The 102,619-nt window shown below is 45.0% G+C and overlaps 2 protein-coding genes across 5 annotated transcripts; one reads left to right on the plus strand and one right to left on the minus strand.

Annotated features, from left to right (window-relative positions):
* Nucleotides 1-28,188: 28,188 nt before the first annotated feature.
* Nucleotides 28,189-66,079, plus strand: VASH2 (vasohibin 2). Its single transcript, XM_079939688.1, has 8 exons — nucleotides 28,189-28,823; nucleotides 29,060-29,489; nucleotides 37,037-37,125; nucleotides 41,038-41,094; nucleotides 41,607-41,681; nucleotides 48,109-48,490; nucleotides 49,763-49,878; nucleotides 62,554-66,079. Exons 2-8 carry the CDS (start codon nucleotides 29,214-29,216, stop codon nucleotides 62,624-62,626), a joined length of 1,068 nt encoding a protein of 355 aa, XP_079795814.1. The 5' UTR covers nucleotides 28,189-28,823; nucleotides 29,060-29,213; the 3' UTR covers nucleotides 62,627-66,079.
* A 770-nt stretch (nucleotides 66,080-66,849) lies between these two features.
* ANGEL2 (angel homolog 2) lies at nucleotides 66,850-85,156 on the minus strand. Of its 4 annotated transcripts, none has more exons than XM_079939661.1 (9): nucleotides 84,215-84,272; nucleotides 81,894-82,219; nucleotides 77,112-77,368; nucleotides 75,815-75,884; nucleotides 74,190-74,611; nucleotides 73,180-73,306; nucleotides 72,706-72,763; nucleotides 70,467-70,630; nucleotides 66,850-68,849 (listed from the first exon to the last, which is right to left on the minus strand). In XM_079939661.1, exons 2-9 carry the CDS (start codon nucleotides 82,210-82,212, stop codon nucleotides 68,698-68,700), a joined length of 1,569 nt encoding a protein of 522 aa, XP_079795787.1. In that variant the 5' UTR covers nucleotides 82,213-82,219; nucleotides 84,215-84,272; the 3' UTR covers nucleotides 66,850-68,697. The 4 variants fall into 4 exon arrangements, with proteins under 4 accessions (XP_079795787.1, XP_079795785.1, XP_079795786.1 ...); XM_079939659.1 differs by lacking the exon at nucleotides 84,215-84,272 and adding an exon at nucleotides 84,381-85,155 and having other exon boundaries at nucleotides 66,852-68,849; XM_079939660.1 differs by having other exon boundaries at nucleotides 66,852-68,849; nucleotides 84,114-84,269.
* Nucleotides 85,157-102,619: the final 17,463 nt, after the last annotated feature.

Genomic DNA, 102,619 nt, shown 5'->3' on the forward strand with positions numbered 1-102,619 from the left:
GCCCAAGTCTAGGTAACCGTAATTTATGTCAATCGTTCTTTCAAGTGAAAATGATTTTCTGTGAAAATAAGGCTCTAGTTCAGCTTGCAACTCAAATAACTGTACAAGTGCTTTTCTGCGAAACAACCTTCATACTCTGGTGTGTGGCAGGGTGTGTTATGCATACTTTCCATGTCATCACAAAATATTAAAAAGTCATATACCCAAGGATCGGGATTCAATAGCTCTTACTCCTTCACTGAGGATATTCTTAGGCGAAACTGACTTTTTTTAAACTGCAGATGCGTGGTGGTGAAGGATCCAGTGGCCACCAGTAGTACAGTTTGGTGCCACAGCCCTATTCGGGCTAAGATGCCAGCAGTTTTACCAGTTACCGCTTTTTGCAAATGTCACCCAGTAAAAAATGCAAGTAACTTCTTTGTATTATTATTATTACAAGAATTTTGACATGGATTCCCTGTAAAGGGTCTTGGGGACTCCCAAGTTTCTGCCAACCGCACTTTGAGAACCACTGTTCTAGAAAAGAGATTGGCTTTCAATCAATGATTGACAGTGTGAGAAAAAAGGAAGAGTGGAGAGTAAGAGGGGGTCAAGGATCAAAGGTGTCTAATAAGGAGACAGAAGAAAGGAGAATCATTGGAGACAGAAGAGTCTGTGAGAAAGAAAGGCAGAACTGGGTAGTTTTATTAGTTACCCTATAATAAACAGAGACTTCAAAATCTAAGCCCTTTTTTAGATCCTATTGAAAAGCGCTAAAATTACATTTAGATTTTCAGTGGAAAAAAAGACTTCCTTTCAGAAAAAAAATACCATTCTCATTTTCCACAGCAGGCAAAGATATATAGGTAAATAGCACATTTCTTTTTTTTTCTTTTTTAACATATTTTTTTATTTTAACCATGTGCATTTTATTGCATGTATTTATACCTTATTAAAGCTTAAAAATATTATCCAAAATAAAAATCTGGATTTCTTACTGTTTTTGTAAAATCCCCTATATTGACATCACCACTTTGTGCCACACCCCCTGGGAGGGTTACCTTGCCTCAGTGGTCAAAAATATAAATAAGCAGGGCTTCCCATGTGGCGCAGTGGTTGAGAGTCCGCCTGCCGATGCAGGGGACACGGGTTCGTGCCCCTGTCCGGGAAGATCCCACGTGCCACGGAGCGGCTGGGCCCGTGAGCTATGGCCGCTGAGCCTGCATGTCCGGAGCCTGTGCTCCGCAGCGGGAGAGGCCACAACAGTGAGAGGACCGCGTACCGCAAAAACAAAACAAACAAACAAAAACATATATATATATATATATATATATATATATATATATATATATATATATATATATATAAGCAATGAAGACTGTTCTCACCTGATTCAACAAGAATATTGTCTGGGTCACAAAGTCCATTACTCGATGAAAAGATATCCCCTCTCTCTATTCTCATTTTTCTGTCTGCACAGAAATGGCCTTGAGGAGGATAGCCCACAGAGGCTACAGAAATCCACAAAACCTTCGGATTATTTTCTCTTGTAATGTCCTCTGCTATACAAGCTTCACAATTCAGGAGATCTGAGCATTTCTGTACATGCTCATCCTTCACAGCCACAATGACTGGAACATTGTCATTGTGGATGCCCCTTTAAATGAGGCACATTCCAGCCAGCTTGTAATAGTGTCCTCCTCCCACTATTAATCCAATGTTTTCTGTAACAATTATCATTCCCCCTATAATCTTACAACCAGTGGTGCTATGCTACAGAATTCTGCACATAAGGGCACATGGCTCTACTGAAGGACCTGGGAGAATATTTTCCTCACTAATGCTGAGCTCAAGGCAATATCCCCTGTGAACAAGACAATAATTTTATGTTACTCTCAGAAGCAACGAAGGTTGTCACAACAATTGCTCCTTCCCCAGGCTGACCTCTGAACCAAGAAAATATGGCACTCAGGCTTCCCTTGGAAGCCTTGGGCCATAATGCAAACAAGGCCAAAATGGAGAGAGGTATATCTGCTATCATACTGTGCCCTTGAGGCACACAAAGCATGGGATTCCCAACAAAAGCTGATCACTCCTTTACGTTAGCAGAACCCAACTGTTTTCAAATCATCCCATACAGTGAATGGAACCTCAAGATTTAATGTGGCTTAAACAGTGAGACCTTTATAATTGCACAAACCAGAGCAATGGGAGGGAAGCTACTCCTGGGTTGGTGACTTGATGGCTAGAAAATCCTATCATAGGAGTTAATGTGAGGCCAACAATATCCCTGAATAAGGTCGTCCATTTTTGCAAGTCACAAGCAGAGTCCTTTGGGCCAAAAATGGGTCAGGTCAGTGACTTAACTCATCAAAAACATGAGAAAGGAGTGAGTGCTCAGGATTCTCACAGTCCCTCCTGTGAATGGGAAAAACCAAGGTTTCTTTTCCTGAACACACTGTGGTGGGTCAATGCTGTGCACTGTGAGTACCTGCCAGGTGGGAGAGGTGAAATGGCTTGGCCACAGAAACTGGCAGTGACAGAAATCTGGCAAGGGGCCTGGGCAGGTTAAAAAGTACAGTGCAGCTCCCACATGCCTGGGATGTCTGCAGATGTTTGGATGTATGAGGTTCAATTCAGATGGTACCACAAGGAGGGATCTCAAGTGTGGATATACTGAAAAAGGAAATTGTACATCCCTGCACATGTAAGATGTTTTTTTCCTTCTGAAATCTGCGGTTCCAGAGTCAAAACCTTGGGCTAATGGCCTTATCATATTCATTGCATTAACAAGGCCTTGATCCAGTGTAAACAGTCTAGTGGTTGAAGAGACTGGAACTGTAGGTAAAGAATTCAGCATATTCCCCAAATTGTAAGGCCTTTTCTCAGTGTGAACTCTCCGATGTGTGATGAGGTTAGAGCTTTGGCTAAAGGATTTCCCACATTCACTGCACTCATAAGGCCTTTCTCCAGTGTGAACTCTCTCATGTCTAATGAGATGGGAGCTTTTGCTAAATGATTTCCCACATTCTCTGCACGTGTAACATCTTCCTCTAGTGAGGACTCTCTGGTGCTGAACAAGTGTGTTTGCCACTGAAAGTTTCTGGGCAGACTCCCCATTTATAATGATTTTTTTCCCCTTGGAAAGGGAGCCTCACGCTCAGTTCCACTATTTTTGTTTGTTTGTTTTTTTGCGGTACGCGGGCCTCTCCCTGTTGTGGCCTCTCCCACTGCGGAGCACAGGCTCCGGACGCGCAGGCTCAGCGGCCACGGCTCATGGGCCCAGCCGCTCCGCGGCACGTGGGATCTTCCCAGACCGGGGCACGAACCCGTGTTCCCTGCATCGGCAGGCGGACTCTCAACCACTGCGCCACCAGGGAAGCCCCAGTTCCACTATTCGACTTCTCTCCCAGGTGCATGTGGCCTGTTGGTGAAGAAATCCTGAGTTGCCCAGGAAGTCCTTCCTGACATCCCCAAAGGTAAAGGGCTTCCTTGATACATAGAATTTGCAGCTGTTCACAAACAATGCTCTCCTCACATCACTTCTCAATGGCTTGTCTACAGTGTGCTGCTTTTGGTGATGGAGGTTTGCTCTGAAATAGAATGGTTTCTCACAGGCCCCACGCGAGTAGTTTCTGCCCACAGCGTGCTGCCTGGTACTCAGCCAAGTGAAAAATGTTACTCAAGATCGGGCCACACATCTCATAGAGGTTGGCCTTCTGGGGAGACTGACCCGCCTTAACAATTCTGATCTGTGAGCTTCCTTGATCAGAGACACTCTGCTCAGATAGTGCCTCGCATCCTCTTCTGCACGCCAACAACCCAGGGGAGTTGTAAGTGCCAAGTCCTCCAGCATCACATCATGGTACCGGCATCTCTGAGCCTCGTCAAGGAGACCCCATTCCTCCAAGGAAAAGTTCACGGCCACATCTGCAAAAGTCACACTGCCCTCAGGCGGGTCCCTCAGCGCCGCCGCCGTCATCGGACTCTGTGGGCGGAGCGGGGCCGGTAGCGGCGGGAGAGGAGGCGGGACGCGGACACGGCGGTCCCTTTCCCGGGCCTGGCGCGGGGCACCCTGAGCGGCGTCGCCGAACCTCAGGCCCGCCTCGATGCCGCAGGGACAGCCCCTCCTCTCGCACCTCTTCGGGTCCCGTCACCTCCGTCCCTACCCAGCGTTGCGGAGCTGAAACAGGCCAAGGCCAATTAAAAACTAATATTTTAGAATTAAACATTTTTATTTATTTATTTACTTTGGGCTGTGGTGAGTCTTAGTTGCGGCATGCGGGATCTTTTGTTGCAGTGCACGGGCCTCTCTCTAGTTGTGGCTCAGTAGTTGCGGCATGCGGGCTTAATTGCCCTGTGGCATGTGGGATCTTAGTTCCCCGACCAGGGATCAAACCCGCATCCCCTGCATTGGAAGGCAGATTCTTAATATCTCACAGGAGATAAAATACCTTTGGGTTCCTAAAGAGAGATAAGGTGTCAAAGTGCACTGACCATCAAGGAAGAATACCTTATCTTAAATCTGTACTAAGATCTATAGATGTCCTGTGAGCAGGTTTGAATTGGAGGAAGGAGGACATGGGTCTGGAGGCCCTAGAGCCTTGAGAAAAGAGGAGAATGAAATTCAGGAGAGAGGAAAAAACGTATATGAGCTTCATTTCCTATTTAGACAAATGACAGATCAGGCTTCTGCCCAGTTCTGTTCCATGTATTCATTTGCACTTTTCCCTTCATTCCTATTATTTTAAGCCCATGGTGAAATGGTCACTCTAAAGAGAAATGTCAGAAACCAGTAGACCCTTGATTTCTGGTTGCAGCCTCCAGGTTTCGGTTGACACATGCTGCTTGAGTACACCTTTCTCAGGGAAACATCTGATTCCTCCAGGGATTGAAGTGACCCCTAACCCCCTGAGATGAATGGATAGAATAAATTTTCATAACGCTTCAGAATGCAAAGGAGTGAAGCTGAAATAAGAGTAACAGTGGGCACTTCCCTGGTGGCACAGTGGTTAAGAATCCCAGAATGCAAAAGAGTGAAACTGAAATAAGAGTAACAGTGGGCACTTCCCTGGTGGCGCAGTGGTTAAGAATCCCAGAATGCAAAAGAGTGAAACTGAAATAAGAGTAACAGTGGGCACTTCCCTGGTGGCGCAGTGGTTAAGAATCCGCCTGCCAATGCAGAGGACACGGGTTTGAGCCCTGGTCCAGGAAGATCCCACATGCCACAGAGCAACTAAGCCTGTCCACCACAACTACTTGTGCTCTAGAGCCCAAGAGCCACAACTACTGAGCCCGAGTGCCACAACTACTGAAGCCCGTGCGCCTAGAGCCTGTGCTCCGCAGCAAGAGAAGCCACCGCAATGAGAAGCTGTGCACCGCAATGAAGAGAGTAGCCCCTGCTCACCACAACTAGAGAAAGCCCGCAGAGAGCAGTGAAGACCCAACGCAGCCAAAAATAAATAAATAAAAAGAGTGACAGTGATTTCTTTTTCAGTGCAAAGCCTAATCCTTCAAAACATACTTTGACCGAAAACCAAGAGAGGTTAAGCTCCAGATCATCAGCTAGGGCGCGATTTATGGGTGGACAGAGCTTCCTGTTACACAATCAGCAGCTCAGTATTAGAGAAGGGGTCCCTGGAGACATTACCCATAGGCATAGACTCATTGCCTCCAAACCTATGCAGTGCTCGGTACTATTATTATTTTTTTTTCGGTACTATTATTCATGACAGTTTTCTTGTATAGTTAGGCTGTATTATTCATGTGTGTTATTTTATTGCCTCTGCTGCACTGTGAGCCCTTTGAAAGCATCCCTCATGGTATGGTGGGTAAAAACATGCACAGCCTTTGGGAGCCTAGTCTGAGGTATGAAACCCAACTGCCTATGGTCTTGGGGAAGTAATTGAAACCCTCTGAATTTCTGTTTCTTCCTTTATGAAATGGGATAATATTTCCTTGCTTGCAGGTTTGTGGTGAGGATTAAATTTATGTAGAAGCCACATGGTAGCTTCTGAAAAACTCAGATCCATTATTATTCTCATTGAGAAATGGGGCATATAGGGACTTGCTACAGATAACACTTGAGAAGCAGTTGACTGATTTGAGAGAACTTCAGTTTAAGTGTTTGAACTCAATGTTATTCACAGCAGCTGCCATAAAATCATTAACATCCAAAGGATTTAGTTACTTCTGTGTGCATGTGGGTGCAGCCCCGGGCATTGTGACCAGCACACGGAACAAATGAATTCTGAAGAGACAGAGATCTGAGCAAACAGGATGGGAGTCAAGGTACTTTGGCACCAAAGAACAAAACTGAGACGCTCTTGCGAGCAGGAAAAAAAGGTTTTTATGTTTATTGCACAACCTACAACAAAGGAGATTAAATCACAAGCTAGGAAGGAAGCTACCCACAAGTCCACTGCCCTGCCACAACTCTCCATTTCTCCTTGTTCTCTTTTTGTAATCTTCCGTAGATATAAAGCAATTTGTATACTCAACATAATATCATAAGCATTTCCCATGTTGCTACATGGCCTTTGTAACCAATATTTTATTTTATTTTTTTCCAGTTTTATTGAGATATAATTGACATATAACACTGTATTAGTTTAAGGTGTGCAACATAATGATTTGATTTATATATACAGTGAAATGATCACCACAGTAAGTTTAGTTAATATCCATCACCTCACATGGTTACAATCTTTTTTTCTTGTAAGAGCTACTCTTTTAGCAATTCTCAAATGACCATTATTTTATTTATTTATTTAAACATTTATTTATTTATTTGTCTGTGCCTGTCTTAGTTGCAGCATGCAGGATCTTTTAGTTGCGGCATGGGGGATCTAGGTCACTGACCAGGGATCAAACTCCGGCCCTCTGCATTGGGAGCGTGGAGTCTTAACCGCTGGACCACCAGGGAAGTCCCTGAAACAACCATTATTTTAAATCACTGAATAATATTCCAATAAGGCTGATACACCATAATTTACTTAACGGTTCCCTACTCGTAGCCATTCATTTGTTCATTTAGTCAACTTTTATTGAACATTTACAATTGTGTCAGGGTTTATGACAGGAGCTAGAAATACAAAGCAGTGTCCCGTTCTCATAATGCTCAAAGGCAGGACAATAAATCATCAGGATCCACAGCACTTGATCAGAGACTGTCCACGTGCAAATAATAATGGACCCGCAAGGAGGTGGCGTCCCTCCTGAGGGACGCAGACACTCAGGCAGACTCAGCTCTCACCCTGGGAACCACACAAGGCTTTTCTTTTCTCTGGAACAGAAGAGGATTGTGATGCTCGCGAGGTCCCAATCTCATTGTTTTATGCCCCGAACGCCTCTCTGCCCACCCCAGCACTCACTCACCCTCACTTTCTAGTTTGTCAAAACCCACTCAGCTCCCTCCATCTCAAGGAGACAGGAAGCCATGAAGTGTAATCCTGGGTTATATTTGCATTTTAAATGCATAAACCTCAGACAGTCTCAACTGTCTGGGAAGACAGACTATGCGAGCCTTTGTACCTCCCTGTGTCCCTGAAGTCACTCTGCGTTAGGCTGGTACCTCTTTGACCTCTGAGTCAATCTGGGTTTTCCTTAGCACTGAAAGCCTGCCTGCTAGACCCATAGCGGGCTCAGGGCCCGGAGAGCCGGTTCCGCCCCAAACTGGGGCGAGCACGCCCTCTACTGGGTGGTCTCACAAACCGTTTCAGGCAATGCAGAAATCTCGCTGTTTGGGGAGTGGGGGATAGGATGTGCGGGGTTCATTTCAACCATATCCAGGCCAGCAGGAGTCACTTAACCCAAACACACACACACACACACACACACACACACATCACATCACGGGGCAACAACAATCTCTCATACTTCTAGTGACGCTTCCAAGCCAAATAATGGGATGGTTGGTGAACGTGCTGACTTCTCTTAATTGTCCTGCACAATTTCTTTAAGATTGGGAAGACCACAGTGTTTTCTCACTGGAGGCTGCTCCAGTGGCCCTCGGGGTACCTCTGGCCACACTGCTCCAGACCCAGCCCGCTAGCCCAATGGTGGGCTTCCTTCCACTGACACCCCTCAGCTTGGCCGTGGGCTTTCTCCCTTCTCCACACCTGCTGACCAAATATCAAGAAGTAGCGGGCCTGTGCTGAATGAAAGACGACAGCTTTATGTTGGGCAAAAGGATCTGCACACACTGTTAGTCTCCAAGCCAGGTTACCAGGGAATCTGTGGAAACACATTCTCCAAGTTGGGATAAACGGTCATCTGTACCTGGAAGAGGGAAGGCATCCTTCAGTAGGTGGCTTTCCTCAGCGTTTCTCCCTGTCATGTGCTTCTCAGTGGGCTCTCAAACGCTTTTCACCTGCCAGCACACCTAGAAAAGGATACTCTTTGTACAACACACTGGGGCAGATGGTTGAGACTGCTCTGACTGGAGGCCCCTTGGGGGGACCCCTAGCCCCTGGCCCTGCCTCCCTCACCAGGGCTCAGGCTCCCTATCCTGGCAGACCTTACCCGGGGGCCCGGCAATCCGGGCCTGCCTCAGAATCCCCTGGAAGGCTTGTTAAATCACAGCGTGCTGTGCCCCACCGCAGAGGTTGTGATTCTGCCCGTCTGTGGTGGGGCCCAAGAATTGGTGTCCCTAACAAGTTCCAGGTTATGTAGATGCTGGTTCCAGTACTGGGGACCACTCTTTGAGAACTCCCACCCTACAGTAGCTGCCTCTGGCCTCGCGTCCCTGGGTGGGCTGAGCGCACATCACCTCTTCAGGGGGGCGTCCCCTGGCTCAACACTCCCTCCCCACGCATGCGTCCCCTGGCTGCCCCAGAAATGCTTCCTCCAGCCTTACTGGAAACAGGCCCCGACTGTTTCTTCCCTGATCCGGATGGGAGGCTTTTTTCTTTCCCCTGGTGAAGAGGAACAAGGTAGAGACTAGGTTTCTTAGCCACCTGGACAGTTCCAAGGCGGGCGGGTACATCTGTGGCTGCGGAGGGAAGGCACGCAGATGGCGCAGGGGGCCCATCTCCAGCCTGCCCGGGACACAAGCCACCACCAGGCACCTGCTTCTGTGCAGAAACAAGCCGAGCACCCACAGGAGACACGGGGAGGGCCAGGCTGGTCCCTGGAGAGTGTCGGCTGGCGCTCTTCCCAATCAGACGTTTATCTTCCTCCCCTCCCCTTGCTTTTGGACCAATTCAGAGAACAGGGTGGATTTGAGATGCGAGCGAAGGACTCTGCTTCAAGGAAAGGAGGGTTGGAAAAACCAGCTTCCAGGAAAGCTGCTTTCTCCCTGGTGAAGACAGCACTAACACACACCCTGTTCCCGCAGCCACTAAGGGAGGGAGGCACGAAACACCCTTACCGGGACTTCCCTGGTGGACAAGTGGGTAAGACTCCACGCTCCCAATGCGGGGGGCCCGGGTTTGATCCCTGGTCGGGGAACTAGATCCGCATGAATACCGCAACCAAGAAGTCTGCATGCCACAACTAAAGATCCCGAATGCCACAAGGAAGACCTGGTGCTGCCAAATATAAACAAATTTAAAAAAAGAAAAGAATCACCCTTACCTGGTTTGGAGAAAAGATAGCAAAGGAGAGAAGAGGCTCTGCCCCAGAAACTGCGTGCAAAACCCACCACTCGCAACAGGGCAACCTCCTAGGCTTGATGCTACAGCCTCTTTCCGAGAGACTAGAGGAGGGAAAGCGATGCTTGTGGCCTTGATTTTTAATGTCTAGGAGTCACATAGTGATCTGGGATGGCCATACTGGGTCAGACCCACACAAGACAACCACTTCCCTGAATTACATATTCACTTCTAGAACTCTCAAGTATAGGTTTGCCTAACCCTTCCTCTGCCTGTTTATGTTTTCCCTCTATTATTTATAAGGATAATGAATTGTATGATTAGACTTCCATTTTTTTCTTCTTCTTTAAATTCTCTCTTAAAATTCAAGATCTTCTCTGGGTTTCTGTCTCACAGGTTAATTATGGGATTTGTTTGTTTATTCGTTCAACAAACATTAAACAGTACGTTGGGCCAGTGGATGGGTTGCAGAGCCAAGCAAGACCTGATGCCAGTTTTCATAGTCTGGTATGGAGAATTTTAATGGTGAGAAAGTGCTAAGGAGGGGATCTGTGCCGCGCACTGAAGCACATTAGCCAGGATGAACTCTGTGGGCGGAGGTGCCGGTGCGGTGGGCAGGGAGTTGGGGAGGGAAGGCTTCGGGGTAGAGCTGCTGTTTGAGCTGAGTCTTCCGGGAGCATCCCCTAGTGCCCTGTGAGACCTCCCCTAGTTTTCTATCTTTTCCAGTCAGGAGCTTCTGCCCTAATGCATTTAAAACCCTATCTCCCTAGTTCTGTTTTTATTCTTGAGTTTCCTTCTACACTATTTCAACTGACTTTTCCAAAAGGAACACGTGGCTGGTATATGTAGTGTGTTCCTGTCACTTCATCACCTCCCAGGGACTAAGCGAGTACTTTAAAATTGGGAAAGATTCTCCTGAATTTGAACGGTTTGCAGGAACTCTGTCTGGGCAGGGCACCAGATCCCATGCAAAATCCTTTCCAAAACTCAAATTCAGTTTGTACAACAATAACCAGGGATGCTTGTGATGAAAAACCAAACCAAACCAAAAAAAAAAACCTTACAGATTGTTCCAGCCCACTCCCAGAAATTAATTCCTTACACCAAGGGTGCGGCTGTGGAATTTTTCACAAGCATAGCACTGGTTCCGGAAGCAATTGGCCACCTTTGCCTCTGAAGGTTCTTACCACCTATTTGGAGGACTACTTGGGCTGCTGATGAGTAGGGAGATTCCTCCAGAAAACAATGCTTTGTGGGGGTTGGGAGGATCCAACCAAGTCCCTGGCATAAGAAGGAGCCAGATAACCACTTGGGGCATCGTCCACAGCTGGGAAAAGTGCTTATTGGAGGCCTCGCTGCAGGAGGGTCCACAGCAACATCACTGATCCATTAGCAAGCAACGCTGATCAGGCTCCTGGTGAAGGGCTAAGGTCCTTCTTTAGGAGGAGGCAATAACATACTCCATCTGTTGAGAGCATTACAATTCCCAGAGGGCTTCCCTGCATGATCTCATGTGACCATTACAATCACCACGTGTGGGAGGCAGGTTTTGATTCCTATAACCATGGCAGCGCTAAAAGATGGCTGGAAGAGGCTTCAGCATGGCCCTGGCTCCCCGTTCCCCAACCCACCCCCAACAAGACTGTAAGCTAAGCAAAATGTACATGTGCTTGTCGACAATTTCCCACACCTCCTTCCTTAGGGCCCATAAGTGCCTCCTATAAAGAACTCTGGAGCCTCACTGATTACAACCATTTTGCAGAAGAGTAAACTCAGACTCAGCCTTGCGAAAAGTTGCAGGGCTAGAAAAGAATGGAGCTGGGACTAGGAAAGATTTGCAAGGCAGGCCTTTCCCTTGCTCCATGCTGCCTCCTTGGGCAAAGAAGGGTCAGAAAACCCAAGCTGGGAGATGCTGGCAGCTGCCCCCGCCTCAGGCGGGCACCAGCCCACCCCAGTGACCCAGAGGGACGCACGTCTCTAAGGAGAAGTCAGCGCTGATCGTCAGGCTTGGGGGGCATCAGGGGCTGGCTTTCTTAGCCCTGGAACGAATCTGCTGCTGGCACTCCTGCCTTCCAACACCCACGGGACAGCTGCCTGGATTGCTCCCCGGCATCGGTCCCGTGCAGACTCTCTAGGAAGGTCTCCCACACCCGACCTGTCTGGGGCAGCCACTGCTGGCATCCTCCAGGCAGTCCCCTTTCTATGCCCGCTCCATCCTCTGGGCCTCGAAGTCAGGCATATGGCGGTGGACACTCTGAGCTGCGAATTATATCAGTGATTGTAAGCCACGCTGGCGATTCCCTTGGGGATCCTGGGGGTCCAACAAGCCACACCCACCTGCTCCTGAGTCAGACACCCTGAGGGGGCAGGAGGTTCATATATGTTAAGCTCTTTGATGACATCCATATGTTGAATAAAGCTTAAAGTATAAATCCATTCATGCTTTTCCTGTGTTTTTTCATGTGTTTATTTTAGTGATGGTTATGTAGTTTGGAGTCTGCAGCAGAAAATGTATCTTAAAAAGCTACCTTGGTTTCAAGTGACCTGTAGTATGAGGTGGCTGTGGCCCACCTGATGGACCCAGGAGAACAGTGGGGCATCTGGGCATCACATCACCATCCCAGGCTCAGCTCGGCTGGGCTGGGCACCCGCACCTGGGGCTCATGGTGGCCAGGCTGCTCCGTGCTGCACCAGGGGCCTCATCTGTTCCTCCTCTGGAAGAGCTGAGCTATTGCTTTTCCTCATTCTCCACCCTCCCCACCTTGGGCTCTGCTCTGCAGCCCCCGCTGGGAGCCCTGAGGGTGGAGACGGGCACCCTCCGCATGTAGCTTTGCCCTGGTGAGAAGGTTTTCCCTCTGACCTGGGAACACAGGCCAGTGTTCCTGGTTCTGAGTTGGTTGGAGCATCTTCCCTTGTCAGAGCTGCTGTTGAGCCACCAAAGAGGGCCCTGGGAGCTGAGGGCAGGGCAGCTAAGCAAGGATGCTCTCTTGCTGTTGGATCCCACAGGTTTCTGGGTGTGAGAACTGCCTGGCATGATAGCCAGCCCAGAAGGGTTCTGCGGTGGGGAAGTGGGCAGCAGGGAGATGGACAGAGAATACAAAGGCTTTGGTGTTCGATCTTACTAGCTGGGGGCTTACTAGCTGTGTGACTTTGGGCAGGTTACTAACCTCTCTCAGCTGAGTCTTGATGGGAATTCGGTGTGAGTGGGTTAAATGAGACGGTGATCACGGGTTCCCCACACAGCACAGGATGCCCTACAGACACTGGTTCTCGTGCCCTTCCCCCTCCCTCAGAGTCTCCAGAGCACAGTCAGGACAAGCCAGATGTGTCAGGACCAAATGAACAGCCTACTCAGCAAGCTGGGCACCTCCCCCCAGAACACCACAGCTGCCAGCTCCTGCCATAAAAATGCAAAATCAGAGCCAGTCCCCCAAGCACTAAGCCTCCTGCCCTGCTGAGTCTGAGGTGGGTGGGTGGCGTCAAGGGAAACAGCGAGAGGCCTTTGTCTCTGGACATTTCCTCCTAGTTGAGCTCAGGTGGCAAACCCATCTCTGCAGTGCTGGTCACAGAGGCTGGAGAGGGCTGCGCCCTGAGGGATCATCTCTTGTTCTCTTCCCCCCAGGCTCCTGGCAGAGACCCAGGAAGGGCCAAACCAGGTGAGCCCTGGGACCTTGGGGGCCTAATTCACAGGATCCGCTGAAGTTGTGTGCTCTCCCAGGGAAGAAGGGGCTCTGCTTCTCCTGGCACCCCCTGAACTTGACAGCAACTTTTGGACCCTGACCCCTAATGGGGTCATCAGTCTGAACATAAAGACCTCTTCCAGCCAGCTGTGCCCACTCCCCATGAAAGCCCCAGGTGAGTTTGCCCTTCTAGAAACAGACTTTGGGTTTGTCTCTGGGCTGGACTCTCTAAGTCTTAAAAAGTGTCTGTGAGCAGCCTTGGGTGAATCCCCTGCGGAGCCTGTGGATTCCCCAGTGCTTTCCAGAACTTGCTTCCTAATCTGTGTATTAGCAGTGCTGCCTCCTCAACCCCAAGTTTGTCCTGCGCTGGAAGCTGGGTTGTTGTTCACGCCGCGGCCACTGGGTGGCAGAGTGAAGCACTGTCCTGTCGGCGCCCTCCACCTGGGGCTCCACCACTACAGCAGGGATTCTCAGACTTGTGTGCACCAGAATCACCCAAGGGCTTGTTCAATTGCTTTTGCCCTGCCTCTTACTAGCTGTGTGACTCTGGCAGGTTACTAATCTTTCTGAGCCGATTTTCTGATTCAGCAGGTCTGAGGTGGGGCTGAGAATTTGCATTTCTACCAAGTTCCCAGGTGATATGGCGGCTGCTGGTCAGGGGACAATGTCAGGGGCTAAGAACCCCTTCCAGGCCCCTGGGAGCCCAGCGCCTTTGATCCCCGTGGGATCAAACTCTCTGATTTCACAGGAGGTGGGTGGAGGTGGCCACGGCTGTCCTTCCTGTAAGGCTCCTGTGCCGGCATTTCTCGCCCTATCCCCCTCCCAACATCCTTTGTCATTGTCCCTAGAGCATGTCTCCACTGAAGCCCTCAGTGGGCAAACAATCAACCTTTCTGCAACCACAGAACCCCAACAGAGGGTAGGCGCCATTGGAGAGAGAACAGGAATTGGAGGAAAGTAACTGGAGAAGGTCAGAGAGAAAAGAGAGAGAAGACGAGCCCTGCACATGCGCAGTGGTCCCCGTGCTGCCCCAGACGGGATAACCACTACCTGTGCTAGGGCTTGAGATGGGAGGCAATCCTATTGGCTCCCTCCAGCCTTTCTTTCTTTTTTTTTTTTTTTTTTAAATTAATTAATTATTTTTGGCTGTGTTGGGTCTTTGTTGCTGCGCACATGCTTTCTCTAGTTGTTGAGAGCAGGGGCTACTTTTTGTTGCCGTGAGCGGGTTTCTCACTGACGTGGCTTCTCTTGTTGTGGAGCACGGGCTCTAGGAGCACTGGCTCAGTAGTTGTGTCTCACGGCCTCTAGAGCGCAGGCTCAGTAGTTGTGGCGCACGGGCTTATTTGCTCTGTGGCATGTGGGATCTTCCCGGACCAGGGCTCGAACCTGTGTCCCCTGCATTGGCAGGCGGATTCTTAACCACTGTGCAACCAGGGAAGCCCTCCAGCCCTTCTTCACAGCACCTTTCCCAGGCTCCCTGTGGCATGACTGGGTTCTGGCTAGTGGAATGCCCGTGGAAGTGACGCCATTCCCACATGATCCACAAAAGCTCCCAAGACAGTCTTTCTCTCTCTCTCTTAGCTTGTGTGCCATGTGGTTGTCAAAGCCCTGGGCTGCCTTGGGGGCCACACCTTGAAGAGGATGGAGCCTCTAACATCCTTAATGACTACATGGGGCAGAGCACCCCCTTCCCCACTACCATTAGACTTTATGAGAGAAGAATGAACTCCCACGGAATTAAGCTGCTGAGATCTCAGGCTCTACCTGCAACAGGATGTAGCATTCCCCAACCAATGTGTCAGACATGGGAAGGGAGAAAGACAGCAGATGCCACCACATACAACCTACAACCTTGCTGGTCGCTCCATCAGTCTGATCGGAACAAGCACATTTAACATCTCCTGCTCTAGGATAGCAACAGTCACCACCTAGTGAGTGTGCTCATGGGCCAGACACTGCTTTCCCTTCATGAATTCATTTGTTCCTTGTAACAATGCGAAAGGCAGTGCTATGATAACACCCATTCTGCAGATGCACATCTGAGGTGGGTGGTTGGGATGCTAAGTATGTGCCCAAGGTCATGTAGTGATAACCTCTGGTAGGAGGGCAGAGGCAAGATCTGAATCCAGACTGCCTGTCTGTAGCCCACACACTCCAAACTACACCAAGCCCGCCAAAGACTCAAGCCCCGGTCCTCGACTGTGAGGGGCTTAAGCTGAGTTGGGAAGACATGGTGTGTACTTGGGAGTATGGATTTGGGCTCATGCAAAAGAATTTTTCTGGCCCTAAGGTTGCTTGCTAACTGCAGATATGATGATCCCACAGTTGTAGGAGGAGGTAGGGAGTAAAGGAAGATGGGATTAATACAACAGGGACAGACCCCTGATAACCTTAGGAGTTTGATGAAATAATGTGTAAGTTTGGGAACTCTGTATGAATCAACACATTCCCAAAATTTCCTTCCCACTCTGTGCACCATCCTACACCCTCCATTTTAGCTTTGTGATTTCAGGTCTGTCCCAAGAGTTGAACACAGAAGAGGGTCTGTCTCATTCCAGCCCCTAGAATGGTGTTAGGCATACAGTAGGTGCTCAATAAGTATTTGTGGAATGAATTGATAAGGAGAAACAGCTGGCTGGAACTTGGCAGCAAGAGCCTGTCCACTTGGAGCTTCAAATTATTGAATGCTATGGGCAGTGGAACTCTCAAGGGGCCATCTGGTCCATGCCTTGCTTCCACTGAGGACTGCCTGCCAATCATCCCCTCTCTCCTTTCCTTAATGACGTAATATATGGCAGCAGGGCTGATTGAGACCTTGAGAGACCATGTAGCCCTGTGGATCTCAAACTTGGATCCATACAGGATTTTAGTTTATGGGATACTGATGCCTGGACCTGCTCTTGGAAAGATTCTGATTTAGTTGGTCTGGGCTGTCGCCAGGTATCAGAAGTTTTAGTAGCTCCCTGGGTACTTTTAATGTGCAGCTGAGGTTTAGAACTAGGGATCTAATACAATCCCTTCGTTTTATAGACCGAGCGTCAGAGAGGGGAAGGGGGGGTTGCCCAGGATTACTCAGCCAGTTCGTGGCAGGGATGAGCCCCAAATCCAGTGAGCTCTCTTCTCTGCTTCAAAGGCCTCCCCATCATCTCTTCTGAAAATGCATTTTTCGATCTCCCGGTTTTTGTGGCCGAAAGTTCTTCCCAAGGTGAGGAACTTTAAGCCTTTCCTTGATCTGCCCAGAGTGGATTTAGCTTTAGTACAGAGTTTCAGTGCAGCCCCCAACGCAGCTTCACCTAGGTCCTCCTTCCTGCTCGGTGAGGTCCTCCCTTTATGACCACTTGCAGGTTCTTCCGTTTCTGGGGGAGGTCTCCCTGTATGCCTCTCCGGGAGGGTCTGCTCCACTAGCCTCCGCTGCCCAGCTCCTTTCTGGCCTTCTTTCCTCCACCTCACCTGCCTTTAACCCACTCATTCTTCTCCAGGTCAAAGTCCTCGCCAGAGCGTTCCCCCCACCCCCAGTCCCAAGCTGTCACCAGCAAGACCTGGCAGAGGGTGAGTTTTGCCTCCTTCTTTTGCATTTCTCCTCCTTGGTGACTCCCCTCCAGCTCTGCAAAGGGAGAGCTGGCCCCAGAAAACCAACTCTGTCTCCCTCCCAACTGGCAAACAGCTAACTTGAGTCATGGCCCTGGAACACACATAATGGCTCTCATTTGTTAAAAAAACAAAACAAACAAACAAAAAACCCCCCACCAGCAGCCAAAAACACACACTGACAGAGGCTTTGCTGAAAGATGATACAAAGTAGATAAACTGTTCCTTAATCAGCAGCTCAGTAAATACTCCCTTCCTAGGGGAGCCTGTCTGAGACTATTTTGAGCAGCCTGGAGAGTTTTTAACCCTCATTAGCCCCAACTCAAAATGGACCCACTGGAATTTTTACAGGTAGCTATTAAGCACAAGTAGAACTTTCAGTGCATTATTGCAAACACTGTTACTAATTCTCCCAAGCCCTCCCGAGCAGAGGAGGGCTGTCTTCCGGGGGTGAAATCAGTGCTCTCTCATTCCTGACAATTTCTCCACCTCCCAGCCAGGCCCCTGGGCTCTCCAGGTCACCCTCTGCTGAGTTGTAGAACTTGGCGGATGGTTTCTCTTTCGAGCATGTTACAGCCAACAGTATCCTGTGGGTAAGGAGCTCACACACAACACTGAGACGCCTGATGATGTATGGGAAGGCTGAGCACAGTGCCTCTGAACTCAGCAGGGGCTCCCCACACAGCTAATTTATCATCTGCCAGTGGCTTCCTCCTGCAGCGTCTTATTTAATCCTACCACAACTCCTGCAAGGTGGGTATCATTGGACCAGTTTTCAGAAGAGGAAATGGGCTCAGGTTTCATGGCTCAGCCAAGTCTGCACATCGTTCTTTGCATGGACTGTGCTTGGAAACACTTCTGAATCGTGTTGGTGATTATTTTCCTGAAGACAAGGGATTTAGAGACACCACAGGAATATCTCCAAAGGCAGAGAATCATGGCCAATAATGGAGAGGAAGGAAGAGAAGGCAGGGTAAAAAAAATCACCTAGTCCAGAGGGGACATTGTACACCAGACATGGCCTGTAGACATGTTTTAATTGGCCTGCACACTCTTTTATGATGTAATTTGTTGCCAGTATTTGAAAAACCAGAACATTTCCCCAAAAGATCCAGACTTCTGAGTTTGTCTTGAAAAACTGTAACCACTTGGCCAACAATTGGTGGAAGCAGACTAGGGCCTCCCTCTTCTTTAGAGAGGGCAGTGGTCTCCAGTGTGCCAGGGTCCCCACTCTGCCAGCTTCACCTGTTTCTGTTACCTGCATGACCTCTGTTGACAACTGAGTTTATGGCTCCTGACTTATTTCCTCCTACCCCCTTCCTATAAGAAAAGCAGGACCCTGCGAGGTGACAAGATCAAAGTCAAAGGCAAACGGGGTGACCTAAGAAAACCACTCCCCTTCCCTATGCTGCAGTTTCCTCATCTATAAGATGGAAATATTGATAACGCTTGTCTTGACTCGGGCTGATGTAACAAAATACCACAGATTGGGTAGCTTAAACAACAGACATTTATTTGTTTACAGATGTGGAGGCTGGAAAGTCCATGATCAAGGTGCTGGTAAATTTGGTTTCTGGTGAGAGCTCTCTTCCTGGCTTGTAGACGGCCACCTTCTTGCTATGTCCTCATGTGGCCTTTCCTCACTGCATGTGCTCGGGGAAAGGGCAAGCTATCTGGTGTCTCTTCTTATAAGGACACTAACCCTATTGGGTCAGGGCCCTACCCTATGACCTCATTTAACCTGAATTCTTTCCTTAGGGTCCCCATCTCCAAATATAGCCACACTGTGGGGTTAGGGCTTCAACATACAAATCGGAACAGGGGGACACAATTCAGTCCACAATGGCGCCCATTTCCTAGGGTTGCTGTGTGAGGCTGGACTGAGTCCATGCAGGAAGAGCACTCAGTGTCTGGCACGTCATATGTTCTCAGTAAATGTTAGCAGTAACGTGTGATGATAACATTCAGAGTGTGGACTTCCTCTTTAGCTTTTCGTAGCGCTTCCTCTACCAAAAGAGATGTTTGTCATGGGTACCCGCCTGCTCCCCAAACAGCTGTTGTTTTTGATAAGGTCGAGGAAAATGTTAAAATTAAAAAAGGAACACATGTTGGCACATTTCTAATGCTGACTCTTTCCTCAAATTGGACATTCAGGGAGCATCCAGGGAGACTGTCAACAAGAGGCCCCTTGGTCCTCTCCTCAGGGAAGGTTGAACACCTCCCTACGTAACTTGGGCTCACATTCCCTATTCAGTATCCCCCGGAAGACAGTCAGCCTCTGAATGTTCTTAGCTCGTGGTCTGGATACACGAATGCCTTGTTTTCCCTCCTGTGTTAAGTCCTCGTTCCATCTTATCTGTCTTTCCCTTTCATCTCCAGGTATGTAAGAGTCCCTGGAAGGCACTGGGCCTGCGCCCATGCCCTGAAGATCAAGGTGTACTAGTCATCTTTGTTTGCCCCCCAGCCCACTTTCTGCTCTGCTCTCTGTGCAGGAGGCCACCCTCGGTGGACTGGGCTCCTGTCTCCTGCCCTCACCTGCTCAGGCCTCAGGCAGGTAACAGCTTCTGGGTTCCGCACCATCCCTGGTGGTCCCCTTCATCCCACCTATGCCTCTGTCAACAAGGCCTTCAAAAAATATCTTTCACTTAAACCTTTTTTGAGAGTCCCACCTGTTTTGCGCTTGACTCCTGACTCATATAGGAGGAAACTGATCTGTACATAGATTTTTTTTTTTATTTTTTTGCGGTACGCGGGCCTCTCACTGTTGCGGCCTCTCCCGTTGTGGAGCACAGGCTCCGGACGTGCAGGCTCAGCGGCCATGGCTCATGGGCCCAGCCGCTCCGCGGCACGTGGGATCTTCCCAGACCGGGGCACGAACCTTTGTCCCCTGCATCGGCAGGCGGACCCCCAACCACTGCACCACCAGGGAAGCCCTGTACATAGATTTTAACGGGACAGGAGAGAGATCTGAACCCAGAAAAACTGCTCAGTGGCTGGGGTGATGGGTCACGCACTCATCCTGCTCAGGGATGACTGTCCTACTCCAATTTCCATGAATATTCCAAATACACATTCTGTTGCAGTCACCAAATACCTAGAGATGGCTACCTGCCTCAGCCGGGATGTTGCAGGCAGAGCTAAGCTTGGTAGATGGCGTGCCCTTCATATCACATGGGTTCCTGGACCTTCAGAAACTCTCAACTGTAGTTCCTGTATGGACCCCAATCACGTGTCTCCATAGCAACTGCCTTAGGTCTGATTCATCAGACGGGGCAGGCCTGGGTCACTGTGTTCCCATTTTCCTTTGGGAAACAGATGCTATCTTGTTAACTTGCTTCATTTTAGTCTTCCTAAAGTGCCAGAGAGCCAAAAGGGGAGCTTCCTCACGTAACCCCAGCTGTCCCAAGGCATCTGAGCAACGGCTCCTCTCTGCGTGAGTCTACGGAAGCCCACAAAGGCCAAATACAAGTTTTTGCGAGATGGTTGCTATTAGAGACTGAATTTTTGTGTCCCTCCAAAATTCATATGTTAAATCCTAATCCCCAATGCAGTGGTATTAGGAGATGGGACCTCTGGGCATTGAGGATGGAGTCTTCATGAATGGGATTAGTGTCCTTGTAAAAGAGGCCCTGGAGAGCTCCCTTGTCCCTTCCACCAAGTGAGGACACAGTGAGAAGCCGGCTGTGTATGAACCAGGAAGTGGGTCCTCACCAGAGCCTTGAATCTGCCAGCACCTTGATCTTGGACTTCCCAGCCTCTGGAACTGTGAGAAATTAATGTTCGCTGTTTATGTCCTGCAGTCTATGGTCTTTTTGTGAAGGGGCGAGCACAGAGCCTCTGACTGCAGTGTCCGGAAGAGACACCAGGTTTCTCCTCTGACGGCTGCCACTGTAAATTTACAGCAGATGATCCTCTTCCTCTCTGGGCAAAAAGTAGCTGTAATCCAAGAAAGTCTTAAATTTCTGCTCCCTCTAGCCAAATGTCCTCAAAGCACCTTAGCACTCTAAACCTGGCAGGGAGGACCATTGTCCAGGGCCCGTTGCTGCCAGTGGGTCATTCCAGTGTGGTTCTTTCCCTGGCGGCTCCCCTGGTCTTAGTAATTTTGTTTCTAATTCTCCTCTGTGCTCCCCCTTCTCTGGCCTCCCCTCTCCAGGGGATAGGTTAGAAAAATTAATGAACCTGAAATTCAAGGGACTTCCCTAGGAGGCAAAAGTTTGAAGCATCAGGACAGTAAAACTTTTTGATCATAAAGACGCCTGGGACTTATCTGTGATGAGCATTTACATCCATGCTCTTCTTACTATTAAAAAAAAAAAGAGTTGGATTAAGAGAATCTAGTTCTTTTATTTATTTATTTATTTATTTATTTTGGCTGCATCGGGTCTTAGTTGTGCATGCGGGACCTTTTGTCGTGGCATGTGGGCTTCTCTCTAGTTGTGGCGTGCGGGTTTTCTCTCTAGTTGTGGCACGTGGGCTCCAGGGCGCGGGCTCCAGAGCATGTGGGCTCTGTAGTTTGCGGCACTCAGGCTCTCTAGTTGTGGTGCGTGGGGACTCAGTTGCCCAGCAGCATGTGGGATCTTCGTTCCCCGACCAGGGATTGAACCTGCGTTCCCTGCATTGGAAGTCGGATTCTTTACCACTGGACCACCAGGGAAGTCCTTAATTTCTAGTTCTGACACTCACTAATTGTATCACCTAATGCAAGTTACCTAACCTATTAAACCTCAGTTACTTCCTTTGTAAAATGAAAATAATAATACCTGCCTCACAGGGCTAGTAAAATAGACAGTTATTATGTTTTCAGGGATTATTCAGTCTGCCCCCCTGTTTTAACCTTTTACTTTGAAATAATTTCAAAGTCACAGAACAGTGGTAAGAATAAAAATAGTGCAAAAAATATCCACATACTCTTTACCCAGATTTATCAACCGTTAACATTTTACCTTATTTCTTTTATCATTTTCTCTTCTCTGTACACACACACACACACACACACACAGTGGGGTGTTTTTCTGAACAACTTGAGAGTAAATTACACATATAATGGCCCTTTGCCCTGTATACCTCAATGTATATTTTCTAAGAAAAGGAATCAGGATATTCTCTCACATCACAGTAGTACAGTTATTAACTTCTGTAAAGTTAACATAGACACAATACTTTTACCTAATTGAACACCTAGATTCCAATTTTGTCAATTGACCCAATAATATCACTTACACCATTTTTTCCCCTATAGGTCAAGATCTAGTTTATAATCAGATATCACATTTAGTCATCATTCTTTTTTCTTTTTTTTGGCCGTGCAGCATGTGGGATGTTAATTCCCCAACCAGGGATCGAACCCGTGCCCCTTGCAGTGGAAGCATGGAGACTTAACCACTGGACCACCAGGGAAGTCCCAATCATCATGGTTTTTTAGTCTTCCTTAATCTGGAACATTTCCACAGATTTTCTTTGTCTTTTATTACACTGACAGTTTTAAACATAATTTTTTTTTTTTTTTTTGCAATACGCGGGCCTCTCACTGTTGTGGCCTCTCCCGTTGTGGAGCACAGGCTCCAGATGCGCAGGCTCAGCGGCCGTGGCTCACGGGCCCAGCCGCTCCGCGGCATGTGGGATCCTCCCGGACCGGGGCACGAACCCGTGTCCCCTGCATCGGCAGGCGGACTCTCAACCACTGCGCCACCAGGGAAGCCCCAGAATGATGATTTTCTAACTGTAGTACTCCTTATATTTATATTCTTCTCTAAGCAAGTCTTCCCTTCTCCCCCACTTACTTATCTATTTATAATCAATATAGACTCATGGATTCCTATTTTTCCAGTGCTTTGTATTTCATTATTGTAGTTAATTATTTTGTGCTCAGATTGTCCCAGATTTGACTAATGGGAGCCCCTTCAAGCCAGCTTCCAAGGTGTAAGGTCCAATGTAAATTTACCTGCCACCAGGTGGCTATATGGCTTCGTTGAGGAATGCTGCTATATTGAGGGCTCAGCAACAGTCTTTTCTGTTGGCCAGTTGGGCTCCTCAGCAACAGCAGTCGCTTTGGGCCAGATCTCGTTTAGGTTTGGAAAGGAGGAAGGGTGTGTGATTTTTCACTATGGTGCCTAAAGTTGGCCTTCTGCTCACAGCTCTCTGTTCTGTCTGATGATACAAATCATGCAACACTCGAATTGGCTGCTCATCTATCTCACCTCTGGCAGGGTGACCATGGGTATCAGTCTGACTGGGATGGTTCTGGTGTATACCTATGCTCCCCATGTAATTATTACTAGGACCCTTTTAACTCTTAAAAGTGGCTCAATTTAGACAACAAATTCTATGGATACCCTCCCCCTAGGAACACCATGACTTATTATCCAAACACCAGGAGTCCCTGCAGATATAGTCACCCTGATCTTCCCTCCTCCTTGCTGTCCATTGTGGTAAGTATTCCACCTTGTCCTTTATGATTAAGTGCTTTGCAATTCTGTGATCTTCCCTCCTCCTTGCTGTCCATTGTGGTAAGTATTCCACCTTGTCCTTTATGATTAAGTGCTTTGCAATTCTGTGATTTTTATCATCTCCATGGAAAGTATGGAGCTCAGTTCCAGCTTTCTCCCTCCCATCGACCCTGGACTACAAGGATAGCCACTACCAGGTGCTCAAAAAACCTCGTTGCTAGTACGCTCTTTATTGCTTTAGCGAAGGGAGCGTCCTCTGGGCTGGCCCAGGGAACTAGTCAGGTGGTGGGTTCTTGAGCCACGTATAATAAATGCTTCTAATATTCCTTCCTTCCTGAGTCTTCTGACCCGTTCCTCGACACTACACAAGGAAGTCTGGCTCTCCACTTTGCTTACTATAGGCCATCGATGAGACCAGGCTCCAAAGAGCCATCCCAGCAAACTATCGGGACAAACTCCGAGCATCCTTGCGGAAACATTAAATCTCGAGCTCTGTGTGAGTATCCCCAAGTCAGTGGATCCTCCCAATTGAGCTTCCTGTTGAACCCCCAAATATAACATCTTCCAGATCCACTCCCACACATATTTCTACAGTTCCTGCCAGTACATGTTAGCCAAGTCCCGCAAGATCTTTGGCAGGTATGCTTTTTCTCCCTGGAAGAGGACTTTTTCCTGCCAGTGTGGGCTGTGCTGCAACTTGACTCTGGGTTTTGGCAGAGGCAGTAGTGGTGGGGCTGGGTCTCGAGAAGCAGCAGCAGCCATGGAGAAGGGGACCTGGTTTGGGCAGGAACATTCAGGGGATCTGAAGGGTCAAGGTGCTCATCCACCGAGATAGGCCCATCCCAGGTCTCAGGGTTCCAGTCTTTCCCTATCAGGGCTCTGCTTTGACATGGTTGCCTATCAAGGCCATGCGTTTAGTCCTTTTTTTTTTTGCAGTTCTGCTACCCTGTGATCAGATCTTGGGCTTGATTTTATAAGTCTCCCCCACAGTTTCAGGAAATAAGACTTTCCCTTAAAGCCATAGCGGCTCTCTGGTTTTCAGAGCATTCCATGAGTTGCTAGTTAACTGCTCTGAGCCTGTCTTTTTCTGTTTCCAAGGTCTCTGGTACCTGTCATTAGCACTGTTTCCAAACTGACTACCACAGCCACTTGCTCTCCCAATGTCTCGCTCTCCACCCAGTTCACCCCAATTAACCAAGTGAAAGCTTGGGTGCGATCGCATATCAAAGCTATTGCCATCTCTCTTATCACCAGCAAAGGACTCTATTGATTTCAGACACCTAGGAGATACAACCCCAAAATCCATCCTGGGGACTTGCTTTTTGAACCTCTTGTGGAACCAACTGTCTTAGCTCTGTTTCTCTACAAAACGTATCTGAAGCAAAGACTAAATCTGACAGAGAAGGCAGTAAGAGTGAGCGAAAAGGGGAATGAGGTGGGCTAGGATGAGAAGACGGTGTGTTATCACGCAGGTAACTGCTTCACCACCCACCGCAAAGAGCCCTGGCAGGTTACTCAGGAGGTATGTCTGCTCAGCCATGCAGGACATCTCCAGACAGGCTGTGTTAGAAAATCATGACTCGGAACAGTCCACAGGGGGCAGGAAGGAAAGAGAGTTTATTTGCCCAGCTCCCTCTCATCTCTTGTTTCTCACTGGTCAGAATGTTCCCCAGAGGGAATTAATTCCCTCCGATTCCCCTTTGATGGCTGCTTGGAAGCCACACCCTGCAGTGCGGCATTTCTTCCGATCCAGAAGTGGTGGAAGAGCCACAGGCTCCGGACATGTGGTCAGCCAGCCTGGCTGTGCAGCAGCCGCCTAGAGGGACCTGACTGGGCCAGTGACTGTCAGTCCTAGGTGGCTGAACTACACAGATTTGGTCGGCTGTGCAGGGAGCTGCGGAGGCAGGAGGAAGGCAAGGTCTAGCCGGTGCGATTAGGCTCATAAGGTGCGTCTGATACATCCATCAATAGGCTATTAACATCAACAGGTGGTAGAGCTAGAAATAGGATCATCGGGTTAGGATTTTGTGTTATTTATCTTTGAGACCCCAGCGACTGGCACTTGAATCATAAGATACCATCTGAACCCACTTTTTCTTGTTCCAAACCTTCCCACTACATGTCTCTGGTATACCAGTTGTTATGCCAGTGAATGGACATGACCATGCTCTCAGAGGTTGGGCAGTTAGTCATCAGGTGTCCCTGTTCAAGTTGCAAGTAGGCCCTGCCCCACTGTGTGCTATGTCATTCTCACGAACCATCTGAGCTATGGTTGCCAAAGGGAAAGGATGGGGGGATAAATTAGGAGTTTGGGATTAGCATATACACACCACTATATATAAAATAGGTAGCCAACAAGGACCTAGACTCAATATTTTGTAACGATCTATAAGGGAAAAGAATCTGAAAAAGAACATATATATACTTGTATATATAAATAATGTATATGTATATATATATATATAACTGAATCACTTTGCTGTACACCTGAAACTAATACAACATTGTAAATCAACTATAGTTCAATTAAAAAAATTAAAAACAAGCAGAAAACAACAACCAAACCCCAAAACCCATAATCTGTCTGGCCTGTGTTCACTTGAGTGTCATGTAACACAAAATACACAAAGAAATGAAGAACAGAGTTGGCTGGTCCACACAATTAGCACAATTCTCAAATGCAAAAGAATTCTGAACAAAAGGGCCCTTCTCCTTTCCAGTCCTTTCAATGGGACACTGCAGCTCACTTCACAAGGCTTCTTACCACCTCTTTGGAAAATTAGCCAAATCTCACAACTCTCTTCATAGACCATTTCACTTGCCTCCCCACTGCACCCCATCTCCTAGGGAAAAGAGAACAGATAGTTGGAATACTGGAGATGAAAAACAAAAGCGTTTCCCTCAACTGTCAAGGAGTCCTGAGGTGCCTGGGGTGGGAAGATGAACCGATAATCCTCTCTGGTCCCTAGGATTTTGATTCAGGTAAAGCAGGAACCAGGCCCTGGTTTGACAGGGACATTGTAGTTGTTTGGATTTGGCCTGAGTCGCGACACTGGGAATCGATGCCAAGGACAGTGAAACATGCCAGACATTCTTCGATGTTCACCAACTGGTCTGATCACTTGAGCTTTGAGAACTCAGTTTTCTCCTGAGGGGTGGTTAAGCCATATACTCACCCTCTGTGTAGAGATCTGCATCCTGAAATCCTAGTCACCTGGGACTTGAAACCCCTGGGGAAGCAAGGAGAAGGGGACAGATTTGAGAGATGAGTGAAAAAAGAAGGGAGGAAGAATGTTCGAGATGAGAAAACAGCTCACCCTCTGAGGCATGTTTTCTCCTAATCAGGAAATGAAAACTGAGTCAATTATATATTGAGAGGATAATTCTCTTTTAATTCCCTAATGTTTTCTTCAAGTGTGCTTGTTCCACTTGAATTATTCAGACAATTTCCTGAATATTATTCTTAGGTCCATTTCCTCTGTCTATCCAGACCTAAGTTAGTCTCCTTATGGAATCTATAAAGTCCTGGGCTCTGTCTGTAGCTGTGCAGGACTGGTCCAGAATCCAGGTCTCCTCACCCAACACCTGGCTCTCAGCTACCCTCCAGCACTCGCCTCTCACCACACCCTCCTCTGAAAGAGAAGTTCCAGGGTTAAGCATCCAGATAGAGATCTGTCATCAGTGGTCTTTGATGACCGCATTCTTTTTTTTATTTTGCGGTCCGCGGGCCTCTCACTGTTGCGGCCTCTCCCGTTGCGGAGCACAGGCTCCGGACGCGCAGGCTCCGGACGCGCAGGCTCAGCGGCCATGCCTCCCGGGCCCAGACGCTCCGCGGCATGTGGGATCTTCCCGGACCGTGGCACGAACCCGTGTCCCCTGCCATCGGCAGGCGGACTCTCAACCACTGCGCCACCAGGGAAGCCCTGATGACTGTATTCTTAATTCGAGGTTAACTTAGCATTGCTGTCACAGCTGCTTCACTCCCCTCAAAGCTGGCAGGCTGGCCTGGAGTTTAAAGAGAAAGCATATTATGGTCAGGTTCCCAAGTGTCCATAAAAGAGGAAGTCAGAAGATCACAGAATCTTAGAGCCAGAACAGGCCTTGGAGAGTGAAGGGTCTGCTCTCCTCTTTTCATAAAGCGGCTACGGCCCAGAACAGGCAAATGGCTTGTCCTGGATCACACAGCTTTGCCAAGTGATAAACCTGGACTTAGGGCCAGACCTCGGGTCAGTAGTCTGGTGCTCCTCCTCATCTTGCTCTTCTTTTAAGAAAAAAAAAAAAAAAAAAAAAGAAGATGCCTTTAAGGAAAAGGTGTTTCCCTGGAGAGTGTGGGAGGGTCTCCACTTCACAGTGGCTCTGAAGCATCTCTCCACCCTCTCATAACTCAGTAGCTGTGACAGAACAGTGGGGACCTGGCTGACCTCCCCGGCTTTAGTGTCGCATATCAGCTTGGTTTAAAGGGACTTTATTAATCATGACTAATGTCAGAGGGTATATGGCTGTGTCTCCTTCTTAGTTTTGGGGAATTTGTAATGTAGGATTAAAAAAAAAAGATTTAATATTGTGCCGTCACGTTTACATGCCTGCCTGAACCATCCATCACTGGCTGGTAGCAGCAGGTGACTGTGTGCCCAGCCTTCTTCAGGGAATGCTGTCCTATGACAAGCCCTCCTCTACCTCAGGGTCACTTCTTGGGTGGCTTTAATTCTCCTCTGCTTCCCATAGTTGCTTCCCCCGCAGTGCCGCGACCCCTGGGGAAACTCTGTCTTAAGTCCCAGGGACAAACGCTCCAGCCCCGCGGGGCTCGCAGGACAAGACAGCGATCGGATTTCGCGCTGCGGCCCAGCTCCCCCTACTCTTCACCCCTCCCGCCCGGGAACCCCGGGAGCCAATCAGAGCGTCGCGGAGCTCCGGGTTGTAGAGTCCCGCGCCCGGGACCCGCCCCTCTTTGTTGCGGTGGCCAATGGACGCAGTCGGAACATCGGCGGCTGCCCGGGTGACTCGCTTATATGTCACAGAATAACATTAGAGGATGGGACATGGAATGAGGCGACGGCCGCAGCGGCCCCAGCAGCTCCCGCCACCCCCGCCGCCCGGAGAAGCCGTGCAGCCATGAGGCCGACCGTCCAGAGGTAGGGTCCGGGAGCTGCGGTGCGCCCTTCCCGCGCCCCGCCTGCAGCCATTTCCCCGGGGTGCCTGGCGCTGGAACTCAGGGAAGGGGGCGGGTGGAGCCACTGCCACTGGAGCCTGGGGGCCGGGGCCGCCCCTCGTCCGCCCAGCTTCGGGAGGGCTTCTTGGAAGAAACGCGGCCGCTTTTGCAAGCCGAGGCTGTCGCTGGGCTCTCGCGGCAGCCCCGGGCGCTCACGTGCCGGCACGTTCTGGCTCGGCTCGGCGCTCGGCCACATCTGGCGACCAAGGGACGTGTGGAGCCTTGCGGGGACCTCCTGTTCCATCCCACTGCACGAGCTGTCTTTCTTCTCCCTACCCCGTCCACTCCGCAGCCTCCACGCTCCTTGTCTTTCCCTTCCACGGTTTAGGTAGGTGTGAAGATTTGTGGCAAAATTCAAGTCGCCTTTCTAGGTAATGGCAGGGCTGGAAGCTCGTGTGCAATTCCCTGGTGGGTGGGGGGGCGTCCTGTCCGCTCGCGGGGGGAGCGGACAGGGAAGTGGGGACACGTCGAAGCCCCCATACCCCCGTCTTGGCCACGTCCCCCTTCTTGGTTCCTCCGGGTGTCTACTTACCCGTGGTATGTGCTGGGTCTCACTGATTTCAGGCACGGCCCGTAAGCGGAGTTCCAGCCGCCGCTGCCCCTTCGCGCGTCCTGCGGCAGCCAGAAGCATGGAGAAGGCCGCCCCCGCGGGGCGCTGATCCCCGTGCCGCGCCCGCGCGCACACGCCCCTCGCCGCCCTCCCCGCCCCTGCCCCACCATGACCGGCTCGGCGGCCGACACTCACCGCTGCCCCCACCCCAAAGGCGCCAAAGGCACCCGGTCCCGGAGCAGCCACGCGCGGCCCGTGAGCCTCGCTACTAGCGGGGGCTCTGAGGAGGAGGACAAAGACGGCGGGGTGCTGTTTCACGTTAACAAGAGCGGCTTCCCCATCGACAGCCACACCTGGGAGCGCATGTGGATGCACGTGGCCAAAGTGCACCCCAAGGGGGGAGAAATGGTGGGCGCCATCAGGAACGCCACCTTCTTAGCAAAGGTTAGTGGCTCCGAAGGAAGGGGGTGGTGTGGGCAGTGATGGGACCATTTTGCCTGTACGTAGCAATTTCCATTTTCCTGGTCCTGCTGCAGACTCCCTTCCCCTCCTCATTTTTCGCAACAGCCTCCACCCGCTTTGCTTAATTGAGATGTTTGTCTTGGACGTCTTAGAAATGGGGGAGGGAGAGAAAGGGGGCTTGCTGTCCTGAGACTGTGTGGTCGGCTTGTGCCAAGGTTTCTTTGAATCTGGAGCCAAACTCTATCATTTACTTAGCTCCGTGTACATCCTGCTTCAACGAAGACTGTAGCCACCAAGTAGCACCAGTGATGCCAAGAGCGCATAGGCCCCCTAGGGATCCCACCCGCTTATCCTCTTTGGAGTCTCTTGGTCCTCCTCTGTCCCCCCTTCGCAAATGATTTATTAGGCTGTGAATGAATTTACAGTCAACCAGTCAGACTTCTCAGCGTGAATCATTCCTAGACTTTTTGCCAATTTTTTTTTTTTATGACAGTGACTTTCACCTCTGAAACTTGCAAAACAGTCAGCTCTCTCTTTTCCCAGCTTATCTGAGCTCTGACAAAAAAGAGTTTTAACTGTGGCTTAAAAGGGACTTTCCAGTACACATGATGAATGAATCTCACTGGATAGAGAAAGAGGCTCAGGAGTGAAACTCTTTCTACCTGGGAGAGAAGCCAGTGAGCCAGTTGGGTTTGGTGGCCAAAGATAATGTTAGTAAGATGGAGGAAGATGTGCAGCGGTCGCTGTACGAAGCACGAAAATGCAAATTGGAGGAGAAACGCCGCAGAGCCTGGGGGTTGTAGCATGGCGGATGGTTTCCCATCCATCCTGGGGACACTGGTATGGCCAAGAAGATTCCTGGACAGGTCTAGGAATGCCAGACCTGAGACCTGGAAGGCCATCTGGTCGAGCCCCCAACCTGGAGCATCTGGTGACCTGAGCATCGGAGCCTGCAGGCCAGAAAGCTGTGTGTGCCCTTGGGAAAAGTGACAGAGCCTGTAAGCTTCCTGCTGTAGTTGGTTACGGTGTTTGATTACCCTGCTGGTCAATGAGATCTTCGTTATGCCCAGCGAGAATCTTGCCTGCTTTTGTGTCAGCTATGATGACCCTTGCTGAGTCCTCCTTGAGGACTCAGAGCCTGAGAACAGCTCTGATACTGCAGTGCAGCTCTGACTTCAGAGTCTGTCCTCACTTAAGTGAGCCTTTCTCATTTAGCACCCTTAGCACCTGATTGTGACTTCTCATTGTGGCTTCATCTTTCTCCCAACATTGTGGGTGGGGACCCCCTCTCTGTGGGAATCAGACAATGTCAGGGTTGGTAGAGACCAGTCCTGTACCTCTCAGCAGAATCCCTTCCTCTTTCTGAAGGCCTCCTGGGAATGGGGGGCTTGTCGCCTCACAGGGCAGCTCCCAGGCCTGGCCAGATTGGGTCACTGGGAAACTCTTCTCTGAAACTGAACAGAGCTCCTCCTCGGTCACATGCCACCACTGATTCTTGTGCTCAAGAACCAAAGGGCGGCACACGTCGACTTCCTGTGCTACTCACAGCTCCCTCGAATGTTACGAGATGGTTCTCTTGGAGTCAGGAAAGGACCTGGAGTGCAAAAATCAAGGGACTGAATTCTGGTTGTGCTACCTCTAGCTTTGTGGCCTAGGTCACTCACTTAAAATCTCCGGCCTTAGTTTTCTGACCTATAAAATGTGAGTAGATCAGATTTCATGTGAAGTTCTTTCCAACTCTCAAATCCCGTGGTGTTGTGACCCATTAGTCTTCAGGTTCTAGTCATCTGTGTGACACGTGCACTGGATTATTCTGCATCTTCCTTTAATCGTCTTTGTCCACAGGTAGTTCCTTTCACCTTTACTTATGTGTCATAGTTCCCAGATCAGCTCACTTTCCTCCTCCTCTTTCTAGGACAGTTGCTAGTTTGTCATCAGTCAGTCCCCGAAAACATGAGCACAGTAAGAAGCACAATGTTCTAAATGTTGCCTGAGCAGCTTAGAACATAAATTACTGCTTCCTGAGACTCGTACTTGATACGTCCGTTATTGTGGCTGAATTCTGGGTTCTTAAAAAATGAGCTTTCTTTCTTGCTTTTTTTTTTTTTTTTAATATAGCGGCCATATCATATTGTACTTTCATAGTAACTGGAAGGTCACATGAAAACTGCCAAGCCAGGGCATCCCCGGGCTGAACATGGGCATTGGCTTTTTGCACCTAAATAAAGCGCTTCCCATTTCTCTCTTACACTGCATCATAATGCTTGGTTCTCCATCCTCAACGCCCATCACAGCATCCCCTTTCTCCCTGGTCCTGGCGTTCCCCAAACCATGACCCCTATGCAGGCCCTGGGATGGGGAGAGCTTTGGAAGTTCCTGTTTCCAGGAGCCACTCCTCTCTGATTTGAGGGCTATTCCTGCACTCAGCTCAGCAGACTTTTTCCTCTGGGGCCAAGTCCTTTTCTCCTTTAATCAGATCAGTGTCTTGCTGAGGAATTTGTACAGAAGGGGGGTTGGTGGAGTGGTGGTGGAAGGGTTGGAGTGTTTCAGGGAGGTGAACCTTTTTTGGCAATTGAATTGTGGACTGAGAAGCAAAAGACGTGGCCAGGGGAAGGTGTCAAAGGCCTAAGAGGAGGACTGAATGACACTTTCTTTGACCACAGGACATTTTGTTAGCAGCCGTGGTAATTTCTGCCCAAAGATCCAGGTGCCCCCGCTGGGGAAAGCGGGACAGGTGTCACCTGCTCTGCAATCCTAAATTTGTGACTGCAGCCTTCTCCCCTGGTGGTTACTGAGTCTGAAGTTAACAATTGACTAGGTGAAAGCCAGGGTTTTTCAGGGATAGTGCAAGAAAGCAGCACGGGTCAGTTGGAGGATAGTAGAGGTTGGGAAGGGAGGGGCAGAGAGGATGGCTGGCCCAGAAAAAACAGCTGGGCCGACTAGGAAACAGCACCTCCTGCTTCTCTACTGGCTGGAGCCCGACTCTCCTGGGGCAGACAGCCAGATGGATTGAGCAGGAAACACCAGGCCGTTTCTCGCAGACGCCACGTTTTTGTGGCTCATTCTCACGCTGATCCCAAATTGGGAAATAATTCACATTTAGAGGACTCAGCTTTGCGTGAGTGAAGAAGAGTGAGGGCTTTGGGGCCAGACTTTGCTGCGGTCAGGGCTCCACTCCTGCCCCCTGCTGGCTCACACAGGCAGTGCACTTTCTCTCCTGTCCTGCGTTCAAAACCATCCATATGTCCGACCTTCCTGCTCAGCCCAAGGTTGTGACCGCTGGACCAGGTCACCGTCAACAGATTCCTGGCTGCTCCCGATGCAGGGGCCTGGGGCCCATCCTTGGCCCAAGAGTGATGTTCCATGCTCGCCCCCCGCCCAAGGTTGCCAGAGAAAATTCTTCTGCCTGGCACCTGCACAGTGTATAAGGCTTCGCAAAAGGCTTCGCTTTCTCCTTGTACTTTCTTGTTAAAGACTCCTGGTGCCTGGGGCTCTCGATGCCTCTCTGGCTCCTTTCCTGGCTTCTCCCTTCTTTCCACATGGTGATGCATGGTGATGATACACACTCGTGTCCTTCCACATCCCTTCTTGCATTCTTCTGACAGGGCATTGCATTTGGCAAGAATGGAGTGAAAGAGAGCCTGTCCACAAAAGCTTGCCTTCATTTTTCTTCTTGAATAACCGTATTCCTGTCCACTCCCCTCCTTCCCCCGCTATTCCCTACCCTCAGGGACCCCACCCCCTAACTGTAGGCACAGTGCCTGTGTGGAGAGGGTGGTTTTGATGTGTGCCCCCTAGATTCTGCCATCATCAGCTGGGCTGTGGTTTGAGATGGCTGGATGCAGGTGGCAGGAGGGAAGCTAGAGGGCCAGGGCCAGGGGAATTCTAGGTTGGAGTCTCGGCTGAAACGGGGCAGGAAAATAACAGGAGAGACTCTCAGGACCCCAGTCAGGGAGGAGGAGAAAAAAAAGGAGTGTGCCCTGGTCTTTTCATAAAAGGTTGTACCAATTAATTTTCCCATCATGCCGTATGAGAGCATCTTCACCAGCACTGAGTATCCACATTTCAGAATATCTCTGCTAATTGGAGAGGACAAAAATGACATTTTGCAGTGGCTTTAATTTGCAGTTCTTAAATTGTTAGTGTGCTGGAACATTTAAAAAAATATTTATTCCCTATTTGCATTTCTTCTTTTGTGAATTGTCTTTTCACGGCCATTTAAAAAATTGTGGTAACGTATAATTTACCATTTTAACCATTTGAAGTGTACAGTTCTGTGAATTAAATATATTCACATTGTTGTGCAACCATCACCACCTTCCATCTCCAGAAATTTTTCTTCTTCCCTAAAACTTTGTACCCATTAAACACTGAGTTCCCATTTCTCCCTCCTCTCATCCCCTGGCAACCACCCTTCTACTTTCTGTCTCTATGAACTTGACTACTACAGGAATCTCACATAAGAGAAATCATTCAATATTTGTCCTTTTGTGACTGGATTATTTCACTTAGCATAAGGTCTTCAAAGTTCTGGCACGTATAGCATGTGTCAGAATGTCCCTCTTTTTTAAGGCTGAATAATATCCCATTGCATATATGCTACATTTTGTTTATCCATTTATATGTTGATGGACACTTGGGTGCTTCCACTTTCTGGGGCCATTTTCTTTTCATTGAGGCCTAGAGAGCTTTCTTATCACTTTGTATGAACTCTTCATGAATTAAGGATATTAACTCATGGTCACCACGTATCCACAGGGGAAGTGGATGTTTTCATCCTCTTCCATCAGGCTGAGAAGGCATCTTGGTGATGCTCCTAAGTTGAGTGTCTGGGGGCTCAGGCCCCACTGATTCTGTTTTCCAGTTACTGAAAAGTGGAGGCCATTCAGGCTCCCCCATCTAGACCTCTGAAAACACACTGTTGATGAATAATGATAACACAGCTAACACTTAAAAAACACCGAGTGCCAAGCCCCAAGTTGTCCGCTTTATACATTAGGTCATAGAATCCTCACAACCAGCTCAGAAGGTTTGAAGTAGGTGATCTCCTCTCCTATTTTATCAGGAAGGAACTGGAGGCTTAGAGAGGCCATGCAGCTTGCCCAGGGTCCACAGCAGTAGGTGACAAAGCAAGGACTCATAATTATACCCCAAGGAGCCTGCCTGGTTTATAGTCCATCATCCTGTGGGGCCTTGGCAGCCCGAGGTGCTGGTTGGGAGCTGCCCCAGCCTGAGCCCCAGCCTGGGCCCCCGCCAGCTGTCCCAGACGGCAGGGTGGGCTGTAGCCAGATGACATCATCCCCTCAGCAGTCTCGGCTTTTCTCCCACCACAGCCCGGCTCCCCAGCTGGGGTTTGGGGAATGTGACTGCAGCTCCTGCACTCACTCTTAGCCCGGGGCTGAGGTAACCAGGCAGCTGTTTTGAAAAGCCCTCGGGCGCCACTGGGCTGCTATTCTGAGGACCGGCTGCCTGCCGCCTGACTCCCCCCATCATCTGGCTCTTGTGGGTTCCGCTGGGCTTGGGGGAGTTGCAATAACTTGGTGGTCGGCCCCCAAAGCTGACTCAGAGCCAGGTCACTCCGGCTTCCTCAGGGCTTTGGCAAAGGGACATCCCTCTGGGGACCCTTCAGGTGGCTGGCGATTCTCCGGGGCGTTGTCCCATGCATGCCAGGGTAGAGGTGTGCTCCTGCCTTCATAAACTGTGTCGTTCGCCACCTCCCTCTTGTACCTGGCCTAGAGCTGGGAACACTGGAGGTGCGAAAGAAATGGTTGTTCTCAGTCTCTCCTGCTTCCTTACTTCTCTGTGAAAGCTCTGGCACATTCTTATGCGGAATTCCAGGTGTGGGTAGCTCAGTGGACGTTACTGCCCAAAGCAGGGACGAGCGTCCTCATGTTTGCTAGGTCGGAAACACCAGGACGCGCTTTGTATTTTGATGCTGGGCTGGGCAGGGGTGTTGTGGGAATGGCCGCATAAGCAGATGTTCAGATGGGAACATTTTGCTCCCAAAAATGACTCTCCAAGACAGGAATGTGATTGGAGTTGATATGTTGTAAACAAAATGTTTGCAGAACAGCTGTGTGAGTGTGTGCACACAGTCTCACATTCTCTCTCTTTCACACATGCAGTCATGAACACACACACACACACACACACACACACACACACGCTCTGCACCTTGGCTGTGAAATAGGATGTGTGACTAGTTCCCTTCTATTTTAAGTAAAAGCAGCAGAAGGTGTAGAAGTATGAGGAGCCTCCTGCTTCAGGCCCGGGGGACCCCCTCGCCCTCCAGCTTGTCTGTGGGGCCTGAGCTTGCAGAGCTGGGGACAGAAGTGGGGACCGTCCGTGGGCAGCGTCTGGCGCTGGTGCCCAGCCAGGCTGCCCAGTGCTGTCCCTCAGTCTGTTCACCAGTGGCTTCACCTTCCATCAGCTAAGTACTAAATCCCCAGGGCCTCCCTTTCCCTGTTTCCTTAGAGGGTGGAACTAATCTGTCCTGCGGGCCCCTTCTGCCCCTCCCTAAGCGGCTTAGTCCTCCTTCCTGCGGAGCTACAGACCCACATGGGCTGAGTGTCTCTGTCACCAGCGCCCCTCCCCCCCGCCCATCAGACAGGCCGAGGTTAAGGGACTGGGTAACACAGAGAAGAAATAAAGCAGAAACTGCTCCCTTGCTTCCCAGGAGTGACTGGATTGGAAGCCCCTGCTTCCCTCTTCGCTCTTGGCCTGGTCGGCAGGGTTGCTCAGAGCTGGATGGTGTCTCAGCTCTAAATTCCCGAGAAGAGGGACTTAACCTCCCCCTTTTCAGTCCTGCCCGCCGTTGCTCCCTTCCCTTCCCAGCGGGGGTTAGAACTTCATACTCTCAGCTGGTGAATGTTGACCAAGAGGCAGACTAGGAGATGCCCAGGCAGACTGGGCAGCCGGGTGGGGTCAAAGGGTAAGATGGCTCATGAGTGAGAGGAGCTGCACTTAGCTGGGAAGATTCGAGGCAAGAAGGGAATCTTTCCTAGTGCACTCGGGGCTGGACCAGGCAATGGATGTGATGGGCATCGCACGGGGTGCTGTTGAAGAGGAATGGCATGTGTAACACCATGTTGCATTCCTTCGGGGCGCCATTCATCTTGTATTCAGTGGTGCCCTGGAGTGGACACATGCAATGGTGACACCAGCCATGCAGCAAAAGTGTAGTCGTGCAGTAGAAGTGTGAGGATTAATGGAGCACCTCTGAACCCTCCTGGACCAGGCCTGGGGAGGCGGGGGACACTATAGGACATGGTCCTTGGCCTCAAGAAGGGCTGAGGCTCCCATGGGGAGGCAGGCGGTGTTCGTACCACAACACAGAAAGGGTCATAGAGAGCCGCTGCGACCCAGGGTGGAGTATGTGCCAAGGGAACGCAGAGAGAGGACTGGCCGGTCTGGGGAGACCTTGTCCAGGAGGCACCAGTTGAACGGGTGCCCAGGCCGGCGTGGCCATCTGCCTTCAGGAGTAGCTCTGCAACTCCTTGATAAAATGATCTCTCTCTACTTCCCTGCAGCCTTCGGTACCCCAGGTTCCCAACTACAGGCTGTCGATGACGATCCCAGAGTGGCTCCAGGCAGTCCAGAACTACATGAAGACACTACAGTATCCTTCCGACCAGGGTCTGAGCAGACCCAGCCCGGGGACAGGCGTGATGATCGCAAGCCTGGTGGTGGCTCTGTCCCCACCTGGTCAGCAAATGCTGTCTGAGGTTGGCGAGGCCGGGCACGGAGGGATGCCTCGATGTGAGAGTCTAGAAGAAGTGACACTGGAGGACGTCACTGCAGTGATCAGACCCTCTCCGTTTAAGCAGGGTGTGGGCCGGGACGGCAAAGGGCAGCGGAACAACGGTGGGCAGCACACGCCCCACTTCCTTCCACCTACTCTTTCTCCACCTCCTCCTCCTTGGTTATCCTTGGCTCCCTCCATCTCTCTTCCTGTACCAGCTTTCTTTCTCCCTGTTCCTTCCTAGCCTTTTTTTTTTTTTTAGTATATCTGTTTATTTATTTATTTATGGCTGCGTCGGGTCTTAGTTGCGGCACACGGGGTCTTCGTTGAGGCGTGCGGGATCTTTTGTTGCAGCGTGTGCTCTTTGTTGTGGCGCGCAGGTTTTCCCTCTCTAGTTGTGGTGCACGGGCTCCAGGGCGCATGGGCTCAGTAGTTGTGGCGTGCAGGCTCAGTTGCTCCGTGGCATGTGGGATCTCAGTTCCCAGACCAGGGCTCGAACCCGAGTCCCCTGCGCTGGAAGGCGGATTCTCAACCACTGGAGCGCCAGGGAAGCCCCCCTCCTAGTCTTCTGTTCCTTTTCTTTCCTTTCACTTTTTGCCCTGATCCTGACCACTCATCCTCTACAAGAGGCCCACCTGGCGCTGCCTTTGGCGGCTGGTGCCCTTGGTCCATTCTGCATGAATGAATGAGGCCCTGGGCTGGGGGCCCTCTCCCCTCATGTGAGTTTGAAGAAGAGCTGAGAAGTCCTGTGGGTCCAGGCTGGGTGCAGACCAGCGAGTCTGTGGCCCCTTTTCTCCCCCAGTGTTCGCAGTCAGGAGTACATCTGTTCTGAGCGCCCGTTTGAGCTACGTTGTAAGAACCAAGGGGCAGGGTCAGATGTTCCCCTCGCCACGGCCGGTGCTTTATCAGGGATGGGAGTCAGACGGGAGCCGGGCCAACAGAGGGAGGTGTATGTGAGTGGGACAGGCCGTTTGCCCAAGCGAGTCAGTGAGCATCTCAGCTAAGCCAGCGTCGGACTCCCTGCCGAGGCAGCTGCCGCCATCCTAGCCCCCAGCACATTGTTCAGGAGGTCTGCTGACCCCTGCCCTTCCTCCCTAAAGGCATAGAGCTTAGCAGAAAGGATTTCACGGGGCACTGCACACGTGTCCCACGTGCCTGGGAAGAGGCCTCCCCTCTCTGTGCTGTAGGCAAGAAGCATTCCTGTGGACTTCTGTGTTTTCCCTGAAGGGAAGGGTCCTACCCGATGAGAACTGCAGCTCGTTTGGGTGGGCAGATTACTTGATTAGCCTCTCAGTTCCCACTTCGCGAACTGTGAACTCCCCTGCATGGCATCTTCCTCATAGAATCCTGAAGCGATATTAGAGAAGATAACACCAGCCTCCAGGGGTCAGGCGGACAGTTCTAGCCCACGGAAGGCTGAGGTCGGTGCTGATTGCTGAACTGGGACCGCACGTGGGGAGTTCCATGTGGCCCAGAAGCATAAACTCCTGCCGGAGTCAACCCTGGACCCCAAAAGCTGAGCCTTCCTGGATGTGATCGACTCCTCACAGAACGTTCCAGAAGGTGACAGAAATTAGCATGGCTCCCCCCTTCTATTTAGGACATGGTCTTCACAAGGATCATCTGGCTGGAGATTAAAGAGGACGAGCCTGGCCGCTGGGAATGCACTGATGGGGCAAATTTGCATGTGCTTTACATATCATTGGCTCATTCTGCCGGAAAGGCTGCAGCCCATTCTCAGTCCTGAAGGATCTGCGTTTTCATTTTTCCCTTCGCTGACCCACTGTGATGTTCACTGAGCTGGTTCAGTGACTGCAGAGAGGGCTGGAGAAGGGAAAGCACCACCATGCTACTGGGATCAGGCTCCAGGTCACCTGGCCGTTGGAGTAACCTCTTTGCTCTACCTCCTGACCAGCCTTTTATTTAGTTCCTTGGGCCTTCCTACTGCTTTGTCCTGGATACAGTGACTGATGCTAGGGTATGGGGACCGATTGGGGCCAGCCCTGACCACAGATGTCCTCAGCTGGGGACAGGAAAGGACAAATCCTGCCTTCCCTTCTGACAACCTCACAGCGTTGGCCAACTGGAGTGCTGACCTTGCACTGGGTTCTGGAAAGAGAAGTCCCCACCCCCGAGCCCTGCTGTGTAGGGAGCAGAGGGTGAAGTCTCTCTCTTCAGGCGGCGTTTACAGGAGGCTGTCCTCCCCACCTCACTTTCAGGGGCCCATAACTGTAAGGAACGGAGAAAGAATGGTCAGGTAGTTTTTTATTATTTTATTAGGGGTTTGTCTCACTCCATGCACTAGATGTATAAACTAGATATAGGAACAGGGGGAAAATTGGGCATATAAATAGAACTTTTGCCAATTGCATGCTACTTTAAATATACAAGGAATCTCACTATTTGAATGAAATCTTTGGTAAAGTGAAAAATCATTTCACAGTGAGGCTACATAGCCCTTCATTTTTCTCTCTTATCTCTAGGGTTTTGTATATTGTATTTTTAAAAATCTGGACAAGCCTGTATTGTTATTGGTTATTCTTATGGCTCATGCTGGTAATTTCTAAACGGTGAGCTTGTTAAAGTCATCCCCTGGCCCTCACCCTAGAACCTCCAATTCGACAGTCCCAGGTGGGGCGACTCTGACATCAGGGGCTAAGACCATGGCCTGAAATCAGAATCTCTTAAGGATGGAGCCCAGAATCTGCTTCTAACAAACTCTCCAGGTGATCGTTACATATGTTTGTGTCTTAGCGGCCAAGCACGTCTTTGCCTGGAGAGGAATCCCAGCCCTTGTCGGGAGGGTGTGCAGTGCACTGAGGTGATCATTGCCACTTTTCTGCAGCTGCCCATACCACTGTAGGGACACACATCTAACCTCATACTTCCTGCCTGGGCTACAGGTTCATGCTTCATTAGCACCTTCCCAATGTGCACTTTTTCTATAGGATTTTGTTTGAGGCAGGAAAAAGAAACATATAAAACAACTTTTCTTCAGGCTCAGAAAAAAATCAAGATCCAGTCTCAGAGAGCCCGGTATCTGAGAATCTCCAGTCTCCTTCAGCATGAGCTGGTGCGGGCTTGCCAGTCCCTGAGACCTTGTGGGCAACCAGCTAAATCCCAGTTTGTGGTTAGTGCTGTCATCTTCTCAGATCTAGTCATCAATGTCAAATAGCAGTCCAGGCATGAAATGAAAGTGCTATCTCCACAGTAGGCTCTGCTGCAGAGTCTGCACTCTTGAGAAACCCTACTACCATCTACCCACCTTCCATCCTTCCTTTCACCCATCCATCAACCTACCTTTCTGTCTGTCCAGCCACCCAACCAGCTTTCCATTAATCCATGCATCTACTCTTCTATCAATTCCATCCTTCCTTCCTTCCTTCTATCCACCCATCCATTCACTTATTCTTCATTTATTTAATAATATTTGCTAAATGGAATATGTTGGGCTTGTGCCAGGCTTTATGGGTGAGACAAAGATGATAAATGGTCCCAACTCTCAAAGGGCTTGTAGTCTAGTAGGTGAATTAAGACAGGTAGTCAACTAAACAAAATACAGAGCAGATTGAAACTAGCTATTGTATAGATCCAGGGTGCTTTGGGGCCTAAGTTAGAAAGTAGATTTCTGGGGCAGGACAGAGAGGAGGAAGATACTGTTGGTAATCTTCTGGCTACAGGCCACCTTCTGGAAAGCCCCCACTTCCTCATCCCTTTGAGAAATCCCTCTGCTGGATTACCGGGACCTTTGGAGTTTTCTGTCACTTTCCCTTTACATACTTCACACAGATACAATCATACAGGGACCCAGTTCTTTGAAATTAGGAAAATGAGACCGCTGAGTGGGTAAGTGGTGCATGATCTGTGGGCCAGGTGACCGTGCTCCTATCTGAGAGCTGTCATCTTTCTCTCCCACTCTCTCTCCTTCATCCCGGTGCTCAAATATTCTGGCCTGTAAGGGGTAGGGGTGCCCCGGGCCGGGTTGGAGGTGGGGCTGAGCTAAGCTCAGTGGTGGAGACTAACGCAGGGGTGGGGCAGACCTGTGAAATTTGTTTTATGTGGCCTTTTTCACTTGCTCCGTGGTGACACCCGTGTCCTGGGTTAGTGGGAGGGTGCTGTGGAGTAAGAGCACTGATCTCCCGGAACTGCGTCTTGCAGAGAGGAGTGCAGAATTGAGGAATTTAGTTCCACCAGGTGCGGGTGTGCTTTGCGAGTCTCCTCCGAGGCAAGTTCTGCCCTTTCTCTCTGTACTCCTGCACGCTGCCTAGTGTGGCGATGGGCATGCCTGGTGGATGGGCACACAGACCGACTGCATAATTAAATAAGTCTGAGATCCTTTGCTGTGCTCTACCCTACAGGTTAATGGAAACAGCGAAAGAAATGACTCGGGAGTCCTTGCCTATCAAATGCCTTGAAGCTGTCATCCTGGGCATGTATCCTTTAAGTGATGTAAGCTTAAATTTACTCCATAGATGATGGCTTCACTGTGGGGCTGCTTGTGCCTTTTTTTTTTTTTTTTTTTTTTTTGCTTGTGCCTTTAACATCCTAGATCCACAGAGAAGATGCCTGTTGTCTCCTTGGAGGAAAGTGTCAAGCCCTCCTGGTGCTTCTCTCGAACTTTCACCATCTGGAGTTGAACCAAATCAGAGCTTGGACCATCATCAGTGTAACTTGTGAGCTGAAGCCTGCATCACGGCCAGCTCCCAGGCCAGACGCATTAGTCATGAGGAGAATTACAGCTTCAAGGGACTAGTGAGAGAGTGTGTATCTTTATTTTTTGCATTAATCTGGCATTGCAACAGGAAAGACCCTCCAGGGAAAACGGGATTATCCAAAGCCATCTCCAGGGAAAGTTCTATGAGTGGATTGTGGAAGAGGCCAATGGCGTAGTGTCCTGACGCTACAGGACGTAAAGCTGAAACAAGGGTCTGGTCTCTCCACACTTTCTGCTCCGTTCTGCACCAGACTCCTGGATCCTCAGCCTGAGGGGGAATATGGTCCAGAATAACTGTGATGGCACTGACTTATTAGTGGTGGTGGCAGTAGAATATGATCTGGTAGAAAAGCAAAGAAACTCCCAGTCCTGGGGCGGACGGCTGGGGTGAACCGGCCAAGGGAACACAGTAAGACATGAGCTCGAGAGGTGATCCCAGGTTAGGACAGGTAGGTCCTTGAATGCCATTCTGAGAAGGGTAACTTTTTCCAAAGGCAATGGGCAGCCCAGCCGAAATCTCTGGAGCAGAGACAGGACATGATGAGGTGTGCACTTTAGAGAGGCAGTTCTTGGGGCCAATTGAAGGGCAGCCAGAGAAGGGGGGGCTGCATCTGCAAGGCCAGTTAGGAGCTGCTACGTGAGGGCAATGGTGATGCTTGAACCATGTGTTTGGCAATGGGAATCGATTTGAGGGGACCGTTTCAAGAGATCCCGAGGAGATGGAATTTACAGGACTTGGAGCCCAGAGAGGTAGAAGGAAAACCGGGAGAGAGAGCAGATACAGAAGTCAGTGGGAGGACTGGTGACTCAGAATCGGACTGGGGACAGTAGACTGGGTCTGGTCTGTTCTCCCGGCCCCCTGGACATCTTCGTGGGGAGGGGAATTTCCGCCCCTCTAGTCTGCAGAGCGCTGGCTGGCTGGATCTGAAACAGGACTGTCCGCAGGTGCCCAGGCTGACGTCTGAAAAATGGAAACTTGAGCTTTGTGGAGGCCTTTGCCCAGCCCTCCAGTCATACCTCCTCCCTGTTCCCCTCCCTGTTCACCAAGGGGATGGACCGCATCTGGGAGCCCAGCAGGAGGGCAGGATGGGGGAGGGGGGGGCAGCAGATGGCTCCAGGCCCCACCCTTTGGAGGCAGGAGTCAGCACAGCTGTTGGGCAGAGCCTCCTGCAAGTTTAATGGGGTGAACAATTGTCGGGGATTTGCTGGTGATGGGTGAGGGAGCCCATCACCACGGGCACCAGCTGCCTTCAGACCCTGTGCTGACAGAGGTCGCAGGGCCCCTGGATGGAGGTCATCTTGCTTCGCACGGCAGTCCCGTACACAGTTGTCTTGTCCCCGAGCAATTATATCAGTCCAAGCCGAAATTAGCTTAGGTTACCGGAGTTACCAATAAAACCTTTGCGGTTGGGGGGATGGACCTGTGGCCAGCCTCTGGACCTGTCCGAATCAGAGGGTAGCGTGCTCTGGGTTCTCCTTTGTTCTAACCGGTGTGTCATTTCAGAAAAGTGGAGGGAGGGTGGAGAAATACAGCTGAACTCAGGGAAATGTGACTCTTGCACAGACAAGAAACACAGCTGAATTCTAAAAGTTATGGCCTCTTTGTCTTTGCTCTGTGTCAGCAGCCCGGTGGCCTGCTTTGCTCCCAGGCACAGTGAAGAATGGACTTGGGTCACCGGTCGGCCTCCCATGGGCCCTTCCACAGGTCCTAGGGGACAAGCGGTGTGTTGACAGCTCTGAAACAGGTTGGCTTGCCTGCTGCCTGGAAGCTGTGTCCATGGGCTTGTCCTTGTTTTCTCTTGTTGGATGTGAGCTCCGAGTTCAGGATTCATTCGCGAAGGGCCACTTCTTTTGATCTTGCTTTTTTTGATCATGCTGGAGAGATAGACTTTTGGTTCCAAATTATTTTCTGCATCATGGCAGCTCTTTAGGGGGCCTCACTGGCCCTGGTGGGGCTTCATCATGGTGCCGAAGTGCTATGGTTTATTCAACAACAGGTGTGTAATTAGAGGCAGGGGAGGCATGGCCCCAGCAGGCTGGGTACTGGGCAGATCTTCCCCAAGCTTGGGGCACTGCTGCTCCCTTTTCCCTAGAAAAGCTCAGGCTACTTCCCAGCCCTCATCCATACCTCTTAGTCCCCTCCCTCTCTGTTCACAGAGGCTCCAGGTCCCAAGGCTTTACTGATTGCTGTAGTGATGGAGCAAATCCAAGTGATTGGTGACTTGTCACAGGATGGACTGGTGGTCCCTGCAGTCCCCTCCCCACTCTTCTCCCCTTGGCTGACTCTACCTGTCCTGTGGGACTCATTCTGGTCCCGAGGGCTCTTCTCTGCTCTTCCTGAGGCGGCAGGGATGCCTCTCTCACAACACACGTCACGTTGGGATGGGTTTTTTTCAGTTTGAGATAAAATTGATTTAGGGCACCATGTAAGTTTAAGGTGTACAGCATAATGACTTGACACATATATTGCGAATGCGGGGTTTCTAAGAATTGTAAAATATTCATAACACAAATTTACCATTTTAACTATTTTTAAGTGTACGATGGAGTGGCATTGAGGACATTCACGCAGTTGTGCAACGATCACCACCATTCGTCTCTAAACTTCCTCTTTCCCAACTGAAATGCTAAACCCATTAAACACAGGGCCCCCAGTCCCTGGCAACCACCATTCTACTTTCTGTTTCTATGAATCCGACCACTCCAGGTACCTCATAAAGTTGAATCATAACAGTATTTGTCCATGTGACTGGCTCATTTCACTTAGTGTAATATCCTCAAGGTTCATTCATGTTGTAGCATGTTGCAGAATTTCCTTCCTTTTTTATGACAATAATATTCCATTGTCTGTATATACCACACATTGCTTATCCGTTCATCCCTTGATGGCCCCTTTGGTTATTTGCACCTTTTGGCAATTGTGAATGATGCTGCTGTGAACATTGGTGTGCAAGTATCTGTTTGAGTCTTTGCTTTCAGTTCTCTTGGGTATATACCTGAAGTACCTGAAGTACCATTGCTGGGTCATATGGTAATTCTATGTTTAGTTTGCTTGAGAAACTGCCACACTGATGGTATTGTGTCCACTTTGAGTCTGTCTCCCTATCAGACTTCCAGGGAGTCTTCATCTTTGGCTCTGCAGCCCTACCTAGCAGTCTGTCTGGCACAGGAAACACTCACCCAGTGTTTATTACACTGACTTAACTGAGGAATGCCCTTGTTCCAGCCCCAGAGAACTCGCCCCAGAAAGCAAGTAAGAATTTATGTAAGAGGACTTAGAAGGATGTGATTTCACTCCCTTACTGCCAGTTTATCTCACATGATAAAGTGAAGAGAAAGCAGGTAACCATTTTTATAGAGAGGAGCCATCTGTGATTTAATTGAGGGTAGAGGACAAGGCTTCTTTCTTTTAAGGGTACTGGATTAGCCCCACACCCAGTGCAGACCTTTTTTAAAAAAAAATTATTTGAAAAGAAATTTTAATATAATTTTTAAAGGTTACTTTCCATTTACAGTTATTACAAAATATTGGCTATATTCCCCATGTTGTACAATACATCCTTGAGCCTGTCTTACACCCAACAGTTTGTACCTCCCACTCCCCCATCCCTATGTTGCCCCTCCGCCCCACTCATAACCACTAGGTTCTTCTCTATATCTGTGAGTCTGCTTCCTTTTTGTTATATTCACTAGTTTGTTGTATTTTTTTAGATGCTACATGTAAGTGGTATCATACAGTGTTTGTCTTTCTCCGTCGAGTACAGTCTTTTTAAACGTAAGGAAATGTATCCTCACAATCTAAGATTCATCCTTTCAGCGAGCACTAGCCAGGTACTTCTGTGTGCCAGGCCTGTGCGGTGCCTGGGGCTACCAGGATGCAAAGCACAGTTCCTGCCATTACAAGATACAAACGCACACACGTGCGCGCGCCTTCACACACACACGAAGCGGGGTGAATAAGCACCAAGTGCTGTGGGAGTTCTTGCAGGGGGTGTGGGAGACAACGCACACTGAGGAAGGTCAGGGAAGGTATCACACCCAGGAAGTGAGGCTGTTCCAGTCAGAGCGCAGCCTGTGTAAAGAGAGTAAGCCCAATAACATCCTTTTTAAAAAAATAAATTTATTTAATTATTTTTGGCTGTGTTGGGTCTTCGTTGCTGTGCGCGGGCTTTCTCTAGTTGCGGCGAGCAGGGGCTGCTCTTCGTTGTGGTGCGCGGGCTTCTCATTGTGGTGGCTTCTCTTGTTGCAGAGCACGGGCTTTAGGCGCGCGGGCTTCAGTAGTTGTGATACACAGGCTCAGTAGTTGTGACGCACGGGTTTAGTTGCTCTGCGGCATGTGGGATCTTCCGGGACCAGGGCTTGAACCCGTGTCCCCTGCATTGGCAGGCGGATTCTTAACCACTGCACCACCAGGGAAACCCCCAATAGCATCCTTATCGCTCATGATTCTTAGGATACCCCAAAGATCTCTGCCAGGTTTAAATCCCCCACAATATAAGACTGATGTGTGAGTGAAGCCATAAAAGAAGTTATACGACGATGGAGACATGAGGTCATATACAGTGGGTTTAGTAGCTTGTTTTTGAAAGTTTCATAGGTCACTTTGGTCTCATGGCCTTGTAATGTAAATGTCATTTAAAATATTCAGTTATATTTGACTTCATATTCTGGGGGAGTATGTGCTGAGGGCAGTGGGCACAGATCTTTGGGTTCTTCATGGTCTCAGGGTGTATCCTTCAAAAATGTCACACGTCGGGAGTTCCCTGGAGGTCTAGTGGTTAGGACTCCGCGCTTTCACTGCTGAGGGTGCGGGTTCAATTCCTGGGTGGGGAACTAAGATCCTGCAAGCGGCACTGCAGGCAAAAAAAAAAAAAAAAGTCATGGGTCAACTGTGGGTCAGTGTGTGAGCCCAGAGTGTGGGGGAGATGAGACCGTACAAAGGGATGACGAGCAGGGGCTGAATCATGGCAGGACTTTGCTGAGGGATTTGGACCAAGTCCTGGAGAAGATGAGAGACACTGAAAACTTAGGCAGAAGAGTGACATGTACCAAATTTTAGCTTCAATAGATCATTCTGGCCACTGTGTGGAAGGTAAATTGGAGCAGGGGCAAGAAATGGTGAAGACAAGTTCTCAGAGAGTGGAGAATGGTACCCGCTTACTGAGCACTCACCACGCACGAGCCACCATGTTAAGAGCCTGGATTGTTATTTCCCTTAGAAAAGGTCCGGAGACACCAACGGTCTTCAGCAGGGTGTATTTGAACTTCCAGAGGAGTTGGGTCTTTGAGTCTCCACGGCCACGCCAGGGCTGTGCAGAAACTTTGAGGTGGACTTGAGGTTGTGGTGCCTCCTGTCCGTCGCTGCAGCGTGTGGAGTCAGTGGGGGTAGTTACTTGAAGCTGCACCATGTGGGGTTGCTGGGCCCAAACCGAGTTAATGGTAAGAGGCTGGGTGGCTCAATCCAGACGGGCCAACACGTGGAGAGAGCCGAGCTGTGACACCAGCTGGGTTGGGGGCTGAAGGGAGCCTGAGGTTCGGATGCTGCAGGCAGCTCTCTGTGGTACCCAAGGCTACCGGCATGGGTATGCTGGGGCCAATGAGAGGAGCAGACAAGGCGCAGATGTGACCCATTCTGACACCATTCTGTCCCTTCCCATCCTGTCAGTTGGTCTGTGTCTTACATCTCCACTGCCTTGCCTGGGCTCTGGTTGTCATTTCTCCCAGCACCATTGCAGAGGCCTCCAATTCCTGGTCTGTCCCACATACTCCAGCCAGAATTAACGACTGAGAACATCATTCCAATGGCAGAAACCAACTTTTAATAGCTTATCATCCCCTGTAGAGCACCAAGGGAGGATAAAGTATGTTGTTAATGGTTTTGTTTGCATTTATTTATTTACTAAAGAAGATGGCAAGTCTTCCCTTTTTGTCCCATATTAATTTGGTTTGGTATGCACCATGTAGCGGGTACTCAAAGATATCCAGTGAATCCTTTATAAGACGATTGGTCTGGAAAGGTCAGGCCTGGGCCTGCTCAGAGGCAGAGGGGTGGACCCACTGAGCGTATGGGCTACCTTCCTTTCCTGGGAGTCCAAGTTCTGGTGTCTTCAAGCCTCCTTTCTCTTCCTTGACTCAGATTCTCTAAGATACTTAACCAATGGACAGCCTTCCATCGAGCGATTCCCCATCAGCTTTAAAACCTACTTCTCAGGAAACTACTTTCACCACGTTGTGCTGGGGATTTACTGCAATGGCCGCTACGGCTCACTGGGCATGAGCCGGAGGGCCGAGCTGATGGACAAGCCATTGACCTTTCGGACTCTGAGTGACCTCATCTTTGACTTTGAAGACTCTTACAAGAAATATCTGCACACAGTCAAGAAGGTCAAGATTGGGTTGTATGTCCCCCATGAGCCTCATAGCTTCCAGCCCATCGAGTGGAAGCAGCTGGTCCTCAATGTCTCAAAGATGTTGAGGGCTGACATAAGGAAGGAGCTGGAGAAATATGCCAGGGACATGAGAATGAAGGTAGGTGCAGGGGAGGCAAATGAGCAATGCAAGAGAGTTCTTTCCTCGTTCTCTCCCTCTCTCTCCCTCCCTCCCTCTCTCTTTCTCTATTGCCACGTGCCCTGTGTTTCTGAGATGGTCAAAAGTTTCTTGAGGTTATCTTGCTTAGTAGGCACCCTGTTAAAAAAATATCATTCAATTTTTGACATGGACAATTTAAGTCTCTTTGCATTTACTACTTTAAAAACTAGAGCTAAGTTCAATTTAGGTGTTGTAGCTGAAGCAGAGTCTTGGCCTGCAGTTCCTTCTCTGAGTCAATCTAAAATGTTAGTCATTTTATACTAAGGCTCTAGTTTTGTTTTATTCTGTTTTGTCTTTATAGTAGGAGTGGCCAGTCATCTCAGTTTCCCTGAAACTGAGGGGTTTCTGAGGAAATGAGATTTTCAGTACTTAAAGCCAAGAAAGTCTCAGGCAAGCCAGGATGAGTGGGTCACCTTGCTGTATAATCTAGTTCAGAGTCGTGTTTTCTCTCTGCTTTGCTTTGTAAGTTGCAAAGCCCTTTGGCATAAAATTCTGACCTGGAGTCACAAAAGCAAACAAAGGAGCATGCGCTCTGCTGGCTTTATATAAACTACACTCATAAGCCCTTCTTCCTGCGTTCTACTGGCTTTATATAAACTACACTCATAAGCCCTTCTTCCTTCTACCATGTCACTTCCAAGGTGACAGGATGCCTGTTTGTCCCTGCTCCTCCAGAGCTCGTGGAATCACTGAGAGAGAAAGCCTGTGTGTATGCTGAGACCCGCAGGGGCGAGGGATTATGCCGAATTCAGGCTTGGTTGTGTTTAGCGCCCGGGGACTTCACTTGGCAGCACCTGTAATGGAGATCCTGGATCAGCTGGACCCACTCTGCGCATGCGTGCGGGGTGGGCGGGTCAGAAAAGGAACAAGCTGGCTTCTGGGGCAACATGGATGGGACTTTGCCTTCGCGAGAGGGGAATTTTCTGAGCAACCAAACAGCCCCAGGAGGCTGAGACATGGGGCTCTGCTCCTCTCTCTGCCGTGGGGAAAGGGGCACAAGCGTAATCCCGTCATCCTCTGGGAAGTGGTACCTCTGCTTCTTGTCAGTGCAGCATGAGAGAAGCACATCTGTGTGTCAGGAGGAGGCCTCCAGCTCAGGGCTTTCTAAACCCCCGGATCATGAATGGGCAGGGGTTGAGATGCTGGGCTGTAGGAAGTCGCGAGGGCGGGGCTGTTAGGAAGCAGCGTGGTAACTCCTCGTATCTCCTCCAGCTCCTGAAACCTGCAAGTGCCCACTCTCCAACCCAAGCGAGAAGCCGGGGAAAATCACTGTCCCCCCGACGGAGGCAGGCGAGCCCCCCAAGACGGCTCGGCAGGCGAGACAAGTCGTGAGTAGTATTTCCTCTTCCCCAAATTAAGGCCCAACACACACGTTTGGGAGGTTGTCCTGGCCCTTGGGGATGAAGTTGTGTCCTGGGCTCGGCATTTGAAACAAATGGTGATCTCCAAGAGATCTGCCCCTCGTTCGGTGGACATCTCTTATGGAAAAGGATCCACCATGCACATCACCCACAGTGCTCTTATCCTCCTGGCTGTCAGATGGAGACACAGTTGGAGGGATAAGCCCCAGCTGGTGTGAGATGGAGAAACAGTGCGAAATCCCGGCAGCATGGAAGGAGCATTGGCCTTAGAGTTAGGAAACCCATGTCTGGAGCCAGCTCAGCTGCTTAAGGAGCTATGGGGCCTTAGGCATGTCATGCAGCCTTTCTGGGCTCAAGTTCTCTCACCCCAAAAATGAGATTGTTAGAAGTGATGAACTTGCCTAAAACCTTAGCCTTCTGTGCCCAGCAGAAAGCGTGATCGCCCTCCATGGATGGTGGCATCAGAAATAGCACTAGGCTCATCCTCTTCCCTGGTTGACTGTATCCTCCCCTGGTTTAGCCCTGAAGCTAGTGATTTCACACCTGCATCTTAGTTCAAAATGACCCACTTAAGTGATGGATTGGAGATGCTGAGGCTACCCAAAGTAACCAGCGATAGTCCACTGGCAAATATGTGGGTCATAATTACACTGGGAAAAACGACTACCTTGATTAATAGCAGCAGCACGCTGTGTCTGTCACATGGGTTCTCACCGTGCAGGGGACCGAGTGGTACAGGGCACAGAGGTCAAGCTTGGGCCCCGGCTCTGCTGCCTATTAACCTTGCAGCCTGGGAAAATCCTTTGGAAGCCTGAGTTTCCTCATCCGTCAAAGAGGATAAAAATGCTTTTCTTGCCTGTATCACAAGGTACCGTAAGGATCAAGTTAGAAGACGTAATGAGAGCGATTTGTTAATGGTGAACTGCTGTATGCAAGCATGTTACTGCCACATCAGTTCTGTAGAGGGAGAAGGGAGAGTTTCACGGTTTTCCTTTTTAGATGAAGCAGCCAGAGCACAAAAAAGGTTTGTCATCTTTTGCTGTGTCGTGTAGCTGGCCAGTGATGGCACTGGGGCTAGAACCCAGGTCTCTTGACTCTGGGAAGGTGGCGGGGGAGGGAGCATCGGTTCTGTTTTTGGAAGAATAGGACAGGACCACGTATTGTCAGTTCTGAGGAAGGTTTCCTGTTCGTCTCCCCTCCACCTCCCACTGCCAATCCCAGGCTTCAGCATCGACAGCCAGGGAGGCCTTGGGCAAAATGACTGCAACCCAGGGTTTGAAAGGGGAGGAAGGACAAAGCAGGAGGGTCAGGTGCTCCTCCTGTAGCTGAAGGTCAGTCAGGGTGGTTTCAACATAGGTGTGTCCTTTCAGGGAGCAAGATGGCTTCAAGCCTTTCATACATGGCCTCTGACCCTGATACCGACGAGTACCCTTGACCCTGACCCTAACCCTGTGTCTCCTCCTCTCTGATTCTAACATCCATTCATTGCTGTCCCTGAACAAAGTAGCAGTTGTCTCACAGGACTATGGACATGTAAGCCCTTCCGAGAGGGTCATTTGGCATAGAGTGAGTGACCCAGAAATGGGAATCTGGTGGCTCCTGAAGCAGGGAAGGGGGCCCTTTAATCTGATAGATTATCTTTCTGCCCGTGGAGGCCTGAGTCCTTTCCTGAGGGGCTCCCACTCTTCAGCAAACGTTGAGCAGTGCATAAAGTCTTTCTCTCCCCTTGAGACCCTGGCGTTCAGGGTACATGAAACCCTAGGCATTCTACCTGACGGATTTATGCACAGAATGGCAGCCGTTGGTTTCTAAGGCGATTCCTGTCCAAGTCATTTTACTTGGATCCACAGGAACTTTGCGGTCCAAAATATACTAAGTTTTTAACCAGAAAAAGTTACTGTGATCGCCCAGGGATGGTAAAGCCAATAAGATCTTAGAAACTGATTGTAGAGACAAAAGTCAGGATGACAAGCTGCTGGTGATGGTGGTGGTTTGAGTGGGGTAAGAAGGTGAATTTGAGTTTGGACTGTGGACTTTGAGGTACTTCTTAGGCACCCAGGGAGCGGGGTGTTTGTTGTAGAAGTTGCTGAAAATGCAGATCTGGAGTTGGAGGATGTTGGGAAAGAGAGATCATGCTTTTAGAGCCATCCCCTCAGAAGTGACAGCTGAAACAACAGCTGGATACATTTGCAAGGAAAGAAGGGAGAGAAAAGAGAAAAAGGAAGTGATGTCAAGGTCCTGAGTGGGCCAGAGGAAGAAGACCCAGCGTAGTAGATGTGGAAGAAACAGAGGGCGAGAGAAAGGGTCAGGAGTGTGGAGGCGTACGCCTGTGCCCGCAGAAAGCAGTGGGGAAGAGGGAGGGTTTAAACGGGGGATGAGGAAGTAGAAGTTGACGACTTTAGTCGGACGGCTTTGATCCTGCTGGGGCAGGAGGCCGACTCACCTGGTGGGAGTGAGGAGGTGGGTTATCAGTACAGGGTGAAGAAAGGGCTGCACACAGGGCCCATCTGAGGAGAGACAGAAGGATCCTATAACCCGGTTCTCAAGCTTGAGCAAACCTAGAACCACCCGGAGGGCTTGTTCAAACAGGTTTCCAGGCCCCGCCCCCAGCCTTCCTGATTCAGCAGATCTGGGTGGGGCCTGAGAAGGTGCCCTTCTCACAAGTTCCCTGGTGATACTGATGCTCCGGTCCAGGGACCACACCTGGAGAGCCACCGTGTGATCAATCAATGTGGGAGAACTGATTTGGAGATTGACTTAAAAAAAAAAACCCAGAACGTCAAGATGAAGGTCTTACGTCCGCTGAGAGGGGCGGATGAGGCCATTGAGTGTGGTTCAGGGGCTCAGCCCTGCCTGGTCCTGCCTGGGCCTCTGGATAATGAGGTTGCTGGGGTGAGGTTAGAGGGTGTGACCAGGGCCTGGACCCATGGTTGGGCCCCACTGAAGTCACTCTGGGAGGAACCCAACTGGTCTTTCTCCTGTGGGCCAGATAGAGAAATCTTGTTCTCAGTCACCCCCCAGGCCATGCCCCTGCTCTGACCTGCAGCTACTTTGTCGTGCAGCCAAGGCACGCAAGCACACCGGTGCCTGCAGAGGACGGCTGTTAGACTGCCTAGGGTGTGAGTGCAAAGCCACCCTCTAGTGTCAGGGCCCACCCTCCTGAGGCGTGGGAGTGGGCCTGGGAAGGGGTCAGGAAGAAAGACGTGCAGGGACTTGAGATTCAATTCCACCAGCCTCCTTCATGCCCTGAATCGGTCCCAGCTGTAGCCGAGCAGGGCCCAGGAGGACACAGGTGGCGGCTCATGGTTCAGTGAAAATGTAAACTTTCCCAAAAAGGTGAAGAGTGGCTACAGGCAGCCTCTGAATCCCTTGGACTCATGACCCTTCTCCGCAGCCCCTTCTTCTGGGCAGAGCACTGGTTCCCAGGAGTCTTCCTTCATAAACTCCTCCCAAGGTCAGAATATGGGGATTTTTTTTTTCCCAGTTAGGGCCAGGTGGCCTTGGTTGTTTGCCCATCAAGGGAACCCAGGTGGCTTGTGGGTTCCTGTGGACAATTTGATGTGAGCAAATCCAGTAAGACCACGGTTATTCTTGGTGGTGGAAGCCCCTGCCGCTTCTTTTCTCCTAGTGTTTGGAGGTCAGGAGAGGAATCTAGAGGGCAAATATCTTGGCTGAAGTTTCACAGTGGATGGAGGAGTTACGAGGGAAGAGTCTCTCCCCGGTTCCTCCTAAACCCTGACTTGTGGGTTGCAGGGCTGGGTGAGGGATGACAGGGGCCACCATGTGTCGGAAGAGAGGGAAGAGAGATGCAGGAGATGAGAGTAAAATGAAGACTGTGAGAGGTGGGGACCACGGGAAGAACTGAGCACCGGGTCCCTCCATCCCTCTCCGGCTCCCAGCCTCCGCCATTGCAACAGACTAGAATCCAGGACAGCCTGGTTCCTAGAGGTGTGTCTGGAGAAAAGCAGCTTCTCAGCTTCTACCCATGGCCTTCACCAAGCAGGCTTTTCTCCAGGTAATCTTGCTTTTGGCTAGGAAATGAGAAAGTGATCAATTTGATTATGACCCCATAACTCCATCCAACTCTGGGCATCCTACTGTAGCATGGTCAGGATTAGCAAGGGTTTGGTGATTCTCACTGTGTTATTATTTCAGCATCACCTACGGCCATCAAGTCATTTCTAAATGTGTTGGGTGCCACAGTGAGGCCGGGGAGTGGCCCAAAGGGTGGAAAATTACCATAACAGGCGAGAGGCCCATCAGCTGTGGGGCCCCAGCCCCTGTCTGTGCGTGGATAATTTTAGTGACTTTATATCCTCAGCCACCACCTCCCTGCAGCTGGAGCTACTTCCAGCCCTGCATTCCTCTCCCTTTTTGCACATGTCTGAATAATCCTTCTAGGAAGGAGGATCAATGTCACTGGGTTGACAGAGAGTCAGCTGAGTGGGAGGAGGGCAAGTAGCAGTGACTACCTTAGTGTCAGCTGAGACAGCGTTTCAAGAGAGAAACAGGGACCCCTCCACCCCTCCACCCACGAGTCCTTTCTCGTACCTGCTGCTCCTCTAGGAGTGTTTAGAGAAGCGTCCACACGGAACAGCCAGGTTGTTTCCTGAAGTTCTTACAGAGTCAGGGAGATGGAGGTTAGATCTAGGTGTAAAAGGCCTTTTGCGAACTTGAATCAACTCCTCTACAACTCTGGGCCTCAGTCCCCGCTTAGCTCTTCACTGAGGGGTGTTCACAGAGGTTCTCAACAGGAGCCAGGGCGCCCCCTGGGGGAAAAGGGTTAGAAGTGCAGTGGGAGGGGAGGGTTTTGCTTATCAACAGTGATAATGCTCCCATTAGGGCCTGGGAGCCAAGATGGTAAATGCCCTGCAAAGCTATGGACCATCCTCCCCCGTAAAGAACCATTCCACCCAAAATGCTTCCACTGAGAACCCCAGATGCTCCCTGGGGTCCTTTCCGTCTCTGACAGTCCACAGCTCTTGGCCTGCTGACTGTAGCCTGAACCCCGGGGAGTGGGGGTGAGTGGACAGTGGTTTTCTGGCTGGGCTGCCTGTGTTCGCATGAAGGCAGCTCCTACCAACCGGAGTGACCCCGAGGAGCGTTCTTCTGAACTGGGGCAAGAGTCCCTCAGGACCCACAAGACCATCTTTCTCTTCTCCCCCGCTCTGCCTCCTTTCTTCCCCTCTGTCTCTGCTCTCTTCTTTGCTGTTCACAATGTTTTTTTTCTTTCTCTTTGATTTCCCTTCTTTGTCATCTGTCTCGAGGGCACTTCGTGCCTCCAGTGGGCTTTACTCACCCTGCTGGAGACCCTCAGGGTCGCAGAGGTTACTCACCCCTGTGAGAGTTCTCCTTCCACTGCTGGGCCACAGCTGGATGAGGGAATTCCTTCTCTGTTCTATCACCAGGCTCATGAAGATGCCTCCAGGCAACTGGTTGAGTGAGGCCCTCAAGTCACTTCTAAATGAAGTCATAATGTAGTCATAGGAGAAGCAGTTTGATTCCATGATCTAATCACATCGAAGATATTTTGAATGGGGCCCAAGAAGTCATTCTCTATAGACCCCAAATGAGAAAATCTCCCCAAGGAGGGAAAGGGGAAAATTGCCTTCACATGGAACATAGCAGGGGCACAAAGAGGGAGAGAAAACTAGGAAGGTTATGGAGGGAGAAGTAAAGCCTCCACGATGATGTGGGGTTTCTTTCCAGGAGCCCAGAGAAGGTAGTCTCCAACTCAGAGGCCCGCCCTGCTTCGTTCCCCAGGGGATTTCATGTGGTCCAGGGTCCCCGGGGATGCTTGAGGAAACCAAGATGGAGTGATGGGCCTTATCAGGAAAGACTGCCTCTGGCAGAGTGGGTCAGGAGCCTCCAGAGCTGAGGATGGAAACAGTCATGCCCGGTTGGGGTTCCTACAGGGGTTCTCTGCCATGGAAAGGGGAGGTGAGATCAGAGCCTGGAAGCTGTGCCCTGGAATCTCAGTGGCCCATGGCTCTTGGTCTCTGGCCAGAGCTCCTGGCCGGGGAGGGCTTGGAAGAAGGGGCAAAGGGCTGGAGGATCTTTTCAGAGCCACATCTCTCTCGCCTCAAGCCTGTCTGTTCACATAGCAGCCTCAGCTGTCTGCCCTGTCAGCTGCCAGCAGTGGTGCCTGCGGTCCTGGGAAGTAAGGAATGTGAGCAAGGAGTAGGCTTTGAATGAAGGTGACAGGTGGGCGGGAACCACCCAGCGTTCGTGCCTGAGGCGTACCCACATGGGCCATGAGTCCTAAATCAGGCCCTGGCCTGCCCTGACTGCTGCCAGACTAGACCAGAGAGGAGGGCCTGGGGTCTCCCTGAGCTTGTGAATGCGGGGCCAACACCATCCCTGATTTAGTCCGTTCCACACCCTTAACGCTGAGGACCGAGAGATTAACATTGCTCCTTTACCTGTATCCCCTTCTCGAATCCAGAGACCACAAGGATCACAGCTCAGCTGGTCCTTGCGAGCGTGTGGTGTGTGAGGACGGTGTGTGTGAACACGGGCACGTGCACCCCCACCCTGAGGGGCTGTGACCTCAGGGGAAACAGGAGCAAGAAGCATGAGCAGCCCGACTGGTGGTCTGTGCGTCCCCATCAGGCGGCCCTGAACTGGACAGAGCTGGGCCCTGTCCCTGAATCAGTATCTCACACTCGTAGGGGAGAAGCAAGAGGTAAATTTCCATTGGAAGAAAGGGGAGTGGATGGTGGCTCCACTGAGCTGCCATCTGTCTTGGTAACCCCAAGACTTGCAAGGTGCTTGGCACAAGGTGCTGCTTAATAAATTCTTGTGAATGAGTAAGTAGCAAGCAAGTTTCAGGAGCCCTGCTGTCCGGCTGCCACTCAGGCCCTCTGACCCACCCTACCCAGTAACAGCTTGGGGGCTGGGGAGTTGGGATGTGAGGAGAGGAGATGCCCCAGACACGGCCCTTAGTCGGAGGGACAGAAAGGGGACTGGGTGGTTTTAGGGAAAACGCTGTAGGCTTTTCCTCCACTTACTGCCTCTTTCCCGAAAGCCAGTGTCACACAGACGCACGCCAACTCATTCAGCCCCAGGATATGATGTTGTCCCCGCTTCTGTCCCCAACGTGCTGCCATCACTTTCTGGTTCTGATGCTTCTTGGCGGCTTCAACACCAACATCCAATCTAGCCGAGCTCTTCCTCGTCCCTGAGGAAGACACGATGTGCCACCTGGAGACAGTTCCCTCTGCCCGAACTGTCGAGGTGTAGTTAGCGAACACTAGGTTGTGTGTGGTGAATAGCAGTGGCACGTCTCACAGAATACCTTCTCCGTGGAACAGTTGCCCTGTCCTCCCCAGCCCACCTGCACAACTCCGCTGCGGCTGACTCCTGGGATGCAGGCCTGAGGGTGGGGCTGAGGGTGGACCTGGGACCAGGCCATCAAGCCGTCACCCTGGTTCACCCTGGATACAGTTGGGGCTGGGATTTTCCATTTGTGCTCGGAGAGGAGCGCCCCCTTTTCCATCCACAAAGTGCATCAAAGGAAACCTGAAGTCCCTACCCCGCTTCCCCTAAAGTAGAAGGTGCCCGAGAGCTTTCCAGAGGAGAATCCTTTGATTTCTTTTCCTTGTTTGGACTGGGGAGGGGTTTGGAGAAATATATTGTTCTAAAATAATAACCCTGGATCTGATGCGAGGTTCTGGGCAAGCGCAGACCCGGCTGAATCATTATCCTGGTGCTTGTGTTTCTTAAAGATAACCCCCCCTTGCAATATTCTAATTATAGCCAGGGGAGTACTTGGAAGAGGCCTCTCCACACTCAATAGCTCCCCCAGCTCTGGCCCTGACATGAGCTGGCAAGGACTGAACAGTATTTCTGGCTAGGTCCACGGGCAGGTGGCATGCTGTGATAACCCACTTCTGCCCTTCGCCAGGCCAGGAAATTGTAACCAGTGTTGCTGAGAAAGAAAAGGGTTTCACCTTACGGATGGGTCACTAGGAATCTCAGTTTAACTCATTTTCTGCCAGTGTTAACCTTTTTTTTTTTCCCTCTTCTGGGTTCTGGGCTCTTGCGGGGAGGTGGGAGGGGTGGAGATACAGAGGAAGGAGACAGCTTAGTCCCTTTCCATTGGAAGCCCCCAAGCTGTCTGTCGTCACAGAACCACATTCAGCTGTACAAGTAGGCAGGTTCCCCAAATAGCTTTCGGAGATAAGGTAAAGCCTCTCTTACGCAGAAAAAAAAAAAATTCTTCCTACTTGTTAATTCTTCGAATGGTGTCATGGTGGCTTGAATTCCTGGCTTAGGACTTTGTTAAAATAAAAATATCCCATGACAAACGTAACAGAATGAAGTCCTATCAGCTGTTTACACGTTAGTCAGAACTAGACAAAAAAATGTATCCAGAGGTACAGGTGCAACAGTGGGGATTCACAGATGAATTCACTTGATCCCTGCTCTGAAGTTGTTTGCAGTCTCTGAGGCAGGCACAAGGATTATGAGCCTTCGAGATTCTTTAGCAGATGTACAAAAGGAAACACCAGTGCGTACAGAGCAAGGAGCAGTGTGCTGTGGGGAGAGGAAGTTAGAAAATACTGCAGGGGAGAAGTGGCATCTGGGCTGGTTCTTGAAAGGATGACAAGAAGACAAGCAGGAGGCATTCCAAAAGCCAAGGTGCAGAGGCAGGAGTGGCCTGATGTCATCTTCAGATGCTTGGGAGGATACTTGCGTGGGGATGGGGGTCAGTTTGCATCTTGGTCAAGCGCATGGGCTCTAGATTCTGGGGAAGAACTCTGGTTTCCACCACTTGCTAATAAGCACACGACTTTGCTTTGAGCAAGCTTCCTAACTTTCAGTGCCTCCCTTTCTTCCTCTGTAAAATGGGTAGTAACACTGTCAGCGCCATAACGTTATGGTGAGAATGAATTCACCCATGTAAACTGCTTAGAACAATGCCTGGCCCAGAGTAAGTGCCTAATAAATAAAAGCTATTTATAACGGTGATTTCTCAGCACCTGGAAGGTGTGGGGAACTGGTGGAAGTGATAAGGAAAGGTTTAGAAAAAGGAGGCCAAAGAGCCCCCAATTATTTATTTATTTATTTTTGGTCACACCGCACGCACGGCTCATGGGATCTTAGTTCCCTGCCCAGGGATCAAACCCGGGCCCCTGGCAGTGAGAGCGCTGAGTCCTAACCCCTGGGATGCCAGGGAATTCCCACATAAGAGCCCCTCATTAAAGTGCATCTGTTTTCAAGGGTGCTGAGAGCAGAACATGGGAAAGGTAAAGGGAGAAATTTTCAGGGCACAGAAAGTTCGAAAAATATGAAAATTCTGTTCATCAGGGCTGAGGGGATCCAAAAGGAGGAAGCCAGGAGAGTGGGCAAAAAGTGGCTTCTGAGGAGGTGGCAAGCATGTGGTTTGTGCCTGTGGCCTGTCGCTGCAGTGACCCCAGGGAAGCCCTCGTTACAGGGCTGAGTGGGTAGGGTTTGTTCTCTCCTTGACCTACCCTGTCGCCTGTCCTGCCACTGACTTTCCAGCAGGTGCTGTTGGTGAGAGGACCGAGGGAGAGAAAATAGGTCAGTGCAGAGTTATCCCAACCCCTGAGAAATGATATGAAGCTAGGGTCTTACTAGCATTATTCTCATATAGGAAGGGCAGCACCTTTCGAGTCTCAGGAGGAGGAGAGGTGTGACTTGGTGTTGAGGAAGATGCCAGGCCAGGAAGAAAGCATGTGCAAGAAAGGTTCAGAAACTGGGGTGAGCTAATTGGTAGGTGCTGCGAGGACTGTGGAGCAAGGGATTCTCTTGTTAAGCACAAGGGATTGCTAAACTTTCAGAGGCAACGGGAGATCTAAAGAGCTGCCATGGTAGAAAATTATTTCAGTTGCTATAGGGAATGATCCCTATTGAATCCTTTTCTAAAGCAAGGAATGCACATGGGTACTTCAAGCTTATCCTTTGGCCAGTGGATTTTTTTTTTAATAAATTTATTTTATTTATTTTTGGCTGCATTGGGTCTTCGTTACTGCGTGTGGGCTTTTCTCTAGTTGCGGCGAGCGGGGGCTACTCTTCGTTGCAGTGCGTGGGCTTCTCACTGCACTGGCTTCTCTTGTTGCGGAGCACGGGCTCTAGGCGCGCGGGCTTCAGTAGTTGCAGCACGTGGGTTCAGTAGTTGTGGCTCGCGGTCTCTGGAGCACAGGCTCGGCAGTTCTGGCGCATGGGCTTAGCTGCTCCACGGCATATGGGATCTTCCCGGACCAGGGCTCGAACCCGTGTCCCCCGCATTCGCAGGCGGATTCTTAACCACTGCGCCACCAGGGAAGCCCGGCCAGTGGATTTTTGACTACTGAATTTTCTAAAAGTGGGGCACACTGCGGAGGGGGGGAGTAATTTACCTTTCTAACCACATTTGCCTTAGGCTGATGCTAACGTAAGGGGAGTCCACTTGAGGGAGAAAGTTCGTATTAGCTATTTGTGAAGACAGCACCACGCCAGGCAAGGAGACAAAACAGACTTCTTTCAGGCTTTATGACAAAATGAACAAGATATAGATACATATGGACTGTGAACCTGGCTTGTCTGCAAAATCCCTAGTTCTCCCCACATTAGTTGGCCAAGGACTAGGGCAGAAATACAAGTTTAAGTTTGAATCCTCAAGCAAAAGCGTGCTCCCTTTAACCGTCAACTCAAGAATGGCTCTTGCAGTTGTCCCCGGAGCCACTCTACCAGGCCTGAGGCAGTGGCTCTGTTTATAGGGAATGGCTAATCTCTAGGGCATGTATGTGCTGGAGGACACCATTGCCCTGAAGGTCAGAAGCCTTAGGCTCTTTGATACAATGAAGGGTGTAGGCAAGGAAGCATTGGGATTTCTACCCACAGCCGACCATATTTATCAGCATCATCTGTGTATCCTGGGCACCAGGAGAAGATACACAAAGGAATGAGAGGCATGATTCCTGACCAATCAAGCAGGGCACGTGGTCCAGCTGAGAAGTAAGCCCCGTGCAACGGAGACAAGAAAGGTTACAAGTTATTTTAGTAGTGCCAAGTAGCAGGTCAGGGAAGGTTTTTGTACCACTTCGGATAATCTAGTTTCAGAGGGGATGATCATAGACTGCTAACGACTGTTCAGAAATGGGACATCTCTGAAAACAAGAAAGGGAGGGAGAGAGGGAGGAAGAGGGGAGAGGGAGGGCCAAGGAGAGAGAGAATTAGAATGAGAACGTGAGGGGTGGTAGAATTTGTTGCTGAAATTAAGCCTGGTGTCCTTTATCGAGCAGCACCCTAAGTAGAAGCTAGCTGTTGATTTCTCGTTCTAGCAACGCTGAATGACTTGGACCACATTCATGCCAAGGGAAAAACAAATTTACTGCTAGGAAATCTTTCAAAGGTATAAACCAAGAAACTTTTAAACAATTATATTTTCATTTTGGTCTCTCTCTTCTTTTATTAACACTTAAGACAAGGTTCAAGTGTAACCTAAAAATGTCTTTGATCTTCTTGTAAAAACGTGAAACTTTTCAATTAGAACCCAGACATACTGGTTTACAATCTGGGTTATGTCTTACCAAAGAAGGTGAGGAGGAGGCTTTTTTTTTTTTTAAGGAATTTTGCCTTTTAAAAAGTTTAATTTATTTTTGCTGTGTTGGGTCTCCGTTTCTGTGCGAGGGCTTTCTCTAGTTGTGGCGAGCGGGGGCACCTCCTCGTTGTGGTGCGCGGACCTCTCACTGTCGCGGCCTCTCTTGTTGCAGAGCACAGGCTCCAGACGCGTAGGCTCAGTAGTTGTGGCACACGGGCCTAGTTGGTCCATGGCATGTGGGATCTTCCCAGACCGGGGCACGAACCCGTGTCCCCTGCATTGGCAGGCAGATTCTCAACCACTGTGCCACCAGGGAAGCGCCAAGGCTCATTTTAGAAATGGAAAAAATTGTGAGATAAATCATGAGAACACTTAGGTATGATTTTATATTGGGAAGTCACCTAGGAAGTATCTTCAATGAAGACAGATGATGTGCTACTGAATGATTTCTTTCCCCACCTTGAAGTACTTTCTTACGACTTCCTATAAATGCTTGGGTGTACTGTCATATTGGAAAGTGCTTGAGAAAACGTATTTAGGGAAGAGAGGTGATTTGCCACTGAATGATTTTCCACACTGACCTGCTTTTACAGATGAATTCTAAAAGATTCATCCTGATTTTATACCCTCAAGCCTGGAATGAATAGTGACTGAGAATCTTCACAAGAACCTGAGTCACCTGAGACATCTTGTAGGTGCTGGGCTTCCCCAGGGCAGCGACACGAGGAGGCCAAGGTTTCTAGGAGAATCTGGTTCAGATGTTCAGTTCTACTGTAGTCAAACGTTTTTAGACCCTTGCAAGGTTTACAGAAACTAGGTTTCAGAAGTTAGTGTGACCAAGTTCAGGCTTAAAGTTGAAGAAACTCATTCAGCAACCTGTAAATTTTTTTTGAACTCTACAATGAAAGCCTATTAAAAGGTTCCTTAAAACCTATAAAGGTGGACTTGAGAAACAAGAGGTGGAGTTGGGCGCTAAGGCTGGTGTGTGTGTGTGTGTAGGGGGGGCAAATACCAAAAGGGTAGAGGTCCCTGACAATACTGAATGATCTTTCTGTCCCTTCCCCTCTCGCCTACCGTCTTTCTTTTACCCTTAGGCCTGCATTGCCTGAAAAGAAGGTGGCTGATCTCAGCACTCTGAATGAAGTGGGCTATCAAATCCGAATTTAGGCCAGCAATACAGCCAGCAACAGGGCTTCTATGGTGCTTCTGTCTGCACTTTACCCAGCATCTTCAGGAGGAACTGCAACTATTTATTAAGAACTTGTGAATTTTATTTGTAAGGGTTCACTTGGAATAGACTCTGAGTGGGTGGTAACAATGAACTTTAAAAAAATTCACGAAGGGACAACCATGAAAAGGCTAAGTAATAAATCCCACTGCGGTCAGACTGTCTCCCTCACTCCAGATAGAAAGGATAAGACCATAACTGTAGTTTTATATTTTCCCATTTACCTACATTCTTTTACTTGTTTTAAACAGCAGTAGTGTATGTTCATGAAACCCTCCCTCCCACTTTTGATATAGTAAGGTAAACTCAATCAGTATTAATGTCTTTTTCAGCAATAACAGCGGCAAAGATTGGTGGGGTCTTTTTGTAAGCAGTCAATATTACCTCAGCATCTTGACATCAGATATGCAAATTTAATGGTGTTTTGTTTTTTTATATTCTATTTGTATTGTTTCCCCAATATTTTCCATGGGGATCTCCACAAGGTCTGGAATTTTTTTCCTGGTGCACACATGTGATGAAATTTAAGGTATTATATATGCAAGTGTTTTACTAGAAAAGCACTGAAATTCTTCTGGCAATACGGGAAACCATTTTCCGGACCTTGGAGTTACTTCTTTCTTAAATCTTTCTTAGAGCATTCACTGACAGCAGTTTTTGTTCTTTCAAAACAAAAGAAAAGCACGTTCAGAAGCTAGTCTATGTTCTGTCACTAACATTTAAACTTTGCAGAGTCCAGCAAAAAGCACACAGGGTCATGAACTGTTACACAAATTTAGCAGTATTGCAATTACCTCTGACAGTAACACACTCAAAGGCACAGGCCAGGAGTGAATCAGTAGGTCTTGAGAACCAGCTAACCTTGCTGATCCCATTTCACCTGATTTCGAAACTCTAAGTCAGGCCTCGATTCTGAAGGACTCACTGTTGTTAGAGATGTGTTCTGATGTCTTATATTAAGACCAAATACAACACGATGTGATTATTTTCCAGTACATTGCTTTTAGGTACCACTTCAGGATGCTTAGGAACTGGTATTGGAAAATACAATGAATTAGAGAAGCAGAACCTTAGTTTTAATGGAAAAGTCTTCAGGTACAGTGTTACACCTTATAGTGTGATTTAGTCCACGGAGCACAGTATGAATATCCGGCCTGCATATGGTAGTTACAGTGTAACTTCTGGCTGCAGACCACACAGAATAACTCTAACAGCATACCAAGTCTGTATGTTATCAAGAGTACAGCTTCCGTTTCATTTGTTTGATCTTAGCAACCATGCCAACTCATGAGACCAAAAGGCATATTTAAGTGAAGTCTGCTAGTCAACAAAAGTGTTATTTCAGTCTCAGTACTTCCCCCTCTGGTTTTCTTTGACTGAAGTGTACATCTCAGTTAGATTAAAATACAGCATAAGTTAAAAATTCGGAACTTAACCACTTTCCTCAAGAATAGTACTATCAGTTAGCAGAATTTAAAATGAGTTATCCTTAATCTTCACAAGATGAACCCATCTGCAGCCTCATGGCTGCTTGTATTTAGATGTTTGCAGTCGCCAGTGAATCATTTCATTCTCATTCTAAAACAATACTGACCTAGCTCTCTCTCTAGATGAAATACCATCATCTGTTTATCAATCTGAAAATACTATATCCAATAAGTAGACTACTTATAACACTGCAATCATTCTAAGAGCTTGGAATAGGATTTTCCAAGTATTAAGTACTGTCCAATCTAAAATATGGAATGTCAAGAGTTGCATAGCCTCTTGTTTCCCACAGAAAAGGGGAAAGGAATAGGAATACAGCCTGTTTCTAATATGCTGATGTATAAGCCTTAGAACTGCCAACTGGCTTGATGATTCAATTAGTAACCTGATTTATTCCACACTCATTTCTTGATTTTAAGATTCATTTCCCCAAAGCAAGAGTTAGTCACAGAAACATGAAAATTAATTTAAAATGTTCTTGGTTGTTATTCTATTTTTATTGCCTATGGAGTATGTTAATTTCTAAGAGATATGAGAAAGGCAACAAACTCCTACATTCTAGTGAAGTAATTTAATTGATAAGGCAAGAAAAAAAAAAAAAGACATGATTTACCCCCTAGAACTGATTTTAAAACTGGCTATAATTCAAAAGATAAAAAACAAAACTATGAAGTGATCTGAAATCTAGTTTTTAAAGTTATTAATGCAAGAGAAATTTTATGCTTAAGCCATTATGGCAATACATGCAAAGTTTAAATGAATGACAGAAATTTTGATTCTAGACTACATGTTGTGCTGTTTTGAGTACACTTTATTTCAGAAAGTGGTATTTAGTGTTTTCTATACACTCTGAAATCATGAGCATTTCACTTTTTCTAAGTCAATTATTTCATAAGGATTTTAATAGATATTGGTAAATAGAACTTTGGAAATCTTAATTCAGTATTCTTACTATACCTGAGGCTTTTGTAAGCTATAGTTTTATGTACAACCTTGTACAGTTTTTTTGACATGCAATTCAGAATCTTGTTTATTCTCTGGACTTTGTTCTGGCCAACACATTTTTTAAAAATCTTTTAAGAAAAACTGTGATTGTTTTAGTGGGTATTTTTCTAAGTAAATGAAAACTTGTATAATGGTATTTTAGAGAATGCCAGATAAGTGCATGTTTCAAGTTAATGTTTTTCTCATCACTTGTATGTTTATACACAGCATGGGACTTTAATAAAACCATCCTGGAAACTCAAGGATTGTTTTCCTTCTAAAAATATAAATGGTGTGATTTTTTTCTTATTCCTCTTACTACATACTTGTCCTAGTAAACTAATTTATCACTCTCTCACCCTTGTTGGTAAACTAATTTATCACTCTCTCACCCTTGTTGTCATCCACAATTTTCAGACTCTGTGTTAAACATCACTCTATTTTGGTGTATCTTAATTCACTTATATTTTGGTATCACCCTAAGTAATAAAGGCTGAAAAGGGTAATGAAACAATTTAGAAGAGGCAACAAGTCAGTTACACAGCTTAGTACATCTACCACAAAATCTTCAGGCACAGATGTACTAGTACAATAATATATTAGGTAACTTACAGGGAAAAAGTGCAAATGACTTGACGTGAATGTTTCTCCAACCCCTTGAATTCTCTGGATCTTAGTTTTTTTATGAAAGCAAAGGGTTAAAAGCAGATCGCTGCTAAATTCCAAAAAAGATGATTTCAAACACGCATACTGATAGCAAAGGCTACATACAGTAAAGCATTTCATTACTCCATAATATATCCCTTTCCATTTAAATAGCATAGGGAATTCCCTGGAGGTCCAGGGGTTAGGACTCTGCTTTCACTGCCATGGCCCAGGTTCAATCCCTGGTCAGGGAACTAAGATCCCACAAGTCGCAGGGTGCAGCCAAAGAAAAAAAAAAACCCCCCCCCCCCGCCCCCCACACACACTTGGATAGCATAGCGCTTGAGACTGGGAGATTTGGTTTCAGCAATTAACCAAATTTAAATTAATTTAATTTTGGCAGATAAATACAAGGATCCAACAGAGTTATTAACTCTTTGGACCAAAAAAAGTAAAGAAAATGGACGTTAATTTTAGTGGAGCTTTTTTTTTATATATAAATTTATTTTTGGCTGCACTGGGTCTTCATTGCTGTGCACAGGCTTTCTCTAGTTGCAGCAAGTGGGGGCTACTCTTCGTTGCAGTGCGCAGGCTTCTCACTGCAGTGGCTTCTCGTTGCAGAGCACGGGCTCTAGGCGCACAGGCTTCAGTAGTTGTGGCTTGCACGCTCAGTAGTTGTGGAACACAGGCTTAGGTGCTCCGCGGCATGTGTGTTCTTCCCGGACCAGGGACTGAACCCATGTCGCCTGCATTGGCAGGTGGATTCTTAACTACTGCACCACCAGAGAAGTCCCTAGTGGAGCTTTAAAAAGCTATGATGTTACATGGACCCTTTGGCCTCCAGTACACAAAATAATACTTCATTCTATAAGCTAAAGTAGAAAGCAATTTTATGGATTAACTCTATTGAAGTGAAGCACATGAAAAGGGCCTAAAATCACAATATATTAATCAGGATACAAAAAATTAAGTTTTCATAGAGGTTTTCAGGGATGTTTATCAACAATACCTATATATAAAGTTAGTTAACAAATTCACACAACACAAAGTAGTGATCAATGAATCTTCATTTTTCTTTCCCCAATACTAAAAGGGGATATACTATGTGCTGTTATTATTTGATGACGACAATATCTGCTAATTAGAACATACAATTTTCTGAAAACTTACTACGAAATGAAAAATCCTAGACCTATAGTTAATACTGTGAGAGAAAGACATTAAACAGTTAAAAGTACTTGCTTACCGCTATAATTTTTACTAGGCAAATCCTTGTAACCCACATGCCTTTTGGGGGTATTTATCTGGTTTATTTTTTAAAAATTGTAGTAAATACTTTAGTAGAAAAACTTTTAAAGTCCAAGACTATAAAGTAGCTGCTGCTTTCTAATTTAAGATGAAGTATTCTATTAAGAAAACCCACTGTAAAAAAAACCCACTGTAAAACCCATTGTATAATTCAGTATAATTCAATATAAAATTACTACTTAGTAAAAATGTACATAATTCTTTGATCCCAATGTCTAAAAAAGGAAATTTTCAATTATGTTTAAAAATTTTTGATTCAAACACTTATACAGAGCCAACTACAGGATATTTTAGGCCTGATCTTCACCACTTTATAAAAAAAATCAGCATCATCTCACACTACTGCATCATGATAAAACATTTTAGAAACAAAACCACAACAGTTAAACCACAACAAAACAAAACAGTTAAAGTTACTACTTACGAGCATTAGGTCTCCAAGTTGATATCTCTCTAGAGTTTTGCTGGCTTCCTCTTATTTCTAAGGCAAAATAAAAATAACCTCATAGCTGCCACTTTGTTCCAAATATGTTTCCTAATAAAATAAATTTCTACAGGATTAGTTAAGTAAAATATCTTTCCCAATCCAGGGATCTTTTCTTGAAACTGAATATAAAAAAAAAAAAAATTACTAGGGAAACACAAGGCATAACCCCAATCTCTGCCTCTCCTAGGTATCCTGCAATGGTCTATGACAGGATGGAAAGTGGGCTTGTGTAAAGCACTTCATCCTACTAGTTATGGTGACCTATATTTCCCCAATAAAATGCAGGCATATTACATGGCTCAGGATAGTAAGAAGATGGATTAAGCAATCTGTACAATTTTGAAAAGCATTACTGAGCCCCCTCAAAAACAAACTACAATGGTTGGCTGGACACTTGTGAACCCGATGATTTCTGAGATGAACTACTTAGGACTCAACAAACATATGATCCTCATGATGAAATCGGGCCTCTGCAAGGGAAATGAGTTGTGGTTTGTAAGAACTCAAAGATATTTTGGATCCACTGTAAAGCTTGCCAAAAACATGAAATTCTTTACTAAGAGGACTAAAGAAACTGCACTATATTTAAAAATCACTGTCAATTTTACTGGAATTTATAATAAATATTTACAACTCTTTTACAATAAAGAGCGTTTAGATCTCACTTGTCAGGAAAATATTTTTTCATTATCAAAAAAAGAAAATTGTTGTAAACTTGTTTCTTCTGCTACCTGTTTCAAGCATTTAACATAACCTCTTCAGAAATTCCATAGCGTAAAAATAAGTAACATGCAAACTCTTAAGAACAACTTTACATTCTTTGAAAAAGAACATAAATGGGAAAGTACAGTATATATGTAATCAAAGAAGAGTAAGGGGCTTTCCTGGTGGCGCAGGGGTTGAGAGTCCGCCTGCCGATGCAGGGGACATGGGTTCATGTCCCGGTCCCGGAAGATCCCACATGCCGCGGAGCGGCTAGCCCCGTGAGCCATGGCCGCTGGCCTGCACGTCTGGAGCCTGTGCTTTGCAACGAGAGATGCCACAACAGTGAGAGGCCCGCGTACCAAAAACAAAAAAAAAAACAAAAAAACAAAGGAGTCAGAGCTCAAGTCTGAATTTAGCCAATAAAGGCAGATGATCCGAAGAGTTATTTTCGTTTGGAAGTCCATTAACAGTCCATAAGTCTTGTTCTGTAAGAAGTGACAGTCTAGCTAGAAGTTTCAAGCCACCAACCAAAGCAACTTCGGCTCCTATATTAAAGAAACATATACATATTTAGTGAAACAACAGGTTACTGTAAATCATACAAATCTTTTTTTTCTTTTAGAACAACAATGATATATAGCTTGACACCCTTCTGGAAGTCTAATATGAAACAGTTTTTAGAATATGGTTAAATTTTTATTGCGATATAACCTAATTATAATTCTCTAACAAACAGACGTTTCAGATGCTTGTTTTTTTCTATTTCAGATTTTTTTCCATTTCAACTTCTGCAAATAATCTTTAGAAGAAAATATCAATGCAACACATAAGATGTTAAGAATAATTTGAGATTGACAACTACCTAAGAAATTCACCCATCAACCTTTCTGTAGTTGTATAAAATCAGACAGACCAAGCCACATCTGAGTAGGACGTTTATGAGGTGACTGCAGAATAAATTAGTATAGTTTGGTCCCAGACACTCAGTACCCATGGAAATAGAGTAAAAGAGGATGTGCTCTTAATGTTAAAAGTAGCGATGCTGGCCCATGGCACACTTCCGCCACCTAGTGAGTGTTCTTCAGTATGACAACTACCAGAACCTTATTACAAATTCAGAGCAAGCTTATTTTGCAGAGTTGATCTAGCAGAGAGGAGTAAACCCCCTCCTGAATGTTACTAGTAAGGTTATCCTTGTGAAGGAAAAAACAAACAAACAGATGGGAAAAGAAAAGTAGCACTGAAAAAAGAAAAAGGAAAAGAAAAAGGGAAAATCAGGAAAAACAAAATAGCTGTCCACATTTAGGATTTTCAGTTTTCTGAATATATTTTTGACTTCCAGTTACTTTAAATGGCACTTTATTCTCCATGTTAAGTCCTTTGATTAGTATTTAAAATCTTGGGCTTCCCTGGTGGCGCAGTGGTTGAGAGTCCGCCTGCCGATGCAGGGGACACGGGTTCGTGCCCCAGTCTGGGAAGATCCCACATGCCGCGGAGCGGCTGGGCCCGTGAGCCATGGCTGCTGAGCCTGCGCGTCCGGAGCCTGTGCTCTGCAATGGGAGACGCCGCAACAGTGAGGCCCGTGTACCGCAAAAAAAAAAAAAAAAAAAAAAAATCTTGTTTTCATTGAATCATACAAGGAAGAGTGTGTTATCACCTTTGCTTTTTGAAAACACATATATTATAGACTTCTCTTTCCAGGAAGAACCAATATTCCAGGCTCAACATGACAAAACTGTCAATTGTTGGCAGTACAAGCAAGGCCCTACAATGAAGGCAGCATACTTCAGTAAAATTTAAGTACAAAACTGTATGATGTTGCTGTCACAAGAAAAACATAAATGTATGGAGAGTGAAACCAAAGGGCAATATGAAAGATCTGTACTCTACCTCAGAAGCCGACTGGGACTGGAGGGTAGAGCTGTGGATATAATTCTTGGGTAATAATTTGCTTTGAGGTGTTCCACTGCCTCCAACTTTTGCAGGTGATAAACTGATTTACTCAAATATATCACCAATCTGCCAAATATATTACCAATTTAAAAATATTTTTAATTTCTAAATCTAAACATCTAGATGTTTAGCTAGCTTTCTCAACTTTAGCCCTTAAGTTTTAGTTACTGTGTTCTCAAGCAGAATTTAAGATTACACGCATTCTTTACCTGGCTGCCCAGCAACACCTTCCTTTTCAGCAGAATAGAAAATATAATCCACAGTTATGGCACTTCGGGAATGACAGGTGGTCACTTCTGGAATTCCAGTGTCAGGAAAATAATGTGAATAAACAGATGACAAGCTGAAATGGTGCTGTAACTTTGAAGATAATCTAAATTGAAAAGAAAAATTATTTGGCATCAAGTTCTTCATGATTTTTATAATTCCTCCTATTTAAACCACTTTTTCACTTAATTTCCAGACAAAACCAGACATTAGGACAATCTTTATTTAAATAGACCATATCACAATTTTGCATTCCTTTATTCATGCAGTGATATCCAAAACCCATTAACAGAGCTGTGATACATGGGGTGGGGTGTGAGTGGGGAGCTCAATACTTAACCGAATAATGTGACTTTTAAAATTAATTATAACATATTTGAGAGATTCACTTGCGAATGAACACATATTCTTAAACAATTTATAAGTTTTTTGTTGTTTTTAAGAAGGAAAATTAAAGTGGCCTTTAGGAATGCTATTTAGAACTAACAGACTTCTGATGTCAGAGGGCTTATATTTTACCATTACTGTTCTTGGTATGGTATATGAGATAATTTTGTACTGCATCTTTTTTTTTTTTTTTGGCTGCACTGCACAGCTTGTGGGATCTTAGTTCCCTGACCAGGGATTGAACCTGGGCCCTCTGAGAGCATGAAGTCCTAACCACTGGACCGCCAGGGAATGCCCTCATACTGTATCTTAAAACAGATTCTATAATGGTTTACATTTACCCCACACTACAAATACACATAATGTTATGGGTAAAAGGTTTAAAAATCATTTCCTACTAACACATCATGAATTTTAAGGATCTTTTATGTCACAAAAGAAAACAAAATTTTAAAAAACCTTTTTTTAAATTCACCCAACAAACATTTACCAAGCACGTACTAAGTCCCAGGCACTATCTCATCTTATGCGCTGAGAATACACAAATAAAGATGTTGCTCTGCTTTTAAAGAGCTCATATGTCAATAAGCGAAGGTAATTGCTTCAAGATGCTCTACTTCCAAGTTTTAGCAACTTTTTATGTCTAAGGACTTATATTTACAATATTTTTAAATGTAAAATAGGTCTCCTGCAAACTGTTATCTTACTACCAACATTTCAGTTTACAGATAAAAGCTATGCGTATACACACACTGTATTTATATAGATACTTAAAAGTATCTTTTCTTATACCCCATTTTGTTATAAAAAGATTTTAGAATTACTCAAAACTAAGTAGTTGTTAGTAAGAGTAACCTTTTTATTAATCTTACTCAGGGAAGTTTTTACTTTGAAAATTTTAATCACAGATTTTTATATATTCTTTTTCAAAAATTCAAAAAAATTGCTTTCTTACTAATTCTTATATATGAGATATTTTCCCAAAACAAGATATACAAAATATAATAAGACTGAAGAGAAAGCAGATAAAAAGAATGAGAAAACTTAAATGTTAAACGAAAGTCAAAGCTATAAAAGAGCACAATATGAAACAATCAAGACATTTCAAGAATCTCCCAAGGGACAAGATTTAAGTCTCCATCCTGTTGTATTAATATACATCTGTTTCTCAACCACAGCCCTAAACATTCATGATTCTTTAATAAAAAGAAATCCAGGCATCTTCACCCAGCTACCTCTGATGACCTCTTCCTGTAGTTTAAGAGATACGTATAAGTAATTGTCTTTTCTACAGACATATTCTTTTTTGGATCAATTCTCCTATAGATTTGTTTCAAGATCCAGTAAGTCAAAGGAGGCTAAAGGTCCTCTTGAAATCTGAAAGATATTTTTCTGTGATCTTGACCTTTGTTTAAATATGTAATAGCAATAAATTTCAAAGATAATAAATTTACTAGCCTGTTCAGGTTCATGGACAAGCTGCTTCTATAAACAGCAGTGTTTAAGCACTTACTATTGTATGTCAAACACTGAGCTTTACATGCTTTGTCTCATCTAATCTTCACAACAACCCAAATTATAGATAAAGAAACTGAACCTTAGAGATGTTAAATTTCTTGCTCAAAAATCACACAGCTAAAAAGTAGCAAAGTCAAGGTTGGAACTCAGGTCTATTTGACTTAAGAGCCAGCATTCTTCACCAGCATAAAATATCATCAACTTCATTTTTCATCCAAGTGATTTCTTTACTCAACTAAAGTCAGCAAATGTCTATTGTTGCTTTCCAAAACTCACTTTTCAGCTGTTACTAGGACCTCTGTTTTGTCCAGCTGTGTTTGTGTCAGATCACTGTCTGGAAGAACAAAGAGAAATATATTTATACTATCAATGTATTGTTTTGTTCTAGCTTGCCTTAGTATAGTCCTTTTACTCTAGGAACAACATTTAAGACATATCTAGTTTAGATAGATGCCTAGTAAAATGGTTCATTCTGGTATCTATGTTTTGATGATCTCCAGAATTAGCAAAAATAAAACACAAACATTTCCAAAGCAACATGCAAGTAATTCACGCAAAGATAATTTTGGAAGCTGAATTTTAAAAAGGTAAATTTAGAGCTCTTAAAAAAAAGGAATAAGCAAACAACTATATGCTTTTATATATGAATATTCATCACTGAGATGTTATCCCTTTAAAAAATTTAGTTTTCTGTCTTCAAATGGAACACTATTATCAAGAAGACTGCCAAAATGTATTGCAAACACTTACCTGTCTTTTCTACTTTTGGTACCTGCTGTACCTCATACACACAGTTCTGTGAGATACCTAGGTTTGGGGGCCAAATTGGAATAGATAAAATTCTTTGTCCCCGTGAAGACTGTTCCTGGCCAGATACCTAAACAAAATTTCAACAGGTATCTTAGGTGAATAGATTTTAAATAGTTTGTGTACTGAAAAGTTCATTTCTTAGATAAAAGGGAATCCAAGAATGGTAAATATTATCCTTTATTCATTACATTAATTATTTGTGCTTATAAAATCTTGTTCAAATAGAGTTCAGAAAGCACTTATTATTTACATGTAAATGGAAATCTTTTCCTATGCATGTTTTTGTCTAATTTGGAAATCTAAACGATCTATAGTTTTGGACTTTTTTACTACCTGCAATATATTTCCTGCTACATAAAATACTAAGAGAGATCAACTCTTATAATATTTTAAACTATCATTCAAAACTCAGTGGTGGAGAGTTTATTTTGGTTAAATATACCGAAGATGAAATAATCTAAAGTAAGCAAAAGGAAGTACAATTAAAATAAAAACATGGGATAAATTACACTCAAAGAATTAAAATATTTATCACTGTATAAAGGGAAGCTTATATAATAAATAAATACTAAATTACTGTTTTGCCAACTATATTGGCCACATCCAGCATTCAAAATTCTATTCTGCCACCTTGTAAGTAGTTCCTTATTTATGCAGTACTCATGTCTGTCAATGCTTTCATTTTTCTTCTCCTCCCCCATTCTGAATTTTTTACTGCCTGTCAATTCCTCCAAGCAAAATGTTGCCACAAATAGATGGAAATTCAATAGGTGAAATTCACTCAAGTAAATATAATTACTTATCAGTAGCTGTAGCTCATCATCACAGGTTGGTAAAGTGAGGGTACTGACTCATCAAGGTTTTCAAATAGCCCTGTGATGACTACCCTCATTTTACAATGAAGAGAGAGACTAAGTCCACCTCCTAATAATGAGGAAGCAAGCACGTACCTTTCCTATGGCAAGTCCTTCATAATTCAATTTCCCTTCCTTTATAAAACTATACAGTGGAGAACCAGGAACAGAATTAAAGTCACCACACATAACAATGGGGCAGAAGCTGCCATCTTTCTGATGGGCAACACTGGAAATCTCTGCCAGAAGCATTGCCAGTTGGGTCAGTTTAATATCACCTCGCCTTGGGTTATACAACAGATGTGTGTTAGCCACACAGATCGCAGGGGAGGCAGCACTTGGGATTTTGGGCTGCAAGAGTAACACTAATCCAACATTGTCTCTGTCCAATAGAGGAACATCACGGCGGTAGAATTCCACTGGGTTCACTGATAAGAGAGAAAATTTGGAATGTTTGAAGCAAATGGCACAGCCATCAGGTTTCCTTCCTGTCCGCATCTTGTATTCACAGTGATAACCTAGAGGAAAGAAAAAAATTTTAAATGAAGATGGCTGGTTTTTTATATATGTAAGTATTAGAAGAACTGTGTTTTGCCACACACACAAAAAATTATATATATAGCAAAACACAGTTCTCCTAATTTTTTGAACAATGTTTACCAAAGTGTATTCTGCAAAACATTAGTAATGTAGGATGTTAATAAGTGTTAGAATCAAAAAAGTCTGAGACTGGGTCAAATAGATTTTTTTACTGGCAGACTTCAGGGTTACATACGTGTACATTATCACCATTCTCATTTCCATCCTAACAAAAGTCAGACTCATGACAAAGACAGTGAGGCCTTATAGTAATCTGCCCCCTCACCGCCCCCAACCCCATATCTCTCACCTTTTTGCCTCTAATTCTTCCCCGCTTGCTCCACTCCACACACAGCAGCTTCACTTGCCTTAAGGCACTCCAACTTCAGCGCCTTTCCTTTGCTATCTCCACTACCTGGAAAACTCTAGCCATGGCTTGTTCCTTCACCTTCTTTGTCTTTACTCAAATGTTACCTTCTCTGATCATTTTGTTTAAAACTGAAACCTGACCCATTTGCTTTTCTCCAGAAAACTACCATTACCTAAGGCACTATTTACTTGTTTGTTCAGTTTATTCTTGGTCTTTCTCCACTAGAATGTGTGCTCCCCAAGGGCAGAGGTTGTTGTCTGTTTTGCTCACTGCTGTATTCCCACTGCCTAGAACAGTGCATGGTGTACAGTAGGCACTCAAAAAATATCAATATTTGCTGCATGGATGAATGCGAAGTAGGCAGCATTTCTCAAACAGACAACCTGTTTCTAGAGGTATTCACTCACCAGATTTTCAGCTTCTATCCATTACACACGGTAGACACTGGTATTATATGATGATGAACTAGACACGATGGTCCCTGATCTCATGGAACTCAGAATCTTAGGGCTCTGGGAGTAGGCAAAGCAACTCCTGGAAAGGAAGCTGTTAAGGGATTCTTGCATACCTTTCCACCCGAATTAAAATTATGTATTAACACAAAAGGTCCCATTTGATATACCTCAATCTTTTCCTGACCTTTTGAAATGCATATTAAGTTTTTTCAAAATTAAGATTTTAGGTCCAAATACACCACACATCTTTGTTATTAGCAAGTTATACTTTAACAACCCATTAAGTAAATCTGGCTAAAGTAAAAGTTACACTGTACCCAATGATTCCAAACTTGGCCTGATCTCTGTTCCATAATGATCTTCTTGCACTTCTTGCAAACAAAGTACCTTAAAAAAAAAAATGGCTTGAATTAAAATAAAAATATGCAAATATGAATTTTCTGGTGCTTTTGTCTTTAAAAATAGGTTTCTAAAATTCTAAAAACCTGATGAAAGCTGAAATAAAAAATTTTTTTTCCTGTAATGTATAGGTCTATCAAATTAATGTCTCCAAATCTGATCAGCCCCCAAAACCCTGACCTTTAATCACATGAAGCCCTCTTATTATCCAAAACTGGTATTTACCAAAGGAAATATTTATAATTTATATGTTGGAATATTTTTCCTGAATTTACATGTTCATTAGTACTAAATCACCATTTTTAAAAAAAAATTTATTTTATTTTATTTATTTTTGGCTACACTGGGTCTTCACTGCTGCACGCAGGCTCTTCTCTAGTTGTGGCAAGCAGGGGCTACTCTTCGTTGTGGTGCATGGGCTTATTGCTGTGGCTTCTTTTGTTGTGGAGCATGGGTTCTAGGTGGGCAGGCTTCAGTAGTTGTGGCACATGGGCTCAATAGTTGTGGCATGTGGGCTCAGTAGTTGTGACTCGCGGGCTCTAGAGCGCAGGCTCAGTAGTTGTGGCGCACAGGCTCTAGAGCGCAGGCTCAGTAGTTGTGGCCACGGGCTTAGTTGCTCCACGGCATGTGGGATCTTCCCAGGCCAGGGCTCGAACCTGTGTCTCCTGCATTGGCAGGCGGATTCTTAATCCACTGGCAGGCGGATTCGCCACCAGGGAAGCCCCTAGTCCTTTCTTAAGAGATAATTTTTTGAATGCTATCATCTAAATAAATTTTTGCACGAATTATTTAAATTTTGAATCGAAGGAAATATTTACTGAATACTTAATATGGTGCCAATCCCTGTCTCAAAACTGATCGATGCTTAAAACTTTTTGGATCTTATTTGAAACATTATATAATTATTTATATCAACAACCATTAGCAAGTTATTCCTCCAAAGTTATGATACCTTGTTAAAAACTGTTCCATCACTATATTTATTTATTATTTATTTTTGGGCCACGCTGTGGCTTGTGGGATCTTAGTTCCCCGACCAGGCCCTTGGCAGTGAAAGTGCAGAGTCCTAACCACTGGACTGCCAGAGAGTTCCCTCATCACTATATTTAATGTCTTCCCTTCTTACCCTACAAACAAAAGGGATAAAACCATTTAGTTCAGAAATGAATCCACCTCTTCCTTATGTGAAGAATTTTGATGATATTTTGTACTTACATCTGCATCATAGTGTTTAATTTCTTTCAGAATATTGGGAAACCTAAAACTCCAGTGTAATACTGGCCGCTGGCAGTGTTTATAAAGGTGTGAATTGTCTTCCAATAAATCTTGAGAAAGTATATTATAGGACATCACTGAAAAGTCAAACTTGTTCTCACTGTCTTCACATATGGGGTCATCATTTTTGTCTCCTAGGATCTTCGTTTTTTCTTTATTATGGTTACATATATATTCCCAATCCCGTTTTATTGTGCCTGTTAAAATATATTAGATAAAATACAAAGAATTAATAAAAAATGGATCATATTTTTCCTGTATATAAGTATTTTCTTGCCTTTTAAACATTCCTATAGGCAATGAACAGAATGTTTTTCCCTAGGAAATGGCAATGTAGTACTTAATAACTAGAAGTTGTCATCAAATTGATTACAAAGGCAGTAAAATGATACACTGACTGACCAAGAGGTACAAAACAGTTTAAAAGGGTCTAGCAAGTCATTTTGGAGGCTGAGAGTGTGTGTTAATAAAACTGACTATATTGGGGTCACGGTTTCTCACTTCCCCGTGGTTACGAAGTGGCTCTGCCGCGGACATGCTCAGCAACTTCATAACCATGATAATATATTTGTATGTCACAGCTGGCCTTTCAATAAGGTGATTTCACATTGTATTTTATCACCTATTAGTATGATAAGATCATCAAATGCTTAACTAAGTTCCAGAAACAATTCATCTGAGAAATCTGGTTTAGACATGAATGAAGGGTATATAATGACAATAAATGGAAGTAGTACTTACTGGAAGAATGCAAACAAAATAAGCAAAAGAAATATTTTTAATGCACACCAAAGCAAAAGTTAAATGTAACGCAGCTACAGAATGCTAGTAAATGATGATGCCTGACTGACAAACCTAGCATGCAGCAACCAGGAATGTGTGATAGTTTATATTCTGCAAAGACACCATGTACCCTGATAAAGTGATGAGAAGAGGATTAAATAGCATGAGATTTTGCAATTATAGGCAGTCTTTGACTTAGAAATGCCTACTAAAAATAAATATATATATATATGTGTATCACTATAGATACAGACACACACCACTAAGTATATATGTTTATATATATGTATATATACACAGACACACACACACACCCTTTGATCTTGTCTTCCTCACCCCACCATTAAAGAGGACACTCTTAATGCCATGGAAGCCATGAAAAAAAAATGTGGAACATTTTAGAGAATCTATATGCTCAAAAGAAGGGAAAAACAAGAAATGGGATGAACTTGGGAAACAAAAAGATTTGAAGATGGACTTTTGAGAATGATTAGATGATATGAAAAAAATCTGAGCCCTAGAATATCTCCCTTTTCCTGAAAGAAGGTTTTCACTTCACTGGATGACAATCCCTAAAATTTCACCAATTAAAAATTAAATTGAAGAAAAATATTTTATATATGGGGGAAAAAAGACTAAAGGGAAACATACCACTGTTTTTAAGAGTAATTGTCTCTGAGAGGAAGGATTGTGGTAGATTTTTCCAAATCTTCTACAATGACGGTATATTTACAGTCAGAATATAAACACACTCTAGTGGGGAGGGGGAACTGGTTGAGGGCAGTCAAAAGGTACAAGCCTCCAGTTATAAGATGAATAAATACTAGGGATGTGATGTACAACATGATCAATGTAATGAGCACTGTGGTGTGTTCTATAGGAAATCTGTTAAGAGAGTAAATCCTAAGCGTCCTCATCACAGGGAAGAATATTTCTTTACTTTTGTGTCTCTGTGGAATGACGAATGTTCACAAAACTTATTGTGATAATCATTTCATGATGTATGTAAGTCAAATCATTATGCTGTACAACTTGAGCTTATACAGGGCTGGTATGTCAATTATATCTCAATAAAACTGGAAGAAAAAAAGCGTCAGTACACTCTATAAAAATGCCAGTGAAGTAAAAATTTTAAAATATACTCTGGCAAATTGACTTTAATCAGGTTTCTTCCCTCAAAATCTAAATGCTGATATCTGCTGCACTGAGGGAATAGGCATTTTGACCAGAGGACAGAAGAGGAAGGTAATTTTTATGAATAGTGAGGTCTGGGTGGAACAGGGGAGTTGGAATTATGATACCATGAAGGTACTAGGAGCCTGAGGAGAAAGGCTAAGAAAAAATGGTGGAAGGAAAGAAAACCAAACTAAACAAAGCATTCAACTATTACATAATTTAGCCTAGAGCTAAAGAGAAGGAAACTATCCCCTTCCTTATCCTTCACTGAAAATGGAGAATCCTACCGCTAAAGGCCACAACTAAAGCAAATTATACTGACTCCACACAACTACCCTGAGATTTATAACATAGCTTCTATGAGGAAAACAGAACTGATTCTTAAGAACTGATTATCTAGAACACAATTCATTCATAAACTGGGGACTGTCTATGGTTTTAGCCACAAATCATTAAGTCTTTATATGTATATGAGATGGAAAAGGCTCTAGTCATACAAACAAAATGCAAGCTACCATCACAAACTTACAGCACTACCCTCATGACACCACTGCATTAAAATATGAAAGATGGAAGTCTAAAAAATTCATCCATACTTTCTTGTAGAATATGTATATATAAAGGCATATAAAAGCATTAAGATTTGTATAGTCCTGGCAATTAAGAGTTTGTAACCAAGTCTTTTTGCAATTCCATTTTTTAAATAACTGAGACCATCAGATTATCAAATTAATACAGTGGCTTTCAGACTTCTACAGCTTGTGTAACACTTTGGCATTACTTTTAATGTCATGACCATCAGTCCCTGGTATGTTGGGACTGGAGCTGGGATGATGGGGTAAACACATTTTATCCTGACCACATTTGCTTTTAATAAACATACAGAAATGTATTTGAATGCTAGGGTTCCCTGGAAGACAGTTTGAAAACTACTGAGAGAGTGGATAGTCTCTGGCCTTCACATACTTCACAACATAAATTCACACTACAAAAGCTTATATACCTTCCATGTCAGGAGCAACAAGGTGATCACAGCAGAGAAGACAGATGAATCAAAGAAAGTAAGCAATAGGCCTGATCGGGTTTTTAGGGTGCCTAATTAAAAGGTCATAATTGTGTCACACAAATCCTTCAAATACCACTTTAAAGTGATAGGCAAGTTAGCAATGCTGTTCTCTTGATTGAAAAGTAGTATTAGTGAAATATCAGAAGTCACAAATATGGCTTAACGAAGAGCATTTTCCTTATTCACAATACCTAGGAAGAACGGACATATAAAGAGTCAGGTTGCAATCAAAGTTTATCAGTATGTAAATGTAATTCCCCATCCATTAAAGGGAAAACAACAACACCAGGATTTTCTGAGTACCTACTATGAAGCCAACAGTGTGTTAGGCACTTTGACATATCTCACTTCATGCCTCCACAGGCTTTCAAAGTAGGCATTATTTTATACTGGGAAACCAAGGAGCAGAGAGGTTCAGTGACCTGTCCAAACCCACACAATTAGTGGTGGAGCAGAATGAGAGCAGGGAGCGGTTCCTAAGCCCATGCTTGTGTCACTACACCACCGCTCCATCTGAGAGCACACCTGATTTATAACAAAAGGCTAAACAGAAGAGGAGTGTGTCGTCCTGATGAACAATGAATACGTGAATGAGAAGCTATCTCATGTCATCATACAGCCCTAGATTTATAAAGTATGTGTTGTCCTTAGGAACCTAATTTTAATGTCTCTAAATACACCTTTTAATCATTCAAACAAAGCTTTGTTTATAAACATATGTGGTGGTTAAGTGCTATACAAATAAATTTTCACTTTTGAGTGCTTAGAATTTCTACTTAAATGTGTAGTAGAAGTTCTACTTGAAAGAGCACTAAGTAATCTAGCTCTGACTTCCAGGTGAGACACTGTGAATGCCATCCTTTGACAAACTTAGGTCAGCTTCCTACACTTTAACACTCACACAGCCTATTTTCGTATCTTCAGTAGGAATGATCTTCACTGAAAACCACAGCTCAGTAAGAAAGACAATTCCAAATTTACTTAGACAACTCATGTATACTTTGGAGGTAGGGCTTGGCTGGCAGCACAGAGAGCCTAGTGAATTGTTTAGGGTAAAAAGAATATGAGAAAAATAGAAATAATCAAAGTATCTAGAAAAAAGTGTCTCAAAGTTGAATAAGATGTGGTTAAAAGATAAAACTTCTCACAGACTCTCGAGATTATGTCTACAGACCCCAGTATGAGAAATATAAATTTAATAAGCTAAAATCTGATTCTGTAAGAAAATAGCTTTCATTTATGATTGTTTCTATTTAAGGAAATTCTTTTGTCTTATATAATGAAGCTAACATTAAAAATGAAAACATGATCTTTTAAAATAGCTCTGTGGACTCCCAAGCATACATCCACCAATTTCTAAGAAGTCTAAGGACCTTTGTTTCAAAAACACTGAATTTGAAAATTATTCTTAAATTAAACTTAATGTTTTAATCTAGTCCTCCATTTGTTTTCCAACTTTAGTCTATATGTAGAGTCACTTCTATTTTTACTGCCAGAAATACACAATTAATTGAAAATTTCTTTTTAAAAGTCTTAATTTTAAAAAAGAATTTCCTTTTTCATAACAGAAAACTACTGGCTAAAAATAAACACCAACACCTCTAAAACCTGCAGGTTTTCTTAAGGATTAAATATGAAAGTTTCAATTACTCTATGGCTTATGTCTATTTCTCCACCAAGATAAATGTCACCTTTACCTTGGTGTTTTCTTCGTTTTGATGAAGGCTCATCTCCCTCAGAGTTCATGATGTAACTAGAGAGATGAATCAAAGATGTCTGGCTCAGGTTGTCAGGTCTCCAGTTCCAGTACTGAAACTGAGTTCTAGACTCAAACAAACAAGGTGGTCTCCAATTTAGTGAAAAATGCCTACTACTGAAGTATGGGTAAGGAGCACGAGAATAATGTCCAGGCCACCTCATACAACTAGAAATATGTCTGTTCCAGCAACACCTTTGCAGATTCTCCCACGGTGCAGTCCAGTCTCTGCCGAGACTCTTCTGGTGATGGGGTAACATGGGGTATCTAAAAGAAATAAATACACTCCTTGAGGCACCACTTTTCGTTCAGCTGTAGCACACAAAATCTAAATGTTTCCTCAAGGGAAGGTAATGTCTAATATTTAAAATCTGACTTCTAAATCTGTGAAGGATGGGGGAAAAAGCAGCCATTACTTAACTACTAGTGGCAGTATCTCAATACTCTCCCTAAACAACTATGAATGGTATTCTAAACACTTAACATAGAATCCACCAACCTCCCGAAACACCAGATGCACTTCTAAAAGTCCACACAATTCAACTGTGTTGAATCAATCACCAAACTGTATTCAGAGTAGCTTTCTAGCGTCTAATAAAACTCAATGGACAAATAAAATCCACAGCAAACATAATACTTAAATCAAATATAGAACACATAAGGTGACTACAATTAAAGTGAATCTCTCCAACCTGGGTTTGGAGTAAAAACATGCTTGTGAACATGTTTTTTATACCAAGGTTATATTTTCCAAACATCTTTATAGCTAACAAAAGACTATCACTACTTCATAAAAGTACCTCTCTTGCTAATCAGTAGGGAGATAATTTATTGTTTCATGCTACTCTCTTTTTTTTTCTTTTAATTTAAAGCACGCTTCTCCTTGAGGGAAATGAAAGAGAATTACTTACTAGAAATTCAGCAACACTCCAAACCCAACAGCATCAATTATCTGATACCAATTATATGATAGGTTATAGCATGAAAAATGTCTCCAAAGTAGTGTTATTATTATTTTGAATAGATATATTGCTCTCAGGCTCTCCTAAGAAACAACGCAACTCAAGCACCACCTTCTTTCTACTACACTATTCTGGCAAAATGCTAGGATTCTGAGAAAAACTTCTATCCTTTCCTCCAGAATTCATTAAGGTACATTTCCAAGATAGCATCAATAATGTCCACTTTTATCACCAAAAGAATTTTGCTTAAATTGTATTTAAATGTTATTTGACTTTTATATGTTACATTTGTTTCATTTTAACAGCATTTAAATTTTTAACTGTTACATAAATTTATTGAGCAGTTTACACATTTTCAAACTGTTCTCTAAACTCAATGTAATTGTAAATCTTTAAAGACATGACAAGGGTAGTGTATCCTGCTTTGTGACAACTCTGAAAGCCATAGAGATTTGGAGCTTGCCCATACATTTTCTATCTTAATAAGCTACCGTACTGAAATATAATACTTGTACTACAAAACATTCTCTATATCTGTAGTTACTTATACAGACTTTTTTTTTTTCTCTTAAAATGATGAGCTTCTTCACGGCCAGAGCCTTCTTATTCATTTTAATCTGGGGCTCTTCCCAAGTGCCTAGCACAGTGCCTGACACACAGCTGGTACTCAGGAAACATTGTTGACGACTGTCAAGTCCCAAGACTACAGGAGTTAAAACCAGATCCCCGTAACTTATGTAAAAACTAATAGAGTGCTGTGCTTCCCACGTGTGGTACGCCAGTCGGTTTCGCGTGGTACACATTTAAACTTAAAATTTTTTTATATCTAAGTATCCATTTCAAAATGTATTAGGAAAAAAAATCAGTATACCAAACCCAAGATCTCATGGATACTGCTTACGGAGACTCTAACGTGCGCAGCATCTATTGAAGTGCTTTTTTAAAAAGTGAGTCAATTTCAAGAAAAATATCCATTAAGTAATATAGATGTGGAAAGAGAATTTGGTAATAATCGTAAAGGTTGGGATCCCAGTAACTAAAGTTCGAGAGGCACCAACACAACAACAAACCAGCCCCTCCCTGCAGACCGGCAGCTCCCGGAGGGGGCTGCAGGGTTGGGGAAGGAGGCCCGGGACCCGGAGGCTTAGGCTGGCTAGGAGGTTGGGTTGGGGGAAAAGGGTCGGGACTCTGAGGCCAACCTGGTCCGGAAAGCACGAACCCGGCCCATGGCCGACGCGCTCCGCGCCCGGGCCCTGGACCCCGTGGGCCGAGCGCCCCTCCGGCTGCGCGCCGGGTTTACCTATCCCTCGGGGTCTCCGGAGGTCCGTCCTGACGGTACCGCGGCCCGGGCCCTCTTCCTCGTCCAACCCCCACTCCCCACCCCGCCCCGCCCCGGTTAACCCTGGCCGCCCGCCCCCAGGCCGCCCGCTCCTCCCTCCTCCCTCCCGCCACCCAGCCCTACTGACCTGCCTCTCCCCACCACACAGCGGCCGTAGCCTCTCCTCACACAGCGCCACGCTTCCATTTTCCCCCTCTGCGAGCGTCCAATTCCCAGGCCCCGGGCTCAACCTCAACCGCTACAGCCGATTTGGCGGCGTAGAGCATCGAAGGCTCCCCATCACTAGGCGTCGGGCCTCTCCGCCAGGCCGCAAAGCATGCTGGGAGGTTCAGTGTTGCCCGCCGCCAAGTCCCCATCTTGCGCCGCGTAAGTCACTGAGTTGCCTCTACGCCAAATTCTGTTCAAGAACCCTGCGCAAAGCGTGTGAAGCAGGGGCAGCCATTTCTGAACCGGGCAAAACACCCGACTTACGTCTTAAAGAAACAGAGGAAATAAACTAAGAGCCGAAGGTTTATTAAGGCTTGTGGGAGGGTTCACTGCAGTTACTGTTAAAAAGAAAAGAAAAAAAAAATTTAGTGTATTTATATGATGTCCTTGGGAATTTCCAAAGATGGATGCCCAAAGTGGGGAAATGCCCTTCTCTGAGTTCTGATAGAATTGTTGTACCACGGGTTATTTTCAATTAATTTTGTGGGAACACGGCCGCAGAGCTCACTTTTGAACGTACGTGTGCGTCGTCTGTGTCTGTCGCTATCAAATTTAGTATAGGACTCTAGATTCTCGGAAAACATTACTTAGGTGGAGAGCCCGTTCAAGAGACACACAGAGAGAGAACTGAGGAAGAATAAAGTGGAGGGGGAAAGGAATAGTGGAGGGGGAAAGGCCTGATGACCACTTTTATAGGCTGTTCGGGAGAGTAGTGGAGCGATTTCTTGGGAAGGCTTTTTTTCCCCCCCACTTGTGTTAATAAGAAAATCAGATGCATTTGAAAAACACTTTTTCCCTCCGTATACATATAGTTGATTTCCGTTATTTGTGGTAGTTATGTTCTATAAAGTTGATACCAGCCAGGGTTCTTGGCCTTCCCCCAATCAATAGAAATTGATAAGAGGCCAGATAAGGAATTCAGGCAAGGCTTTATTGGGGCCCCTGCTGCAGTAGGGGGGAGCGAAAACAAGTAACAGTTTCCCTTGTTTGCTCCCCAAGGTCGGTGGTGACCTGATTCCTTTTGTGGGGTGAGGGTAGGAGTCTGTGCAGTGGTCGGGCTGGAGGGGCTTAGGTTGTTTGCCCACCCTTTTGGTGGTGTTGAGTGCAGCATGCATGTGCAGTGCACCTTTTTTGCTCCCCGCTCTTCAGAAGTGGTAGTTGGGTTTTTTCGGTCTTTTTGTATCATGTCCATAATTTGCCCCAACTGCTCAAGCATGCACACAGTTATTATTAGTCCTTTAGAGTTTCTTTGTATTTTGTTGCTCAAGGAGATGTTTGTCCAGGTGCAAGCACGGCAGCAAAGTGTCCCAGGTCCCAGCCTGTCTCAAAGTTACTGCCAACGCTGAATTAATAACTACTGAACCATTGCTCCTAAGGTAAATACAGTTAGGTTCCCCCAAGCCACTGGTCACATTTTAGTCACTAAATCAATACATAACCTTGTTTTATATGTGTTTGTTTAAAGACACTTTATTTACTATATATTTTTGATTCAGTAACATTGAATTCATGACCAATAGCACGAATTCATACCTGAGTGAAGCATATATAACACATGTATTTTCTCCATAAGGCACATCAAGGACTCTAGGAACAATAGACAGCATTTCAGCACTACCTTTGGGGGCCATTTTTAATATATTTTATTTTATTTCTTTTCTTTTATTTCATTTCATTTCATTTTCTTGGCTGCACCCCACAGCTGTGGGATCTTAGTTCCTGAACCAGGGATTGAACCCCAGTACCTGGCAGTGAAAATGCGGAGTCCTAACTACTGTACCGCCAGGGAATTCCCTGGGGGCCATTTTAAACAAGAAAATCCCTAAGAAAAAAGGCACAAAAATGTGAAAAGTGTGGCACTAAATAGACCATGAAGAGGACACTTGTTTATGTTGTGAGAGCTGAAACAAGAAGGCAGCACTTTGCTTCCCTAGACCTCTCCTGGGAACATGCACGTTAGGCAACCAAATTTTTGCCACTCTGCACATGTCCATGAATGACTGCAAAAGCACTGCAAGTATTGATGGTGGACAAATGATTGTCCACCACTAAGTGGGTGGACACACCACCCAAGCCAGCCCTCGGGCCCAAGCCCTGGACCCACCCCTACCCTCACCCTGTATAAGGAACCAGCTCGCCTCCCCTACTCGGGGAACAAGCAAGGGAACCTGTCACTTGTTTTTGCTTGTTTTTCCCTCGTGCTGCACCAGGAGCCCCAATAAAGCCTTGCCTGAATTTCTTGTCTGGCCTCATCAATTTCTATTGATTAGGGAGGGCAAGAACCGTGGTGGGTAACAGCATGATTTTACTTTTTTTTTTTTTTTTGAGAATTATCCTGTAACAGTTTTGCAGTTCCCACTGAGATGCCCAATGTATTCATCTGACAACCAGTTGAACTTCACCACCAGACAAGTACACCTCACGGGTTGCTAAATCCAGGTACTTCTTTTCTTGCTCCCAGAGGTGAATCTGAAGCACAATAGAATTCTTTAGGTCTCTGTTTTCCTCACGTAAATTTTCTCCTCCACCAATTTTTGGGGACTTATACGTGGCCAATAAATTATTTCCCCTTCATGGCAGCAAAGATCAGGAATTCGGTTGTATGGTCTGACCACATTGGTGGGCTCTGTAAAAGGATTAATGATTTATAGAGATTTATTTTCTGTTGAGTGAGAGACAACAGAGAATCTGGTTTGTTGGCTTTGTTTGTTTTTTCATTTGTCTATTTTCAGTTCAAGAATTCTGTGTCTACTGGGAAGAATAACTCTTTGATATCTAGAATAGTGAATTTTTATGTTTTAACGTTTCTATGTTTACTCTTGACCCATGGCTGAAATTGTAAAATAAAAGCCATAAACTCTCCATATGCCTGTGTGTCTATGTGTCTGTTATTTCTAAAGGACTTTACCTCTCATTTTGTGAGTATGAGATGTCTTACATCAGGATGGTACTCATAAATTAAATTATAAAGTTTATTAAAGGAGCTCTGTTCTGATTGGCTTATAAAGGTAAATAAACACATATAAATTTAACTTCTTACATTATCTGAAAACAGACATAGAAATACTTTAATGTGATATGCTTAAAATAAAAATATATTATTCTTACAGAAACTAACTCAGAAATGTTTTAAGGATCCAAGTTCAAATAATTAAGGTCAATCTCTAGTGAACAGGTGGTTTCTTTTTTGAAATAGTTTGATGGTAATAAGAAATGGGTGGAGTGAGACACTGATTGATATCTCAAAATACCATTCCATCATAATTGCATAGATAGCCAGGGGCTGAGGCAGTGAAGAAGAATGGTCAGGAATGCCTCAGCGTTCAAGGTCTCTACTAAAGGGAAACGAAATATTTCGGGCAAGCATACAGAGATTCATCTGCTGCTAAGGGGACTGCTTAAAAGCTTAGGAACTTGAATCAGTTGGGCGGAGGTGTGAGTAGTTAATATGGCAATAAGTGTGAGTTAAACCTCTCCCAGAGGCTCTGATGTTTGAAAGAAAAGGGAAGTGCTTCAGAGTCCACATTCTATGATATGAGGATTCTCAAGAATTCATTGCCCACTGGGAAGGAGAACAGCTCTGTAATAACTGGACGGGTGAGTTTCTGTGTTTACTCTTTTTTTTTTTTTTTTTTTTTTTTTTTGCGGTACGCGGGCTTCTCACTCCTGTTGCGGGGCACAGGCTCCGGACGCACAGGCTCAGCGGCCATGGCTCACGGGCCCAGCCGCTCTGCAGCATGTGGGATCTTCCCGGACCGGGGCACAAACCCGTGTCCCCTGCATCAGCAGGCGGACTCTCAACCACTGCGCCACCAGGGAAGCCCTCTGTGTTTATTCTTGAACCATGGAAGTTGTTCTTGCTGCCAGAAACTAAAGTAGGTAAGACTCCCTCTCCCTTCCACAGAACTGCCAGGGCTGATTATGGAGCAGAGAGGAGGATGGAGAGGTGCAGTGGCATGAAGTCAGTGACTGTCTCTCCTCTCAAGGAATAAGTCACTAGTGGAGGCACTTTTCAGAGTGTGACAGAGGTACAGAGAACCTCATTAAGGAATTAAGGGCTCTACAACTAGACATAGAGATGACTAGAGCTATGGAAATGTGGCAGAAGATAAAATAATACTCAAAAATATGAATTTTGTAATGCCATTTGCAGCAATATGGATGGACCTAGAGATTGTCATACTAAGTGAAGTAAGTCAGACAAAGACAAATATCATATGATATCACTTATATGTGGAATCTAAAAAAATGGTACGAATGAACTTATTTACAAAACAGAAACAGAGTCACAGCTGTAGAAAACAATCTTATGGTTACCAGGGGGGGAGGGGATAAATTGGGAGATTGGAATTGATATATACACACTACTATATATAAAATAGATAACTAATAAGGCCCTACTGTATAGCACAGGGAACTCTATTCAATACTCTGTAATGACCTATATGGGAAAAGAATCTGAAAAAGATTGGAGATATATATATAACTGATTCACTTTGCTGTACAGAAACTAACAGCATTATAAATCAACTATATGCTAATAAAAATGTTTTTAAAAATATGAGTTTTGAACAATAGCAAAGAGACTTAGGGATTTGAAAACAATTTTCAGATAATTCTGAGCAGGGGCTTGACCATTTCAGCTGTCTAGTCTGGGATGTCTAGACTGGATCAGCAAACAAGGCAGAGCCAGGATTATGAGAGAAGAAAAATCCAGAACAGACTGAAAGAGAAACATTACACATCTGGAGAAGACCTTCACTAGTTTCTAGAGGACAGGAGGAATCAGAAATTTACACCACATTGGTCAAAAAGTACAAACTTTCGGTTATAAGATGAATAAATTCTGAGGCCTAAAGTGTAGCATAGTGACTATAGTTAATAAAAATGTATACCTGAAATTTACTAAGATAAGTATTCTCACCCTACACACACACACAAAATGGTAACTAAGTGAGGAGATGGATAGGATATGTTAATTAACTTGTGATAATCGTTTCAAAATGTTTATATATATCAAGGCATGTTGCACACCTTAATATGTACAATTTTTATTTGTCAATCATACCTCAAGTTAACACCATAACAAGAGTGTAGCACTTCTAGTTTGTTAAGTTCCAATTTAAATAATCTTTCCAGATATTCTTATTGTTATATCCCTATACCAGGTGGACTCCAATGACATTTGCAGTTAAAGTTCATTCACTCTTTCATTTTTTCATTTATCCCAACACCCAGCTTAAGAAATAAAGTATTAAAAATGTGGTTGAAGCCTCTTGGCACTTCACCCACAAGTCCTTCATCTCCCCAGATATAACTACTGTCCTGATTTCCATTCCCATATATGCTGTTATATTTTTCTGTATAATAAGTATTCCAAACATTATATAATGTTTTATGTAACATATTTTAAAACTATATGTAAATGGCACACTCTGTCTGCAACTTGCTTTTAAAACTCAACATTATATTTTAAGATTTACCCATGTTTATCCCTCTAATTCTGGTTCATTCATTTTTCAATACTGTACATTATTCCAACTACAAGTCACAATTTACTAATCTTCTATTCTGTTGATATACATTTATGTTGTTTACTGTTTTTGCTATTATTACTAATGCTATAATTACTAATAAATGTTCTTATATGTCTCCCTGGTCACATCTGTGATGTTTCTTTACATGTTCCCAGGGGTGGAATTGTGCTGATGGTAGGAAATACATCCTCATCTTCACTACATATTGACAAATTGCTCTCCAAAGTGGTTGTACTTTCACTTGGCATGTATAAAAATTTCTATTGCTCCAAATACTAATTTCATTTGTATTCCTAACAAAATTTCTAATAAGAATTTTGTTATCTCTATCCTTTTCATGATTAAGACAAGAACTTTAGCAGACTTTTTCATTAAACACTGCTGCCCATATTTCTTGATTTTTTTTTTTGTTCCCTCAACACTAGTTTTTGAATCGTAACACCAACATATTTATAACAACTTCTTTGCCTCTTTGTTATTGTTAAAAATCAAAATTCAACTGAGGAAATTTGAAGATCTAACTGGCTTTATTCGAGGATTCATGAATCAGGCAGCATCCCATCAAACAGACAGAAAGGAGTTCTGAGGAGCTGTACGAAATGGAAGGCTTTTGGAGGCAGAAAGGATTGAGAAAAGGAAGTTTCTAGCAAAGAGTGTGTTGTTTCAGGCAAGGTCACCTGCCTTCGGGGGACAGAAGGGTTCTATTGCGCAGACTACCTTGCTAGTGCTGACCAGGTAATTTCAGATTGACTGGTTAAAGTTTACATTCCTGGGAGAGGCTGAAACTGCAGTTAGGTTAGGTATTAAGTCTTGATTTGCTGATGTGGTGCTTAGCACAAACGAATCCATTTTGGGCCCGTTGTGTCATTTTTTACACATTGTTTCTCTTTTTAGCAAATGTCTGTGGGTGATAAAATCTTTTTGTTTTTGTGTCACTGATAATATCTTCATTTTTGGTTTCTCTGTGAGTGACAGTTACCAAACTATGTTTTATTTGCCTCCATTTCTCCCCAAGTAATCCCAGACCAGAATCAGGTCTTATATTGGTGGTTTAAGCTTATCTAGCTATGCTATTAAGAAACACTGCAGATCCAGGCTTTGAGCTAGTGGACCACTTGACCAGGTCTGGGATATGAAACTGTCACCTTTCTCCTGCCTACCTCCTAGCCACTGTCACGGCTCTGGAAGCAGTCATTGCAGTGCTTTTCAACCTTTTTTTCATAGGTGCAGAAGCCCCTAGTTTCAGCAGTGAGACTGCATCCATCTCTTGTCTTTCAAGGGAGGACTTTTGGTCCATGTTAACAAGCAGGAACAGAATTCTTAGACGGAGAACGCTGTAGGCCTCAACTTTGGTGTTTCTGGGCCTCAGAGAGGTTTATATTGGTTCCAAGCATGGTAGTTTATTTGTTTGTTTCTTGGCTTTGTTTTGTTTGTTAATTTCTGTTTTTATATTTTATCTCTCATTGCTATGTGTTGGAGCAGAGGACATTTCAATGCAAGAACTTATATCTTAGCTGGAAGTACAAACATATTGTTTTATGTAATATCAGAAACAATTTCTTTATAAGCTCAAAGTATATGCCTCCAGAATCATGAGGACATTGATAATCAGTGTAGCACAGGAAATGGAAAGACTTGTAAGTGTCAAATAAACCTGGGATTTAACAGACCTGACACTTCCAGATGTGGCATGGGGCAAATGTATCACCTCTTTGATTACAGTTAGCTCACCTCTAAAAGGGGATAATAATACTTATGAAATAGTGTGAGGATTAAATAAAATGATAGGTGTGAAGTATCTGTTATAAGACACAGGCAGAAATGTTCATTTTGCATCAACTTTGTATGCAAAACAAACTGGAACATAAACTTGGTTAAATAAACTACATATACTGAGTAGATAACACACATATAACAGAGGTTTATGCAGACACTTCGGGAAACAGTACAGAGGAAATTAAACACAGAAGATTAAAATGTTATAAAGTCAAATGAAAAGTAATACAGTATAAATTCAATACATAAGATATCCACCTGATCCTCTCAGGTTTTTTAAGACAAGGATGGGTATACTAATGTATAATAACCTATTTTGGGACTTCCCTTGTGGTCCAGTGTTTAAGAATCCGCCTGCCAATGCAGGGGACACGGGTTCGACCCCTGATCTGGGAAGATCCCACATGCCACAGAGCACAAACCTGTGCGCCACAACTACTGAGCCAGTGCTCTAGACCCTGCAAGCCACAACTACTGAGCCCACATGCCACAACGACTGAGCCCACATGCCACAACTACTGAAGCCTGTGCGCCTAGAGCCCAAGCTCTGCAACAAGAGAAGCCACTGCAACGAGAAGCCCTCACACCACAACGAAGAGTAGCCCCTACTCTCCACAACTGGAGAAAGCCTGCGCACAGCAACGAAGACCCAACACAGCCAAAAATAAATAAGTAAATAATAAAAATAAATTAATTATAAATTTTTTTTATTATAACCTATTTTGAACTATTGATGATATAAATGTGTCCAATTCTTCAAGAAACCTTGTATCCTTTGTTAAAAAAACCCTCCCAATTCGTGAAGTTACATAGTCATATATACATACATGTACATAACATCTATATATTAATATGGGGTATAAAAATTATTTTTGCCCTTTTGTGCTTAAAAAACAAGATTTGGCAATATGTGGATTGCAAGGAAAAGCTAAAAAATAAAGATGAAAATCCAAATAAAGTTGAAATTTGTCTTTCAACTCCCACACATGTTCTTATACTTCACATTCAACCTCCAAATTCTGGAACATGTTTCAGTATAGCCTACCAACTCTTTTAATAAAAATATCTCAGGTTGTCATGGTGACATAATTCTCTCCCCTGCAGAACCTAGTAGTCTGGTACAGTGGCTTCCTAACTCTTTATGGTTATGAAATCTTACCTTTCTTTTTTTCATGCCGTTTCTAATTTTTTCCAGCCTAAGTTATATCTGACCTGCCAGAGTGGTGGCATATTAAAGATTTAATTTGGAGCAGGCCAGGTTTCACAAATGGTCTCACAATATCCAGGAAATTGGACTGCAAAGCTGATGGAATTCTCCATAACGATATGTTCTGCAGTGATCCTTGATGAAAACTTTACAGCATTCAGCCCTTGCTAGAATTTCTCAATTCTTTCCTAACCTGTAAATGGGCTGATTAAATTAAGAACTCTTGATGTTCAGGCTTTCAAAACAGAGGCACAATGATAGAAATTTGGTAGTCAGGATATAAAACTCATGTTAGCTCATCTTTTTGCTCTACCCCCAAACCCTTTCCTATTCTGATCCCCCAGTCCCAGAATGAGGCCTTTGCAGGTTTGTGAGTCCCTATAGTACAGATACTTGTGAATGTTATGGAATTGAACTTAGCTCTGACAGATGACCTTGCTGCCTGGCTTGGTCTGTTTTTGGGCTCCTACAGCTATCTTTCTGGGAAGCTATGAAAGAACAAGGACAGATCTCAGCAGGGGTTCCCTGGACACAGAGAAGAAGGAAGAGGCTGGGAAATGGAACAGCAGAGGAGAGCATGAGGAAGCTACATGTAAGAAAAAGTAAAAATGCTCTTTGTGGCTGTCTGATACCCATTTGAGGACAGAAGCTGTGTCTTTTGTTTGTCTAAATAATGAGTAAATAAATGGATATTTTATGGTATTTTACCAAGTATTTTGACTCTGCCATGCCCAAACTAGATATTTAGCTGTAAGCAGTATGTACCTTTAATGAAGGCTAACGTCAAGGTGTAAGTTGTTTCACATTATTCTCTTTAATTAATCTTTAGTTCATAGTTATCTAAACTTGGGAGATTTGGGATCCTAGAGGTCAAAAATATTTAAGAGAATCTTTGATTTATTACAATATTTTGAAAAATCTAATAGAAACTGAAGAAAAGTCTACAACAAGGTAGCAAAGCTTTGCCAAAAACTCAAGTTTCTTTTAGTGTTAGTGTTAGTTTCTGTTGTACAAAAAACTGACTCAGCCATATGCATACATATGTCCCCATACCCCCTCCCTCTTGAGCCTCCCTCCAAGCCTCCCTATCCTACCCCTCTATGTCATCGCAAAGCACCGGGGTGATCTCCCTGTGCTATGCAGCTGCTTCCCACTAGCTATCTTTTTTACATTCGGTAGAGTATATATGTCGATGCTACTCTCACTTTGCCCCAGCTTCCCCCTCCCCTGCCATGTCCTCAAGTCTATTCTCTATGTCTACGTCTTTATTCCTGCCCTGCAACTAGGTTCATCAGTACCATTTTTTTTTTTTAGATTCCATATATATGTGTTAGCATATGGTATTTGTTTTTCTCTTTCTGACTTACTTCACTCTGTATGACAGACTCTATGTCCATCCACTTCACTACAAATAACTCAATTTAGTTTCTTTTTATGGCTGAGTAATATTCCATTGTATATATGTGCCACATCTTCATTATCCATTCATCTGTTGATGGCCATTTAGGTTGGTTCCATGTCCTGGCTATTGTAAATAGAGCTGCAATGAACATTGTGGTACATGACTCTTTTTGAATTATTGTTTTCTCAGGGTATATGCCCAGTAGTGGGATTGCTGGGTCATATGGTAGTTCTATTTTTAGTTTTTTAAGGAACCTCCATACTTTTTTCCATATTGGTTGTATCAATTTACATTCACACCAACAGTGCAGGAGGGTTCCCTTTTCACTACACCCTTTCCAGCATTTATTCCTTCTAGATTTTTTGATAATGACCATTCTGACTGGTGTGAGGTGATACCTCATTGTAGTTTTGATTTGCATTTCTCTAATAATTAGTGATGTTGAGCATCTTTTCATGTACCTCTTGGCCATCTGTATGTCTTCCTTGGTGAAATGTTTATTTAGGTCTTCTGCCCATTTTTTAACTGGATTGGTTGTTTTTTTTTTATATTGAGCTCCATGAGCTGTTTGTATATTTTGGAGATTAATCCTTTGTCTGTTGATTCATTTGCAAATATTTTCTCCCATTCTGAGGGTTGTCTTTTTGTCTTGTTTATGGTTTCCTTTGCTGTGCAAAATCTTTTAAGTTTCATTAGGTCCCGTTTGTTTTTGTTTTTATTTCTGTTACTCTAGGAGGTGGGTCAAAAAAGATCTTGACATGGTTTATGTCAAACAGTGTTTCTCCTATGTTTTCCTCTAAGAGTTTTATAGTGTCTGGTCTTACATTTAAGTCTTTAGTCCATTTTGAGTTTATTTTTGTGTATGGTGTTAGGTAGTGTTCTAATTTCATTCCTTTACATGTAGCTGTCCAGTTTTCCCAGCACCACTTATAGAAGAGGCTGTCTTTTCTCCATTGTATGTTCTTGCCTCCTTTGTCATAAATTAGGTGCCCATAAATGTGTGGATTTATCTCTGGGCATTCTATCTGGTATCATTAATCTATATTTCTGTTTTTGTTCCAGTACCGTACTGCCTTGATTACTGTAGCTTTGTGGTATAGTTTGAAGTCAGGGAGCCTGATTCCTCCAACTCCGTTTTTCTTTCTGAAGATTTCTTTGGTTATTCAGGGTCTTTTGTGTTTCCATACAAATTGTAATTTTTTTTGTTCTACTTCTGTGAAAAATGCCATTGGTAATTTGATAGGGATTGCACTGAATCTGTAGATTGCTTTGGGTAGTATAGTCATTTTCACAATGTTGACTCTTCCAATACAAGAACATGGTATATCTCTCCATCTCTTTGTATCATCTTTAATTTCTTTCATCAGTGTCTTATAGTTTTCTGCATACTGGTCTCTTGTCTCCTTAGGTAGGTTTATTCCTAGGTATTTTATTCTTTTTGTTGCAATGGTAAATGCGAGTGTTTCCTTTATTTCTCTTTCTGATTTTTCGTTTTTGGTGTATAGGAATGCCAGAGATTTCTGTGCATTAATTTTGTATCCTGCAACCTTACCAAATTCATTGATTAGTTCTAGTAGTTTTCTGGTGGCATCTTTAGGATTTTCTATGTATAGTATCATGTCATCTGCAAACAGTAACAGTTTGACTTCTTCTTTTCCAATTTGTATTCCTTTTATTTCTTTTTCTTCTCTGATTACCATGGCTAGGACTTCCGAAACTATGTTGAATAAGAGTGGCAAGAGTGGACATCCTTGTGTTGTTCCTGGTCTTAGTGGAAATGCTTTCAGTTTTTCACCATTGAGAATGATGTTTGCTGTGGGTTTACCATATATGGCCCTTATTATGTTGAGGAAGGTTCCCTTTATGCCCACTTTCTGGAGAGTTTTTATCATAAATGGGTGTTGAATTTTGTGAAAAGCTTTTTCTACATCTATTGAGATGATCATATGGTTTTTATTCCTTAATTTGTTAATGTGGTATCTCACATTGATTGATTTGCATGTATTGAGGAATCCTTGCATCCCTGGTATAAATCCCACTTGATCATGGTGTATGAGCCTTTTAATGTGTTGTTGGATTCTGTTTGCTGGTATTTTGTTCAGGATTTTTGCGTCTATGTTCATCAGTGATATTGGTCTGTAATTTTCTTTTTTTGTGATATCCATTTCTGGTTTTGGTATCAGGGTGATGGTGGCCTCATAGAACAAATTTGGGAGTGTTTCTCCCTCTGCAATTTTTTGGAGGAGTTTGAGAAGGATAAGTGTTAGCTCTTCTCTAAATGTTTGATACAATTCTCATGTGAAGCCATCTGGTCCTGGGCTTTTGTTTGTTGGAAGATTTTTAATCACAGTTTCAACTTCAGTGCCTGTGATTGGTCTGTTTATATTTTCTACTTCTTCCTGGTTCATGCTTGGAAAATTGTACCTTTCCAAGAATTTGTCCATTTCTTCGTGGTTGTCCATTTTATTAGCATACAGTTTTTCATAGTAGTGTCTTATTACCCTTTGTATTTCTGCAGTATAAGTTGTGATTTCTCCTGTTTCATTTCTAATTTTATTGTTTTGCATCCTCTCCCTTTTTTTCTTGATGAGTCTGGCTAAGGGTTTATCAATTTTGTTTATCTTCTCAAAGAACCAGCTTTTAGTTTTATTGATCCTTGCTACTGTTTTCTTTGTTTCTATTTCATTGATTTCTGCTCTGATCTTTATGAGTTCTTTCCTTCTGACTTTGGGTTTTCTTTGTTCTTCTTTTCCTAGTTGTTTTTCTTTTAATTAATTTATTTATTTTTGGCTGCATTGGGTCTTCGTTGCTGCATGGGGGCTTTCTCTAGTTTCGGTGAGCGGAGTCTACTCTTCCTTGTGGTGCGCCAGCTTCTCATTGTGGTGGCTTCTCTTGTTGCAGAGCACGGGCTCTAGGCACGCAAGCTTCAGTAGTTGTGGCATGTGGGCTCTAGAGTGCAGTCTCAGTAGTTGTGGCACATGGGCTTAGTTGCTCCGTGGCATGTGGGATCTTCCCGGACCAGGGCTTGAACCCATGTCCCCTGCATTGGCAGGTGGATTCTTAACTACTGCAGCACCAGGGAAGCCCTCTCTGGTTGTTTAAAGTGTAGGGTTAGATTGTTTATTTGAGATTTTTCTTGTTTCTTGAGGTGAGATTGAATTGCTATAAACCTCCCTCTTAAAAGTCTTTTTGCTGCATACCATAGGTTTTGGGTCGTCGTGTTCTCATAGTCATTCGTTTCTATGTATTTTTTTATTTCTTCTTTGATTTCTTCAGTGATCTCTTAGTTATTTAGTAGCGCACTGTTTAGCCTCCATGTATTTGTGTTTTTTACAGTTTTTTTTCCTGTAACTGATTTCCAATCTCATAGTGTTCTGGTCAGAAAAGATGCTTGATATGATTTCAATTTTCTTAAATTTTCCGAGGCTTGATTTGTGACCCAAGATGTGACCTATCCTGGAGGATGTTCCATGTGCACTTGAGAAGAAAGTGTATTCTGCCACTTTTGGGCGGAATGTTCTATAAATACCAATTAAATCTATCTGGTCTATTGTGTCATTTAAAGCTTGTGTTCCCTTATTTATTTTCTGTTTGGATGATCTGTCCACTGGTGTAAGTGGGGTGTTAAATTCCCCTACTATTATTGTGTTATTGTCGATTTCTCCTTTCATGGCTGTAAGCATTTGCCTCATGTATTGAGGTGCTCCTATGGGTACATTTTTTATTACATTCTGGTCAGATGCTCAGATCAGTATAAGTGGATGATTTTGGCAAGAAGATAAATAATTATAACTTAATATATTTAATTGGATTGGCAGGAAAAAATCTTTAGAGCCCGGGAGTTAAAGCACTCAGAAGCTCTTATCTTCTAGCTTAACTCTGAAGCTCTTATCTTCCAGCCACTGCAACAAATACCTGGGTACAAATACAATACAAAGGAAGAACAGCCCCTGCCTTTAAGGAGCATGAGGGAACTCCTGCAGTGATGTCTGTGGTGGTGGTTACACAATTATAGACATTTGTCAAAACTAAACAAATTATACACTTAAAATTGGTGAATTTTGCTGTATATAAATTATGTCTCAATATAAACAACATAAAGTCATAAGGCAACACTGTCTTTTAAAAATAAAAACATACCTTTTTCTTTCTATATTCATGGAAAGAATACAGGCAAGAATTACCATTAATTTAATATTGTTGAGAAGTCTATATTACATTATGAGAATTTTGTAAATTTAGCATGATGACACAACCAAAAACACTGCTAATGGTTCTTTCATATCTGTGTCTCCTTTAACTAAAGACTCAATGGAATTCTACAAGAGAATTTTCCAATCCTGAACAGAAGTACTTATTCTAGTTGAAAATTAATAAGCAACACAGAGTTTAACTAGGAAATCCATTAGCAAGTTTGTAGCTGGCCATAAGGTTATCTAAGCCTGACAGGTTCCAGAGAATTGAAGGGGAAAAAAAAAGTGTAAAGGAGATTTAAGAACATGAAACAGCTCTTATGCTACTCAAAATTTAGCAATGCTACTCCACATGATTCTAATTCTACTCCTAATAACGAACCCTGCAAGGATCAAGAATATAGAGATCGTTCCTTAAAGCTAGAAGTCAGTCAGTAATAGGAAATGTAAAGAAGACTGCCTTTAAGGAGTTCACGGTGTAGTGGGATAAAAACATGTCAGCCCTAAATTAACCCACACAACATATCACTACCCTGCAAAAGCTGTGTAGTACAGATGAAGAATAGAGATGTTTTAGCAAAGAAGAAGGAGCACCTACTACTCCTTGAAAGGGAAGATCGTTACTGTGAAATAGGGCTTCAGAAAATCATTAGTCCTTGAGTGAGCTAATTCCTGAAGGCTGGTTGGGAGTGGTGGGGATCTCAAGAGAAACAAATGGTTTGCAGATCTGGAGGTGTGAAATTGCAACGGATTTGGTTGAAACCCAGAGAAATGAAACTGACAGGTGAGCAGGGACCAGACATGATCGATCCTAAAAATCTATGACAGAGAAATTATGACAGTAAGACCCACTGAAGAATTTTACAGAGGAGTGACATAATGCCATAGCTTTTTTTTTTTTTGCAGTACGTGGGCCTCTCACCGCTGTGGCCTCTCCCGTTGTGGAGCACAGGCTCCGGACGCGCAGGCTTAGCGGCCATGGCTCACAGGCCCAGGTGCTCCGCAGCATGTGGGATCTTTCCGGACCGGGGCACGAACCCGTATTTCTGAACTCTCAAATCCATGCCATTTGTCTATATGTTTACCCTTATGCCATGACCACACTCTTTTGATTACTGTAGCTTTGTAGTAAAATTTGAAATCAGGAAGTGAATCCTTTTTTTTTTTTTTCAAGATTGTTTTGGCCATTCAGCGTCCCTTGCATTTCCAAATGAATTTTAGGAACAGTTTGACCATTTCCGAAAAAAGAAAACAAAAAACAAAAACCAAGCAGTCAGATTCTTAATGGGGATTACACTGAATCTGTAGATAAATTTGTGGAGTATTGCCATCTTAAGAATATTCTAATCCGTGAACATGGGATGACTTTCTACTTATTTAGGTATGCTTTAATTTCTCTCTACGAGGTTTTTAGAGTTTTCAGTGTACAAGTCTTACATTTCCTTGTTTAAGTTTATTCTCAAATATTTTATTGTTTTGATGGTACTGTAAATGGAATTATTTTCTTAATTTTATTTTCAGATTGTTTATTGCTAGTGTATAGAAATAAAATTGATTTTTCTGTGCTGATCTTATCTCCTGAAATTACAGTTTTACTGCACTTGTGTGTGTTTAGAGTTTTCTGTATATGAGATCATGTCACCCGCAAAAAAAAAGTTTTACTCCTGCCTTTCTACTCTGGATGCTTTATATTTCTTGTCTCATTGTCTTGGCTAGAACTTCCAGTACAATGTTGAATAGATGTGGAAAGAGTGTACCTCTTTGTCTTGTTGCTGATCTTAGGGAGAAAACTTTCAGTTTTTCACCACTGAGTATGATGTTAGCTGTGATTTTTTCATCAGTACCATTTATCAGGTTGAGGAAATTCTATTTTATTCCTACTTTGTTTTGTGTTTATCACAAAAGGGTGTTGGATTTTGTCAAATGCTTTTTCTGTATATATCTATTGAGATAATCATGTGTTTTCCCCCTTTATTTCATTAATATGGTGTATTACATTCATTTATTTTCGTATGTTGAACGAACCTTGCATTTTTGGGATAAATCCCACTTACCATGTTATTTAATCCTTTTAATATACTGTGGGATTTGGTTTGCTAATATTTAGTTGAAGATGTTTCCATATATTCATAAGAGATTTTGGACTGCAGTTTTCTTATTTTGGTATGTCTTTGTCTGGCTTTGATACTCAGTTAATACTGGCTTCATAAAATGAGTCATTGTTTTCTCATCTATTTTTTTTTGGAAGAATTTGAGAAAGATTGTTGTTAATTTTTCTTTAAATATTTGGTAGAATTCACCAGTGAAGCCATCTGATCCTGGGCTTTTTACTTGTTCAAGCTTTAAAATTACTGATTCAATATTTTTATTCATTATGTGTCTATTCACATTTTCTGTTGCTTCTTGAGCCAGTTTTGGTTGGACATTTTTTGTTTTGTTTTTTAGCTCTTTGAACATATTTAAAATAGTTTATTTACATTTGGGCTTCCTCATGGACTTGGTTTTTATTGATTTCTGTTTTCACTGTGTAGGGGCCATACTTTCTTATTTTTTAGGATGCCTCATAATTTTTTGTTGAAAACTGGACATTTTGAGTATCATAATGTGACAACTCTGAAAACCAGATTCTCTTCCCTCCTCAGAGTTCATCATTACTGCTTGTAGTAGTTGTGTTTAGTACATTTTCTGAACTGTTTTGTAAAGTCTATTAGTTGTTGTGTGTGGCCACTGAAGTCTCTGTTCTGTTAGCTTAGTGGTCAGCTAATGACTGGACAGAGATTTTCTTATATGCCTGGAGATTAAAAAAAACTGATTTGGGACTTTCCTGGTGGTCCAGTGGTTAAGACTCCATGCTTCCACTGTGAGGGGCACAGATTTGATCTCTGGTCAGGGAACTAAGATCCCAAGCATGGCCAAAAAAAAAAAATTTTAATTAAAAGTATCATTTATTGTCTACCTGTTTTATCAGTTACTGAGAGAGGAGTGTTAATGTCTTAACTACTATCATGGATTTGTTCTTTTCTTCTTTTAGTTCTACGGGTTTTTGCTTTATACATTTTTAAGTTCTTTGATTAGGCACATGCACATTTAAAATCGTCATGCCTTCTTGATGAATTTGTCGACTGAAAGAAAAATGCACAACATAAAACTTGTGAGTTAAGTTTTATTCAGGACCTTACTGAGGACTATTGACTGGGAGAGAACCTCTAAGATACCTGTGAGGAACTGCTCCAAAGAGGTAACAGAGGAGCCAGGATATACATGAGTTTCTTTTGCTGGGAAAAACATGATGTCACACATCAAAAGGTTACTGCTAATCACAAAGAATAAACATCTCAAGTTAATGATTTTAGTGTTTTTTTATGTATGGGAAGATGTAAGAATCTGGGATCATTTGAAACTTTCCATAGATATGCATCTTAACTATCTAAGGGCCTGTATATCCAAAGCACAGTTGAATGTTTCCAGTTTTTCTCTATCCTGAGTTCCCCTCAGGGTGCACTGTCAGTGGGCAACTGCAGTGGCAAATGGCTTGTTTCTTGTAGAACTGGAATGGCAGGCAACTTTTTTTTTTCCTGTACAAATTGAACCCTTTATCATTAAGTTTTGTTCTTCCTTATACCTGGTAATGTGTCTTCTTCTAAAGTCTTCTGTGTAGTGCTTTCATGATATATCTTTTTCCATTCTTTTAGTTTTAACCAATGACAGTTGCTGAATTAAACAAATTTGGAGAAAGTGGGAGAGGAAGTTGCTAAGGGTGATTTCTAGATTCCTGGCTAATGTAAATAAATGGAGAATAAAGTCAGTCATTGAGATAGGAACAGGCTTTTGAGGGAAAAAAGCTCAGATTTTAATCTTTTTTTTTTAGTGGTATTTGGATATATAGGTAAAGATGTGCAGAATATGTGTCAAATCCTAGAAAAGAGATACTCCTTGAGATATAGATTTGTAAGTCAATGGGAATAAAGAACAAAGGATCAAAGGCAAAATTCTGAGGAACAAGGACATTAAAGTTTCCCAGAAGGAGGAGAAATTAACAAAGGA

Source organism: Stenella coeruleoalba (genome assembly GCF_951394435.1).
Source record: "Stenella coeruleoalba genome assembly, chromosome: 1".
Lineage (NCBI taxonomy): Eukaryota > Metazoa > Chordata > Mammalia > Artiodactyla > Delphinidae > Stenella > Stenella coeruleoalba.

Bases quoted from the DNA above. Each gene is read 5' to 3' on its own strand.
- VASH2 (XM_079939688.1), top strand. From the start codon at position 29,214: ATGACCGGCTCGGCGGCCGACACTCACCGCTGCCCCCACCCCAAAGGC. The intron at 37,126-41,037 runs GTATCCTTCCGA...TACTTCACACAG, and splicing joins AACTACATGAAGACACTACA to ATACAATCATACAGGGACCC. The intron at 41,095-41,606 runs GTAAGTGGTGCA...TCTACCCTACAG, and splicing joins AAAATGAGACCGCTGAGTGG to GTTAATGGAAACAGCGAAAG.
- ANGEL2 (XM_079939659.1), bottom strand. From the start codon at position 84,439: ATGGAAGCGTGGCGCTGTGTGAGGAGAGGCTACGGCCGCTGTGTGGTG. The intron at 73,307-74,189 runs GTACGTGCTTGC...AATTTTGTTTAG, and splicing joins AAGGACTTGCCATAGGAAAG to GTATCTGGCCAGGAACAGTC. The intron at 70,631-72,705 runs GTGAGTTTTGGA...TTTTCAATTTAG, and splicing joins GTCCTAGTAACAGCTGAAAA to ATTATCTTCAAAGTTACAGC.